The 144,179-nt window shown below is 36.9% G+C and overlaps 3 protein-coding genes across 17 annotated transcripts in view; 2 read left to right on the top strand and 1 right to left on the bottom strand.

Moving 5' to 3' along the window:
* Window positions 1-10,558: 10,558 nt before the first annotated feature.
* Window positions 10,559-33,593, top strand: LOC124237457 (histone PARylation factor 1). Its single transcript, XM_046657087.1, has 8 exons — window positions 10,559-10,681; window positions 14,010-14,169; window positions 16,087-16,276; window positions 17,644-17,742; window positions 22,668-22,818; window positions 26,962-27,049; window positions 31,385-31,557; window positions 33,342-33,593. The coding sequence occupies exons 1-8, from the start codon at window positions 10,634-10,636 to the stop codon at window positions 33,471-33,473; spliced, it is 1,041 nt and encodes a 346-aa protein (XP_046513043.1). The 5' UTR covers window positions 10,559-10,633; the 3' UTR covers window positions 33,474-33,593.
* A 6,001-nt stretch (window positions 33,594-39,594) lies between these two features.
* On the bottom strand, window positions 39,595-126,769 carry CLCN3 (chloride voltage-gated channel 3). 5 transcript variants are annotated; one of them, XM_046656218.1, is made up of 14 exons: window positions 126,254-126,769; window positions 116,178-116,353; window positions 72,159-72,316; window positions 66,730-66,829; window positions 64,925-65,112; window positions 63,823-63,945; window positions 62,483-62,689; window positions 60,870-60,950; window positions 59,479-60,024; window positions 56,742-56,928; window positions 53,425-53,823; window positions 48,365-48,581; window positions 43,711-43,786; window positions 39,595-42,008 (listed from the first exon to the last, which is right to left on the bottom strand). In XM_046656218.1, exons 2-14 carry the CDS (start codon window positions 116,335-116,337, stop codon window positions 41,850-41,852), a joined length of 2,601 nt encoding a protein of 866 aa, XP_046512174.1. In that variant the 5' UTR covers window positions 116,338-116,353; window positions 126,254-126,769; the 3' UTR covers window positions 39,595-41,849. The 5 variants fall into 5 exon arrangements, with proteins under 5 accessions (XP_046512174.1, XP_046512176.1, XP_046512178.1 ...); XM_046656220.1 differs by having other exon boundaries at window positions 126,586-126,769; XM_046656222.1 differs by lacking the exon at window positions 43,711-43,786.
* Window positions 126,770-140,531: 13,762 nt separating this feature from the next.
* NEK1 (NIMA related kinase 1) overlaps window positions 140,532-144,179 on the top strand; it is a 219,998-nt gene continuing 216,350 nt past the window's right edge. For 10 of the 11 annotated variants that reach the window (XM_046657126.1, XM_046657120.1, XM_046657127.1 and 7 more), the window contains exons 1-2: window positions 140,532-140,673; window positions 140,984-141,107. The gene's annotated coding sequence lies outside the window, so the exon portion shown is untranslated. Of the gene's footprint in view, window positions 140,674-140,983; window positions 141,108-141,553; window positions 141,615-144,179 lie in introns of all 11 variants that reach the window. The other variant, XM_046657118.1, reaches the window with a different exon arrangement.

Below are 144,179 nucleotides of genomic sequence, written 5' to 3'. Positions count from 1 at the left end.
ATCCTTGTTATAAAGTGGCAAAGAGCTCAGCTGAATTATGTTCATGTCCTAGTGTTCTGTTTAAGGTAGAACTTTCGAGGGATGAACTTGGATATTGGGCTGAGGAAATTAAGCAAAGTTTTGCGGAAATGGCCTGATTCCTCTTGACTGCTTATGGTAAAATGCAAGAAGAGAGAAATAACTTAAAGATGGAATTGCTATTAAAAAGGAAGCAGAACTTAAAGATTTGAAAAATTCTCAGCTTATCCATATTGGAAAAAATGAGAAAAAGCCTATTTTGGAGGGAACATGAAGGATGTGGCCAAATTTGATAAAGAGATTAATATGGACCAACGATCTCAACAGAAGCTAGGAGCTATTCATCAAAACAATGAGGAGACTATCTAAACATAAGCTGTATCGGGAATCACCCAGCCTTCCCTCCTGTGTGTCTCCTTTACTCACACTACTACCTCACTCACTATACTTCTGACACCAGGTGTGTGTGGCTTTCCCTCCACCAAGCAATTCTCCAGACATCAGCTGAGTATCTTACAATTTAACTCAATTCTGACACTATCCACCTGGAGATAGCGTCAGATCCCGCAGGTTAAGGGCTCAGACCCACAAGACTGCTCCTACCCCACTTCAGATGCCAATCGAAAGTCCAGATTGTGACCTGGCTTCTGACCAAATGGCTATAAATCTGAGGTTCTCACAACCCCATCCTCAGATTTTATTAATTTGCTAGAACAGCTCACAGAACTCAGAGAAACGCTTACTTAACATTTACCAGTTTATTATTGAATGATATGGTAAAGGATGCAGATGAACAGCCAGATGAAAAGCCACATTGGGCGAGGTCTGGGAGGGTCCTGAGCACAGGAGTTTCTGTCCCTGTGGACTTGGGGTGCGTCACCCTCCTGGTATGTGGATGTGTTCGCCGACCTGGAAGCTCTCGGAACCCTATCCTTTTGTGATTTATGGAGGCTTCCTCACGTAGGCATGATGAATTAACTCCATTTCCAGTCCCTCTCTCCTCCTGGAGGATGGCAGATGAGATTGAAAGTTCCAAGTTTCTAATCATGGCTTGGTCTTTCTGGTGACCAGCCCCTATCCAGGAGCCATTCAGGAGCCCACCCAGAGTCACCTCATCAAAACAAAAGATATTCCTAGTGCTCTTATCACTTAGGAATTTACAAGGGTTTCAGGAGCCCTGTGTCAGGAACCAGGGTCAAAGACTAAATATTTATATTTACTATTATTTCACACAAGGCAAGATCTATTGTCCAAGACAGTGGAAGAAGGACTCCAAAGCCGTGGAGACCATCAGAGCTATCCCTCCCACCACAGGCCCAGAGTGCAAGGGCCTAGGGGGTGAAAAGATTTCAAAAGAGGGGCCACGGCCCAGTGGTGCCACCTCACATCATGGGTTCTGCTCCCTGCACTTCTTTCCTGCACTCCTCTGCCACCCGACCTTCAGCTCCTGCGGGTCCTGGTGAAGTATACGCTGTGCCCAGCAAAGCTATGGGGGCATGACTGCCTCCTCCTAGATTTCAAAGGATGCCCCCAAGAGACTCAGGTTCCAGGCAGAGAACTGCCATAGGAGTGGGGCCACCACAGAGAGCCCCCAGTAGAGCAATGCCCAGTGAAACCATGGGGCTGAAACTATCTCCATGACCCCAGACCAGTAGAGTCACTGGTGTGCAATTCCAGCCTGGGAGAGCTGCAGGCACTTGACTCCAACTCATGAGAGACACCACATGGGCTGTGCTAGGCAAAGCCACAGAGACAGAGCTGCCAGGAGACTTGAGGCCCAACCCCTGCCCTCAAAGGCAGATCCCCCTCTCAGTGTGTCTAGAAGGCAGAACTTCCTCCTTAATGGGCCTAGAGGGCAGAACATTGAGTCAAAGATTATTTGTGAACCTCAAGGTCTAATGATGTTTGCCCTCTTGGATTTTGGACTTGCTCAGGATTCTTTCTTTCCCGTTTTCCCCTTTTGGAATTGGAGTGTCTGTCCTAGGCCTGTCCTACCATGGCATTTTGTAAGCACATGCTATGTTTGACTTCACAAATTCACAGCTGGAGAGGAATTTGTCTCAGGATGAATCACACCTTGAGTCTCAACCATATCTGATTTACATATTTAGATGAGACTTTGGACTTAGACTTTTGAGTTGATGACATATGAGAAGGACACCCTTTTGGGGGGCCAAGGGTGAAATTTTGTTATAGCAGCCTGAATAGACTTACGACAGCAGGCTCAATTTATCCAAGATATAGCTCAAAACCACACAGTAATAACAGAAAAGAAAAATCTGTTCTAAACTTAACTTATTTAATGGTTGTTTCTTGTTAAGGACCAGAGAGGGCTTCTTATAGCTCACCTGTTGAGGAGCATTCGGGGATTTGCTCATACATCTGAAGCACGACTGCAATCAACCACTTCTCACCCAATTTTCCACACACCTCCCCGTCTTGGCTAACTTTCTAATGACGTTTTCTTCTCTCTCGTCTCAAAGCTTCCACGGACCACCCTGATAACCAGTACATTACTGGTTCATTCCTGCCTGTGGAGTCCTCTTCCCATAAACTGCCCTCATATGCAATGGCCACCTTCTCCCCAACCCTGATGTAACCTGTACAAAAATACATGAACTGAATAATTGTGAAAGCTCACCTCCTTCCTCAGGAAATCTGCTTGGGGTGGACTGCCACTGATTCTAGGTAGGGTGGTATGCAGTGGCTAAATCATTTTTGCGGTCACTTGGATATGTTTAGGAACTCACAGAGACCAATTCACAGTGTTTCACATAGAAGTGAGCCCCAGTGAATATTTATTAAATGATTGGCTGGGTGGATAGATGGGATGGATGAAAATGCAAGTGGTTTTAGACATCAATTCTATTCTTAATTTCAAGTAACACATTATTAATGTTCACTGTGACATTATATATGGCTTCTATAGTTAAAAAAGGAAAGGAGAGTTGGGTGCCTTCTATATCTGGTAATATTTTGTGTGGATACCTATATTGAAGAGGATAATGCCAGCTTTGTAGCAAATTAATGACATTTCAATGGGTTAATATAGTAAAAGTTTATTTCTTGCTCATGAAGGAGTCAAATCAACTCAGCTGTTCCTGTTGGGTGGCTTTCCTCCATGTGGTGATTGAGAGGTCCAGGTTCCTTCTACCTTGTGGCTCTGTCATCACCTGGGGACTCAGACCTGTCTTTACCTAGCCAACAGAGGAAAAGAAAGTAGAGAAGGCCCACATGTTCCTTGAGAAAACCTAGCCTGGATGTGACACCCATTTTTCCTACTCACATTCCATCAGCAACAGTTCATCACGTGGCCACACTGGGATGGAGGATGGGCTGGAAAATGAAGTCCATGGCTAGACAACTGCCTCCTACCTAGCATAAATTCATGGTAAGGGAAGGTGGTTACAAACTTTTGGTGACTAGCTAGCCATCTCTGATGTTCAACTTCAAAAGAAATACAAAACAACTAGTAAAGATTACTTTTAATGAGAATGCCCAATCCTGTTTGGAAAACAGCACTCTCACATATTGCTTCTAATTGGTGAAACATTTTTTGTTCCATTTTCAAACTGACTTATTTAGGAAGCAATTTGGCAATATGTATTACAACTCAAGTTTTTTCTGTCTTTGGATCCAGTGGTAATTCTGAGAATCCATATTAAGATAATATTCCAAAATATTTTTTAAAGCTTTATGTATAATGATGTTGACCACAGAGTTATTTAAGCAATGAAAAATTAGGAAAAATAGTGAAAATTTATTAGTAAGGGAATAGTTAATTACATGATCAAACATTTGTCCAATGCCATATTTATGTAGCCATTGAAATATTTATGAAGCATTTTAACAGTGTTTGCCATAAAGCTTTATTTTTTTTTTAGATTGGCACCTGAGCTAACATTGTTGCCAATCTTTTTTTTTTTTTCCTTCTTCTCCCCAAACCCCCCCGTAAATAGTTGTATATTCTAGTTGTAGGCCCTTCTGGTTGTGCTATGTGGGACACTGCCTCAGCATGGCTTGATGAGCAGTGCCAAGTCCATTCCCAGGATCCGAACTGGTGAAACCCTGGGCCGCCATAGCGGTGTGCGAACTTAACCACTCGGCCCTGGGGCCAGCCCCTAAAGCTTTATTTTTTAAAGCAAGTTACCAAATTTTATGTGCAGTATTATCTCAATTATGTAAAAAATACGAGAAACATAGAAAAACACTGAATATGCTAAACATTAGCTGAAGTTCCTTCTAGGTGGTGGGATATGGTAATTAATTTTCTTTTTGTTTTTTCATAATATTCAAATTTTCTAAAGTGAATGTATATTATAACTTTATATTTAGAAAAATATTAACTTGGAGGGTAAGGAGAATGACCTTATACAAGGCAGATCTATTACTCAGTAGAATTTGGTTGGATCTTTCTCGCAGCTGCTCCCATCTCCTCTTTCCTTGGCGGGGTTCCCCATTCTTGATCTTGGCTGCTGCTTTTGATGCTCCCTGTAACATCAACCAGTAAACTCCTTTTATTAAGTCAGCTTGCTCCCCCAATACTGCCATTTGTTGTTGCGACATTCATTATTTCCTGGTAATAACACCCCTTGCTCAGAATTTTAGGGCTCATCAACTCTGTGATAGTAAAAAAATAAAATGATTACAGCAGTTCATTTAAGGAGACTGATCTGGAGCAATGTGCATGGAAGATTTGAATGTGATAATGACTTACATAATTCTTCTACCCTTTTATGTGAATAACAGGAATACTGACTATACTATGTCTACAGGACTCTTCAGTAGACTGCTAGCTCCTGGAACATAGCAATTGCATCATCTTGGTTTCTCCAGTGCCTAACATAGTTCAGATACATAATTGGCACTTAATAGACGTTTTGAATAAATAAATGACTGAATGGATGGAAGGAAGGGTAACTATTAATGATGGTGATTGCTATTTACTAATGGAGATCAGCCAGTCAATTAATGTTTATTGAGCACACTTTATGTGCCAATTTGTACTTGGAACTAGATTCCAAGAAATCATGGTAGGGAAAAAAAAAAGGTAGATTGGTGAATTAGATGGACTTTTCAGCCAGTGTAAATGTGAAGATATGGAACCCTCTGAAGCCTTTTTAAGATGTGTTTGGCCCATCCAGCTAGTGCTAACTAGTGGATACATGGTCCCAGGGCTACAGATCCAGATTAAGCATAGTTGGGTAGACCAGGCATAGTTTGGTCACTGTTTAGTCGAGTAGTCCGCCAGGGTCAAGTGGTCACAGATAGGGTAAGCATGAGTGTTAAAGGTTAACGAGACAGCTCATGTGCAGCCCATCAGTGTAGCAACCACCTGGGATCAGGTCTGCCCAAGCTTCTGCTGACTTTCAATCTGGCAATTTGGATGGAAATTGACTCTTCCCACCTCTCCATTTCCTCTGGACTTAACACAATCACCTGGATATCCTAATTAGGGCCCTCATGATCCACAGTCCCTAAAAGGAGTCCTCTTATAGGGTAGGCTGGGAATCTGGCCCTTCCCAAAGCTCCACGCGTGAGCAATGGTCTTAGTAATGGGGATTCACCCCATTCCTTATTGCTAGGATGAACGGTTTCTACCACTCAGAGCCTTATGAATGGACTTGTCTAAGATTATAATCCCTTACACACGTGCCACTCTGCGTGACTCACATGCCCTGAATACTGCTTCAGTGCTGAGTCTGCCTGTGCCCCAAGACCTGGAATCCTCAGCGGCACCCTGTCTTGTCTTTAATTTGCAGCAGCTCTCATAAATGCAGAAAGAAATGTTTTTTTAAGAAGCTAAATGTGACATCTATGTTCTTGAAAGAATGTAAAAGATTGGAAATAAACACTCCTTTTAAAAAATTTCTCTGGCCCGGCCCTGTGACTGAGTGGTTAAGTGCGTGCGCTCCGCTTCGGCGGCCCAGGGTTTCGCTGGTTCAGATCCTGGGCGCGGACATGGCACCGCTCATCAAGCCACGCTGAGGTGGTGTCCCACATGCCACAACTAGAACGACCCAAAACTAAAATATACAACTATGTACTGGGAGGATTTGGGGGAAAAAAGCAGGAAAAAAAAAAGAAGATTGGCAACAGTTGTTAGCTCAGGTGCCAATCTAAATCATTCTTTAGAATACCACAAAACCACATCTGTGTGCCTTCTTTTACATACATTTCTATAAAAACATATATTTTAAAATATCATGTTATAATTCTTTAAGGGAAAATTAAAGGTCTTGGCAATCACCAATCACTTCTGTTTTCATGCAGAGAATGTTTCTATAGAAGTCCACCAGCAATATCACCAACAAAAACATCTATTTTAAAGTGAGTTGGCGGTGTTACCCCAAATTTGGCAGAAAAACAAAAATAGTCCAAATAAATATAATTTTTTCCCTCAGCAAAGTCAACAATCTTACACAAATCTATGGACATGTTGTACCTTAACTCTAGGGAAACTCTGGTTTGTCTCACTGACAAATTTTTATTAAAAAAAAAAAAAGGTAGCGGAGGGGTGGCCAGCCCTGTGGTGTAGTGGTTAAGTTCACATGCTCCGCTTCACAGGCCCGGGGCTCACAGGTTCGATCCCAGGTGCGGACCTACACACCACTCATCAAAGCCACGCTGTGGCAGCATCCCACATATAAAATAGAGGAAGATTGGCACAGATGTTAGCTCAGGGACCATCTTCCTCACCAAAAAAAAAAAAAAAAAACAACTTTCAAAGTTACAGATTTCAAGAGGATCTTATTTAAGACCAATTCATTAGAGGAAAACAAAGCATTGGCAGGACAAAGATTTTGGAATTTCATACCACTCTCTCTGAAATTTATTTGAGAAACTCCTAGCAGTCATCGAGACACTGGAAAAGCACCGATCAGCCCTATGTCGGTTCACAAACTGGCCCCTGGACACAGAGGGCAAGGAAAGACCACAGAAAGATGCAGACTGTTATGTGGCATGTTTAATAAGCAAGGAAACTTACATACCAGGCTTGTCTTGGGCAGCGGCAAGATGTGAGGATCTCCACATCCACCCACCAGAATCTTAAATGTTTATAGAGGCTTTCACTGGGTTCAGTCATGTATACCATCCAGATGGTCTCAACAACACGTTACTATCTCAAGGCTGTGTCCATAGGACAGCTTCGAGTGCAGGGGAAGGCAAGCGGAGCACACATTCCAAGGACAGGGGAGGGGTGAGGAGCCTCCAACTGCCCAGGTCCAACCCGAGGGTCAACCAGTGGTCACATCCTTTCCACGACCTCTTCCAACATCCTAGCAGGCAAGAGGCTAAGCTATTTTGCCCAAAGTAGCAACAAAGAATCCCCAACAAACTTAAAGAAAGCAGAAGAAAATAATTACCTGTTGCATAGCCTCATTATCTTTGTTACTGACCATTTGAAAAACAAGGGACCCAAAGCTCTGTCCTGATTAAAGGGATGTTCAGAAGATACAGTCAAAAAGATGCATCCCCTAGATATGGATTTACTATGCTAATTGCAAATAGGATAAAAAATACAAGTGGCTCTCTGAACTACAGACCTTATTCAGTACAATTACATACTCCATAAACGCCACTGATTGCTACAGAGACAGTATGACAAGTGTTGAGAGTACTCTGGGCTGTCAGACTATTTGGATTTGAATCCTACCTCCCATGCATGCTATGTGACCTTGAACAATTCACTTACCCTCTCTGAGTCTTAGCCGCCTTATCTGTAAAATGGGGATAAAAATAGTAATTACCTCAAGGATGGTTATGAGGATTAAATGAGTCAATTTATGTAAAGTTAATACATTTAAGAAAAGTACCATTGTACAGTAAATACTATATTATTATACACCAATACTAATACGCTAAATTTCACTGACAAGTCAAAAATTGCTAAATCTGTGCCTATCTAAACAAAACACTTATGATAAATGAAAAGATTTCATTATTAACATTATCAATAATTGCTTTGTTTCAAGATGGTGGACACTGATACTCTGAACAAGTATACCAAATTTGGTAAAATCTATCAGTTCCTTCAAAATCATTGTGGAATAAATATACAAACAGAATGAAAGACATTAACTGTCAAATGATGAATTAAAATAGAAATTTCATTTGCTTTCTATCAAAAACGGTTACGAAATTATCTGGACTATTATTCAGAGCAAAGTATTGGTTGTAAACTTGAAAGTATTCAGAGTAACTGGAGTTTTACAGCTTTCAATTGCCAATCTGGTACAATTCAACTAAAAAATAGCAATAGCAAATCCTCCAGTTAACACAGCATACTTAAAACATTCGCTTTCCTCCATTCCTTATGACGCTTCACTAAAACAAAACAGAGGTTAAAAAAGAGTAGGGGACATAGACCCACAAGAACAAAGAGAACAGGAGAAGAGACCACAGCAAAATGCCCACAAAAATTTAGAAACTGATTGATGTGTATTGAGTTGTATCCCCTCAAAATATACATTGAATGTGACCTTATTTGGAAATAGGGTCTGTGTGGATGTGATCAAGTTAAAATGAGGTCGTAATGAGTTATGGTGGGCCCTAATCTAATGACAAGTGTCTTTACAGCAGACGGATATCTGGGCACAGAAAGACCCACAGGGAGAACACCATGTGATGATGGGGGCAGAGACTGGAGTGATGCATCTATAAGCCAAGGAACACGAAGGACTGCCAGCAACCACCAGAAGCTAAGACAGAAGCATGGGACCCCTCAGAGCCCCCAGAAGAAACAAAGCTTCTGATACCTTGATTCCAGAGTTCTAGCTTTTGTAGCTGTGAGAGAAAAAATATTTGTCTAATTAAATTGAGCAAATCACTCAAAGTAGAACAAAAAGGCAAAGAGATAGAAAATAGGACAAAGAAAAAACATCAGCAAGAAGGTCCAACATCTGAATAATGAATTTCTAAAAAAGAAGAGATAACAATAAGGGAGGGGGATGCTAGAGGAAATTATCAAGTAAATAATAGCAGAAAAACTCCAGAACTGTAGAACATAAAATGGAGGAGAGGAAATCATTAAATAAATAAGACCAGGGGCCAGCCCCGTGGCCAAGTGGTTAAGTTTGTGCGCTCCCCTTCAGTGGCCCAGGGTTTTGCTGGTTCAGATCCTGGGTGCAGACACGGCACTGCTCATCAGGCCATGCTGAGGCAGCATCCCACACGCCACAACCAGAAGGACCTACAATTAGAACAACTACGTATGGGGGGTGGGATGTGGGGGTGGGGGGGCTTTGGGGAGAAGAAGCACCAGAAAAAAAAAGAGATTGGCAACAGATGTCAGCTCAGGTGTCAATCTTTAGAAAAAATAATAATACCAAAAAAATTTCCAGAACTGAAGAACATGTGTTTCAAGATTGAAAACAGCCAACAAAGTGCCAGATCAATAAAAATTAGAAGAGCCATAACTAAGAAACATGATTGTGTCTTAGAACACTGGGAATAAAGAGCAGATCCTAAAACTTCTTGAGACAAAACAAACAGAACAGAAGCAGGTTACATATAAAGAAATCCGTTACCTATAAAGGAACAGGAATCTTAATGATGTAGGACTTCTCAACGACAATACTGGAAAGCCAAACTACCGTGAAGCTAGCCCTTTAACATTCTGAGTGAAAATTATTTTCAACCAAGAATTCTATACTCAACCAGAATTAAAGACAGTTATAGACAGTTTTTCTAAAGAAAAGAAAAGAAAAAAAAACGCACCTGCCTGCAACATTCCACAAGAAACTACTGGAGGATATGTTCCACAAAATGAGAGGACAAAATCAAGAAAAAGGAGCATACAGATTCAGGAAATAGAGAATCCATCTCAGGAATGAAGTATGGCTCATTCCCTGGACGGCAGTGAGGGAGACCCCAGGACATCAGCTGAACCCAGCGCCTCTCAGACTTTGACGTGCGTAGGAATCAGTGGCGGATCTGGTTAAAATGCAGATTCTTATTCAAGAAGTCTGAGTGGAACCTGAAATTCGGCATTTTTAACAAGCTCGCCTCAGGATGTTGACGCTGCTGGTTCCGGGACTACACTTTGCTTAGCAGGGCGTAGAGGACAAACAGTCCAAATTGTTTAAAGAAGATTGTACAGAGAGAGAAATTGATTTGCTTCTGGGAGATAACTGAGGATGAATCAGTGTTAGGCAATAATAGCATAGCAGAGGGCGGAGACGGATGGAAGAGAGGAAGAGAAAGATTAATCTTTTAAATAAATAAAATCAAGGAAAGACAAGGGCTGGGGTTCAGCCTTATAACTAGTAAACCCCTGAAGAGGAAGCCCAGACCACCTTAACCGATCGGAATTCGGGCGTCTGGGGTCTCAGGACCACCCCTGGGCGATGCTGGGGACGGCGGTACCGGTCCGCCCGGGGACGCAGACAGGGTAGACGGAATATGCATCTCCCCAGATCCGGGAGGGGGCGGAGCCTCGGCCGGCCCGGGCTCCGGGTCTTAGGGGGCGGGGCATGGGCGGAGCCTTTTCCCTAAATTAGCGGGCCCGCGGCTGTGCGGGGGCTCGGATTGGTGGCTCTTGACCTCGGAAGCAGTCGGCGGCGCTCGGAAGCGGCGGCGGGACGCGGGAGTCGGCAGGCTCTGAGACTGCAGGATGGTCGGAGGCGGCGGGAAGCGCCGGCCCGGCGGGGAGGGCCCGCAGGTACTGCGGCAGAGGGTGTGCGGGCTCGGCCGGCCGCCTTGGGTGATGGCCGGGGCAGCACAGTGCGTTTATCCAGGAGTCATTGAGCGCCTGCTGCGTGCCCGGGAACGGCGGTCGACTCCAGGGAGCCTGCCCAGGGCCGCTGTCGCCCGCTCTGCTGGGGTTTGGACCAGAGCCCTAGCACCGTGGCATCTTCTGCCCTCCTCCCCGTGCAGTCCTGGGGAAGCAGATTAAGACAACCAACGGCTCATTGGGTCACTCAGCCAGATTGATTGGAAACCGACAACTCCTGTCCCCGCTGCCCCCCGTAGAGCCCCCAGCCTGGGGAGGCGGGGCACGAAGGAATGTACATTTTACTGTAACTTTTTTGTTGGCGTTATAGCGCTAATGTGTAGAAAGTGCTGTGGAACATTGAAGGAGGATTTAACAAGTCCCAGGGGAACGTTAAGGAAGTCTTTTAGGGCAACTCAGGTTTGAAATGGTTCCTGAAGGCAGAGAAGAGAATTAAGGGATGAGTGGAGAGAAGGTTTGGGCACAGCGGAGAGTTAGGCCTGGCTGGAGCCTGGAAGGTGGAAAAGTAAGAGGGACCTGATCAGAAAGGCACTCTTGAGGGAGGGGGCGTAAAGTATGTGCGTTTTCTCATGCTTTTATAGGATTTCAGAGGTTCTGTGACCACTGCAGTAGCAATAAAGAGAGTCGGGCAGGAAAGAAGTGTCGCTGTGATAGGTAGCGTTTTAGAAAAGTTACTTTGGCTTTAATATAAACTGGATGGGGTGAGACTGTTAAGAGGGCTTAACTGCCTGGGCCTTTGTGTTGGGTCGTGCTGTCTAGGAACACAGGGGCGAGGCATAAGTGCAGCCTCTGAAGGGGACAGCTGTCCTACCTTTTAGTTACTGAGGATTTGGAGATGCTGAACTAGTGTGTGAGGTAAGGCAGAGCTGAGCGAATCCTTATCTCCCTTTGAAAGTGCAGCGAACCGCTTTGACAGTGATAGTATAAGAAATAAAATATCAAAAATGCAGATGAGTCTAAAGAGACTACAGCTAACAATAATAGCCAGCATGTATATATTAGGTGCTAGGACTATTCTGTGTATTTTACAAATAATAACTTACTCCTCGTCACAACCCTATGACATAGATAGTACATACGCCCTTTTTGGCGTTGGGGATACCAGGCACAGAGAGGTTAAGTAATTTGCTCAAGGTGACAGAGCTGGAAATCAGAAGAGTCAGGAGTCAGCCCAGGCAATCTAACCATTATGCAAAATTGCCTTTCAGCCAGGTAGATTAAGGCTTTTCTCTCTAACGTCTTAAGTTGGAGTCAGTGTTTGAAAGTCCGACCAATGACAGTTATAAGAACAGGAGGGAGGATGGGGCAGGACTTGATGTGTTCCTCCTGTTGCGTATTTGTAGTTGGAGAAGCAGCTTGAAGTGGTTGAAGCTGTGCTTGGGACCCAGCCTGCCTGGGTGTAAATCCCTTTTCTTCCACTTTCTAGTTAGGGACTTAGGGGAAGTTACTTCATTTCATTTGTAAAGTGTGAATGCTAGTGTCTAGCTTATGAGGTAGTTGTGAGGATGAAATGAGTTAATTCATAGAAAATGCTTAGAACAGTGGCCTGGCAGGTAGTACATAGTAAGTATTACTTATTGTTCTTACTATTATGATCGTTATTACTGTTATTGTTTGCTATCATTATCAACATCCATTTTTGGATCCATATTTCAACAGCCTTTTTGTTCAATTTAATTTTTTTATGACCTCGGATAGACACGTTATAATTCTTGACATAAAAAACTCAGTGGTCAATGCGTGGTCCTCTTTCCCTTATTTATTTAATAATGTAACAAACACCTGTGAACCCATTGCCCATCCCAACAACTGAAACACTGACAATAGCTCTCCATCCACCTGTGTTCCTCACTTGTCCTCTCTGCCGAACTTCTTCCTGTCACCCCAACTCAATGTAGCAACCAACCTGAATTTTATGTTTTCCCTTGCTGCCTATTTATAGTTTTATCATCTGTGAGTGTATGCTGAAACAATATTTATTTGTTGTTTTTGAACTTCATAAAAAGGCTATCGTGCTGCATATAATCTTCAAGGACTTTTTTCTTCATTCAACATATTATTAAGCCTGATCCATATTGTTGTGTATAGCTATATTTCCTTCTCACTGAGAGTAATATTCCATTGTTTGCAAGTCCTGGAATTATCCATTCTCCTGTCAGTAGGCATTTTCATTTGTTCTGTTTTCTGCTCTTAGATACAGTGTTATCAAGAACATTCTTGTATGTGTTATGTGATTCATAAATAGATTTTATAGACTTTGAATGATACCTAAAGTGACATCAAAAACTTGAGCCTGTAGGGAAAATGGAAGAATATAAATACGAGACACATCTAGGTTAGAATTTTTCAACCTCAGCAATATGGACATTTTGGGCCAGAGAAGTGTTTGGCGGGCTTGTCCTGTGCGTTGTAGGATGTTTAAGAGCATCCCTGGCCTCTACCCTCGCTAAATACCAGTAGCACTGCCGCTACCAAATTTATGACAATCAAAAATGTTTCCAGACGTTATTAAACGTGTCCCTTGGGGGGCAAAACTGCTGCCAGTTGAGAAGCACTGATGAAGGTGGAAAGGAAGAAAAAGGAAGGAACTTAATCCAAAAAGAAAGGATCCTGGTTCCTAGAAAGAAAAGCAGATTGCTATTTACAAAACTAAAGACAAGTAACCTCCAAGTGAGCATTTTGTCTCTACAGGAGTTTATCCAATATCTAATACACATTATAGCACCCAGCATACTTAACATAATGAACCTATATTGCAGAGAGATATTAGAGGTGAGTTTCATAACACAGTCCTGGCATTAAAGGGCCTTCTCTGGAATAATTGTTTTAACTGGCAAATCCCCCTGTGTCTAATTATTTCTGACGATTTGCTTCTGGTGTGATCACTGAATGTTTCAACAAAACGCACGATGACATCCTGTATACCAAGAGAAGGCAAAAACTGGCTTGCTTTATTTCTCTTTTCCCACTCGTTACCTTTTCTGTTTGTTTTTTGTTTTCTGTGTTTTCGTTATCTTAGAGAAATATATTTAAAGACTTGCTGTGTTGGGTCCCTCTTGCACTGTGTATTATAAACTGTTCTTTCCCTTTTTTCTTTGCCCAAAAGAATCCCCATATTTTACTCAGAAATACCATTTATAGAGTGTTAAACATGTCTCTCATAGAGTTGGGTGAACAAAAAGGAGCAATATTGTTTTGCAAGGAAAGTTATTGAAATTACTTTTGGAGAAACAAAGTTTTGTGTGCCAATTTTCAGTGTGAAAAAACAGTTGATGTGAAGAAGAGTAAATCCTGTGAAGCTGATGTCTCCAGTGACCTTCGAAAAGAAGTAGAAAATCATTATAAGCTTTCTCTACCTGAAGATTTCTATCACTTCTGGAAGTTCTGCGAAGAACTGGATCCTGAAAAGCCAGCTGGTGAGTTGCTTCAGAATCATTCTCCTGCTTCTACCAGTGGAAGCTGGACCAAGGCTCTGAACAGTTCATAGAAAAGGAACTTTTCAAAGATGTTTCTAATAAGAGAAGTATAAAATAATGCTATGATATGTCATTTGATCTGTTTTACTGGCAGAGGTAAGTAATTTCACGATCTGCTTTGAGGATTTGAAGGAAAACAGGTGCTTTGGTATGTTGCAGGAGTGTTGGTATGACTTAGCAGTTCCCTTCTATGAGCTTGTCCTATGGATTAGGTGAACCAAAAATTATGTTCAATAGTATTTATTAAAACAGAAAGTGGGAAATGGCTTAAAAGCCCATCAGTAACACATCTATTCAATGGATAGTCAGCGTTTTAAAAGAACGAGGCAGATTTTTAGGCAATGATTAAAGTTTCATGCGTGAAATGTTTTAAGTGAAAAAGAAATGTATAGAGAAGGCTACTATTAGTATTAAAAGAAAAAAAAATCAAGGATCCACCTACACATCCCTGTATACTATGTGTGTGCTTATACCATGTCTGAAAGGATACACAGAAAACTGATAATAATGGTTGTGACAGAGTTACTTTTCACTGTTACCCTTTTGTACTGTTTAAATGTTTTAACATAAGTTAGGGGGAGAGAAGCACTCCTATATACTATTGATGGAAATGTATATTGGTAGATAACTGAATTTTGGCAGTATATCAAAAGATTTAAACTGAGTAGCAACTTATCCAAAAATATTCATGGCTGTGTACAAACATGTTTTAGCAAAGATGTTCACTGAAGCATTGTTTAGAATAGTAAAAAAAGTTAGAAATGGTAATGTCTATTAATAGAATATATATCTGTAATGGAATATGATGCAGCTCTTAAAAATTATGTAAAACATTTAATAGCATAGGAAGTTATTCAGAAATTTTAAGTGAGGACAGGACAGAGAACAAAAAGATGACAACAGCATGGTCTCCCTTTAAGATATCTATATATCTGTTCATAAAGGAGAAAAATGTTATTACTGTATACCAGACTATTAACCTTATCTTTGGCTAGTGAGATGGATAATTTTAGTTTTTTTGTTATTTTAAAAATTAGTGCATGTTATCCTAAACTCTAGCTAAGCTCACCTGCTTTCCCCCTTCAAATAAACTGTCTTCATGCTTTTATTTACATTGTTACCTTTTCCAAGAGTTTTCTTCCTCTCTCCATCTCCACCTCCTTACATATCCAGGTCTTGCCTGGAGTGCTTACCTGCCTCTTAGAGAAGCAACGAGGACCCATCTGATGTTGTAAAAGTGTACACTTGAACAGACTTCATGATTCTGGTTTTATTTAATACTCCCTCTCTGTAATCTGTGAATGGAGAAAGAAGATGGAATCATCCAGGACTAGGGTTGGCCGAATAGATTGTCAAGGAAGCAAAGGAATCCAGAGTGATAGTAGCTGAGATAAAGGGAAGGGGGAGGAAATATTTTCATTAAAGACATTTTTTATTAAATTACCTTCCTTAATACATACTCGTTTGCTATCTATCTCTCCCTTAATCTGAGTGTGCTACAAATATTTGAGGCTAACAACAACGTAAGTAACGAGACAAGGTTAAGTGTGGGCATCTCTAATATACCCTTAGAAATACAGAACAGTCTTGCTTTAGCCAAAATAAGAAACAGCAGGAATGTTTGATATGTGATCAGTGGTAAATTTAAGAAACTGTAAATGTAAGTGCCACATTTTCATTACTCTGACTTCTTTTCCCTTCAGTGTTTATAAATAACATCTTCACATGTAACTAAAGATTTTCTTTTACTTTAGAAACTCTTTGTTAAGACAGTGCTTAGAAATAGTTTACTAATGAAAGGCATTATTTCCTATCTGCCTCCAGAAAGTTATTGTCTAAATTTGTTTAATTTTTAAGATTCACTTTCCGCAAGCCTTGGTCTTCGATTAGTGGGTCCTTATGATCTCCTTGCCGGAAAACATAAAATGAAGAAAAAATCAGCAAGCCTGAATTTTAACCTTCACTGGAGGTTTTACTATGATCCACCTGAGTTCCAGACCATTATTATTGGAGATGATAAAACTCAATTCCACATGGGGTATTTCAGGTAAATGATCTTTTCTTCTCTAAAATACAGCTACTGTCCTTCTAATGAGTATAAACAGACGTTTGCTGGCCTCACCCAAGGTGAAGGGCGTATTTGTTGCTTATTGGTGGCTACATGGGCTATCTGTTCTTGCTGTTGACCTTCTAACCTACCCGAGGATGGGTGAACTCTGTAGGTTTAACCTCAGTGGTTTCTCCTTTGTGTTATATGTAAACTTTTTCTTCCCTTTTGGGTTCAGAACTCTTTTAGCCCAAGAAGATAATTTAGAGCAGCTGCTGTGACTTAAATTAGTCATTGCTTCCAAGGGCCATAGAATTAAGAGTGCACTCTGGAGTCAGGCTGGTCCTGCTGTTCATTATCTGGGTGTTAATGTGCTAGTCGTTTAGGGACTGTGACTTTCTGTGACTCGGTTTCCTTTCCTAAAAATGAGGATAATAATTGTACATGCCTAAGAGAAATATTAAGAGGATAAAATGGATACATGCAAGATGGTTAGAATGTTAATAGAAGTAGCCTGAGGGGGAGAGATACATTGTCTACTAGTACTGGGAGGGACGCTGTTGTTTAAAGTGGAGATAAGGGCCGGCCAAGTGGTTGAGTTCACGGGCTCCACTTTGGTGGCCCCAGGTTTCGCCTGTCTGGGTGCGGACATGGAAGTACTCATCAGGCCATGCTGAGGCGGCGTCCCACATAGCAGAGCCAGAAGGACCTACAACTAGAATATACAATTATGTACTGGGGGGCTTTAGGGAGAAGAAAAAAAGTTTAAATAAAAAAATTTACAAATACAAAATAAGTAAAATGGAGATTAACTGTAAGGTAATAGAGAAAGTACAGGAAATGTGCCAGGAGAAGCACTGTGCAGTAGAGTGCACACAGGGCTGGGAACTGAGTTACATGGGTTCTGCTTCTGGCTTTGCCATTAACTTACTGGGACTTTGGCTCAGTCACTTCATCTGTGTTAGTTTCCTCAATTGTAAAATAGAAGAATTTGGTCATATATATGAATTGGATCCTTTCACCCCCTAATGTTTTCTAATCTTGTCTGTCCTGTTTCTTTTTGTTTTTCCAAATTTTTTCCACAGATTATAAACTGGGGTAGAGATGATCCTGTATAACCTCTTTCCCTGCTTCTTTTGACAGGCCTATTCTCCGTGTCTTTGTATTTAGTTATAAAAATAACTAGGTCCTAAGAATCTGAATTTTAGATTCTGTTATGTAAATAAGATTTATCGTAGATATTCCTGAGAAACTTAGAGCTTAAATGGGGCAAATTTTTTCCAATTTCTTAAAAACATGCAGATAATTTATATTAGCAGGAAGTAGAATTTATCAGCAACTAAATTTTTAATCTTTTGCTTAAACAGGGATTCTCCTGATGAACTTCCTGTATATGTTGGTACAAATGAAGCAAAGAAAAATTGTATAATTGTTCAAAATGGAGATAATGTGTTTGCTGCAGTCAAGTAAGAAAATACTTTATTTCAATCCCTCTCCTATTTGTAAGATTTGTTTACAATTTTTGTACTATAAGAGGAATTGAGGTAACGCAAATTCTAAATTTCTAGAGATTATTTTTGTCTTTTGCGGATAATCTTATCCATACTTCTACCTTTCACCAAAAAAACCACCTCTTAGATAACTTCTATTTAATGAAAATATTACTTAATCTTGACCTCAGTTGTCCCATGGTAAAATCCAAAGACTTTTTAGACTTTTTTTTTTAACTTTTTATTGGGATTATGATAGTTTACAACCTTGTGAAATTTCAGTTGTACATTATTGTTTGTCACTCGTTAGACATCTTATTTTAAACACCATCATGAAGAGTTCATTCTCAGAACCCACTGTGTATAGTTCAAACGGAAAGGTTTAATCCAGGAGAGCAGGTGCTCGTCAAATCCTTGGAATGGCTGATCGAGCAGACTGAGCCTCCAGGAATGCCTGTTGTGTGGCACAACTGGCCCCCCGATGGAGTTTGTGTCTCTGCCATCATCAAGAAGCTGGGAAATCGAGAACTGCTGCCACATGTCTGGCCCCAGGACCACATTGTCTTTGATGTAACCTGTGCCTGTAAAAGGGATGCTCTGCCCTCTGCCTCTCAACTCCCATGAAGCCGAGGACCAGGTACTGAGATCTCAGCTGCAGCTGCTGCAGAATAATTGGATTCCTCTACAGCTGTGCTCACTGGTGGAAACAGCAGAAGCACAGCCTCCACCTGGGATCTCTTCCACCTTTCAGATTTCAAAGAATTGCATCTGCTTGGGAGATGCTAGGTCCCATGTGGAGTCTGAGCTGAAGAATAGTATGGGAAATGCAATACGCTCTCATGTGGAAGGGGTTGCAATGCAGCTGAGTGAGCCAGTCCACACTGTACCAGCCACAGACTTAGTTTGAAGCCATTTGTCAGCAGCTATGCAGTTTACATTATAATAAAATGAAGAAAATCTTTATCATTTTAAATATAATAAGTACATCATGTTTTGTGTGACTTCTTTTAATACCCTATTATTTTTTTTATTGCTGAGGAAGAGTCATCCTGAGCTAACATTGATTACCAATCTTCCTCTCTTTTTTTTTTTTCTGCTTGAGGAGGATTTGCCATGAGCTAACATCTGTGCCAATCTTCCTCTATTTGTATGTGGGTCGCCACCATGACATGGCTGCTGACACGTGGTGTAGGTCTGTGCCCAGGAACTGAACCCCGGCTGCCAAAGGGGAGTGTGCCGAATTTAACCACTAGGCCTAGGGTGGGCCTCTAATACTGTATTTTTAAAAAGACTTTTGTTCCATGTAATTTAATAGTGCAAATTTGCAATAAACGGAATTCAAACTAAGTCAGCCTAATGCACCCACTAGACTGCTATGTACACACCGTACATACCAGTGTATCTGTAGATGTCCAGAAAAGGATCTTCTTTCTTTTTCTCTTCTGAGACTTCAGAGTTTTACATAATATGTTGCTTGGCTCTGTTATATAGTTCTTACAGTACAGTATCTGTTATATAGTTCTTACAGTATAATTTATAATACTTATAATTGATACAGCTCCTTTAAGCCCTTCAGATTTAAGTTCCATCCGGGCAGCTTTCTTGTGTACAGTACCTGCCCCACAGTAGATGCTCCGTAAATCATTCACTCATTCGACAAATACTTTGGCATGCAAGAACACCTACGTTTTAATTAGTCTTAGGAAAAATCTTTTTAAAGAAGGATATAGTGGTTATCTAAAATAATCCAAGACTGTTCTGGTATTTTTTTAGCTTATTGGAGAACACAGAAAAGAAAAAGAAAAATACATTGGTGATAAGTTTGTAATTTAGGTGAAGACCAGCAAGTGAGTATTTGAGTACCTATTTCACTCAGTGTTTTCTGCCTCCGATTTGTCTCAAACATAGAGGTAAAAAGGTTATGATACTTTCCAAGTGTTAGAACTGTTTAGTTTTTTGGATCTTCCTTTACTTAAACCAACTAATCAGAATACTTAATTTAGTTTACTTCTATATCAGCCTGAGTAAAGTCTTTCAAGGCAGATCATTTATTATAAACAAATTGTTTTTCATGCCCAGGGAAACTAGTTCTCTTCACGCAAGATGTACTAGTACCCAAAGAAATGCAAATTCAGCTCGCACAGATGAGTAAAGATTAAATAATGGTAATACCCATTGGTGGTTGGGTCTAAGAAACCTTACTGATGTGAGGGTTAATGCTAAAACCTTTATAGAGAGCAGTTGGAATAAAGTTGTTTAAATATTTTTCAAAGATTTCTTGACAGATAATTAACATTGCTAGGTACTGTGCTAGGTAGACATTTATACTCTTAAATCAGCAATTCCATTTCTAGCTACTTATCTGAAGAAATTGTGGACAGGAACGCAAGTATGTGTGTATATTAGATTATTTATAAAAATGAAAAATTGGAAACAAAATATATCCAGCAATGGGGAAAATTAGATAAATGTAGAATGTCTGTACACTATAATACTAGGATGTTGATTTGTTGATTTGAAAAGGTATTTGATACATTATGTGAAGAGGTTAAATAATAGTGTGGAATGATTCCATTTTCATATTGTCTGTTGCACATAGAGATTCTCAGAATTTTAAAATATTTATCTTCAGACAACAAAATTACAAATGATTTTTTTTTTCTGCCTTTTCGTCTGAAAATAATTGTAGCAATAGTTTTGACATCACAGACCTCCTAAAAGGTCTCAAGGACCCTTAGGGGTCCACAGACATACTTTGATAACTGCTATTTAGTTAATGGTTCAAACCTGACTGCATATCAGAATAATAAAATGTCATTTTGCACCAATGGCACAAAGGTAATGGTGTGTTATAATGTTGGCACCTTGACAGGAAGCAAGGCAGTAGCACCAAATAGCAGTCATTGTATTATTCACAGCATAATGCAAGTGTCATTTAAGAATGTCAGTGATGAAGCAGTAAAAATGTTAGAGCTCTCCCATTGAGTACACATCTTTTTAACATTCTGTGAGACAAAATGGGAAGTACATAGAAAGCACTCTGCATACTCAAGTATTATGGTTTGTCTCGAGAACAAAGGTCTTGTGAGACTGAGTTGTGAGCTGAACTTTTTTCCACTTGAGTGACTGACAAACTCTGGTTATTCAGACATGGGTGTTTGACAGACATTTTCTCAAACGAACCAAAGAATACAGCTGACTGTAGTTGTTGCCAGGGATAAAATTCAAGATTTCAAAGGCAAAAGTTAGAATTGGGGAAACTTATAACCACCATTGTGAGCCTGACAGCTTCTCACTACCTGAAGACTTTTCTAATGAGATTGTGGTGATACTAATGAATGTGGTTTCTTCATATTGTGATATAATGGAGTGAATTTGATAGGAAGAGTTTTAATATTTGGAAGATCTGCATAACTTAGTGAATCAATATTTTACAAATGACCATTGCAGGATTCATTCAGAGTTCAAGGTATCCCAGTGGATTTAATGCAACAGAGTACAAAATGTTCATGGTGGTAGTTTCAGTTTGCACATTGCGACTTTGAGCTTCATAAAGCAGGGTATTGGAGAGTAAGTTTGAAGCTGAGAGACAAAAGCTTAATAAACTGGTACAGAAGTAGTCATAATAATGTGATAAGTATGGGAAGACAACTAAGTGCCTTAAGTAGTGGTAGAAGTCTTCATAGAGAGAGGATATTTTATCTAGGTTTTGAAGAATGCATAAGAACTTACTAGAAACAATGGGAAGAAGAGTGTTCTAGGTAAGGGAACAGTATGTGCATGAAAGTATGAAAACAAGTGGCCCAGAGTACAAGGCCTATATGCCATGCCAGAGAGATTGCTTCACCTAGGCCTGACGTGATCGATTTGCTTTCTGTGGCTGATGTAAATGTATTCTCTTAATACCAACAGCCGGTTATGACTGAAAGTAACTTTTAGTGTAACCATGTGTGCTGTAATCAGAAGACAGGGATTTTGGTGGTCTTGGCTTCTGTGGCACTTTAATCTGCTTGTATTCATTCTGTGATCTTGGGTAAGATTATCCTCTGTGCCTCAGTTTCCTGATTTGTAACATGGGGATGAGAGGAGCACCCACCATGAAGGTCCTGAGCTCTTTACAGTGCCCAGCCATAGCAGACTGTCAAGTGTTAGTGGTGAGCAGAAGCCGGTTTCATCCTGGGAGGCTGGTAGTGGCTACAGAGGAAGAGGATTGACTTGTGTGTCCAGCTGAGTGCTTCTTGCAGCTCTTCATTTCACTCTTGACCACCTCTGCTGGTAAAAATCAACCTGCTTGTGATAAAACCTAAAACTATTTCTGTAACTAACTGGCATTAATGTATTGTACTATTCACATACCTTTAAAAATAATTTTGGATTGTGCTTTTGTATAAGCTTATAATAGTTTTGCTTTCCTTTTACATTTTCTAAATTTATCTCAACAGAGATTTAAAGGTAACATTTTAAAAAATCTTAAGTATTCTAAGTATCCTCTGGCTCTTTAAAAATTCAAAATCCTTTTTGGTGTCTACATACTGTTTTTTTCTGTTATGCCAGGCTTTTCCAAAGCAGTTTGCCATATCTTAACATCAAGTGATGTAACTTAAAACTAGGCTTAACCTCAGGTTTTGAAGATCCCTTATGTCATTATTGTAGATACTTCGGGGATAATACAAATTTGAATCATGTTTGCTGTTCTTGTGACTGGCAGCTTTTTATTGATATTGCTTTTCTCTTATTTGAAGAAATCTATTAGGGATTTTGAGAGAACTGTTGGTAATTATTCTGCAGTCTTTTTCTTGAATGGAATTTGATGTCTTTAAATTAACTGCTTTAATTTCCCAAAGTCAGTGTACTTAGTACAATGGCCTGCATAATAATGAGGGCTTTGATTTCTTTTTCAGATTATTTTTGATGAAAAAACTTAAAGAAGTAACAGATAAAAAGAAAACTAGTCTCTTGAAAAACATAGATGAAAAACTCACAGCAGCAGCCAGAGAACTGGGGTACTCCCTGGAACAGAGAACGATGAAGATGAAACAGAGAGATAAGAAAGTATGATTTAAATCTGTTCGTCTCTGACAGTTTTGCTATTTGAACAGGGTTTTACTCCTCTCGATTCCTTTCCGCCTGCATCCAACCCTTCTCTTCTTTCCTCCTGCCCCATCCTAAGGAGAGCTGGATACCGCCCCTCAGGGCCTCCCTCCAGTGCTGCCTGGCACCGGGACTGCCAGAGGACAGCGCTGGAGCCGGGCCTCGGTGGCTCCTGTGGTGCTTAGAAGGGATGAGTCATGGGACACGATACTGCTGCGTGGTTGTATGACTCATGCCAGTATTGCCCATGTTTTTAATCTTGTTTACCAGTTACTCAGTTCATAGAATTGAGTGAAAGCAGCTTTGTACATAATGTTTACTTAAATTTCTTTTTTTAATGGCTAAGGTCTGTTGATTTAGTGCAAGGTATTTTTTTGGAGGGGGGGAGGAGTGTTTTTGAAAAGGTATGCCTTAGAGTGCTTTAGTTAAGGGCCTCAAAGGTGGTTCTCTTTTGAGAGAGAATATGTATTAAGATTTGTTAGTTTTCTCCAGTAAATGTGTGTATAAGCATCATCCATGCTTTTTCCTTATTGAGCACGTCAACATTTCTTTTTGCATGTCTCCTAACGCCTGCACTGAATGGAGTATTTTGTAAACAGCAAATACTTCTGGGTTTGGAATCCTTTTGGTTTTTCACTTAAAAATTCCAGAGTAAGTTACAACACAAGCTAGAGGAATTCTGCTTTGTGGTAAATAAGAATTCTGTTGGAGGTTGTTCTTACAATCTCTGGGGAGGAAGGACATTTATCACTGTGGAATTGAGGGCACCAGGTCTCCTCCAGCCTCTCACCGTTGTCTGTTGTGGCTGGTTCATCTGAATGTTCTAGGCTAAATGACGTACTAGTTATTCCTGAGTAAACTAATGCTGGTAACTAAGTACTTCAGTGTACTTAGTTATTGAAAATGCTACTTAAGTGCCTTCTCTATCTTGACTCAGCTGCAGGGGTGATGTCCTGGTAAGTTACAGTCACTAAATTGCAATCTTAGCAATTGTTTTCCTTTAGTCCTAAAGACCAGAAATAGTTTCTAAAAATGTCCATTTGCGTGAGACTCATTGCAATAGGGCATTTTAAATTACTTCAAGATTTTATTTTGCCGTTTTACCTTTCTAGTTTTCATGGGGAGCCTCTTCCACCTTATGAATAGAAGGAAAAGGGTAGCATTTCTCGCCTCATTATGAATTCCTAATTTGTCTTGACTAAAGATTGAGCTTCTCTAGACAGAATAGCTGGTGGCAAATTCTTTATCAGAACCTTGTTTTATTTTTCAACCATCAACTAGAATCTTTTTCAGATGAGATGTCCTTAATTCTTCCCATAATTATAAATAAGATATGATTGGGATTTAAATTTCATAGGTATATTTTTCCTGGCCCTGCCCCCATGAGGTTTTAGTATTTGTTCTTTTTACAAAAATAGCTGGTAAAAAACATAAATACAAAGAAAAAGAACTTAGACAATCATGATTTTATCCTCCCAAAGACAATGTGTTGATGATTACGCTTTCAGATCCTTTTCTATTCTATGTGTAAGTTTGTTCTTGTATTGTTATTGTGAGATCTTCATTTAATTCCTATTTTCTAGTCCTGAAAAAATCAATTCCACTAGTATATGTGAGTTAGTGACTTTGTCCTTATGGATGAGAGTCATATATTCATTCTAGCATAAAAGAGCACCGGATAATACACTAGGAATCATTGTACCTTATGCTAACGACACCTTGTAGTGCTTTGGAGTGTGAAGTCCTTATGAGTTACTTCCCTGGACTTCTACAGCAAAGTAGGAACTAGCCTGTTTTATAAATTAGTAAATTGTGGTTTATAGAGGCTTTGTTCCTTGTCCAAAATCATAAGTGACAAATATGAGACCTAAATTCACATCTTTCATATTTAGCATTCATTCCAGTCCATCTTACTAATTGGCTGTATGCCACCTTACCTTTTCTTATACCTAGATTTCATCTTTAAAAATGAACACTGATTTAATGTTGCTGTAAATGAGGGTACATCATTCCATCCACCTCTGATTCTGAGGCCTCAGACTATCACACACCCTTGTACAGGGTTTTCCTAAGTTTGTAATGCTATTCTTCTTAATAAAAAAAGGATTCCGATGCTTTGCTGGTAATTGATACCTCTTTATGCACAACTAGTACAGTTCCTCATCTGTGAAAAATGTGAAAATACATACTATGGTTTTTGTTGTGTGTCAGCCTGAGTGGGGAAGAAGTCAGTCACTGTGTCACTGTTTTCTTTTTCTTTCATTATCAGTACTATTTTATGACCTTTTTATATTTACGAATACATTATGATTATCACTTCATATTGCTAACTTGAAGATCTACCTCATAATTTTGAGTGGCTGCAGAGCACTATGCTTATCTTTAAAGTTTAGTTTGCTTAAAACTTCTCACAAATAGAGATACCCCTGCCATAAATAACCTTTTATACCGTTGTTTGCATGCTTGTCTGATTATTTCCTTAGAAGAGATTCTTAGACATAGTATTGCCAGACCCACAGTGGCTGTGTGTGTGTTTTGTTTTTCTTTGCTTGTTTTTAGTTTTGTGGTGCTTTTATTTTCATTGTTTGCAAAACTGCCTTCTGTGAGTTCCGCTAGTTTACATTCCCACCGGCAGTGCTGGGTGCCTGTTTTCCCCAAATCCTCGCCAGTCCTAGGTATTGTCAGTCTTTTTCATTCTGATAAGTAAAAAATAATATGTCATTGTTTTAATTAGCATTTCTTTGATTATAAAGGACATTAAATATTTTTCGTTTATCTGCTAGCCGCTTGTATTTCTTTTGTGGACTTTGCCCATTTTTCTATCAGGGTTAGAATTAGTCTTTTCTTACTTCTGTTTAATTTGGGTGTTAGTCTTTGCCCTTACTTGTAAGACTCTTTTATAGTTTATATACATTAATCTTTTTTATGAATTTTATCGTTATATGTGTATATTGCAGATGTTTTTCATCAATATATCTTATTTGTCTTTGATTTTTACTTGATAGATTTTTTTGTATCTTTATGTAGTCAATCTATAATTCTTTTCCTTCTGCAACCCAAAATTATAAAAAATATTTGCTTTTACTTCTAGTAGTTTTATGGTTTTATTTTTACATTTAATACTGAAATCCAACTACAAATTGTCTTGGTATAAAGGGTAAGATATAACATACGTGACTTCAATTGTTTTTTCCCAAATGGTGAGCAGTTGTCTGAGAACTTCTTTTGAATAGTCTCTCCCTTTTGTTGCTTAATAAAAGATAGTGAAAGAAGCAAGAGTGGGAGAAGGGGGGAGATTAGAGTGAAAAGAGTTTTAAGATACAAAGAATCAGGTGAGAGGACTTTAAGAGTTTATTTTTGGAGTTGTGTTCTTCTCTGTTGGGAATTTTCACTGACTGCAAAAAGAAGTGAAATTTTGAAGTGAATGTTTTGTTAAGGAAAGACTGAAGAATGATGCCACTAGTGTGAATAAGATTGTAGAGTGGAGGGATTATGTTAGAGGTGGTGGCTGGGCCTGTTTTTGTCTTTGAAGATTACCACTTAATAAGAAGCTCACTGGTTATGTTATTTGCCTGCATAATGGGCACCACAAAACTAGAAACTGCCCTATTTTGGGGAAGTTTGCAAACAAGCCTGAATTTTCCAGGTAAACATAGGGGACCTGAATTTGGAAGGCTGGATGAGAGGAATTCTGTCCTACCACATCTTCCTGCTACAAACTATTCCTTCTTCTTTTAGGCCCAGTTCCTTATGCTTTCTACCTATAAGATACTATGATCTTAGAGGAAACTGATATTCTGGCTTGCCTCCTGTAATAGGATGCATGGTGTTCTTCCCTAACCAAACAGGATGCAGACTTCTAAATGACTGACACAATTAATAAAAGCCAGTTATTCCACTGTTTTATAATTAGTGCTTCACTTTTAGCTAATTTTAAAGAAAGAATATTAAACTTTTGCTCTGGAGTCCAAATTTACTGAAATAAAGTAATCATTGAATATTATATTTTGATAGAAGTGTTGAGGGTTTGTGTGTGTGCTTTGTTTTTTGTTGTTTTTGTCTGTTTACCATGATTAAATTTTGTTTATTTTTTCTTTTCTTTAGGTCGTGACAAAGACCTTTCATGGTGCAGGCTTGGTTGTCCCAGTAGATAAAAATGATGTTGGGTACAGAGAGCTCCCTGAAACAGATGGTAATGTGTTTCTTTTGTAAACACGTACATATGTGTATATATATATTAATATATGTGAAGGAAGGTTTCCTTATATTGAGAAATAGGTAAGTATGGGTACCTTTTGTGGGACAGTCACTAGACCTTAGTGATAAAGAGCAATCCTAGGTTATAGGGTCAATCAGGCCTGAATGAAACTGGGTTTGTAGTTGTGTAACCTTAAGCAAATTATTTAACCTCACTAAACCTTGTCTTTTTCATCTGTAAAATGGTTAATAATAGTGAATACCATTCATAGGGGTGTTTGGGGTATTAAAGAGTATGTAATGTGCTTACCTGGTGGTCTAGTTAAGATTCAGCACTCTTACCACCAAGGTCCGGGTTCCTTTCCTGGTCTGGGAACCACACCATCCATCTGTCAGTTCTCATACTGTGGTGGCTGCATGCTGCTGTGATGCTGAAAGCTATGCCACTGGTATTTCAAGTACCCAGCAGGGTCACCCATTGTGGACAGGTTTCAGCGGAGCTTCCAGACTAACACAGACTAGGACGAAAGACCTGGCTTCCCACTTCCAAAAAAATTGGTCATGAAAACCCTATGAACAGCAGTGGAGCAGGGTCTGATACTGTGCTGGAAGGCGAGAGGATGGCATAAAAAGACCGGGCAGGGTTCTGCTCTGCTGTACACAGGATTGCTCAGAGTCGGAATTGACTCTGTGGCACTAAAAACAACAAACATGCTTAGCACAGTGCTTGCCTAATAGCGCTTAAAATATGCTAGTTATTTTTAAGAGTTTAAAGAATTTTAACCTATTGCCTTACCTAGGTTACTTTTTCTCAACTATTGAGAACTTTTGATGTTACAGTCAACTTATAAAATAGTAATTTTTGAAATAGTATGCATTTTTGCAGTCCTTTGTGAAAAAGTTTTCAATAGTATGTAAGACTAAGCTTTCAGAAGCCCAAGATTCTGATCTTCATCTATAAGTGTGAAAACTCTTTGAAAATGGACTATTCATACACAAAATCTAATTATTGCTATGTTCGCAAAAAGAGAATCAAATCACTTCTGAACTTGCTCCTCCCCTCCATCCCCTTCTCACTTTGAACATCCCTGTTGGCATTCCCTTATTTATAAAACTTAGACGGAAATCAAAATTAGCACTTCCTCAAGGAAGAACCAAGTGTTCCTGCCCAACACATACAATGTTGGCCATCCGTTTTTCAGAACAGAACTAACCAGCCTTGGTTGTTAGTCTCTGGGGTTGGGACCTGAAAGTCTGCATTCTTAACCAGTTCTCTAAAGCAGCTGTTCTCAAACTTTATTGTGCAGAGTCTCCAGCCAATAGACTGAGATGTCTTAAATCACCACTATTCACATGTAACTGTTTTTGCTGCACCCCTACCACTTTAGAGGAATTCCAAGAGGAAAATGCATATGGCTGAGCTGTACCCTATGGTAGCTGCTAACCATATGTGGCTATGGAGCACTTCAAATGTGGCTAGTGCAGTTGAAGAGCTGAATTTGTAATTTTGCTTCATTTTAGTTCATTTAAATTTAAAAACTGGAACACTGGTAAATTTTATATTGATTATATGTTGAAATGATAAGATTTGGGGTATATCAAGTTAAATATCTTAAAATTTCATGTTTTTTAATATGGATACTAGAAAAAGTTTAATTACCCATGTGGCCTGCATTCTATTTGTTGGACAGGCTAATCTGTCCCATAATCTCCTCCCTGAAGCCAGAGGTAATCTGATGGGGAAGGAATGAAGCTCTGGCTACTTGCCATTCAGTCTTCTGCTTCTGGGCTAATCTTCTCTTCTGCATCTCTGTGCACTAATCCATTGGAAGCTTTAAAAAGCAGAATTACTGTCTTGTTTGGGAAAGGTTGAAAAAATTTGTTATAGAGATGGCAGTCTCTGAAACTTCAGGGGTGGCGGGTATTAAATTGTAGTGCCCTGGAGTAGACCCCTTACACTCCCCTGGTTGTGGTTCTGGGTTTTTTTTTTGTCCAAGATCATTTTTATTTACCTCTGCTTTTTTCTAACGTGCTAGACATTCGATCCTTCTTTGGTTTAGTTATTTTTGAATGAGAAGTAGTAGCAAGACATAAAGTTAAGAACCGAATGTCATCTTGCTCTTGCGTTGTGTTGTTTGCCAGGGGGTGTAATTGATTGGCAGTTTGTCAGTGTACAACAGTGTTCAGCAAATCACAATTAAGTTTGTTCCTAACCAGTTTCCCCTTTGAAGCTTCTTACACATAACATTTTAACCTGGCAAATAAGATACCATTCACTGAGCAATTCATAAATGTCACGATTGACTATATCAAGTGATATATACAATATTTAATACTCACCCAACTCTTTAAAGTAGGTCTTATTCCCATTTTCAGGAGGGAGCTGGATCTCAAACTTGGGTCTTTCTGAATATAGAGTGCTTACCCCTACCTAAGGAATAACTGCTTAGCTAGTTGCCTAACTTACTTTGACACAAACACCATGGCTTAGCTTAAGTATTCCAGTTGGTGGTAATAGCAGGGATAAAATAAGAATTAAGTACTGAAGCTCCTTAATCATTGAGTGTTTTGAGTAGTAACATTTAAGGCTTCATTTTTGAGTAGTTAATTTAAGGCTGCATTTAGATATTCTTTAAGTTTGGGCTTCTGTTAAGTGGATTTTTGTAGGATGTTTTATTGGTGGAAGAACATATTTTCTCTCACACTGGTGGTGAGCTGAATATTTTCATCTCTGTTCTTTAATATTTTTCTAGATTAGTAATTCTTGTAAATTGTTTATTCTTTTCTAGTCTGTATATGACTTGCCAGGGGTGAAAATAGAAAATGATTCCATAAAGTGATAAACTTTAGATTATTTGCTAACAGAAGACAGAGGTCTTCATTTTCATGCCAAATCTAATTGATTTGTAGTGGCTGCCTGGAGCACTGTGGTGAGAGAGATTCTAAGGGTCTCCATCAATTAGTTCTGTCTTCTGTAGATAGAAGGAGGAAACCCTTATTTTCCATCCTTAAGGAGGTTTTTGAAGGAAGCCTGATCTATTTCCTGGAAATGATTGCCATTGATTTTTTTTCTGAAGAAGGAAAAAAAAGGGAGTTTATTAAGCTTATGTAGAATTACTTAACTTTTAAAAGATTTCAGACCAATAATTGTCACTACTATTTTATAGTCAGGAACATAGGTGATAAACATAGTTTGTCCAATGTGATAATGATCTCCCGAAGGTGGGAAAGGGAACAAAACACACTTTGTGACCTCACGTACATCATGCATTCTGTTTGGTCATTACGACTGAAGCAACCAAATGATATTCATATTCTGAGGTTACAAGCCCTAGTATATCTTTTCCACCGTTGATAATCTTATACTTTGTATTTGTAGTTAATAGCAATAGAATATTGTGCCTCTTACCTATAACTTCACATGATGTATCATTCTTAGATGGGATTGTTCACCAACCCTCCTCTCCCCCAGTAGAGCAGCCTCATTGTTTAGAAATGTGTTTTGTTGGTTTGTTTAATATCCATTCTTTTCATTATTGGATTATCCTCAAGGAAGTAGTTTGTCAAAAAGGACATCTAATTAGATATTGTTCAGTACCTTCATTCCCACATGCAGCCTGCGATCTGAGACACATTGGCATCCAGAAAGTAGTGAAGAATAATGATGAAAGCCAAAATAGAAATGTTAAGTCACTGGTTTTTTTATTTAGATAAATGTTAGAAATTTTCTCTGTGTTCTTCAAATTACACTTTTGCCATGGCCACCTTCCCCCGCTTTGGTACAGGTTTAATTCTGCAGTGATTTCTTGTCTCTTATATTGTCTTTTTCTGTATTTTTTTTTAAACAAAGTAGGGCAAAAAAGAATAAACTTTGTTTTTTAAAAAAATCCAGCTCCTAACATAGACTAGCCCACAGGTGGGCTCCATAAGGTCTCTGTCGCCATATTCTTTTGTGTTTTTTGCAACTATTTAAAAATGGAAAAACATTCTTAGTTTGCAGGCAGTTAAAACGGGGTGGGCCGGGTGTGGCCATAGTTTGCAGATCCTGGGACTAGCCAACTGAATACCTTTGAAAGCTGATATAAAATCCTGATTACAGTTAGATCCATTATGAAACAGTCACACTTTGCTAAGACAAGAAATCTTTTTTGTTAAGCTATATTTATTCTTGTCTTAAGTAGAAAACTGTAAAATTGCCATTCCAAATTATAGTGCCATCTAAGGTGGCATCAGTTGTAGTAGTACCAAAAGTCATAAGAGGAAAAACCCACCTCAGGCATTTTACCTTTGAAGATGGTTATAGTCTTTTTCTATCATTGATTTCTTTCAGCCAACCTCAAGAGAATTTGCAAGACAATTGTTGAGGCAGCAAGTGATGAGGAGAGGCTGAAAGCTTTTGCTCCCATTCAGGAAATGATGACTTTCGTGCAGTTTGCTAATGATGAATGTGATTATGGCATGGGGCTTGAGTTGGGAATGGACCTCTTTTGTTATGGTTCACACGTGAGTAAAAACATCTCCACCTTAGAACCACCATCAAACCTCTCTCTCCTCTCCCCGCTCCTTCACACACACCACCCCCCACACCCCCTCATGCATGCACATTCATCCCTGAGTACTAGCGTGGGTAGGATGTGGATTCAGCTTGCATTTCCAAATGAACTTTTTGACGTGATTAAGCAGATGTTCTAAAAAATACTCATTTGAAATTCATCTGGTGTTCTGGCAAAGGTGGATAACCGAGATTATTTGCCTTCAGGTTGACATTAAAGTGAACTTAGGATGCACGTTCCAGGGATTTGCCCCCTAGTTGGGTATGTTGAGGGTATGCTAACACACCTTGCCTAAGGGCTCCATTTCATTTTCTGTTGTGCTTACTCAACTGTGGTTGCCTCATAAGTCAAAGAAGCAATAAGGTGTAGTGGCTCTACCATGTTTCTGGGACTAAACTGTTAACTCATATCTTCCCCACTTAATAGTTGTGTCAGATGGGCAGTTTTTCCAGCACCTTTGTTTCTGTCACTTTACCTATAAAATGTGTCTGTACATGCTCACACAGACCATTTAATTCTCATTTAATCTACGATGCCACCTACGAAGCACAGACAGGTAAACCATCTTGCTCTCTTCACACAGACAGCCTGGTTTCAGAGGCAGTGTCTAAATCAATAATTCCCAGACTGTAAAGTGTATAGGAATCACCCGAGATATTAAAATGCAGACTGTTTCAGTGGATCTGGGGTAAGGCCTGGGGTGAGACTGCATTTCCGACATGCTTCCGGGTGATGGTAATGCCACTGCTCGGCAGACCATACTTGGAGGAGCAAGACTAAAGACTAGCAGCAGCTCTCTGACTTTAGCAGGCATCAGAATCATCTGGAGGGCTTCTTCAAACACAGATTGGTGCACCCCTCACACACCAAGTTTGATTGAGTTCTTGGATGGGCCCTGAGAATTTGTATTTCTGACAAGTTACCAAGTCAGGCTGATGCCCCTGCTCAGGGGAACCCATTTTGAGCCATATAGGCTCCCTCCTATATGGTTGTTATCAGTAAAAATGTCAAAATGTTTAACAACCAGAGTGACCATCATTGATCAACTAGAGTAGTGCTTGGCCTGTCAGAAAAGGTGAACCCTGCTTAATAGGAAGCATGATTGTTGTGAGAATTAAATAACATATAAGAATTTATGAAAAGGTTGAGCACAATCCTTAGCACATAGTAAATGCTAATAAATGTTTATCAACAAAAGCGTTGCCCGCTGGTCTTCTAGTGTATATGTAATAGTGGTCTAAGTCACTTGATAAGCTTAAGGCAGTGACTTAAGAGATGGAGTGGTTACATGGTGGGTGGGGGAGAAAAGGAATTTGAAGATAAAAGGGAGTAGGTGTGATGTGAAAACTCACATTGAGCATTCCTGTCCTTACACTATCAACTAAGGAAAATAACGATTAAAATCTTAACTGGTGGGGATACACTGAAGAGAAGGAAAAAGCATTTGATCGTATAGTTTGGGGCAGAAAAAGGTTGATAAACCATTGTCTAAGGGAATAGGGAAGCTTAAGATTTTAACTTGGTTTTATGAAATGCCTTTAGTCATTTAGAGCTAAATGACTCTTGGACAGAATGCCAGGTGCCCGTCTCAGAATTCTCTGTTCCTAATCAATTGAGAGTAGCTGAAATGATTTAGGGAGTATGCTTTGTTACAAGTGCTTTTTCAGTATGTTTTCTGCTACTTATTAGGGCATCTGCTGTATTCTCTGCTTAATGTTACATTTTATTTTTCAGTATTTTCATAAAGTTGCTGGCCAGCTTTTACCTCTTGCATATAATCTGTTGAAGAGGAATCTCTTTGCAGAAATTATTGAAGATCATCTGGCAAACAGAAGTAAAGAGAACATAGACCAACTTGCAGTATGAGTGAGAGTTGTCTTTCTTTGGTGTTCAGTATTTTAAAGCATTAATATTAAACATGATTTTTTGTTAAGGAATACATGAAATAAATTGATGGAAACATTTACTAATAACTTTTATAAAGCTCTTCTTGCCTGGTCTTCTTTCATGTGCAAACAAATGGCAATCAAATCATCTAAATGGTGACGCCCAGTCACATTCGAAAGACAACCAGTCATCCTCTAACATGTCACAGGAAGTCACAGCCTATGGCTGCGGATAACTAGACTGTCCTCTCCTTCCCGGGAGTCCTGTTTCAATAGTTAACATATGGGCAATAGGAATTTATTCAAAATTTGAGTTAGTAATAGCTGTAGCTTTAAGGATTGGGTTATAGGGGGTGGGGAGGACACAGGGGACATAAATGGGAAACTCAAGACACCCTAGCCAGCACTCTCCCAGACCTATGGAAATGGCATTTCAAGTGTCTTCAGGTGACTGATATGTATCTTCCTCACCAGTAGTCCAGTTATTCCATTAGGTATATTCTTTAAAACAATTCTCCTTTGACTCAGTCTTTATTTACTAATCAATATAGCATAGTATATTGATATAGTAATCAATATACCATTAATTTAGATTTTAGAGTTTTCCATTGCAAATTATTTCATTGGATTTCCAGTACAAATCTCTGGATAGCTGTGTTTTACCAGATTCAGATTGTCCTTAAGCCTGGCAAAATGTCCTTCACCTTAAAAAATAGCAAACCATGAAATACAAAATAGCAAACTTTGCAGATTGGACTAAAGAGCCTATAAGCTTTTTACCCTTAATATGAAGTTGAAAGTAGAGACTTCAGCTAATCTAGTTTAACCCCTGACCTTTTGTAGAAGATTGACTTGACCTCCTCAAAGAGTGTCTGTTGGATAGTCAGTCTCCAAAGTTACTGTCAGCTGTCTCCTTAGAACAGACTTGAGATATTCTTTTTGATATAAGGTATGAGTAGACTATTAAAAGGGAACACTTCCAGTTGGGATTTTTATTATGAGTAGCATGTCTCATCTCCCCAGTTAGGCTATAAGGTTTCTAAGGACATACATTTTGTGAGTATATGTCCCCTATAGTAACACAAACCTTTGAATATATATGTATTTGTTGAATAAAATGACCCTAACCCATGCCCCTCACTAAGCGCCAGATAACATCACACTTGGAAGATTTGGGAAACTTTTTTGACAAGATGCCCATGAGTTAAGGATTCCTGGCTTCTCAGACAACACAGTGTCTTCTGGGATCAAAAATCCCCTCTGCCACAGCCTACGATTAGCATCTGTTCTTCCTCCCATGGCCCGTGCTGCCTTTGTAGGCAGTTAACATGCTTTCTTCAAGAGAGACAGTTTGTATAATAGCTTAGCCAAAACTAAGAAGATCTTTACCTTCCCTTTCATTACTGTACAGGAACTTTTACACTTCCGATGGCGGGGTTTTAAGGAACTGCCACATTTCGGTAACCTAAGTATCTGCAGGTCCTGAACCCATCTGAACGCATTAGCTGGTTTGTATTAAAACATTACAGTAACAATTAGCTCACACTTTGATTAGTAAAGGTGACCAAATCACATTTGGTCTTAAAGTTTCTGAGGTGCGTCTTAATATTGGAGACAGTATCTATAAATAGTTAAATATCTTTTAAATATCGGTTATTCAAACAAATTCAGGTATCTTCCATTAAAACAATTTGCTTAGCTAGAAATACTAGATTCTTCTAATTTTGCCATTTGTTGATCCAACAGTCTCAAATGTATAGTTTCTAAGATTTTTTTCATATGCCTTCTTGTGATCAGTAATATGGATTCCAACAGGATTTCTTATCAAGGAACAAATGAAAGGGGACAAAAAGAGATCACTTCTCACCCACTCCTTACACGTAACATGAATGTGTACCTTCAGAAAGCTGAGTTTATCAGAGCCAAGATAGAATTTGGACACCAATGCCAAGAATACGGCAGTTATAATTTGGATATTATAGTTGTGAATAGGGCTTCCTGAGCACAACAGTCCTCTGAAATAACAAAAAAATGTGGATTTCCAATCTCAAACCCCAACCAGTTGTGTCAGCGGGCTAGTAACATGTTTCAGAAGGTAGTGACCTTTTTCATTAAAGAGCAAGCTCCTTACAGTACGATACCAAACATTCCTTTCTTACCTTTTTCCTTCCCTAAAGGCAGAGTCCATTGAAATCTAGTGTACTAAATATTTTTATGGACCTAGGATCTGGCCTTTCAATGGCTATAGTAGCTTCCGAATGCCAGCTATCTACTTAAGTTCTCTGAGATCACATTTCAAGTGCCTAGGCTCCTTCATGAATGAAGCACCTTGACCCAGTCAGAATTTAACATAAAATCATTACCCAACTCAGATTTAGCTGAGCTTGCTCCTAGAGCTTAATAACAGTTTCTATGTAAACTTTCAAACACATACACAGAATGATATACCCAAGGAAAAAAATGAAAGCTATAAAACTTAATCTAAAATAAGCTATAAACTATGTTTTGTCTCCACAATGACACATCCCCTTGCACTAGCTCAAACCTTACTGCCTTAATGTCATTCTCTATACTACTCCTGTTATGATTCTACATTTCAATATCAATGATCCTTCCAATATCCTGAACCTCAGTTTACTCTCTCTTAGGGACCTAGACTAGTCACTGAAACAAGGGCCGAGGGCCAAATCTGGCCCACTCCTTGTTTTTGTAAATAAAATCTATGGAGAAAAAGCCATACCCATTCATTTGCATATTACATATGGCTACAACAGCAGAGTAGTTGCAGCAGAGATTGTATGGCCCACAAAGCCTAACATATTTACTCTCTGGCACTTCACAGAAAAAACTTGCTGACCCCTGATCTAGACAGTGCCCCACTTCAGCCACCAACTCCAAAGTCATACCCTAGACCTTGTCAGTACCAATAACAAAAACCCTCCCTAATCTCGATTTCAAGCATCCTGTCCAAATATCATCACCCATCTTTCCATCTCTCCATCTAATACTACAATGCCAACACTTTTTCAACCCCACCATACCCTACAATTCATTGATCTAACAGCCTTTTTTATTGTTCTTCACTCCATATTCTTGTTTCTCTCTTCACAAAGACCTTAGATTCCACTCTCCATCATTATAGTCACTCCCACATCTTCCACTCCACTGCCCCTCTCTCCATTATTAGTTGTACTTATGTTAGAACCTTAAGGCCTAATAAAAAGCCGCCTACTCCTACTCCTACTCAGTATCAGGTGGCTGGAGAAAAAAATACAACTGACAACTGGTCTCATTCTAACCTCAAGTTGCTCAAGCTGCTGCCCATCAATCCTACTACCATCACATCTTTCCTCAAACATGCAACACCTCCCCTGCAATCCTCAGTGTATTTCACTATGAAAATAGAAGCAATCAAAATAACTTCCATAAAATCTCACCACACTACCAATTACCCATTATACTCTGCCTTTCCTCATTCCTATGGATGTTGCTTAATGTCCCACTACGTGCCTGAGATGCAATCCCCTCTTGCCTACTCAAGGACCTCTCTCTGTCCTCTAAAATCATTAATTTTCCCCCTCAAACATTCCCATCAACAACAACAAAAGCTATAATGTCCTACATCTTAAAACAAAACACCCTTTATCATACATCCCTTTTCTGAAAAACTCAAGAATTGTTAATAGTTGCCTTCAATTCCTTCCCTTCTGTTGAACCCACTCCAATCAGACTTTTGCCTGATCCCACTGAACCTGCTTTGGTCAAAGTTATCAGTTATCTCCACACTGGCCAATTTTTGGTCCTTATTTATGTCATCCATCAGCAACACTTGACAGTTGACCCTTCTTGAAACTATTATTCACTTGGTTTAGGGGACTACCCCTATCTTAACGTCATCACTCCCCACCCTACCTCACTGGCTGCTCCTTCTTCTGCTGACTCCTCATCTCCTCAAATCTAAACGTACATACATGTCAACGCTCACTCCTTCTCGGTCCACTTAATCCCATGGTGATCTCATCCTGTCCCAGGATGAAACCTCCCATATTTTTCAGATGTCTCACGCTGGACCTTTCTCCTGAACGAGTCTCATATAAACAAACTGCCAACTTGACATCTCCACTTGGAAGTCTAAAAGGCATATAAAATTTAACGTCTAAAACCAAAGCTCCTCTGTACGCAACCCCAAATCTATTCTTCCTGAAGTCTTTCCCAGTTCAGTCAGTGGCCATTCCATTGTTCTGTAGCTACTCAGGCCAAAAACTTGGAGACATCCTTTACTCCTCTCATCACTTCACATTCAAGCCATTAGCAAATCCTATGCTACCTTCAAAATATCTAGAATCCAAACACTTTAACCACCTCCACCAGCTCCAGTCAGGTTCACGCCTCTATCAAATCTTATCTTGACTATTCCAAGAGCCTTCTAACTGGTCTTCCTGCTTACACCCCCACCCCGACCCCTCAGTCTATTCCCAACAAAGCAGCCAGAGAGATCACATTAAGTCAGATCATGTCACTTTTCTTGCCTCACTGGCTTCCCATTTCATTCAGAATAACAGCCAAACTCCTACACCCTCAACCTCTTTCCTCATCTTAGACCCTTTCTCCCCTCCAGCCACAGGGACCTACTTGGTGTTCCTTATACCTGTAGTCAGATCCTACCTCAGAATGTTTGCATGGAGTATTTCCTCTTCTTGGGACATTCTTCTCACAGACAACTGTATCATTCCCTCACATTCTTTTGGTTTCTGCTCAAATGTCATCTTATCCCTGAGGCCTTCCTTGATCACTCTCTATAAAAACAGCACCCTCCCCATTACTTATTTTTCTCATTAGAAGGGGAATTTTTACCTGATTTATGTATGTCTATAACAGAGTGCAGCACACAGGGATCATTAAAAAAAATTTGTGATATTTATCACCATCTGACACACTACAAGTCTCTTTCTCTGCTGGAATGTAAGTTTCAAGAACACAGAACAGTGTTCAATCACACACAGTAAGTGTTCAATCAATTCTTAGTGAATGATCAAATAAAATGAATGATAAAAAAACCTATCCTGGACTTAATTTTAATCAAGTGTTCTCCTTTTTACTAAAAGTTTAATATTAGAAAGCCACTGAAATCTTTTAACAATTAAAAAGTTACCACCACCATTTAGGCAGTTCTATTAGCAAATTGCCAAGGTAATTTTTAAAAAACATATACATCTTTTCTCCTCATGCAAACAGCATAACTTTTCTCAAAAAAATTGTTTTTTAAAGTAAACAGAGTGAAATCTTTCTGCAAACTTGCAACTTTCACTGACAAATGGAGGCTCTATGCTATTGCTAGTAGTATGTGCATCCTGCTGTTCAATTCAGCATCCATTCTTCTGTCGCTCCTTGCATGCAAAGCACAGAAATGGCTTGTAACCAGAGAGAAGCATTATGTTACCCTTGAAGGCTGCATGTGCCAGGCATGTTGGCCTACACTGCACAGACCAGCAGTAAAAGTGGGAGGACTGTTACAGATATAATTAAATGCCAAACCACACATTGTCATATAGATTTTAATAGATTTTCTGATTAACTCATCACAGTAATCATTTTTACTGTAATGATAAGCAGCTTTACTACACTAGTATAAATAAAAACAGATAAATACAGCTCTAGGCAACATCACAGTTTAACAAACTAAGCATTCTTCATGAACCAAAACTGAAAACAAGTATTAATAAGAAGAGATGCTGACACCCTTGCCCATTCTCATCATACCTTCTCAAAAAGGGTACTCAAATAAGGCGCTCCACTTATTGTATTGGTCAATTAATTTGCCAATTAGCCAGGCACATATATTTCATGGTCTCCTCTACTTCACTGTTTGGTTGAAAAGCAGACACACCTCAACGTATAAAAAGAAAAGTGGAAGAGATAGTAATACCAAAGAAAACCATTGAATACATTAAAAATACGGCACTTTTCCTGTATTTCAGCAGTAAGACATATCAGGGATAGAAATACACCAAGAAGAAAATTAACATCCACCTTGAGTATCCACCCTGAAATGTCAGGCTCTAAAGCAGGATGGGCAATGAAATAAAAAAGGAAACGTGGAAAACAAAATCCATGTGAAGTTTAATGTTATAAAGCTATCTGCAAAGAAACTGGGTTCTCCTTTGAAGGCTTGCAACTCAGGACAAGCAATTAAGTTATTCAATAGACATACTCTAGCAGTGCAGCCCCGCATACCGCAAATACACTGAAGACAAGCTGGAGATAGATATACAGAACTATCATTTAGAAATGATTTCACTCCGGCTGACCAAATGAACTTTGAAGGGGCCACTAAGAAAACGTGAAGTCTGCCAAAGGGGATAAGTAACTAGGACAAAATACTAATTTTAGGCAGATAGCAAAACTAAGAATGCTTCACGAAATTCCTAAAATTTTGCTCAACTTTCCATTGTCATTCTAATATGGCTTCATGATCTGATAAATCTTCAAGATCCTACAGATCTTAAGTGATTTTACAGACCTAACAGATATATTGTTATTAAGAACTAAGAAGTGAAGAATCACTTCTAAAATGTAAAAACAGCTCATTGCCAGTAAGGTTTCAGAAAATGTCTGTCCGCAAAAATTCATTTTCCTACCAAAAATGCATTATCACAGAATATTTAGGCCAGTCTTTCAAGAAAACTGCATTTGCTGATAGTGAATTAAGACCATGATTAAGACAGACATTTCCAAAAACAAAAATCCCAAACACACCCCAGTACATTTTCAACTCATCCTGCAAAAATGTGCATGGTGGAAATTCAAAACATCATTGAGCACTTATGGATGTGACCTACTCAAAGATTCAAAAGTTATGTTCAGATTAAAATTTTAACTGCTACCTTTACAATTCTATTGTTTTCATTTGTTTGATTTTTCAAAAAAGGTTAACACTATTTAACTTTTGGTTTTAATCTGCAAAGTGATTTGTAGTATTTCAATTTTCCAGTTAATGAGTCAAAATGAACAGGTCAGAAGACATAATCCAGGGGATGGCAGTGAAAGATCAGAAAAAGGTTTATGTACACATTGGATCATAGAGAAATAACCACAACCTCTTTTTAAACCCTTGTACCCATTGTAAACTTTGTTCGTATCTCCATATTTGTAAGTCTGAATTAGTCTATAAAAATCACATTAAAAAGGTAAAATTATTTAAGTGAGATATTAACTGATCTGTATTTTATAAATTTTAATCCATAAAAATATAAATAAGAATGGTAAATTTTTAAGAAAAGAAATATACATTTAGTGCAAGTTATGAATTACATTTCTTCTTCAGTGTCAGCAGTAAAACATCTTGAGGAAAGAAAAAAATGACTGATCTAATTTCAAGAAAAAAAAATTCCAGTGTTTAAACATGCAATTAATTCCCAATACAGCTAAACAGAATACTTCCTTCTCTTTACTGTCAAAGCAGCCGCACTTTGTTTCCTTATGCTGAACAGTACTTGTATATCATAGGAGTTTTAGAAATAGAAAATTTGCATAAGACCAGGTCACATTATCCATAAAGTCTGAGAGGAAAAAAAAAGAAAACTCTGTTTATCCTTACAAGTCGAGTTTCGTTGTTGTTGATTCTGAACCACAAAGCACACACGCTGAGAGATTTCGTTCACGCTTCACTCGAGATTTTACCTGTGTGATCAGCCTTTGTTGTGGTGCATGTGACTGCTCCAAGCATTTAGTGATCGTATAAACTACATGGTAAATGGCACAAGAAACACTCCCTCCTTGTGATGAAACCTCCGTAAAATCACAGTACATCTCAATATGAGAAAGGACTGCTTCAAAAGGGTACACCAATTTAAAGAGGCTTTGTTACAGCTCAAGAGAGAAAGAGAGAGAGAGAGAGAAATAAAAGCTCTTCTGGAATGTAGAAAGGTAATGCTTAAATATACAATTCATGAATTTAACAGAACAGTTTTGATAAAAAAAGGGCAAGACCTTGCAGTCTTAGAGATGGCTCAATTCAAAGTAATCCCTCCAGAAATAGGGACTGATAACACGTCTTTGCAATGTTGGAGTAACAGGCCGGGTGCTCCAGGGCTCCGGTATCCTCTCCGTTGAGGCTCAAGCCTGCACCATCACGGCACATCCTCAGCTGAATGCATCCAGTGCAGAACAACAGGAGGTGACTTGCTGCTCTTGGTTAGACGGGGAAATACCTCACTCATTTCCTTCTCTCTCTCCTTTCCCTCCCCAAACAACGCCTTTCCACCAGCATTATTTGCAAACCATGTTGCAAAAGCCCGGCTTTTATATTTCCTTTTTTTTTTTTAAAGGAGAAAAAAAAGTAGACGACTCCCTCAGGTTAAAGAGTTGTGCTATTCAACAAATGAACTTCCTCTTCGGTTTCCTCTCTCTCCTCATCTATGGAATTCAGTTGAACATTATTGAAGCGGGGTCTTGGTTTGCCGTCTGGGCCATATGACGGAGGATATCTTTTTTTGTTATAATGCCAAGGAGGCGCCTGAAAGGGACAAACAGAAGATTCCTATTAAAATAAAAGGGAAAAGAAAAAGAGAAGCTAAAGCTATAGTTAAATCCTTTTTGTTGACAGGAATAGAGCAAAGCAAGCAGCCTGATTTTGTATTTTCAGGAAGTATTTTATCGGTAAAGATATTTAGATTATCCAGCAACCATCCTTTCATATAAAAAGTATTATGGTCACTCATACTACTATGTTCTTTCCACTGAGACTCTGAGGACTGCACGCCTCATGGAAGAAGAGGTTTTTTGATTAACGTATGCCAACAAAAAAGTAACAAAAAATGGGAGGATGTGTGAACAAGAAATGATACTGATCCCATCTGAGAAGGAAAATTCATTCCCATCACATCAAGAAAGCAGTAAGATGTCTGAGGACCAATCCCATCAATAGTCTGCTTTTTAAAACTATAATTAACTAACTTTTAAAAAACAATTTAAGGATTGCCCAGTTGTATGCAGAATCTTCATGAAAGCACATACAATTGAGATAAAAATGCATATAAAATGCTCAGCACAGAACTTTAATCCCAAACTTCAGAACCCCAAGTAAGGCAACCCAAGTTTCTAGTACACTCATCAATGTCTTTCTTTTTTGATTTTGGCCAAAAAAGTTAAGATACAGTGCTTTTATGAAAGTCTTAGTTGTTAATGCTTACATTAAAGGATAGGTGAAAAATCAAGAAGCAGTCCTAAAAGATTATTTTAGGTGAAGCAGAAAGCAGAATGAATGAGTAGCTACTTATTATTCTGGTTAGTAGGTTTTTTTAAAAGGATGCATGAAACACTTGTGAAATATTAGCATACAACAGGAATACATAATGAATTGTGTACTTAAGCAAACTGGGACAGGTTTTACATAGGTATGACAATTGCAGGGCAAAATAATTTCAGGCATTAATTGCTAAAGCCACACAATTTTTAGGTTATAAGGTTAAGATAATTCAAAATTTATCTTTAGTCATGAAACCACAAGGACATAAAGCCAGTTAAAACAAATGCAACTGATCCTAAAAGATGCTAGTAGTATTCTAGAAACATCAGACAAAAGGGGCACGCACATAATCTAGGTACAATTCACTAATGAAATGGCAGGACACACATTCTTCACTTTGAAGGTATGTGGGTATAGCAAAAAAGAACTAATACTATAATCACAAATACAAACACTTTACACTCTAGTTAGTGTGCCCATAAAAAAAATTCGTTCGTCAGCAATTCTAACATTGCTAAAAGTTCAGTTAAAGTCATTTATGAGCTTAGATTTACCACAAGACTACCATAAGATGAGGAAACATAAAGAAGAAAAAGTATTTGGGGTGGTGCGGCTGACATTTTTAACCAGTCAGGGGTCTTCTGAGGCCGGTCTATCTGCTAAAGTAGACAAATCTGTTGTTTACTTTAAGAATGTCCAATAATATTAACTCTTTCAACAACAAAACTGTTTATAGTTCTTAAATTGCAACTAATGATTCTGAGACGTGAACTTTTGCTTACTTCCTATGAATGGAATCCGACACATATCTAAATTTATCATACAAATACATGTTATGAGATAGAAGAGTAATGGGCAGCAGTAGGATTTTGTGTTCAGCAGGTATCTGGGAGAGAACTGAACAGTTCACAAGTTTCATGCTTCCTGCCTTCTAAGGTGTCTAATGAGGAGGTCTGATATCTCTAATCACCAAGGGCTCCACGTGCTGCTTTAGTTGCTCGAGATGTTCTAATATGTTCTTCTTTGTGATGATCCCCAAGACAATCCTGAAACAGATCATGTTATGCTAATAACTGTGTGAGAAATTAAATTAAAAGAGGTTCCAATCATAATGATAAAGAATGAGAGAAAAAAGAAAAACAAGAACCATAAGAATGCTTTTAATGAACTTTAGAAAAATAAAAACAAAAATGATTTGAAATTTCAGGTCCCATTTCCATAAATTCTACTTTTGAAACTAACATGATACTATTTTTAAATATTGGTGGGTTGTTTGCCTTTTTAAATTAAAAATCAAAATTAAAAAAGTTCACAATGAAAATGACTACAAAGAAAAGTACAAAATAAACTATTAATACACAGCTATAAAATCCTGAAATTTAGTTTCATTTTCAGTGTTCTTTCCTTACAGGAAAATATTTTTCTAATTTTTTAAATATCAAAAATGCAGCAGCTATTATTTATATCTACCTCAGCAGTGAAAAGGTAGGAGAAGGCTTAGCCTTTATTGCCTATGAGGAGACTTAACAATTCCCTTGGATCTTACTATTATTTAGAATTAAAATTAGAGGCAGTTTGCTCTAAATAAATAATGTCAATCAACACAAACACCCTCTAATTTTCAGGACCTGCTGAATGCTACTTCTTAAAATAAGCTAATAAGACATATTTATGATTAGAGGTCAAAATGACTTTTACTTTATGCTTTGTTTTTCTAAATAACAATTATTTCTTAGGTAACATATCATTATTCTAACATTAATAAAACCATGGACATAAATTCTCAAGAGGATACTTGAAAATAATTAAGACTGCTTTTAATTATTAAAACAAAATTCTGGTTACTGGTTTTATAATGGAAGTCAATAAATTCAACTACAACATATGGTAATAAAGAGAGTGAAAGTCAAAACCTTCAAAGGCTTTAATCTTTAATTCTGGAAGCTCATCCAGAATGCCCTTCAGGGTAACTGGACATTTCCCTGGTGATCTGGTTAAGCCAACTTTACTATTAAACTGCCTTTGAACATTCTGACTTCTTGAAGAATGTCACCAGGGGACTTTACTTAATCAAAGTAGTCTCATCCTACAGGTATGTCAGTTATAAAACAGTTACTTAGGATGATACCTGGGATGGGATGAGGAAGCAGGGAGGGTAGGGAATGGAAAAGGCAGAAATAGGTTCTCTGCTAATGTTTTCTCATTATATAAAAATAACGTATTGATCCTTAAGAATAAAGACAAATTGAAAAATTCTCAGAGCATGACAGCAAGTTCCCCCTCCAAAAAAGCCTAGAAACTGCACTAGATAAAATAAGCGCTCAATCACTCAATAGATATTCTTCTCTGAGGAGATGTCTGAGGTAAAACAAACAAATAACAACAAACCCCCCCATCAATTCACTTGTATTTATAGTTGGAGTCAGGGAATGTGAAAATCTTGACAATGAAATAAAGTAATTCCAGTTTAATTCTTACTCATTCTTTTCTATCCAATTATATACAATGATTAGTTTCAGTTAATATATTAGTAAGGTCTGTCAAATCACAAGGTACACAATGAGGAAGATTATAAATTTATTAAGGACCAAATGACAAATTTGGAGATTTACAAAGTAATCTCTATATTCACAAAGTAATAGCCCTAAAAAGGAGGAAATACATACATTTCCTCTCTTTAGTTAATGGAGAAGAGTGGTTTAAAAGTAATAAGGCCAGGTTCAGAGCTGCTCTATTAATTTCAGGAAGTGCAAGGAAAACCAATGAAAAGTGTGATTCATGTAAAGAATGATTTGCTGTTTCCTTGTGAGCTAACGACTAATGATGTAAGACTTAGCAGGGCACGACCTGGCATTCTCCCAAAGTATATTCCAAGAAACACCAGGCCCAGGAGTTCTTCTGCCCCTTTTCCTCCATCAAAAAAAGGTCACATGTTCAAATAAGTTTGGAAAACTATGTTTTCTATTATCCCTGTCTGAGAATCAAATAATATCAACATTTATAAGTCCTGAGAAGTTCCACAGCAAAGAAAACTCAATCGTATTTAATCCAATACTTTCCAAACTTATATGGTCACAAAACTTTTTGAGCAACACCTATTAACATCCTGCTAGTTCCATCAAGAATAAAAGATTTTGAGAAGTTCTGCTAATTAAAATATAAAATGTGGGAAATCTATAACTGACATCTTTAAAATTTACAGACACACTTCCCCCTCATCTCTTTATTCTCATTTTCTCCTTCTATCTAAGGTTCCAGATATGTTTTATCTCTTCCTCCAAATAGTAATTTTCTACCTCTAAGGACCCAGTATAAACTACAAAATGTTGACAATTATCCAGAACTTCATACTCGCCACTAAAAGCCAGAAGATATGATTTCTTTTCTGGATTTAAGACATTTAAGTGAGAGTAAAACACTCTACCTCTTACATACTTCAAAAAAATAAATTCCCAAGAGCCACCACCCCAAATGATCTCTCATATATATATAAATATATATATAAATATATAAAAAAATATATAATTTTTTTCTTTTATCCTTGAAGAACAGAAATAAGGAAAATATAATTAGGGCAATTAAACATATTCCTTTAGAAAATGTCCACCCTAAGTTTTCTTATAAACAGGCAGTATCAGGTAAAATTTTAATTAGCTATCTTCCTCTCCCTCCCCAACACTTTCTCATTTTTACACTTTCTTTTAAATATTTTCCTTCCTAATATCTGTGCTGCCGAAAACCTGGGAATTAATCAGCAAAGTAAAATATGGTAATTAACCCATATAGCTTTGTGATCATAGTTAATCATGACTAAAGACTGACATTTATATTTGTTAGTAGGTAAAAGGACAAACCATGCCAGGTACAGAGAACAACTCAAAGCAAATAAAAGTTTGTAACAACTCAGCTTAGCTTCCAATTGAGCCATTTATAATTAAAAGGGCCCAAGAACCAGTAAAGCTTTACGACAAGTTATTCCATTTACCATGTACTTAAGTTTTTAAACAATGAAGTTTGGTACCATTATTTTTTAAATTAAACCAAGGGAAATAGTATTTTACTACATACATCTCTTCTATAATTAGTATCTGTGGTATTTAATAATTCCAAACTCCCTGCCCTTAATCAAGAGCTTTATCCCTTTAATGATTTATGTCATCTTACCTAAAGTTATTTTAACTGGTTAGCACAGTGAAAACAATAATATGGACCTAGTTCTCTAGCTTTCTATTTCTAACCCAATAGGTCTAATATACTGTCCAAGAAAACACTAGTAGTTTAAGAAATCACAAAGAAAAAAGATATTCTATCAGCCAATACACTGTAAAACAGTAGAAAGAGATTGGGTTTTAAAATTGGAAAGATATTTGACTCCCTGATCTATGACTTGCTATCCACGTAACTAGGCAAATTATTCAACCTCTCTGAGCTTCAATCACTACATCTGTACAGTAGGGATCCTGTCATCTACTTTGCAGAGGTGTCACAAACTTTAATGAGGAACATGAAGAAGGTGTTCAATAAACAAATTTCCTTCCCTTTTGCACTTTTTTCCCTCTTCTCTAGACCAGTGTCATGTGTTTTATACACAACATTTTTTTTTTAAAAAACCTGCTGTGATAATCTCTAAGTGTTTGGTGTTTCAACCAGCTTCACACTGTGCAGGGTTAACCAGCCGGTTTATGCATAATCCAAGAACAAACAACTTTTGTTTCTCGTTTCTAGCCTTTCTATTATCAGCCTTCAGATAAAAGAAGGTTCTTAAGTATTTCAACCAGGAGCAGTAACATAACGGAAATAAAGGGGACTGGAGAGAGAACGGTGGGGAAACAGATCCCAGGTCCAGGAAGAGAGGGGAGCATTGGCAATGAAGCAGGATTGTACGTCTACCGAGGCACACTGTGCATTACGTCTCCACAATCCCTCTGACATCTGCCAAATAAAACTTCCCTACACTCCTATCCTGGAGAACCACTGGAGTGTATCTCTAAAGGGCAGAAAAATAAACAATCAATTTATACATTTTAAATACATGAGTGTTTATTTGTCATTAGCAGTTTATGTACAAGACTTGTGGATGAAGAAGGCAGAAAAGTGGAAATAAGGCATTTGCTAAAGGAGCTTTTTAGATAATTTACAAATTTCACTTAATTATATATATTTCCCTCATTACATGATAAATCAAATAATGGCTCAAATAAATAGAAAAATATCTAGAAAGTTATTATTGTACTAGAAATTCATATTCTGAACGTGAAATACTTACAAAAATAAAGCAGGTTTTTGCAGTACTCCATACAGGTTAGGTCCATGAGTCCTTCAAGAAAGGAAATACTCGAAGCTCCATGTGCATGCTGGAGATGTTTCAGCAGCTCTTTGCCAACTTTGAAGTGTTCCTGACAAATGTCACTTTATGTTTTGGCAAAGATCTGGCAGCAGACATTTTTCTTATTCTTTGGTAAGTGTGAATATCATTGACTGATCCAGTATTTATAACCATAGTAAAAGACAGACTTTCCCATTTGGGACCTGACTCACACTTTCTCCGAGCAACTATAGATGAATTCTACTAAAAAGGAGCATAAATTCTCGTAAATGAACTGAGGTTCTTTGACCAAACTTACCCATTGTGAGTTACAAGGCACTGCCTCAGACCCAGTTTTCGGAAAATATCCACCACAATCTCCATTGGGGTGTGATCTGTCACTGTAAAAGGGCTCATGTCAAGAATGCTTCGAAGCTTCAACGGCCGAGGACTTTCTGCCGGAAGAGATGGGGTGTGCTGTGCAAAACACACACGAGAACTGCCCACGATACCTTCTTGTTTTTTTCTGGCACTTTCTGAAGAGAGATAGAGAAGACCAAAAATTAAAAATCGATAGGTTTTGTTTTAAGGGCAACCTTCTTATTCAGAGATAAAAAAAAATAAATAAATGTATCCCATGACTTTTGGTCCCTTCATTTTTCCCTATCTTCTTCACCAAGAAAGGAATCAATTGAAAAGCATTTAGCAATTTCTTACATTTGAGAAAATTAAAACCTTTGCAAATTATGAGGGCACAATTTATTAAACGAATTCATCATCGAATGATGCCTGTCTGTGCTAAGTGTCACTTATCCTGCATTGGAGGTGGGACTAAAGAGAGTGTCACCCTTACTTTGACTATGTTGTGTACTCCACCTCTGTGATTAGCTAGTTTTTTGTCTTTTCTAATGTTATAGTTTAATTCTCTGTGAGTCATGAGCATTACCAGGTGAGCTGAAACTACAATTACACACAATGGACACAGACTGATTTGGGGGGTTTTATTTGCAAAGGCTCTATTAATCTCCCCTCTCCAGTGTGCTCTGCTTCAAATGCCTCTGTCCTGCTGCCTACTTCCACTCCCACCTTTGAACGTGCTAGACAAGTAGTGGCAAAGATGCAGAAAACTGCAGAGGAAGAAGAGTGACTATAGGAAGAAGGAAACCCATGAAGTGGAGAGAATATAAAGGCAAAAAGTCAGCTTTATGTTTCTATTCTGAGTTAGTATGAAATCAAAACTGTGTACAAATATTGTATTGGTTATAGTGAACATATTTTAAACATGAATTTTGCTACAAAAATATTTAAGCAAAAATAATAAGCATCAGTCCTAAATTGAGAAGCAGATAAACATAGACAGCTCATAAACAAATACTGCAATGCTTTGTACCCCTTCTGACCAACTGTGTTGTAACATGTTCAAGTAGGAAGGCACTAAGTGAAGTTCTAACGGCTAGAAGTTACTAAACCATCTTCAAAGCATGAGAAAGGCATGGAAAAGAAGAGAGACCATTAGCAACTGACATGAATGATTTCCGAATAATGCTCCTTGAGTTGCTTTTAGCCCATAGAAGCATCTGCTAATGACCTGTGAATGGTGGAGTGCAAATATTGTTAGAGTGTATGACAGACATTCTGAGTTAAAACTAACCCCAACCATCAATCTTAAACACCTTAAAATAATGAATATTAGATCATAAATGAAAATATGTTGAGAAACTGTTTAAACATTTGATAATCAAATAAATTTCATAAAATTTTAGAAAAAAGTTATTAATTAAACTAATCAAAAATGCCAGGACATCTGCTGGTTTGTTTTTTTCCCTGAAAAAAACAACTTTTTTGAATGCCATTCATTCAAAGGCCTTTGAAGCAGAAAATATCATCATAGTTTTCATTTTCTGGTACAATTCAGACATTATTTTTAAAAGCGTGCATGTGAACACAGTTACACTTCCAAGAGAATGGGAGTGGTTCTTTTACAACACAAAATTTCCTAAAGTAAATATGAATTTTACCTCTAATCATTAATACAAAATTATCTGTCTTCCCCTCTCCCTAAGTTTGTATGTTTTATTTTTCCTGTTCATGTTAATATATTTCTCAAGGGCTTAAGTTCTTAAAACTTACGGAAAAAGACTAAACTTTAACATAGTAAACTATCATTCACTGCTAGTGTGAGTATATGGTATAACCACTACTTGATACAGTTTGAAAATATCTTACAAAACTACAAATGTACCTACTCTCTGATCCAACAAGTCCACTTCTAGTAATTTTCCGACATTTGCACATGGGCAAAATACCAATTACATGAGGTTATCAAATATATGAGGCAGCAATTTTTATAACAGCAAAAGATTGGAAACATTTTAAATGTCCATCAGTGGGGAACCAACTTCAAAAATCATGATGTATCCCATGGTACATCTACTCAATGGAATACTATGAAGCTGTAAAAGAATAAAATGAGGAAACTCTACAAACTGATTTGGGAAGACGTCCAAGAAAACATTGTTTAGTGAAAAAAATAAGAAACAGAACATCATGTACTGGATAGCATGATATAAGTTGTTCAAAAAGAGGAAAATACAGGGGCTGGCCCTGCCACATAGTGGTTAAGTTCGGCTCACTCTGCTTTGGTGGCCCAGATTTGCAGGTCTGGATCCCAGGCACAGACCTATACCACTCCTCAGCTGTGCTGTGGTCGTGACCTACACATAAAGTGGAGGAGAACTGGCAACAGATGTTAGCTCATGGCTAATCTTCCTCAGTAGAAAAAAAAAAAAGAAGAATATATATATATATATATATATATACTTACTTATATAAGCACATAATAATATCTACAGAACACAGAGGAAACCAAGGAGATGGCTGCCTATGGAGTTAGACTGGTAACTATGAGGTCATGGGTGACAGAGATTTTCCACTATATACTTTTATCTTGAATTTGAACTATGTGAATGTACTATCTATACATAAAATAAAAAGTTTTTTTAAATGAAATAATTAACATGCAGAGTTTATAAACAAATTTGGGGAAAACTGTTCTTTTAAAATCTTGAGTTTTCCCATCTCTGGATACAGTATATAGCTTATCACCTATTCAAGCATTCTTTTTTGTCCTTCTATGAAGTATTTTATGTAAATATATGTAAATTACATATTATATTTTATATATTATACATATATACAAAACAGCATACAGGTCTATTTTTCCCATTCAAAAACTTAAACGTCAGAAAAATATATGTAGGTAAATATTTAGAGTGTGTTTAAAAAGTCATCGTGTGACCAACATTTCTGATGACATGATTTGATACCTCACATATAAAAGTATCTCTAATTTCATTAAACCAACATTATCTGCTATCCCAATATTCTATTTCTCAAGATTGTAACAAAAGTTGTACAAATATATCAAGAAAATCAGTGGGGATGTGAATAATTCTTATTTTTTCTCCCCAAAGCCCCTGTACATAGTTGTATATCCTAGTTGTAGGTCATTCTAGTTCCTCTATGTGGAACGCCACCACAGCATGGCTTGATGAATGGTGTGTAGGTCCACACCCAGGATCAGAATCGGCAAACCTCGGGCCACCAAAGCAGAGCACGTGAACTTAACCACTCAGCCATGGGGCCTCCCCTGAATAATTCTTAATTTTACCACTTTCTTCTTTATCTTTTAAAAACCTGGCCTTTTTCCTTTAAATTTCCATGTAAATGCCAAAATTCTGATTTTTTTCTTTTCTTTGGATGGCTACCATTAAAACCTAAAGAATGGGAATCTAAACAATGAAATTCTTCTCTGACTGTAGGTTCGGCCATGGTAATAGCTGAGAAACTGAAACACTTGAACACAGCCACGTCTGACCATACACTTTGCCCACTCTTGCAACTACTATTCTGTTATTTAAAGCAAACCTTGGAATGATGGGATTACTAGTCTTTGAAAAAAATCTTCCAAAGCTGTATGTAGCCTTCTCCTAAACTGAACAGGATATTCTCTGTAGATTCTTTTCTTTCTTCTTCTTTTTTTCTTTTTTTTTGCTTTAATAGCTCTGGTAAACTGAGTTTCCATCTGATTTGAGAAATAACTCCCTCTCATCTACACTGTCTAGTCTTCCCTGTTGAAATGGCACAAGAATTGAAAGAATTACAATCCTTTTGCAATGGCCATAGACATAAGTTGGAAGGGAGATGATGGGCTCACAGGAATGACCTTTGGGATCAGCCCAAATAACTGACATTGTCAGCTCAAGGTCCTATACTAAAAACTAGGGAGTATCGGGGCTGGCCCCGTGGCCGAGTGGTTAAGTTCGCGCGCTCTGCTGCAGGCGGCCCAGTGTTTCGTTGGTTCGAATCCTGGGCGCGGACATGGCACTGCTCATCAGACCACGCTGAGGCAGCGTCCCACATGCCACAACTAGAAGAACCCACAACGAAGAATATACAACTATGTACGGGGGGGCTTTGGGGAGAAAAAGGAAATAATAAAATCTTTAATAAAAAAAAAAAAAAAAACAAAAAAAAACTAGGGAGTATCAAAGCAATGGCTTGAAGAAAATATCCTCCATTACCTTTGGGGATTGTGGGGAGAGGAGTCACATTGTGTAGAAAAGGATTAGAAGCTTTACTGGGCCCCTCACCAATACTGCAGAAATATAAGGTACGGGAAAAAATAAATTTTGGAGGAACACTATTACTTCCTCCTCAGAAAAAGTTTCTCTCTAAGAAATAATGTAGTATGGCTAATGTCTTTAAACCATATTTTCAGGAATGTCAGCACAAAATACAATAGGACTTTTTCAACCTAGTGTTTGACCCAAAATAAAATTTCAATGACTTTCACTTTAAACTAGATATTACAAGTTAATATTGTAAACCTAAATCCAAAAATTGAAAAAGCAAAACATTGTGATTCTGATACGAAACAGATCGATGAAGATTTTGCATTCAACTTGTATTCAAATAAGTTAACTTTATTAAATACAAGAATATATTTAGCTTGCTGCCCTGGCACTTGTTAAGGCATCACACTACATGCTATTATAAATAATATCAACTTAACATGGCTTCTCTGTGTGGGGGAAAAAAAGAATCTGACTCCAGTCTCTGAAAAGAATGCCAAATCAAAAGATAAAACTATATTTAGTATGAAAACAATCCACCAAAGAAAAAATTCCATTCCATAAGCACATAAGATTTTAAGGGACATAAAACATATCCCTTGCTCCCACAAACCCAACCAATTAAATTTTACTGCTTTCCTTTCTTCCAGATATCTATTATATATCTATATGTATCTACCTAGATATCTAAATATCAATATATATAGATGTATACATGCGTGTGTGTATTTTTTTAAAAGGGTACCTATTGCAATTGTTAGGTCTCTTCTGAGGGCAAATCCCACTAATCTCTGAGATTCTTTTGACATTATGACAGGAAAGCCATTGTAGCTGGTTTCATTAATCATGTTTTCTATATCATCCACTGTCATATTATCCTGTGTCAGGACAGCTAAGGGAGGATCATTCCTTCGAGGTCTCATGACATCAGCAGCCAGGGTGGTATGAGTGAATTCTTCTTTTGCATCCAAGAAAGGGTATCCATTTAACCGGATGTGAGCTTCATAAATGCCTTCCCTGCCAAAGGCATCTCCAACCCATTTACTGGTCATTACTGCAGCCATAAGGGGAACAATATATTCCAAGCCTCCAGTGAGCTCAAAAACAATAACCACCAGGGAGACAGTCATCCGTGTCACACCACCTGAAAAAAATAAGCACCACTGGTCAGGAAGTACAGGGTCTTCATCCACACGTTAGTAGAATTTTTGCACTAGGTAATTGAACACAAATTGTAAACAGAACTTAGTGGAGAGGATTATCATCAAAAACTATTACTTCTCTTTTAGGATAATTATCATTATTTTAATAATATCTAGAGAAACACCAATCTTTTTTGTTTATAACACAAGAAGCCTATTAAAATAACATTTCAAAACCTGTCTACGTCACATAAAAAAATCACAGTTGACCAACTAAACCAAGTTTGCCATTTTGGTTCACTGCTCTAGCAAAGACATAATTTCACCCTTATAAAAGCTTACTAGTAATTCTTAAGGAATGTGGTGAAGCATATCATAGCTATCTTGTTTACTATCAATTTACAATTAAACTCATATGTGGGTAGAATATTAATTTAATACATTTCTCTAAATCTTTCCAAAAAGAGTAAAATATTTTGATGGCTTGTGATTTACGTTACAGTATAATAACCCCTCCCTTCAAAAACTCATCTGTTCATTTACCCAAATCATCATTCTGAACTATCATCTCTAAGCTGATGCCTCCCTAATCCACATCTCTTCACCTACTGTTGCATATGTCCTACGTCTCCAACTATGCATACCTTATCTTACTGTTGTGCTTGTCTCGTTTCAAACTGTAAGAAAACTTGGGATGACCCACTGTCACAGAAAACACCACACACTTACAACCAAACTCATCTTCTTCGCCAAAGAGTTCCCCATTCCAACTTCCCTGAATTGAACACTGGGCACCACATTCTTCCTGACAACCCAGATAGGCAATCTTTGTTCATCCCTTTACTTTATCCCAACATCTAGACTCTCACCTAGTCCTATCTGATTTGCTCTGCAAAATATCTATCTATATGTCGTTTCCTCAATATTCTCACTATTATCAACGTAGTCCAGACCTTCAAGACTTTGTTCCTTAATTTTAATACTGTGTTATCTTACCTCCTTGACTCCAGGCCCCATTACCTTCAATCCACTTTTTAAGCCATGATCCCAGGTTAATCTTTCCTAAGTACTACTTTCACCATGTTGCTCCTTTGCTCAAAAACCTACCAGGGCTCGCCAGTTCATAATGTATTAAGCTTAAACTCTTCCTTTGTTTTTTAACCTAAAAATAGAAGGGAGAAAGAACCTACTATATATTACGGATCTACGCTATGCCAGGTATGTCCTAGTCAGTTTACGAAGGCTCTTTTTTTTAACTAAACACTTATTTTACCAGGCACTGTGCTAACAGCTTTACATGCATTTTATCTCATGTAATCCTCAAAACAACTATAGGAGATAAGCGGTTATTATTTCCACTTTAAAGATAAGAAAACAAAAATTAAAAGAAGTAAAGGAACTTTCCCAAAGTCATCAAGCTAAAAATGGCAAGGCCACAACTCTGCCACAGATCTGACCAATTCCAAATACAAATTCATCCTGATATCAATCATCACCGTTTCATAATCTGGCTCCTCCTCACCAATCCAACTTCATTTCCCAAAATTATCCAAACTGTACTCTCTACTTCAATATTGTCAGTTTCTTCAAAGCCCCAGGAATACTAAATTTATTCCTATCCCAGTTCCTTTGTCTTCCCATTATTCTGTTCTTCAGCAGTCTTCTTTAAATTCCACTAATCTTTTAAAATAAAGCTCATGTTCTATCCTACCTGAACTACTTCAGCTCTTTTTTCCTCTAGAGTCCTACAATTTTCATAGAGTCAGTACTCTACATAATCATTACATATTGCTCAATATTGTCTTCTCAGAGTTGGTCATGTCTCCTCAACTTGATAGCTGAATTTGGCCCATGTCCTATCCTTCTTTTTGTATCACTCACTGCACCTAGCACAGTGCTAAACAGAAAGTGGAGACCTGATAAATACTTGCTACTTTGATGAAAATGATTCTGTCCTAAACTTTCATTTGATATTACACTTTCGAAGATCAATAATCACTTTATACAATTTTGACTCACTGAACAAAATACCAAGTATTATTAAATATTACACCCAAAGTTTAGCTATTTTAAATATAACAAGAAATAACTATTTTTCACATCCAAGAGGACAATAAATAGACTCAAGTATTTCTTTTTAAACTTTTTTTTTAAGATCATCCCTGAGCTAACATCTGTTGCCAATCTTTTTTTTCCCTTCTTCTTCACTCCAAAGTCCCTCAGTATATAGTTGTATATTCTAGTTGTAGGTCCTTCTTCTTCTGCTATGTGGGACACAGCCTCAGCATGGCCTGATGAGAAGTGCCAGGTCCGTGCCCAGGATCTGAACCAGCAGAGCACATGAACTTAACCACTTGACCACTGGGCCAGCCCCAACTCAAGTATTTAATGTAGATATTTTTGCTTTTCTTTTCATTAAAACAGTAGTTACTGTTTCTCTTTCTGTTACAAATGCACCTTAAATGGAAGAGGGCCAGTAAAGAAATCTTTTACTAAGGCTAAGAAGAAATCATTAGAAACCATGAGTAAAGCTATTCTGAAGCTTTGTTAGTATGCTAATCTTAGGAACCATGATATAGCTGTCATAGGCAAGCCAAGATCCTTGACAATAAAAAAACCAAAAATCTCCTGGGACAGGATTCAAAGTCTATGTTGTACAGAGATGTTTTCTGTCATAATGTATTACAAGATATTAAAAAGACACTAACTACTATTAAATTTTTGCAGTAACAAATGTTCACAGGCAGGTGAAATGAAAACTAGTGCTGCATAATACCATATGAGTAGTAATGTTTCATTGCTGTCCTGTACCCTCCCTCCCCCCACACCCACCCCACCAATTAAGCATGAGCACGCTCTCACTCGCTCTCTTCTCTCTCAGACTTACAAACATCCATATACAGACAGACAATTACATTACCTAAGCATGCAGCAGCACCAACCATGGCATAAAGGCCAGGTGTAATGCAATCAGCCCCAACCTCACACCACTCTTTAAAGATAAACCAGTCGTGATGATAATATGCAAGCTGTTCCACTGCAATCCCCACAATCCTTCCCGCAATCGCTCCAATGGCCATGCTGGGGATAAACAAGCCTGACGGAACCTATAACAAAAACAGAATGTTTAATGAGACAGAGATCCTCTGCTTACATGCTTGAAACCTACATTTTGTGGATTTCTTTCCAACACTTTGATTCTTTTCACATTTTATTTATACTATAGCAAAATTCTATTACAAATAAAACTAGCAAAATCTAGTTATAGCAGTATCTTAACAATTCTATGAATTCAGTTACAAAATAACAAACCACATTCTCTAGGCCAAAGGGAAAATAACCCAAGGGTTATTTATCCTTTATCTCACCGTTCCTAAATGCCAGGCCCTAACAAAACTTTCATTAGTCCATGGTGAAATCGGATGGGGGGTGGGGGACATTATGAATCATTTCATAAAACTAAATCAGTTCAGTTTGAAGTACTGTTCTTTACTCCAAGATTATGTCCTTCCTACATATTTGTTGTTTATCAAATGATGGAAATATTGCATACTATTCCTTGTAAGTGGGACAAAGTAAAGCAGGCAATCTTATCAGGTTCCCTAATTTTTTTTAGTGAGATATACACAAAAAGTAATTAAAAGGAGAAAAATATTTATTGATCAAATTTCATGAGGATAATAGAGACAGTAAACACCTTAGGCAAGATCATTTAAAGACTATCCATAGACTAATAGTTCTAAACTGTTCTGGATATGAAACAAGACAAGTACAAAATGATGGCAAGTTGAAGAGCATATCAGGATCATTAAAGGATATCCAAATAGAAGGGATCAAAATATGTTTTATACTCTCCTGCCAGATAGGATCCTTCAGCCAGGGCAGAGTAATGTGGACTTAATAAAGGCCTACCAACTGCCTCCGGCTTCCTGTAGCTCAACTGAGGGCGAGAAAGTTGGGATTTACAGAAAATCAACTTACTGTAGAAACAGGAGCTTTAACAGCTCCTTTAACTCAATTCACTAAGGAAAAAAAAAAAGTAAAACTTCAAGGTTTCTCTATTATTTAACTCTTATACCCAGTGGACTGAACACAGAGGACTACGGAAAGAGAGAGACTGTATTTCAAAAACTAACACCAATCCAATTTGATTGAAATTAAGCTGTTATTCTATATAATTTACATCTGTGAAAGCACTAGCGAATATTAACAATTACATGAACTACAGGTGCAATAACTTAAAGAACAAGGATTAGCAGACATCTGATTCCTCCTATCACTAACAGTCATGTAAGAGAATATTTACTGGCAAATCACTAACTAATGAATGTTATCCTAACTTTTGTAAATTCAAAAAGCAATGTCCCAGGGAATAAGACCTAGCTGCCTTAAATCTTTGACGAAAAAAGGCATGGCGTCCACAGGCCAAGTAATTTAACTCTGAGTCTACAATGTCCTTTCAAGTTAACATCCTATAGCGATATTGTAGGCAGAATAATGGCTCCCCAAATATATCCATATACTAATTCCTGTGAATTCATTATCTTACACAGCACGGAGGAATTAAGGGTACAGATAGAACTAAGGTTGTTAATCAGCAGATTTTACAGCAGGAGATCATCCTGGATTATCTGGGTGGGCCCAAGGTAATCACAAAGGTTTTATAAATGAGGAAGAAGGATTTAGAAGAGTTAGTGTCAGAATGATGAGATAAAAGAAAGACTTGACCAGCCATTGTTAGCTTTGAAGATGGAAGAAGGGGGCCATGAGCCAAGGAATGTGGGTGGCCTCTAGAAGGCTGGAAAAGAAAAAAAACATGGACCTTCCATGCCCCCACAGAACCTCCGTAAATCCCTGTGAACAACATGAAGTTAGCCCTGTGAGACCCATTTTGGACTTCTGATCTCTAGAACTATAATAAATTTATGTGGTTTTAAACCACTAAGTTTGTGGTAATTTATTAAAGCAGCAATAGGAAACTAATATAAGTAGTTTTAAAACATGATCACAAACTCTCTGACACTCCTCCCACTAACAGGTAGAGTGTATGTCTCTCCCCCCGAACCTGGGTGGGTCTTGGTGTCTGCCTAGACAAATAGAACACAACAGAAGGCATGCTGCATGACTTCTCTGGCAAACAGAAACAGTCCTCTTGGGACACTTGCTTTTGGAACCATGAGCTACTATGTAAGAAATCTAACTACCTTGAGGCCACCACACTGGACAAACCAGAGAGAGACATGTTCCAGGAGCCCAGATATTCCAGCTCTAGTCGTGTGAATCTTCTCAGCCCAGGTGCTAGACATATGAATGTCTCTGAGATGACCAGCCCTAGCCATGTCTGATGACAACCATATGAAAGACTGCAAGCAAAATATACCCAGTTGAGTCCCTTCCCAAATTACTGATCCAATATCAAGACCAAAGTAAGTAGTTATCTTAAGCTGCTAGGTTTTGGGGTAAATAACAACAGATACCATGCTCAACAATATATCCTAAGAAATTCCTTTTTCCTAACTTAAAATTAAACCCAAAAGATAAGAACTTTTCCAGCCCACATTTATGAAACCACCTTTAGATAAAAAATTCATTTCTTTCCACATACAAGTTTTGAACATACTAAGATTACTTAAATATCACCTCACATTAGCACTTACCTTGATACCAAAAGTAAATACTGTCATTATGATTTTAAATATGAGTGCTAGGCACAACTGCCATATAGCTGAATACACTCCAAGGCCTGCTGGACGATCAGGAATATCATCAACAATTTTACTGGCATTCATGTCATTTCTGTAGTCACAAAGAGAAGAGGATTCCAGGGGACCACAGTCTGTAAAAAGCTCTTTGATCAGCTCACTGGTGTTGAGCCTAGTGTACGGATTAGGGAAGGCTATCACAGCAGTAATGGCTGCCACAATAATCACTTCAAGAACAGGATACTTTCCAAATTTGGTGGATTTGCGTCGACGACACCAGGCAATATTTGCCCTAATGAAAAAGGCTCCCCAAAGCCCTCCAAATACCCCAAGGAGAATAAAAGGAAACAGTTCAAAAAGGTACCATGGTGTATGATACTCCACATAAAAAAGGACCAGACGGCTATTACCAAATGGATTGATGGATCTCAAAACAAATGCAGCCACTAAAGCAGCAAAAAATGATCTCCATAAAGTTTTAAGAGGAAAGTAATAGCTAACCTAAAAAGAAGGGAAACAAAAATTAATGCTATAATTTTATGTCTCTGATATGTTATAACTTGAATGGTAAATATCATAGTTTTAAATTTTATTGCAGCTAGAATTTACATATAATGGACTTTACTGTGGTAAGAAAAATATTGATGTTTTATTAACTTTGGCTATCACATCATTACAAAGTCACAATATCAACTGATCATAAATGTCTAATAAGTATTTAAAATACCTAGCATTGTTATTTTCAAAATGAGTTTCACCTCCAACTTATTCATGGCAGATAAGAATAAATGCACCATCACTAACTCCTTTAGCTCACAAAGGAGTATTCAATTTGTCTCTTCTATATTAAAGATAAAAGAAGAAAAGAACACAAACTGGAAAAGTAAATTTTAAAACATTCCTAGTCACATTTTCGTGTAAATGTGTAAAACATCTTACACACCAATGAGAAAACAAAAACAGAATATTTCACTGACATGACTAAAATTATTTCCTTAAACAGCAATAACTGCAACAGAAATAATCACACAAGAAAAACAAAGACGATTTAGGAATTGATTAAAAATTTTAAAATAAAAACACGGCTATAATTTCGCCAATGGGATAGATTATTTTAACTATTTTCTGTTAAGTCAAGGTCATATCTGTTTACTTTTAAATATGTCAACTAAGTTAAATTTTAAATAATCACTATACATAATATTTTTTAAAAAATTTTTCTCAAGGTAAAAAACATAGTATATTACTTTTTATGCAAGAATGAGTGGAAAATAAATTTGAAAACTTAAAAATATATTTGTAATGGTAATTATACATAATTTTAATTGCTGTATTTTTTCACCTACCTCTTCCAGGCTAAAAAGAACTCCTCCGATTGGTGCACCAAAAGCCACAGAAACACCTGCAGCTGAAGCAGCTGATAACACCTAAAAAGAAGATGTGGTTTCTTTTATATGTTCTTATAAATTCAAATATACCAAATAAAAATTCTTTATGTTACTCAAATTTTCAAAATGCCTCTTCTGAATTCAACTTGTACGTCTTCCTCCTCCCCAAGCAAAGGTAAATATTTATTTCTTCTAAAAAGATTCTTTTTTTCTCTTCTGCTTTAACTGAAAGGTCATTCATATATTCAATATTCAGTGAAAAAAAAAAACCCATTTGTGTGAGATATGCTAATGTAAATAGGATGTAAAGAAGAAGAGGCAGTGAATACAGACAACTTTCAAGATGCTTGTTTGTAAAGACCAGTGGAGAGAGTGGTAACTGGGGTTTGGAGGGAAAGTTGTTTGTTTTTAAGTAGGATATCATTTCTTCAGATTTCAGAGCTAGTCTGCTTCCATCATCAATCATTATTCTATTTCAAATCCTAGCAAAATATACAGAGACCTTAAAATCTATTGTTTCCCTATATTTTCACTACCCTAAGTTCTCTGAAAATACTGCTACTGCCAATTGGGGAGCCTCATTCCGAAAGCACAAACAGTGGCTACTGTTTACGATACTGTCTCACCAATTCTTCAACTGAAGAATTAAATAGTTTGATAAAAATATTCTACTTTCATCGTTATATTATAAAAAACTACACGATGAAAGGTCCTGTGCTAGGGCCAAAGACCCTTGAGTTCTCAATATTTAATGAGATATACAAATATACCTTAAAAATGCAAAGAGCTCTGTATCATCGAGGGCTGCAGATTAGATTGGGAAACAGGAAGGGACTGGGCTAGAGCTAATACAAAAGGTCTCAGGAGCTTGCTTTTCTTCTAAAAAAGATCGAGAGCAATCTAGAAACATCAGGGGAACGCCATAATATATAAAGTCAAAGGTCTCCTGGAAGATCTCAGGCTGGTCTAAAAAAATGGTAAAGGAAATCGCCCTAAAGAGCTGATAAAGAGGAATTCCTTTATCCCCTTTCATGCGAATCTCTGATTTAAATCTCAGAAGGTCCTAAAGGCCCTCAGAACTTCCCCATGGTGAAGAATAGCTCTCTGCAGATGACACACCATTTCCATTGGCACTAGACACTTTCTCCAGAGGAAAACACAACTGTTAAGATTTCCCAACCCTGGAGAAACACCCACAGTGAGAAATAAGAGTAAAAACAGTTACATCTGGGAAATACTTCAGAGGAAGAAAGGTGTAAGGCAAAGCAAAAACAAATGGAAAGACCTTTGTGAAATTCAACTGAAACCAATGGACACCCGGTAATCTATGTAAAACTTCTCTAAAATATAGGAGTAAGTGAACAGCACTGGGGATGGATTCTAGACAAATTAGAGATTATTCAAAAACGAGAAAGAAAGCATGATCAATCTCATGTTAAATTTCTAATCTGAATACAGAATTTATCCAAAAAGTAAAAACTAAAATGTAATCTTTACACTAGGAAGTTCTTCACTGATATGTCTATATAACAGATATTTTGTCTGTCAAATAAACTACAAAAGACACTTACCTCCCTTTTTTTAGCTTCATTTGTGCTATACTTCGGAAAGAGGTAGGAAAAGATATTTCCACAGCAACAGGCAACATGTACCAGGGGGCCTTCTTTTCCTAAACTCAAACCTGATGCCACAGCCAGCACTAAGGTGATGGTTTTAATCATTAAAGTCCATTTTCCCAAGTAACCTCTGATGATGAATCCACTCAAAATAGTTTTAATCTACAAAGGAAAGATTAAGGCAGTCTAATTTCCTTTAAGAAAAATGAGAACGTAACTAATTTAAGTGACTAATTTAAGTCTTGTTTTACTCAAGAAACCATCTTGCAAATTTTGGTGGACTATGGAACAATTCACAGTCAGTTTTTCAAAAGCTTTAACTATTATGCTACATATAATAAATCTGTATCATATTCTAATTCTCTTTCCAACTACAGATAGAAAGCAATCCTACTTCCTGAACAAAACTAAAATATGAGGCCATGTTAAAGGGAATACAGACATTAATACAAGAGTTATAATTACATAACCAGGAAAAGGCAAATTTGAATACTTCAGCTGTAGAAATATAGTTAAATACATTTTGGACACTCTATGTCAGAAATAAAGATATTATGCCTTCTCAGAGCACTGTAAATATGTGTAATATTTTCCTATATATCAATAAGGATGAGTAACAACTGCTAAATACTGCTAGATACTGCTCCTTCTTAAAGATATTTTTAACACAGCCTTTAAAATCGCTACAATTTTGTTTTAAAAAGAAATGCACTAGAAAAAGCTGGTAATTTACTTAAGACACAAAAATAAAAAGCAGAAAGAAAAGTATCTTCTCCTTTAAATTATTGTTGATAAAAAATAAAACCCAAAAGTTGCTACTGTTGACTCACTGTGATCAAACGTTTATTTTAAAGTATAAAATGGTTATAAATATTATCTGCCAAATTCAAAAATTATTAATTTATCTAACTACAAGACAGTTATAGAAAGAGAATGAATGTATTCAAATCAGGTTCATAACAGCACACATCAATGAATCCATCCAAGAACTTTAGCCCACAGATCTTTTTCCAGGTTCTTGGTGGTTAATCAAGTCTTCTGATATTTGTCTAGTCATGTGCTAAATTAGTGGTGAGAAAAAACAAATCAACTTCCACAGGAAATGAGGAAATGACTATGGGGAAAGAATTTCTGCCAAAGATGTCTACAATCAGATTACATTTTAAAATTTTCTACTTCATTTTACAAACAAACCATTTCCCCCAAAAAACAACTACTTTTTCCCCGAAAAGCAAAAAGATAAGCATCATAACAAATACTAAATGTTTAATGATACTAAATATTGCATGGCTTACCTCTGGAATTCCAGAGCCACAGGCATATGGAGCAAATACCTTTACCAGGGAAACAGCAAGAAAGGCAAAACTCAAGGCCCAGAAGATGTACATTATATAGTTCATGATATAAGAACCAGGACCCTAAAAAGCAAATAGTTCAACAGCATGAATTTAATTTACAGTGCACCTCTAATGCAAGTGCTTACCACATAAGACTTGGGTAAAACTTGTAAAGGGCTCCTGGTTTACTTCCACAATAATAAAAGGTTTATATTAACAAAATATTTAAGTAGAATCCAAAAACATATTCATATAAATACCAAGAAGCCTTAATATATTTAATGTTTTTCCTAGCTTTATCCTGATCCCTAAGTCTTCTTGCCAAGAATCTCAGCTATACTTCAATCTCTGCCTACTTTATCAAAACAGTTCATGAAGAGAAAATTGCATTCTCACTCAGATTTCATTCTGCTGTAATTCTCCTGAAGATCAATTGAGAAACAGCACACTGCCTGTCTTACCAGCAAATATATTTTTTTTAGCTCTAAAATTCAGCCATAAAAAAAATTTTAAAACATCTACATGATTGTGTAACAATATATATATTATATAATATTCTAACTTGTAAAATGTTCTTCATTATAGAACATCAGGAATAGGAAAATAATCATTTAAATACTGTAATGCCACAAAGAAAGATCTATACATTTCTTAAAGATATCTCCAGTTAGTAGGCTTATTTACTAAATTTTTTGATAATTCATACTTCCTGAACAGTTGTAATGGAATATATTAAGCAGTTTTAATAAATTTGACTTCATATTAACTTTTGGTGGTTACACAGATCTTACTGCATTTCTTTTCTACAATAAGAAATATATTTTACGTCATAACCCAGTAGACACATATGTGATTACATAGTTAACTAATACAAGACTGTCTTGAGATACTTGCTGCAACGTACTCTCATGGTTTCCATTCTATCCTATTATATTTCTTTCTTTTTTCCTTCAATGCAGTTGCAATCATTTAATATGTGATTAATTCTATAATTAAAGGAACTGGAGATGCATTTCACTATATCAATTATTACTTCATCTCGAGACAAAGCAAGACTTACCTCCGCTTGACCTATGATTAATTCTGCCCATGTTTTCCACTGCGGGCATTTATCCCTCTCTTCAAATGTTGTTTCATTGGATCCCCAGCAACACTGTTCATGGTTGTACCACAACGCACTAAGGCAAATGCCCTCCTTTAGGTCTGTCATCCAATCAGCAGCAATGTCTATTAATCCAGCCAATGCCCCTGTAAAAATTTGTTGGAGGTGGTAAAAAAAAGAAAGGACATTTCTGGGGAGTCAAGAACTATCAAGTTAAAAGGGTCAAGGAAACTGGAAGATCTCCTATAAATAAAGGGTTACATAGGGAATATTATAAGAATTTAAGATTTTCAAATCTTAGCTATAAATAATTTTATACTACTTTTTAAAACTGTAAATAGCTATTCTTTAAAATAAAATTGTTATTCTTTCTTTGAAATCAAAACTAGTTACATCATTCGAATTAACCGTGGTTTTAAAAAAAGGTGTTTAAAAGATACTAAAACATCTTCAAAGTCGGCTACCTGAGAGGAGGTTCACAAATCTGGTTATTGAAGTCAGAGTTTTTACTAGTATGTTTCAATCCGAAACTTAATTAATAGATCTACAAATGACCTTAATCTCATTAAAATGTAATATCCATTTGAAATAATTAGTAAAACCCACAGCATTAATGAGTTACTGTAACAGATTTTCAGTTTTTTTCTTAAATCACAGAAAATCAAATATATCAAATCATTTTACTGACAGAATACCGAAAATACACAAATTTATGATCAAAATCCAGGTCCTTCTCATCATATAAAAAACATCAATGGGTCACATACACAGAGGCCACAAAATTCTTGTTCATAGCAATCAGTACTTCCCTCTATTGTCCACACAAATTTTAATTTTCCTCATGTTCTTCTAGACATAATCTTCCATGGTGGAAGCTGAAAGTTTTTAAAACAGTCCTTAATGTTTGCTTTCAGATCTTCAACTGCTGTTTCTTAAAATCTCACATACACGGAATTTGTGGGCACTCTATAGCATGGTAGCTAAAAGTGTAGGCTCTTGAGCTAAACTGTCTAAATTTAAATTTTTGCTTGGCCACTTACTAGCTACATGACCTTAGTCAAGTTACCTAACCCCTCTGTGCTCCAGTCCCCTCATCTATAAAATGGTGAGAAAACAGCACCTATCCCATAGGACAGCCATGAGGTTTACACAAATGCAAAGCTTTTAGAATGGTGTATGACACATAGGAAACATTCAATAAATATTAACTGTTTATCATGATGTCAAAATTAAAAGATACTTTATTTGTCATCTGGTCCAAACCACATTTTTACAGATTCAGAAACCAAGCCTAGAGAAACCACCAAATTGGAAAGATGCTTAAAGTGACAGAGCCAAGACTAGATTCTGAAGCCTCCTGCCTCCTAGTCTTTTTTTTTTTTTTCTTAAAGATTGGCACCTGAGCTAACAACTGTTGCCAATCTTTTTTTTTATTTCTGCTTTATCTCCCCAAATCCCCCCGGTACATAGTTGTATATCTTAGTTGCAGGTCCTTCTAGTTGTGGCATGTGGGATGCCGCCTCAACGTGGCCTGATGAGTGGTGCGATGTCCACGCCCAGGATCCAAACCAGCGAAACCCTGGGCCGCCGCAGCGGAGTATGCAAACTTAACCACTCGGCCACAGGGCTGGCCCCATGCCTCCTAGTCTTAAGATTTTTTTTGAAGGAAAGCAACAAAACAAATGCTTTTAAAAATCCAAGGGAAAGAAGGGAGAACTATTTATTGTTAACCAAAAAAGGATTGCATTAAAAATTTTCTTTACCTGATGCCAATCCTGTTAGTGTTACTACTAGCCATCCTGACCACGCATCATACAAACTTTTTGTCATTTCCCATGCTGATTCTTTCTTTTTGCTGTTGATCTGAAATTAGAAATGTTTATGCTTCATTTTTCAAACCATGAATAGAAGTCACAATTCTATAATTTAACAATTTTCCTCAGTTACTATACATGGAACAGTACCTTCTAAACTAAATAAATGGGAAATATGAGTTTGGGACAGAATCACCATGTCCAACAGCTGCTATACCTGTAAAGCATATGACAAGTGTTTACCCAGAGATCTGTATTTTTAGCAAGAATCTCAGAATTTGAGAGTAAGGGGTGTACAAACCACATAAAGTCTGACCTAGACTGTTTTAAATGGAATCAAATTTAGCTGGTATACATCTTTCATATTAACAGAAACAAGATATTATAGCTTGAACTGTCTGTCATTTCCTGATCATTTTCTGGTCCTAGCAGTTAAGTGGATTATAATATTCTTTAAAAGGGAAGGTCACCGAATAACAGTACCATGCCCTTAAACGTAGTGTAGAACAGTCATGTGAATAAAGGGGCTGCCAAAACTTGTGGGCCTCTAAATATTCAGGTATGGAGAGTTAGAATACCATTGGTAGGGTCCAGAGGCTCTCTTTTATTACTGTGTAAGGCAGAAATGTCCTCTACTGAATACAGTGAAGGAGGTGAGATGAGCAAGACAGTAATAGATTTGATTTCTAGGTCTCATTCTACTAAGACATAAGAAGGCAAGCCTTGTCTCTCTTAGTAACAGTGTACTTCTAAATCTATCCCTAACTAGCCCAGACCTCTTCTGTTCTACTAGGATTGCTGCTTTAAAAAGTCATATTCTCAGCCTAGGACTTCAGTGCTCAACTGTCCCACAGGAGGGCTATGGCTAGAATTCAATGATGTGGTCTATTTCAAACATATAGTCTATTTTAAATAAAGCCACATTAAAAAGACTGTAAGTTCTAAGTTGAATGAGGCAGTTTTACTCCTTCTATACCAATTACAGTAAGCAACCAATCACAGATACTAACCATTCTTTAGGATTAAATGTAGGTCATTTCTTTCAAAAACAATAATTAAATCCCATGTTACTTTTTCTCAATAAGAATAACTGATGTTTAATAAAATGATAATATCAAGTAAAAATTTGGAAGTCATCTAAATATCTATCAATATAGTATCTGTCAAGTAAACTGAAGTACATCTATGTAATGAAAAATTCTGCAGCCATTAAAAAATGAGATAGATGCAGTGTTATACAGGGGAAAAAAGAAAGGTGGATAAAGTGTGTAAGAAAGATAAGTATATAAGCATATACAAGTATATGTTTGTATTTTAAAAAATAAAGGGATAAACCATAAAATTTAAAATGTAAATTACTACTTAAAAGAGGAGGAAGGAAATAGGTTGGAAGTGACAGGGACTTTAAAACAAAGTAATCTGTATGTGTAACTAGTGAGATAAACACTAAGGACAAAAAGTATTGTCAAAAAAGAAAACACTAAAACTTTTCAGTAATCACACTGCTAGTGATAGTGCTGGTAATATTATTCTGAAATAGCTGTGTGTGTATGTTGTGAGATAAATCAAATTATTATGTATGTGATGTTGAGATTTTTGGCATGGCTGAAAGGAGATGCAGATTTAACAACTAAATGGTAAATAAAAGTCCTATAGTATTGAATTTAAATTAGAAGATTCCTACAAACTTAAGAGGCTAGAAACAATGGCTAACCCAGAAGCAACAGGTACCTCTAGTGCCCAAACTGCCTATATACCATTCTCCTTCAAAGGAACCAGAGCTCCTTAGAGAAATGGCTGACTCCAGGTTTGGTGCAGGAAATGTGTAAGAAGAGCTAGGATCATCTTGTTTTCCAAGAATACATCAAAGTCTACTAAGGATGTGTGAAAGGACACAGGCATCAACCTAAGTAAGCACCCAGTAGTCAAAAATGGAATAACATGGGCATCAATAAGGATAATAATTGCGATGATTAAAACACATCAACTATGTTTAAATCCATGAGTGCATGAAGATAAAGAAACAGAAACTGAACAAGCAAACAAAAACCCTGAGGTCAAGTTTGTGGATGCTAGGGAATCATATGACTTCAAACTTTCTCCCTTTTCTCTACTATCTTAACTTCAGGGAAGCCAAATAATTGGTATGGGGAAGGCTCTCTTTATAGAAATATTCAAGCTAGAAAATAGAGGAAAGATAGTTAGATTGCCACCATTATGCAAAATACTGAAACAGTAATATGTGAAATGATATAATGTTGATTTGCTTGAAAATAATCTGGAGTAGGAGGGCTACAAGTATACTAAAAAGCTGAGGGGGAAAAAAGAATTAGGTAGGTATATGCACTGACATAGGAAGTTTTTTTTTTATATAATGTTTTAAGAACAAAGTAGAAACATCTATGTGTAGAATTTCCCAGCTTTAAAAAATTTTATGTTTATATAAGCACAAAGTATTGAAAATATTTGACTTATCTACAAAGAGATGATTAGTTAGGACACTTACTGACTACTTCATACATTGCTGTATTATTTGAAATGTTTTTCAAGGACTGTGGACTACTCTCATAATCAGAGAAAAAAGGGGTGTGTTCTGGTTTCTTTTACTTTCAATTTTCTGTAAAATTTTATGAATATGGTGTCTTATGGATATTATAACACTACTTCACTTTAAAACCCATTTAAACCCCAACCTGAGTATGGTACTGAATCTATAAATATATATACTTCTAAGTACAATTGTATTTACCTAACAAGCATACAAGATACAGGATTTATAATGTGTCTGATTTAGGCACATAGGCTTAAAATAGTGGTTCTTATACTGTGACCCATAGACACCCTGAGGGTCCCTTGAGACCTTCTCAAAGAGTCTTCAAGGTCAAAACTACTTTCATAATAATACTAAAACATGATGCGACCTTTTCACTGTGTTGACATTTTCTCAGTGAGTGCAAAAGCAACAATAAAACTGCTGGCTCCTAACCACGAATCAACACAGTGGCATCCAAATGTACTGTAGTCATTACATTCTTCACTGCCACATATCCCGGGAAAAAAAAAAAAAAAGCAAATGCCAGTTTCACTTAAGAATGTCTTTCATGAAGGAATAAAAACTATTATGCCTCGATCATTGAGTCTTTTTAATATTACTGTGATGATGTAAGTGTATATAAAGCATTACTGATGCAAAGTGAAGTATGATGTTATGTCTCAAGGAAAAGCATTTGCGTGATTTGAGTTGCAAAATGAACTAGACATTTACATGGGACACCATTTTAAATGAAAGAAAGATACCAAACTATGGTTTTTCAGACTTATTTTCTCAAAAACAAACTAAGTAGGCCTGTCACTTCCAGTAAGATACATGTGTATTTGTTTCCAATGAGAATTTGAGCTTTCAAGTAAAAATTAGAATTTTGGAACACTTGTATACTTCACTGTGAGGATGACAGATTCCCAACACTTAAAGATTTTCTGAAGAGATTAGTGTTGATATTAATAAATGTGATTTTTTTTTGATATTATATAATGAAAAGTGTCAACACTTAAAAGAACTGCATAAATCAATAAATCAGTATTTTCCCAACGATCACTGCATGATGTTACAAAATCATTCATTCAAGGTTCAAGGTGAAGAACAGGTTTTAATGTAATAGAAGACAAAAGTTCTTTGATACAGTTTCAGATTACATATTGCAACTAATCTTTAAGAAATACCACTTGTCACTTTGGTGGAGTATCAAAGAAGAAAATCTGCAATGATCTAAAAAGGTTATTAAAATACTCCTAGCTTTTTTTCTAATCATGTGTCTGTGTGAGGTTGGATTTTCTTCATATACTTCAATCAAAACAACATATCACAACAGACTAAATGCAGAAACAGATATGAGAATCCAGTAGTCTTTTATTAAACCAGATAATAATGAGATTTATAACAATGCCACTCCCTCACTACATATTTTTTATTTTGGAAAATACAGTCATTTTTCATAAAAATGTTTTTATGTTAACATGTAATGAATTTGTTGTTACTCTTAAATTAATTACTATTTTTTAAATTTCTCAGTTTTAGTATCTAATATGGTAAATATCAATTAATATAACAATATAAACTAAAGGTCCTTAGGTATCCTCAATAATTGTTTATAGTTTAAAAGGGATCTGAGACGAAAAGTTTGAGAAATCGCTGGATTAGAACACTGACTTCAGGCATTGTGTCTTATTTTCAGTTATACTCTATGTATAATGTTTCCAGAAAAGGTAAATACTGACTGATGAATCTCAGAAGCTGTACTTTTCATAAACAATATAATCTAATTCCAATTTTAGGTTAAATATATATGTATTCATTAATATGAAAATTATAACTAATTTGTACAAGCAGTTATTTTCATTGACAAGTAAATTTCAGGCCTCAAAGTTATAAAGGGCCTTTTAGAAGTGGAATTTTATTTTCAAAGAGATTTTTTTTTCTCTCTCTTTTTTTAAATTTATTTTTGGATTATATTATACCAGTAAGTCACAATCAATAATGAAAAGGATCCATAAATTGTACTTTTAAGTAGAAGTCATTCTTTTTTTGATTACTGATTCATTACAAAACTCAATATGCCATACATAGAACTGAATTTGAGAAATACCTCAGAATTTAAAACTGAGAAAAAGGATAAAAGAAAACAGCAGGAACCAACTCAGTGGCACAGCAGTTAAGTGCACATGTTCCACTTCAGTGGCCTGGGGTTTGCCGGTTTGGATGGCGGGTGCAAACATGGCATTGCTTGGCAAGCCATGCTGCGGTAGGTGTCCCACATATAAAGTAGAGGAAGATGGGCACAGATGTTAGCTCAGGGCCAGTCTTCCTCAGCAAAAAGAGGAGGATTGGCAGCAGATGTTAGCTCAGGGCTAATCTTCCTCAAAAAAAAAAAAAAAAGAAAACAGCAAAACCCTACAAAACTATCTCCTCAATATGTTTCTTCTTTTTGAATAAAAAGAATTATGTACAAGTTTCCTCTTTTGCCTTAGCTGCTGTGCTGCTCAAAGACAAAAATCATGCTGACTTCCTTATCTTGAACTTGGCTTGACCTTCCCCCCAACTCATGTGCCATTTTTCCCTTTCCTTCCTATTTTGTCTTATTATACTTCTTTGATTTTAAACTATGTCAAATCCTTTCCATAAAGATACCAGGTATAAACAAACTAAAAATAAAAAATTACATAGACAGAGAAAAAGATATATTACTTATAAAATGCAGAAGTTAACTTAAATGTACTTTAATGTATAATATATATTTTAGTAGCCTGAGATCATTGGCAGAAACATATTATTAAATGATCCAATTATGCACTAAATTTTAAAAATTACTGAAAACACTTACCCGTCTATGCCTTTCTCTATCTTTACATTTCTCTCGCACCCAATCAATAGTATGGAAATCATCATAGGTACCAACACCTGGAATTGGTTCATCCAAAAGATCCAGTAAGTGTGTAGAACTGTTAATGCTGCCTCCATTTGTCATTGTATAATGAGTTCCTACAAAGCAAAAAAGGAATGATGAGTATGTTTTATGAGAGACAATGGTGAACTACGTAACCTTCTTAGAAGTTCATTAGTAATTCATAAAGAAATAATATAACTTGAAATGATTATAATAAAATAGAGGAAGGAAGGTATTAATAAAAATTATCCAAAACTTGGAAATAAGGCAAAAAATTATGGCATGTCCTTTCAAATTCACACTAGAGTATCAAAATTAAGCCTGCTTAGGCCAGCCCTGGTCGCCTAGTGGTTAAGTTCAGCATGCTCCACTTCAGTTGCCTGGGTTCAGTCCCCAGGTGTGGACCTACACCATGCATCTGTGGCCATGCTGTCGTGGCAGCTCACACAGAAAAAGAGGAAGATTGGCAACAGATATTAGCTGAGGGCCAATCTTCCTCAGCAAAACAAAATAAATAAATAAGCCTGCCTAATAGTCATCTGATGTTCTGGGGAAGGGAACTTTTGTTTGATTTACTATTTACTATTGATTAGCACAAAGACTCTGCAAAGTTAGATAACGACTTATAGAAAATTGATAAATTGAAAATTACGACTTTATTTGTCAAAAATGTAAATGAATTCCATCTAGTAGAAAAGACAGTCCTTAGAGTTTAGTGTTGGTTTTGTTTGTTTTTGCCCTGTAAGAAAATTCCTTCTTTCACTGACTATATATATTTAAGTCTCACACATCCTCCTCTGAATCAGCTTTGTCATCAAGCTAGTTAACTTATTAGAGTTAAATAAATCTTTGACATGTGTTCACTACAGACTTTATATGAATGTAACAGACTAGAAGGTACTAGGAAGGGCACTGAAAGACAACTCACAGAAAAGAAAAGCAAACGGCTCTCAAATTTGAAAAGAAGTTCAATCTAACACACACAAAAGAAATGTAAATCAAACCCACAATATCACTTTCCTCTACCAGATTGGTAAAGATAAAAAAGTTGGCTAACGTCCTGAGTTGGCCAAGTTATGGAGAAAGAGGTCCTGCAACAAAATTATTAGTTTAAGTATAAATTGGTATAACCCCTTTGGGAAGGCAAAGCTACCAAAATTTAAAATACACGACACTCTTCAACCCAGCAAGTCTACTTCTAGGAATTTTTCCTGCAGTTATACTTGCACGAATCCATAAATTATGCACAGTGTGGGTAGAACATCTTACTATGTGCTCTACAAAAAAAAGCAAATACAAATTAACGCCAAAGTGTTCATAATCTAAGAGGTCAGCAAAAGAGCCAGAGAGTAACTATTTTAGGCTTTGGAGGCTATATAGTCACAACTACTCAACTCTGCCATAGTAGCGCAAAAAAGTCACAGACAATATATAAATGAATGAGTATGGCTGTGTTTCAATAATATTTTATTTATAAAACAGGGGAAGAGCAGGATTTGGCTCAGCCCCTGATTTAAAGTCTACAGCACAAACATTAAGAATTTTCTATATAAATGGCACTATACTAGACAGTATAGGAGACACAAAAATATTGTCCCCAACTTCAAGGTGCAAGTTTGGGGTTCCCAATCCAAAACACATTTTAAAACCAAGTTCCAATATCGAAGTGCTACAAAACCAATTTTAGTTGTGTTACTTATATTTACTTTGTTATAAGACTGTAGTCTCTAAAACTAGGTGGGATTAATCTAAGAAAACTTCCTAAAGAATATAAATTTTAAATTATAATTTAAAATAATAATGCTATGGTTTCAAAATAAGAGTTACAGCTAGACATTTGATGTTAGATATTTTTGTATCTATTTCTGAAAAAAGAAACATATGATGTGAATACTGTCTGTGAAAGATAGTTTATATTACTACCAGAAAAAGAGCTTGGAAAAAAGAAAGACTGGCTAAGGAACATTTATGGTAATCTAAGAGTGAAAATTATCGAACTTGAGTTCTTCCACTGTTAGTGGAAGAAAAGATGATACAACCATTCTGAAGGGCAATTTGGAAAGAGCTATCAAAATATAAAGCTTCTACTGCACAAAGACTAAAAGATTTCATTGAAACATTATTTGTAATACTGAAAAAGTCAAACCAGCAGAAATGTCTCATCCATTGATAATTAAATAAATTATGTACATCTATGCAACGGAATATAATCCAGTTGTTAAAGAAAACGAGGGAGATCAGCATATACTGATACAGAAAGTTGGCTACAACACATACAGTTTTAAAAAGGCCAAGGGCAGATCAGCACATTTAATATGAAAATTATTTTGTAAAATTTATTTTGGCTTAAATATTATGCTCACATATATGCTTAAATACAGAGAAAATAGTATGAACAGGTATGAAACAACACATTAATAATGGCTACCACTGGGAAGTATAATTGTTAGAAAAAAGAGGTAATGAACTTTCATTTTCTACTTTACCCTTCTAGATTGATATATATATTACAATGAAAATTACTTTTCTAAGTAAACACACACTATATTTTAATAGGGATGTGAATAGGGCTATGAAAATAAAGAAATTCTAATGGATCTAAGCATTATATAAATGAAAAAAAGCAACAAACTGCTACCAAAAGGCCCGATTCTAGTCCTGGACAGCTAAGTAACTTTGGACAAGTCATCTTTAAATATTAAATATCTATATGATATATGCTGTACCTTATAATAAAGACATATAAGCAAAGAAGAATTTGAAATTTTTCTAAAGCACTAAAAACTTAGAAAAGCTGGTGCATAATTTCAAACAGGTAATTTTAGCAAAAGTGATTACAAATTACATCTTCAAATTATGTATCAGTAATACAGATTTTATGCCAAAAATAATAATCTAGAAGTGCGTCATTTTAATGAAAATGTAATTAATTGATATTTGAGGAGTGGCACTATACTAATTTTTTTTTCTTCTAAATTTCCCCAGGTCATCCAGCTGGGTACGTGATGAACCCAGGATTTTAACCCAAGTCTTTCTTTTTTTTTTTTTTTTTAAAGATTGGCACCTGAGCTAACATCTGTTGCTAATTTTCTTTTTTTTTCTTCTTCTCCCCAAAGCCTCCCAGTACATAGTTGTATATTCTAGTTGTAAGTGCCTCTGGTCATGTTATGTGGGACACCAACCCAGCATGGCTTGATGAGCAGTGCCATGTTGACGCTCAGGGTCTGAACCAGAGAAACCCTGGGCCACCGAAGAGGAGCATGCGAACTTAACCACTTGGCCATGGGGACGGCCCCGCGCTATACTCATGTTTAAACAAACATTATAAAAATAAAACACAAGAAATCTGTTTATTTTATTCTATGACTTTTAAGGAATGGAGCAAAATTCCCAGACTACTCTTGCTGTATGATGATTTAAACCGACTTGTTCCCTTTTGTTTACAAATAAAGAAACTATTATAAATGTTAAGTCATTTCACAAAACTATCATGTGACAAAGCTAGAATCTGTCAATATAAACACTGCCTAGATTAGAGTAAGAGACAATCCTAAATCAATTGGAGGGTGAGGGGGAAGGGAGAGATGCACAAAGAGCCACCATGCCAAGACTAAGGACTAATTTTATTATTATTAAGATATAAGCCACATCGACTATACTGTACGTTGCAAGCTCTGTTTCTGAATAATTCAAAGAGGCAGCAGGAACAAGAATTAATAAAGAAAAAGTCAATATTTTAAACACTTTAATAAATACCGAATATTGTACTAATAAACAATGTTTATTTACTTCTACCAGATAGAATAGGGTTCTCTCTTATCTCCCTATGTAACACATTTGAATGTTTGCCTTGGAAAGGTGTAAAACCTCTAAAAGGAGAGTAGTATATTGATTTCCATGTTTTGGCAGCAGTACACCAGGAATAAATAATATATCATTCTTGACCAAGGGTTTCAAGGCCCTATCCCTGCACTAGCCCATGTTCATTTATATAGAACATACGCTCTAAACCTCATATTTAAAGCTTTAAGTGCACTAGCTCTTTCTTCTTCCCTCTATCCTGATTTTACTCAGTAATTTCCACTTTGTAAAAAGGTAACTGAAAGGCTACAAATTTTCTTAAGAAAAGGTAACTGGAGAATAAATATAAGAACATTTATAATATCTTGACAAATTTGAGAATCTCTGACTCTGCTTTCCATACAATAACATTAAAACTGATAATTTAAAAAATGTTTTTGGAGGGAAGTGTCAAAGCCTCTATGGCCTTCTGGTATGATGGCATCACTTCTGTGGTACTCTGGCCCAAAATGCATAAACTGAATCTTACAAGGAAAAACAAGATAAACCCAAACTGAGGGAAATTCTACAAAATAAATGGCTTGCATTCTTCAAAAACGTCAAAGTCAAGGGGCTGGCCCCATGGCCAAGCAGTTAACTTCACACACTCTGCTTCAGTGGCCCAGAGTTCACTGGTTCAGATCCTGGGTGCAGATCTACACACTGCTCATCAAGCCATGCTGTGGTGGCATCTCACATAGAAGAACCAGAATGACCTACAACTAGTATATACAGCTATGTACCATGGCTTTGGGGAGAAAAAAAAGGAAGAATACTGGCAACAGATGTTAACTTAGGGTCAATTTCCCTCACCAAAAAAAAAAACAAACAAAAAAAGCATTGCAATAGGAAACTGTAAAAAAAAGAAAAAAAGTCAAAGTCATGAAAGACAAAAAATGACTGAGGAACTCCTCTAGATTAAAGGAGACTAAAGAGACATGATAACTAAATGTAACACCTGCTCTGGATTATTAGATCCTGGACCAGGAAAAAAATGGTTTTTTCCTATATTAAAGGACATAGTGGTAAACCTGGCAAATTTAAAAACGGTCTGTAGAATAGATAATAGTACTGTATCAATGTCAATTTTCTGATCTTGAAAACAGTACTGTGACTATACATAACGGAATGTCCTTTCATAAGGAAATACAGACTCAAGTATTTATAGGTAAAAGTACATTATGTCTGCATCCTACTCTTTAACAGTTCAGAAAAAAACTATCTGGTGTATACACGCACTATATATACATACTGGTATATATTATGTATTACACAGAGAATAGCATATATAACAGCAAGAGACAGAACAAGAGAGAGAATGAACAAATGTGGTAAACTCTTAATATTTCAGGAATCTGGGTGAAGGGTATATGGGATTATTTGCACTGTTTTTCAACATCTGTAAGTCTGAAATTAAAAGAAAATTTTTGTTTTGTTTTGTTTTTTAAAGATTGGCACCTGAGCTAACAACTGTCGCCGACCTTTTTTTTTCTTTCTGCTCTCTCTCCTCCACCCCCCCCCCTCGCCCCAGTACATAGATGCATACTTTAGTTGTGGGTCCTTCTAGTTGTAGCATGTGGGACACCACCTCAGCATGGCCTGACGAGTATTGCCATGTCCGCGCCCAGGATCTGAACCAGTGAAACCCCAGGCAGCCAAAGCAGAGCACGCAAACATAACCCCTCAGCCAAGGGGCCGGCAGCAAGAAAATGCTTTTTGAAAAGTCTACTATGATATTTTTGCAAACTTCATACTTTTTCCCCCTATGTTGCCCTTATCTGGGTGGAGCTGAAGAGACATGGACTACTGATTTTAATTATTACTCTTCTATGCGAAAAAGAAAAAGAAAAATTTCTATACCACTTAGCTAACATGCATCCACACAATATGTCACCAGCTCCATGATAAGAATTTTCTGCACCATGAAGATAATAAGCAAATGAAGCATGTATTCCTCCAACAAACTTATAAACCAGGAAGAAGAAAAGTAGAGACTACCGTACTCATTTTTGAGGGAGCAAAAGGTACAACACCACAATAAACACTTACATTAGCTATGTGTCTTGCCTTCGGTGACTTTCAAATAATTATTCCATAGAAACTACTCTGACATCTAATTTACAAAACTATACAGTAAGTCAAAGTATCTGAAAACCACAAGTAAAGGATTCAAACTGTTTAAATCACAAGACCCTGTGGACCAATGTTTGGTATTTTGTCGTTTTTATGTTGTGCCCCTTGGTTCTGGGGCTGCCATTGCACGTTCGAGTGGGGATTAGCCAGCAGTTTGTGCCCCCAACAGACTGAAGTTCAGTCTGTGCCCTCATGACTATTCTATCAGACACAGCAACGGTGTTTGAAAAAAGTACAGTCATGTGCCACATAATGACATTTTGGTCAACATCGGACTGCATCTATGACGGTGGTCCCGTAAGATCATAATGGAATTGAAAAATTCCTGTCATCTAGTGACATCATAGCTGACATGACATCGTACTGCAATGCATCACTCGCATGTTTGCAGTGACGTGGGTGTAAACAAACCTACTACACTACCAGTCGTATAAAAGTATAGCACGTACAATTATTTACAGTACGTAACAGACGGGAATGTTCATGGTTCATTTATCTGCTTATAAGCAAATCTATGATGAAAAAAGAAACAAGCAAACCACCATGGACATGTTTCTTAAAAAACTGACACCTCCTCAAGAATAGCCTCAGGTAAGTCCTTCAGGAGGTCTTCCAGAAGAGGGCATTGTTATCATCCTGTTATTGCCCCTGAAGACCTTCCAGTGGGACAAGACGTGGAGGTAGAAGACAGTGATGATCCTGAGCCTGTGTAGGCCTAGGTTAACAAGTTTGTGTCTTAGTTTTTTGTTTTGCTTTTTTTTTTAATTGACTCGCTCTTTATTTTATTTATTTTTTTTTATTTTTTTTTTTGAGGAAGATAAGTCCGGAGCTAACATCTGCTGCCAATCCTCCTCTTTTTGCTGAGGAAGACTGGCCTTGAGCTAACATCTGTGCCCATCTTCCTCTACTTTCTATGTGGGACGCCTACCACAGCATGGCTTGCCAAGCAGTGCCATGTCCGCACCCAGGATCTGAACCAGTGAACCCCGGGCCGCCAGAGCGGAACGTGCGAACTTAACTGCTGCACCACCGGGCCAGCCCCAGTGTGTCTTAGTTTTTAACAAAAGAGTTTAAAAATTGAAAAAAAAAAAAAATTTTTTTTTTAATAGAAAAAAGCTTACAGAATTAGGATAGAAAGAAAGAAAATATTTTTGTATAGCTGTATAACGTATCTGTGTTTTAAGCTAAGTACTATTACTAAAAATATTTAAGTTTATAAAATAAAAAAGCTGTAATAAGCTAAGGTTAATTTATTGTTGAAGAAATAAAACTATTTTTTATCAATTTAGTGTAGCCTAGGCATACCGTGTTTACCAAGTCTACAGTAGCGTACAGTGATGTCCTGGGCCTTCACGTTCACTCCCCACTCACTCACTGACTCACCCAGAGCAACTGCCAGTCCTGCAAGCTCTATTCACGGTAAGTGCCCTATACAGGTGCACCATCTTTTACCTTTTACACAGTACTTTTACTCTACCTTTTCTATGTTTAGACACACGAATACTTACCATTGTGTTACAATTGCCTACAGTAGTCAGTACAGTAACATGCTGTACAGGTTTGTTGCCTAGGAGCAATAGGCTGGACCATATAGCCTAGGTGTGTCCAGTAGTGGGCTATACCATCCAGGTTTGTTATAAGTACACTCTATGATGTTCGCAAAGAGATGAAATCGCCTAGACGCATTTCTCAGAACGTATCTCCGTCATTAAGAGACGTATGACTGTATAGGTGGAAACAGTGAATGGGCTTCTTGTTTTGAGGGGAGCCCACAGACATAGAGATTCACTGTTTCCCCTCTAAATTATTTCTAAAAGAAGTTTGGGTCCTTCTTGTGACTCTTACTATCAAACTGGCTTGGATAGTAACCAAGACGGATTTTGGTATGAAAATAAAATAAAAACTTTATGCTAAGATAGAGCTTTTTAGAATATTTCTTTGGCTCTGATAAATATAATTAAATAGAATCTCCAGGAAGAGAAAGGCAGACATTTCAATCTGGCTTTAACCTCTCTCCTTTTATCCTGTTTCTTACTCATGGTACTAGGTTATTACTGACAATTGAAAGATATCATATTGAACGTAATTTTTTTAAATTTAAAATCTGTTATTGCAAATGGATTGCTAAATAAAATTCAAGAATCAGCTAGCTATAAAGAAAAAAGAATCCAAACTTTTACTTTAGTGTGTGTGTGACACTTCACATATTTTCTTTTATAACTTGTTCTGCCAAACATGGAAATGTGTGTAGTACAAAGAAGGAGAAAAAGAAAGATTTTCTATCCTACTCTAAACTGGGTAGGGAACATTCACTTCTAATAGGATCATAGAAATGCCTACATATCTCACATTATGAGTGATTTTGAAGGTATTGTTTCCTAATAATAACAATGGTTTTTAAATATTAACGTATCATTTCTTTGTGAACAGTTCGCTGCAACCTAGATTTGCATAAAGTTAAACTTACATATGTAAAACTGAGATGAATACAAATAAATTATATATGTATGTTAATAAACTTACATAAGCAACATTACACATTATCCAACTTCACCTCTCAACTTCATCTTATGCATGAATGAAGCATGAATCTTGCAGATAATGCCACAGGCACAAATTAAAGTTCTCTCAGACATAAAGTGCATCTCTCTTTCTTTCCTAAAATAATATTTCAAGGGTTGGTCAATTAAGGAAATTATAATACGACTTTCCTAAAGCTGATATCTGGAGGGGAGCTCTAGAAGACAACAAAGTTAGGGGGCAAAATAAAGGTGGTGAGGCTGCACTTCCCTTATTATGCCTTTCTTTGTCCTCAGTAAAAGCTCTTCTTATAGCTGAATTTTATTAACACAAAATGACACGATTTACCCCGGACTTCCCACTTCTCAAAGCATATGCAGCTCTCATTTATTTCTCCGTGAAGACAGTAGTAGAAATGTACCAGAATACCTTTAGGAAATACCGATCAAGGTTCCCTACCCATCACTATTTCCTTGTCCTCTCCACACATCGTCCCTCTACCAATTTAGTGAGACACCCAGTGCCACTGGAAAAGAAATACACAGCAGAACACAGGGAACAAGATTCAGTATTGTGGCTTCTGAGTTCCAAATTGAGGCTTTTTTTTTTGAGGAAGATTAGCCCTGAGCTAACTACTGCCAATCCTCCTCTTTTTGCTGAGGAAGACTGGCCTTGAGCTAACATCCATGCCCATCTTCCTCTACTTTCTATGTGAGATGCCTACCACAGCATGACTTTTGCCAAGTGGTGCCATGTCTGCATCCGGGATCCGAACTGGTGAACCCCGGGCCGCCAAGAAGCAGAGTGTGCGAACTTAACCCCTGCGCCACTGGGCTGGCCCCCAAATTGAGGCTTTTGAAACCCATAGAAAAGGCAAAATTTTAAAAAGCAATACCTTTGAGTTGTAAGCGATGGGTTTCTGCGTCAAAAGGCTTTAAGTAAAAAGGCTTAGAGTTTCTGAAATGAACCAAGGACTGAAAAAAGAACAGATGAAGAACCAATTCTACACAGCTACATAAGGTTTGCTGGGGAAAAAGGAGAGCGAATTGAGTAAACAAGAGTTGTAATAGTTAATTGGAGATGGGCCTCAGCCTTTACTATTTTCTATAAGCAAAAAATATAGACAAGATCATACTAGCCACACTTATGTATAAGTTTTTCATTACTTAGCACACTTTCTAAAGACCATTTCATATCATTAAATGCATATCCACATCATTTCTATATTTGCTGGAGCATACTATAATTTAAACAGACCTTTAGGTTAGTTTGTATTACAAACAGTACTTTCAATGAACATATGTGTACTTAGTCATCCTCTTTCCCAATTAATTTTTAAAATTTTAACTTTCTCTTGTTCTTAACTTTTTTCCCAACCTCAGGCCCAGATATTTAACAATAATAACCAAGTATACCTCCAAACTTAAAATAACCATATTATTCAGTAACTGTTCTCAGATTAGGGTTATTATTTGTGTAATGGACCCTTATTGTTTCTGCCCACATGCCCTTTCCCGTTCATTCTGTAACAAAACCCAATTATTTTGAGGAAACTTCTATCCCTCATCTCATGTGGTAAGGGCGTCAATCAAGGTATGCTCCTCTCTCAGCTAAGAAAAAGGCACCCAACCCAAGTCAGACTAATCAAACTCCATCTACTGGAAATATAAATCTTGGACAGAGTGATAGACAGGAGAAGCCTATTAATTTTAACAACTGAACTTCAAAAGGACATAGGATAGTTCCTGCTACCTAGAGATCACCAGATCCTGGATTGTAAGAAAGTATGACTTGAAAGTATCAGCTCCTAAATTTAAGACAAGAAAAAAATCAAAAACTTTTCTGGAGGTCTGACTACAATGCCAGACCTCAGACGCCAGTGACTACTCTTCTACCTAATGGCTGAAAAACAGCAACAAAAAAGACTGGAAAAAAGATCACTTTCTTTTCCGAGTGACCTAGTAGAGAAATTCCATGACCTTAATGCACTCTGAGGTCAGAAGGACCTAGAGTCAAATTCTAGCTCTGCCACCTATTAGCTATGTGATCTAGCATAAGTCAATTACTAACCTCTTAGAGGTGCCTGGCTTTTCTCATACACTTTTAGAGTATTCTGTGTGGACTGGAGATAAATCACGTAAAATAGCTAGCAATATTATCCTGACAAATAGTAGGAAATCAATAAACACAAGCTAGTGTTTCTGTTAAAATATTTTGGCATTTAAAACTTCATCAGGCTGTATTATATTACACATATGGTATTAATCTTAACCAAAAGACCGACAATATGACAAAGATGGGGAAAAAGAGAGTTACAAATTTGAGTAATGAGTTCTTCTACAACTGTGTATTGAGCAAAAATCCTACAGATTTTTAATATATAACTTAACTCATTACACTTGGCATGGATACACAAACTTCTAAAATGTATGGTCAATGACTAACCTTTCCATAAAATGGACATTTTATAACTCAAATATCACCAACAATATTTCATAGTTCAAGTATCACCAACACTAAAACCTAAGCAAGTAGGAAAAATTATCCAATCAATGATCTGTAACTTGCTTGAAGCGTTCCTGCAAAAACAACTTTATTGATAAAAAGAGTTTTGGCTTTGTTTATTTTTTCCCCAGATAATTTTATAAAATTCAAGCATACTTATGTAAACAAAAATTCGTTATTTACTAATATCTGTGATCCAAAGTTTCAAAATTATCTGTAGGAAAATAAAATTTAAAATTGTTCATTATTATTTAAATAAATATTTTTACCAATGGAAAAAGAATAGTCTTTTCAACAAATGATGCTGGGACAACTGGCTATCCACAGGCAAAAGAATGAAGATGGATCCCTCCCTCACATCGTACATGAAAATTAACTCAAAATGAATCATGGGCCTAAATGTAAGGGCTAAAACTATAAAACTCTTAAAAGAAAACATAGGAGTAAATCCTTGTGACCTTGGGTTTGGCAATGGTTTTGCAGATAAAACACCAAAGCACAAGTGACAAAAGAAAAATCAGGTAAACTACACTATATTAGAATTAAAATAATCTTTCCCACCTACAGGCCAGACATTGTTATCTATCTCATATCTAATAATAACCACAAAACAACTAACACTTATTGAGTACTTACTGTGTGCCAGACATTGTTCTTAGCACTTTACACACATTAGTTCATTTAGTCCTCACAAAACCCCATGAGATAGGTATTACTCTCTACTTTATAAATTAGAAAAACACGGCACAGGAACCAGCCCTGATGGCCTAGTGGTTAAAGTTTGGTGCACCCTGCTTCGGTAGCCTGGGTTCGGTTTCCAGGTGCGGAACCACACCACCGGTCTGTCAGCACCCACGGTGTGGCGGCAGCTCACTCCTTAGAAGAACTAGAAGGACATACAACTACAATATACAACTATGTACTGAGGCTTTGGGGAGAGGAGAAACAAAAGAGAGGAAGACTGGCAACAGGTGTTAGCTCAGGGCAAATCTTTCCCAGCAAAAGAAAGAAAAGAAAAGAAAAACATGGCACAGAGAGCTAAGAAATATGCCCAATATCACACAGCTAGCAAGTTAGTGGAACAGGGACTCAAACACAACCAGTTCAATTCCAAAGGCATTTCTTACCACTATGCAATACTGTCTAAAAAATAATTTCGTGATTTCTTGCTCATATGTTTTAAGCTATGTGGACATTCTTCTCTCCAACTATGTTAGGAACTGTTAGGTGGTGCCCTCTCCCAAAACACTTGTGGACACGCACTTAGCTTTCAGACAATTAAAACAATCCTATCCTTCACCATCATCATCCCTCTCTGCCTTTGGTTCCAGATCCCCTGTTCAATATTACTTACAATGTTGCAGTAGTAGTCACAGGCACTGCTCTGCTTCCAGCACTCACATCCCTATGCTTTAGCAGAGGTCTGCGACAATAATATATCCCATTCTCATCCTCAGGTTGTTCCAGACTCATTTTAGGCCACAGGAAGCCCATTTTAACCCCAGGGAGAGCTAATTACCCCCTAGGTGTGTACTTAAAAACTGGTTTTCAAACCTTTTTGGCTGTGGCCCACAGCAAGAAACATTTCTCACTGGCATAGTTTACAGATTCATACCTACCCAAGTTTAGCATATTTACTATTTGGCATATACTCTGATATTTTACTTTCTATTTTCTCTCTTTCTTTTTTCTTAAATACTGGTCACAACTCAAGTGATTTCATAATCAACATGCTGAAACCTGCAATTTGACAAACACTGACCTAGAGAAATACAGACATTAATGAAATTATGTGCTTTCTCGTAAATGAAAACCTTTATATTCCCTCCCACTAACCCTCAATATATATTTGTTGAGATGAGCTAAAAAAAGTACTTAACTGTTGCACCTTAAACTGAACTTATTAGTAAATTCTACAGTCACACATCTTCAGCAGCCTAAGTCTCTTCTCAAAGGAGAATATTCAAATAATAGTTTTACATGAAAAATTAGGTACATATTTCTTCTAAGACTGTTACTTACTACCTCTGGGGTCAATCTCAAAAGAAGTGAAAGCAGTGATCCTTGCCATTTAAGCTCATAATGCAGATTACTGTCCTACCACACATATAAAACACACATCACTTTGTTTTCAATTATGGAAGAACGCAGACAGAAATCCAAAATTCTACACATTCCCTGACTACCCAGTTTCTTCTGTATATTAAGAGAAGGAAGTCTGGATCCCAATGTATTTTTTCCCTCCCTCTGTTACCTTACTGATAAGAAATGGTCATCCTGCTGAGGGAGGGGAAAGTAAATGCTGTAAGTTGATAGGGGAAGTTCCAGAATGTTGGCAGACTCCCGGACGAAACATTAAAAAGGTAATGGCAAGCACAGTGCCTAGTACTTAGTGGGTGGTCAATTAAATATCTGCTGGATAAATGAAGTATATGCTCTTTAAATTTGCTCTATAATCCACGGTCATATTTAACTGCCATCTATTTACAATGCAAAGACTTGGAAATTAAAACTGAGTCCCAAAGAAGTGGACCAAAGATATACAACAGTCAGTAGCAACACTGAGTCCATTAGCCAATTCACTGTTTTATTCTCTGTTCTACTGCCACCCCAACATAAAAAGCCACATCCTTGGGTAAAAAGGATAAAGTGGATACTAAGAAATCTGTATAATTGGAAACATATTCCATGTTCATTTATTATCTCTGCATATAAAATGATTTGAATATTACACGAATAAAAAGATTTACGAAATTTGCTCTCTTAACTGGCAAGAAGGATAAATTGACAGAAACTAAAGTAAATCTATTTTTTTACCTAATTAAGGCTGTAAAGGACTACTTAAAATTACAAATTAAACATATGTTTATTAAAAGACAAAAACAAAACTTTAAAATATAATTTAACCCACCAATCTCCTGTGATCTTGTGTAGGCACAAAGCAGAGACCTCAATGCTGGGAAAACAGCCAAAATTATAAACCTAATATATGCAGCAGGAGATCAGCTCACATTTTGAAATCTTGATACACAAAGCATCTCTGACTTACAACAAGCCATGAGATGGTATAAAATTAATCACAGTAAAGTGTCAGTTATTTTTAGAAAATAGAGCTAGAGATCATAATATGAACCAGATCTTATTGAAGATTTTAAATTCAGATACTGCGGGCAAAATAAACTTAAAGACAAGCTTTGTTTTATACTATTGTTTTAGAATACAAAGCGTTTCTAACATCAAATAAAGAATCCTTATTTGTTCTTTTAATTTACAGACACTTAGATGAATTAATTTGTAAGAAGATATTTAATTTTTTAGTTGGCTAAAAGATTAGAGATAATAGAAATACAACAAGGACCTGAATCCTAAAATCATTTTACAAAGAGCCTAAAGAATGTCCCTATGGCAATAATATCATCATCTAACACCTGAATTCCCAAATAATTTGCAAAAAAATGCTAACTACTGATATTTTTAGGAGGGAATAAAAATGAACAAATTCATCTACTATAATAGGAACAAAAAAGCTTTACTTAAATATCTCTTTGAGCTAATGAATGTAAAGAAATGATTTCAGGAAGAAACTTAAAAGAATAAGATCTCAATCTTTTATTTCAACAGGAAGGCCACATTTTCTGTGCTTTCAAACCATCATCAGTCTGGCATTCAAGTTTGTCTAGGACCTGGTACTCTTCTACCTTCCACCTTTCTATACTACCCCCTTTACTGACCCACTGATGTAACAAAACTAACCAGGGAACAATATAGTAGGCATTTACTCCCATCAGAGCAAGGACTCATTCTATCCTCTCCCCCAGGAACGCCTTATCAAATTCCCTTGTGTACCTGAAGACCTGGCCTACTTTGATAACACTTGTCAAAAGCAGACTGATCTTTTCCTCCCCCTAAGTCCCACAGAACATGCACTCTATACCATTTGCTAGAAATTTATTAACTTTTAGGGGTTTTGCTTCTTTGTTTAAACTTGGGAAGCCTTCTTACGCCCCCACCAGACTCAAAATGCTTAGTTATTACAGGGATATACATATTGAGAAGCAGTAGACATATCTGCATGAGTAAGAGTATGAGCCAAATAATCTGGATCGAAGCCTGACTTTTAATATCTATTTACCTCAGTTTTGTCAAGAGGAAAATGGAGATTATAACAGTACCTACTTCACAAGTCTGTGATGAGGATTAAAATGACTCGTTACACATAAATGAACTCTTACAACTAAAGCACTTACAACAGTATCTGGCAAACAGTATATTCTACACTAAAGATTAGCTATTATTAACATTACTGTTACTACCACTCTCATTCTCCACAGCACCTAGCAGGGCTTTATATATACAAGAGCTCAATAAGTACTTTGAATGAAACAATTAACATTCAAGTAATATTTACAGGTCCTTCATGGAGTAAATGGAGGCTCAAGGCCAAAAGACCAAATCTACTATAAGGATCCGGTAGAAGAAAAGATTTCAACCCCCTAAACTACTTAAACTTCATGAATAAATGAAGAAGAAAGTCAAAATATAAAACTACCAATACAAATAAACTAAGTTTTTTTGTCTTCCTCATAAAAATGGAAGAGACATTTCATGGAAGAACTTAACTTCCATACAGGAAATTTACCCCAAAAGATGGCTATTTCTAAAATGTCATCTTAATTCTAATCTATCAACAATACATTAACTAATTCTATTTTTAATCTACTTACATTTCCAGTTTCTATATTATTCACTTAAATAGGAAGCTTAATTTACCATCTCACCTTGAAAAGTAGTATTAACAAACTTAATTTGCCTCCACAAAGGCAATCCCTAACTCTAGCACTCAGAGATTTAGTAAACAGATTCATCTTTACTTTATTGATCTCTTTTATAATTTTATACTTTGATTATCTGCCTTTTCTCTCTCTATCAGCCTGAAGAGAGATTTCTAGTCATTGTAATTTTGTCCTCACAGAGAAGCTGATTCAGTTTTCTTGACTTATGTTAGTTGCTTGTCTCCACATCTCCAGTTCCTTTGTGTTGACCCATGGCTACAGTAGGTCATAAATTATGGAAAACCACCTCTTCCCACAGATACAGGGATTCTACAGTATAGTACAGTAAGCTTAATAACTGACTGATCTGTACTACAAAGACACAATGTTACTTTCAAGTAACATTGGCTTATATTAAGTTTCATCAAGAAATAAGGAACCAATTTGAGCTGCGAAGAGTGGGACTGATTAGCCCTTAAGTAAGATTCCCAAAGGACTATTTATTAAAACATAATAGAAACAAAAAGCTAGTATCTTTAACCATACCAGCAACCACGCCTACTCTCACATAAGCTTTAGCTTATTTCTTATTATTTGCAGATTTATACAGAGATGGAGGCCATAAGTAAGTTCTGTCAAAGACTGCCAAGCCTAACACTGGGAATTAAAATTTTCCAAGCCCAGGTCTCCCGGTTTATTAGCATCAACAAACTGATGTTGTAATAGCTCAGACAAAACACAGTTTGTCTTGGTTTAGTTTAATTACTGATTAGCAAATACTGTGATATTTGAACAGTCACCATTCATTTACATTGCTTCCTGTTTAAAGAAATCCTTACCAGAAAAGGGATGATGGGAACACAGGAAAAAGGAGAGCTTATGAAACACATTAAGAATTGGGACAAAAAAAAAAAAAAAAACCCACCACAAAAACCTCAGAGTGGTAAGATTATAAGAAATTTTTTTCTTCTCTATGCTTTTAGATATTCTCCCAAATGTTCTAAAATTTCTACATGTATATATAAGAGGGAAACTCTCAAAGAGAAAGAACAACATATGTAACAGGATCTTCATATAGTTTCTTTCAAAATCTGAAAAGCTTTTACTAACAACAGAATACTACAGGATATATAATGTTACAACTGTTCAGAGCCTAAAATAGTGTCTACCAGACAATGCAACCAATAAATATTTGTTGAATATATTAACATTTTTTAATTATAATGGAAATTAATACTAAAAAAAGTGTTATCAGAATACAGACTATATTTTAAATAAAACAGGCTAAATATGCTCAGGAAAATCATGACCTCCTTATTTACTTCATAAATAAAAGTTTGAGTTAAACCATAAAATGAGTGTATAATATCATGCAGTAATTCAAACTAATGTGGCTCATAAATGAAGTCATCTAGCTAAAAGATGTTTCTTGAGGTTCAATTTTTTTTCTAGAACAACAATTGCCAACCAGTCTATTTTTAGAATAATCAGTTTAAGAAAAATGAAACAAGGGCAGTTTAATTAACATGTAATCAGTTTTAAGAAGACCCAGGCAGTGACTGCCAAAAGATTTACACAAATGCTAGCTGCTTTTCCAGTTTTTACAAACTATTGACTATTATTTTTTCTAACGTGCAAAAAATTACCCTAAATGTTTTTATCATACCAATTTTTATGAGATATCTATGGAAGACAATGTAGTTAATGTTAGTCAGCTGAAATGCATATTAAATGAAAAATATTAATATAAAAACTTGTTCATCTGTTATTGTCATGTTAAAGTGTTCTAAAATGTAGGTAGAGCTTTTACTATAAATTTAGTTTGTGGTGTGTAAAAGCTACACTGTAACTGGTAGCAGGTGAAATATAATGGAAATAGACACACACTTGATTTCCCTCGTAAATTTAAAGAAACGCTTATAAGTTTTCCGAAAGAAGAAAAACATTACTTTCTAGGTGCCAATCAACACGACTCTAGTTAGCTGTAAAAGCAGATTAATTCATTTTCGCAGTTAAACAGAAAGAGGATTTTCCCATAGAAGATGGAGTCGGAGTTGGAGTCCGATGTGATCTGAAGCAGTACTAATCTGCACAGAGAAAACAATCGGGGACAGCTACAGAACCACTCAGAAGGTTGCATTTTCCCCTTCCTAATAACCCAGGGCAACTAAAACAACATACTGCAGTATTTAAAGGACAATCGAGAACCTGTGCAAACTAGAGAACCGCCCAGCCAGCATGCAAAACATACCAACAGAGGATTCACAGCAAGGGGATGGTATTACCTCTTTTATGTAATTCCCTCAGGGGAATATAGTCTCCTCCCCCGTCATAAGGCAAATAGGGATCTGAAGACGCATCCATGATTAGAATTTTTAAAAAGAAGAGAAAAAGAAAAGCTTGCTAGCTTAAAAAGACAGTGGCATTTCTTCCACCCCTGCTGCAGCGGGCAAGGGAGATGCCATATTTGATGAGGGTTAGAACTGTATGTAGTTCGACTGGCTGAAGCAACGGGTTCTTCCACAGTGGATGATGTCATCAAAGGGAAATTATTGCAGCCTGGTTGCTAGTGGCTACAATCTAGCAAGGCTTAGAGGCGGAACAGCTTTCTTAATCAGGTCCTGCTACGTATGATGATGACTAAGCTCCAAGTATAACAGACAAAACTGGTTTAAGAATTTTAAAGCACTCACAATATAGCTTCTATAGCATCAGTGGCAACTACAGTAAGACAACAGAAACATTATTTCTTTTGGGTTTTAAGATAAAGATAAGAGGAACAAAGTATTTAATACAGAGATGTGAAAAGGAAATTCTGGATGTAGACAATGCCCCTATTCATTTCTAATGTATAAAAATGGGAGCAACACTCTAATAAGGCTGTGTGATTTTGTAATACAAATGTACTAATTTTTATGTAGTAATGTCATGTGAGTCATGAAGATAAAGAACTAGAACATATTAAAGGCTTCGAGAGACTTGGTTTAAAAGTCTATTCTTATTATCTGAAACATACTGCAGACCTCTGTGGATTAAAAAACTTAGTAACTGAGCGGCTGAATAGTGTTTTATCTCATTAATCCCGTTCAGCAGCCTCATTTCCTTCCTTCAAGGAACCAGCTAGTAAGACATTCTAGCTTTTCAAGAGAAAGAAAACTTACCAACATAATAAGTAACTTAGCTATTGTTTGTGAAACTAAGTAAAAAGATATTACCGACTTACTAGGTAGGAGATTTTCCTCTCCTATCTTCCTATTTTTCCAATCTCACAAAGATTTTGTGCTTAAAAAAAGGGGCTACTAGTAAAATGTGTCCTAAAGCGTACTCTTAACTATCTCTTTGCTAGACATTCTTATGAAATTTAGAAATAAAGAAACTTTTTGTTTTAAACTGTCATTCCAAAATAAGACCTGATGCTCATTTAAGATGAGTTCAAAATTTTACAGCTACCGCTGAGGTGATTCCTCTGGACTACATTCTCCTGCTGAAATAGCTATGTTGTTGCAGTGCCACTAAATAAAAAAATGTGCTGTTTATTAGAAGCAATCCCACAGGACTCAGAGGATCTGTAAAATTTGTTTTCCTAAGTATTGAATGAGCTGACCTCTAAGGTCCACTCCAATTCAAAGCATTTATATAAGAATTGGAGGTAAGGGAAGGAAAGAGAGGACTCAGATGGCAGTAAAGACAGAAATTCTATTCAATCTGTCTAGTATATTTTAGTTATTTGGGGTCTTTTTAAAATTAGCTTAAAGTTTTTATATTTCAAAAAGTCTGAACCTAAGACAGACCTTATAAAATCCCACCTGGGATTTGGGCAAAAGGGTTCTAGGAAAGGAACATAGACTAGAATTACTGCCATAAGAATATTCTGTCTAATTCTGATCCTGGCTATTAACATTTATGACACAACTGTAGGTGATTTTTTTCTTTCTGTTTTCTGTATTTTTCAAATTTTCTTGGAAATAATTTTTTAAACAAGGAAAGCTTTGACAAAGAGCTAACTTTGCTAAATTAACGAAATATAAATTTGGTCCTTTAGTATGTAAGTTCTACTGTTATAAGACTTTTTAAAAATATATGCTTTATGGCATTTATAAATAATTTAGTTTTTATGATACTATCTGCAATCTTTTATGCCTTTAAAATGAAAACCTATCTACAAGTTTTCCTGGTATTTGTAGGCACTCTCTTGTTTTTCCTGATTTACAACTTGGTCATAAAGGAAAAATGAAAATGACAGCTAGCTAGCATTAACTAGAGGGGGAAGAATACCTTCCCTCTAAAATACAGTGACAATGTTGCATAAGCAAAAGTTTTGTAAAAACCTAAGTAAAAGTTTTAAACTATTTTTAAAGAGCAAAAATTCTGTATATGTATGCATGTATATATAATATATAAGTGGTATTTGTATAGAGTTTAGAATGAGACACAGTAAACTCTTAATTCTTATCACTCAGGAAGGAATGAGGTGAAAGTGAGGACAACCATGGTACATTCAGTTTTTACTTTATATAGTTCCATATTGTTTTAAAATTTTAAACAAATATATTACTTACTATTTAAATTTTAAATAAATATATTACTTTTATAATAATAAATCTGAAAATTTTAAAAATTTCAAAAGTAAACAAATCTCTCATGCTTATGGGGTCCATGGCTGCCACTTTCTCTTAAAGTAAAAGAATTATTACTCTGGATTAAGTGCTTTCCAATTACACTTTAGAAAAGGATGAGGTAGATTGGAAGGTGTCGCAAAGGAGGACTTTGATACAGATTAGGTATTACCACATTAATAACCTGAACTACAATTAGAGTGAGGCTGAAGTGGAAAGAGAACAGAAGACAAATTCAAGAATTCCTAAGCACAGCTGGGGGTGGGGGAGGTGGAAAGCTCAGAATGGAAGCTCTGAAGAACAGAAACACCAAAGTAGCAGCACAAAAAAGGACTTAAAATTCAGAAGGGGAAGATATTTCTAATTCCAAACGCACCCTTGATTCTAACCTCAACTTGACATGGGATTCTGGATAAATCACAACCTCTCTGAAGTGTGTAAACCAGGGAGGCAATTCGAATAGATGACTATAGACGACTATAGCGTTATAACCATATATTATAACTACACATATATAACTATATATATTATATATAGTATTATAATGTTCAACCTTTAAGCCCCTCCTAAGGAACACACATGATCCAAGAAATTTACATTGTTACTTGTTGTAATGTTTACTTAAAGTGCTTAAAAAGTACTTTATTTTTTACTTCAGTACTTAAGAAGTACTTAAAAGAAAAAGAAAAATGTTTTTTGCCTTTAGATCTAACTAGCAATTTACAAGAAAATACAGGAAACAGACAGGTTGAATGATAGCTCAGGAACACAACTGCAAAAACCTAAACTGGGAAACAAATGACCCAATTTCTTCAACACATAAATAGTAAGAAAAAGAGGGAAGGGGGGACACCTATAGAAATAAAAAAAAGAGACTTAAAAGATATATCAATCAATTTCCATGTACAATGTTTTATGAAACAATTGGGGAAATGTGAAATAGACAAGATAGTTGACTTTAAGGAATTATTCATATTTTAGATGTGATAGTAGCCTTTAAAAGAATTCTTATCTTTTAGAGATACATAAACAAATATGTATATATTCAAAGAAAAACCAGAGCTGGACAGTAGTTAAAATGGTAAAAACAGATTTTATTCAGGACTATTGCAATGCTGGAAAAGAGACCTCAACATAGAATTCTGCTCAATTGCCAATACAACAAGGAAAACTGGGAATTTATAGGCAAAGAACAGGGAAGCAGGGTCAGTGGATGGAAAATTACTAACAGGAAAAATCCAGGATCAGGGGATCCTGACTAAACAGACCTAACAGGACTCTTGCTGAAGTCAAGCCCAGGTGGTGAGATATCACCTGGAAGACGGAGGATAATGAAGAATCCTAGGTGGCGAGGGCAGGGGATTCTGACTACATGACAGGATTCTTGCCAAAATTGAGCAATACAAAAACAGACAAGCAAATCCAAAGCTGAGATCTGGCTGGGAAAAGAACTCAGAAGAGCTTGACTAAAGTTTGATCAAGAAGGGACTCTTCAGCAGTATATCTATCATCTAAAATGATACGATATTTCAGATTTATTTCAAAATAATCGGGGGAAGGGAGTAGAGATGAAATAAAATTGGCCACAAGTTGATGATTATTTAAACTAAGTGATGAGAACAAGAAGGTACATAACAATTGTCCCTGTACTTTTGTATATGTTTTAAATTTTCTGTAATAAGATTCTTTTTAAAGAAATGCTTAAAAAGAGGAAGACTGGCAGCAGTTAGCTCAGGGCTAATCTTCCTCAAAAAAAAAAAAAAAGAAATGCTTATAAATAAAATCACTTGGATGAGATCAAGATTATCAAAAAATTACATCCTTTACTCCTCAAACTAAATATATTACTACTAGAAGCCTCAGAGTAACTCTAGTTTACAATCCACTGAGTACAGCTGCTTTACATTTACATTTGGACACACTATATGGCATTAAACTTTAATTTGCTGTCAGTTCTCCTCCCTAAGGAAAAGCATCAGAAGGAAAAAAAAAGTGACAGCAAAGCTTTCAAGGAGGACAAGCAATTCAAGCTACACAGTTAGCTGCAAAGTTACCGCAGTACAAAAGAAAGAGGACATGGGAATTCTCAGAAATGACAAGGCAGAAAATAAACTGAAAAAAACAGAATGGCTTTGCACTATTCATACCTCACAAGCACAGGACATTTTAGTTCTCAACCCAGCTGTCTGGTTACCCAAATAATGCATCATAGGATTTAAAACATGAGGAAGAGTTTCTTTCATAAACATTGCACAATGATCACTTTTTCAAAATCAGAACCACAAAGAGCCAATATTTTTAATACCAAAGCAATTCCTTTTCAAGGAACTTGTCAAATATACTCATGCATGAACACACCGGTACAAGGACTGAGGGAAAGACGATTTTAAGATTTCTAAGGTTTAGAAATACTGAAATGCAAATATGTCACTATTTACGTTAAGTGTAAATACACTAAACGCTCCAATTAAAAAAATGAACACTATCTTGGGCTGGACCCTTGGCTGAGTAAAGTTCCGTGTGTTCCGCTTCGGCGGCCGGGGTTTTTGGGTTCAGATCCCTGGTGCAGACCTACTCCACTCACCAGCCATGCTGTGGTGTGTCCCGTGTACAAAGTAGAGGAAGACTGGCACAGATGTTAGCTCAGGGCTAATCTTCCTCAAGCAAAAAAAAAAAAGGAGGAGTGGCAGCACATGTTAGCTCAGGGCAAATCTTCTTCAGCAAAAACTAAAAATAAAAAACATAAACAGTACCTAATAGGACTTTTAAAATTCAACTATATCATTACAAGGGTCTCAACTAAAATACATGGGTGCAGAAAGGCTGACAGCAAAAGGATTGAAAAAAAAAAATTCAAATTGAAAAAATGAAAAAAAGACTTTAAAGAAAGAAAGTATAACCAAATAAACAGTCACTTCAAAATAAAAGTCAGGTGGTTCAATTCACCAAGAAGATATAACCTAATAAGACGATATGAAAGTATATAAAGCAAAAATCTACAGAATGCCAAGAAGTAGTAGTAGATAAGTTTACAAATAAAGTGAAAAATTTTAATGCATCAATATTGAATACTTGATAGAAACACACAGGAGAAAAATCAGTAAGGAAACAACAGATTTCAGTAGAAGATCAACAAATTTTACCTAATAGACATATAGAGAAAACCATTAACCAAAAACCTCATTTTATATACTCTTCTATAGCATACATGGGAAATTTACAAAAATAGACTCTTTTCTGGGTCACAACGCAAGCCTCAAAAATTTCAACATGATAGTACACAACGTATTTTCTTTGACAACAAAGCAATAATGCTATAAATCAATTAAAAACATAATCAGAAACTCCTCATATATTTGGAAATTATGAACTACAGTTCTAAATAACCTCTGGTCAAAATAGGGGCCGGTGCGGTGGCATAGTGGTTAAGGTTCAGAGTGCTCTGCTTTGGTGTCCTGGGTTTGCAGAATTGGATCTCAGGCATGGATCTACACCACTCATCAGCCATGGTGTGGTGGTGACCCCCATACAAAACAGAGGAAGATTGGCACAGATGTTGGCTCAGGGCTAAAGTTCCTCAAGCAAAAATAGAGGAAGATTGGCAACAGATGTTAGCTCAGGGCCAGTCTTCCTTAGCAAAAAAAAAAAAAAAAAAAAAAATCATTATAAAAATTAGAAATGATTTTTAATTAGTGATAATGATAATAAAAGCTTACAGCATGGAGATAAAAACAGTATCTGGAGGAAAATTTATAGTTTCAAATGTATTTACCTCAAAAGAGGCTTAAAATTAAGGAGTTAACCATTCATTTCAAGAGGTTAGGAAAAAAAGACAGCGAAATAAAGCCAAAGAAAGTAGAAAGAAATAAGATCAGAAATTAATGAAACAGAAAACAAATACATAATAGAAAAGAACAAACACAAAACTAGTTCACTGGAAAGACTAATGACTGATAAAGCTACAGTGACACTGATTAATACAGGGGAAAAGGGAAGAGGAGAAGGAAGAGGAAAGGGAGGGAGAGGAGAAGACTACAAGGGCACAAATGACGACTGTCAGGACAAAAAAGGAAATATGACTATAGAAGCTACAGGCATTAAAACAACTTTATGCCAACAGAATTTTTAAATAAAAAGGGTAAATTCTGAGAAAAATACAACTTACCAAACTGATCTAGAAAGAAAGAGAAAATCAGAATAGTGCTACAACCACTAAAGAATTTGAAACAATTTAAAACCTTCTTATCTAGAAAGAAAATTCTAAGCCTAGAGTTTCATTGGCAAATTCTACGAAAATCTGAGGAAGAAATAATGCCAGCCTGACATAAAGTCTTCCAGAGACAGAAGAAGAAGGCATCATCTACAATTCACTTTATGAGGGGAGTACAATTTTGATACCAAAACTTAGAGCAGTATGACAAAGAAAAACTATCAGACAATTTAGTTATGAACATAGATGCAAAAATCCTAAACAAAGCATAAGTAAACCAAATGCAGTAACTGACAAAAAAACTAATAGTACATTAATACTTCAATGATCAGACTGAGTTTATACAAGGAATGCAAGTTGGTTTAACAGAAAAAAGGAGACATAAATCAGATGATCATCTCAAAAGATGGAGGGAAAATGATAAATTCAACATCTATTCATAATTTTAAATTGTATATTCTTAAATGAACTAGGAACAAATGTGAGGCTGTTACCTTTTAATGTGATAAAAGGTAACACAAAAAGTCCACATTGAACACCATACTTAAACTTTGAAGTGAATATTTACTGGTGAAACTTTAAGATCAGTACAAGACAAAAGATGCTTGCAATCACCATTTCCATTCAACGGTTTACTAGAGGTCCCCGCCAGAGCAGTAAAGCCAGAGGGGATGGGGAAGGGACAACCATAAAGACTAGGAAGGAACAAAATTGTCACTATTTGCCAATGATGTGACTATATTCTTAAAGGACATCATAAATAAATCATTAGAATCAATAAGAGTTAAGCAAGCTTTATAAATTTAAAAAAATCAATATTCAAAAATTGAATTTCAAAATATACCATCCAATAGAATTTTAAATTTAAAAAAATAGCATTAAACAGCAATAGCATTAAAAAAAAATACCTAGGAATGAATGCAACAAAAAATGAAGACAAAAGTCATTAGGAAGGGTCGGCCCCATGGACGAGTGATTAAGTTTGTATGCTCTGCTTCGGTGCACCAGAATTCACCAGTTGGGATCCTGGGTGTGGACCTACACACCACTCATCAAGCCATGCTGTGGCAGCATCCCAGAGAGAGGAACTAGAATGACCTACAACTAGGATATACAACTATGTACTGGGGCTTTGAGGAGGGAAAAAAAGGAAGATTGGCAACAGATGTTAGCTCAGGGCCAATCTTCCTCATCAAGAAAAAAAAAAAAACCACCCACGCAATTTGCTTAAAAAAAAGTCAATAGGAAAGACTAAAACTTTATTGCAAGACATTTAAAAAGACCCAACTACATGGACAAGCATACCATGTTCATGAATTGAAAGATTCAAACAGATTTATAGACTCAATTAAATGACAATCAAAAACCCAACAGGTTTTTTTATAACAAAGTATGGTAAAATTTACATGGAAATAGAAAGGCCCAGGAATAATCAAGACCCTCTTAAAGATAAGGTGAGAAGACCTGCTTTACCAGATATTGACTATTTATAAAGTTATAGTGATTAAAACAGAGTGCTTTGGGCATAAAGCTAGAAAAATAAACCAAGAGTACAGAATAGGGAGTCTAGAAATAGACCCTCCGATATATGAGCCCTTATACATTCAGAGGTGGCAGTGCAGAAGAGTGGGTAAAAAATGACTTTCTTAATAATTGACATTGGAACAACTGGCTATAAATATGGAAAAAAATTAAATATACCTAATTCATACACATAAACACACATATCACTCAGATGATTACAGACCTAAATGTGAAAGGCAAATAAAGCTCTTACAAGATAATATAGGAAAATATCTTCATGACCTCAGGGTAGGGAAATTTTTCTTAATCAAGACACAAAAAGCATTAGCCATAAAGCAAAAGATTAAACATAAGACCACATTACAATTAGGAAAACTTATTCATAATTTGTCCACTAGGAGAATGCTACAGAGTGAATGCTGTATCCCACCAAAACTTCCAGGCTGAAAGCTAATCCCCAGTGTGTTGTATTTGGAGGTAGGGCCTTTGGGAGGTAATTAGGCCTACAATGGTGGAGCCTTCACGAATGGGATTAGTGTCCTTATAAAAGAGACTCCAGAGAGGTCCCTCAGGACACAGCAAAACGATGGCAGACTATGAACTCGAAGTAGCCCTTCCTTACTATACATCCAGTCTGCCAGTGCCTAGATCTTGGACTTCCCAGACTCCAGAATCGTGAGAAATAAATGTTTGTTGTTTAAGCAACCAGTCTACAATATCTTTGTTATAGCAGTGTGAATGGACTAGAGAGAGTGAAACACAACTCAGAGAATAGAACATATTTACAAAACATAATCAACAAAAAGCTTGTATATAGAAAATAAAGAACTTTTAGAAATCCCTAAAACAGACATGCCAATAGAAAAATGGGCAAATGATTTGCATAGGTACTTCAAAAAAATTCTCAAATAGCCAATTAGCATGAAAAGATGCTCAACCTCTTTGGCCACCAAGGAAATGCAAACTAAAACCACAATCAGAATCCATTACACAGCCAGAAGCTGGATAAAATTAAAAGTCTGACAAAATCAGGGGCCGGCCCCGTGGCCACGTGGTTGAGTTCCTGCACTCCACTTTGGTGGCCCAGGGTTTCGCCAGTTTGGATCCCAGGACGGACATGGCACTGCTCATCAGGCCATACTTGGGGGCGTCCCATATAGCACAACCAGAGGCACTCACAACTAGAATATACAACTATGTACTGGGGGGTTTGGGGAGAAGAAAAAAAGAAAAAGAAAAAGAAGATTGGCAACAGTTGTTAGATGCCAATCTTTAAAAAAAAAGAAAAATTCTGACAATATCAAGTGGTTGGTGAATGTGGAACAAAGGAAGCTCTCATACACTGCTCATTTGAGTGCAAATTCGAGTACAGCTATGTAAAATATAACCTACGACCCAACAAGTTCACATCGAAGACAAACAAAGTTTGTGCACATATCCACCAGGATACATGCATAATATTCAAGGTAGCACTGTTTGTAACTGCCAAAAACTGTTAAGAACTCAGATCCATCAGTAGTAAAATACACAGGTAAACTGTAGTTTATTTGTAAAAAAGAATAATCTAGTTTAGAACAACATCACAACAAACAACTACTACTTACAACATAGAAGATTCTTGAAAACCATGTTGCATAAAAGCAAGAAACAAATATATATTGTATGATTCTGTTTATTCAATCTTCAAAAGTAGGCAATGCTAAATTGTAATTTTAGGGATGCATAATTAGATGATCAAACCATAAAATAAAGCAAAACTGTGACCAAAGAAAAAGCAGTATCTACCTTTAGGGAAAGAGAAGGAGTTGTGATTAGGAAGGTATACGCAGGAGGCTTCCGGAGTTCAGTAATGCTTTATTTTCTTATTACAGGTGCTTGCTTTGTAATAACTCAAACTGTACAATTATGCTTTATGTATTTTTCTGATGTTTGTTATTTTTCACAATTCAAAAGTCTGTGAAGTAGAAATATATCCTAAATAACTCTAATTCTATTAATATCTAATGTGGATTTATTATTCTTTTTTTCTCTCCTACCCTAAACCCCTCTAGTCTGATCTCATTTATAGTCTCAATCAGTTACAGGTAAGGAGTTCATCAGTATCTACAGACTTTCATTTGTTCTAAGCACAGCTTCTTCCAAGGAATTTCTTCTAAATCTTAGTCTTTCAGAACTGTTTATAAACAGGTCCACAGATTCCCTATGATTTTATGCATTTATTTCAGCTTATAATTTTATAGACAGCTCATAACTCCTGAAAGCTTTTTCAGCTGAAATTCTTAATTGGAACCACAGGCAAAACATGATCAAAAGGATTATTTTCTCAATTCTCCCAAGAACAGTTCACAGGTAACATTCCATATGCACAGAGAAGAGTTAACCCATTACATCACATTAGGGTGACAGAAGTTGAGTACACAGACAAAAAAATTATTCACTGACTAATTGTAGTTAACTTTCTGAGGCGTTTTTTAAAAAATAATTTAGTCTTATTTTGCAGAGCAATGACAATAATTACAGGTGACATTTGAGGTATAAATCATCAAGTTCTCTATATTTTAATCAAAACTAAGCTCATTTCTTTCTAGTGACCTTTTGATGACATCCACCCAGTATGTTAGGCTAATTTTATCAAGGCATCACTTTATAATACAAGTCTTTTTTCCTAGTTGATTAGTAACATATTGAATTCATAAACTTACTATGGGTTAGTTTTCCCTGAATGCATTATCTTACTCTTAGACAAACACAAATTTGGGAAGTCCCTTACTCCACGCATATTAAGCAGGTTAAATCGGTTGCTCTGACAGAAGTGACCTAGAGATACAGATGCAAAAAATATTTACAAGGTGGTTGGCAACAGAAAATGAAGGGTGTCAAATGTATTAAGAACACGACACTGCTTAGAATAAGTATCAGATGAACCTTAGAATTATTTATTTCTAAAAATAATTCTGAGTAGACCATTTGAAAGAATCTTGACCTTTTTCCAATAGAAAGTCATTAAATGGTAGTGTTTTATTAACTTAATTTTAAGAATTTCTAAAAAACTCTTTACTCACTATTCATGATGTAACCATTTCATGCTTTTTAAAGGCTTAGGAGCTTTTGTTGCCAAATTCAACTTCAGAGGCAAATACCTCACTCATTAGAACAATGCCACCAATGTTACTAGCCGATGCCAGATAAAACAAGACTAAAATCAACTTCTCATCTACTGAATACAACACACACAAACGTAACCTTTGAAATGCTGTAGCAAAGTCAAATTATCCTAACTCAGAACACATTTCTTGGATTTCTGAGCTATTCCACAACTTTACACTACCAGTAATTTCTTTTTGCTTATACATGCACATGCAAAGATGCTATTAAAATACTACTCTTGGATTATTAATGTTTTCTACCTACAGATGATATCAACCAAAGAACTTCTTTATTCTTCATTATTCACAGAAAGCAACCAACTCCAACTGTCTTAGCAGCATTTAGCCATCTTCAGTAACAATTCTATCATCAATTTTCAAAACGATGCATTTATTACATATTACCAGATTAGTAGGCATTAGTAAATGCCTTCCTTCCAGTAATTTTTTTCTAGGAATTTAGAATACATTTATGTAATCAAATACTATGCAACCATTAAAAATTAAGATAAGCTTTTGCACTATAAGGCAATGCTTTTAATATTAATTGAAAAACCTCCCACCTTGTAAATGGCACTCCCAGCTTCATATGCTAGAAATTTAGAACACTTAACTCTCCCTTTCACCCCCAACCCACATCCAAACAATCAGCATGTCTGGTTGATTTCACCTCTAAATCTCTTTTGAATCAGTCTGTTCTCCATCTGTCTCTATGCCAGTCACAGACACCAACATCTCTCTTCTGAACTATTACATTTACCTCCCTACTCTCACTACCTACCAATCCATTTGCTCACACAACAGATAAATAATCTTTTACAATTACAAAGATCATATTACTCTCTTGCTTTAAAACCCTTCAATGGTTTCCCAGCACCCTTAGAAAAAAGTGCCAAATCTTGGGGCCGGCCCTGTGGCAGAGTGGTTAAGTTCACACGCTCTGCTGCAGCGGCCCAGGTTTCACTGGTTCGGATCCTGGGCGCGGACACGGCACCGCTCATCAGGCCACGCTGAGGCGGCATCCCACATGCCACAACTAGAAGGATATACAACAATGTACTGGGGGGATTTGGGGAGAAAAAGCAGAAAGAAAAAACAAAACAGATTGGCAACAGTTGTTAGCTCAGGTGCCAATCTTTAAAAAAAAAAAAAAAAAGTGCCAAATGTTAAAATGTGTGATTTTGGCCTTGCTTAACTACCTCTTCAGACTCAGGCCCTCCACTTTCCAGCTCTCAATTCTCTACTCTCCAGTCATCCTTCTAAAGCTCCAAGCCTCTTCCTCCCTGAGGGTTTTCTCACAAGTGGGTCTCTCCACCTGTACCTGCACCCTGCACTCATCTCTCAGCATCCCCATTCCACCCCTTCCTTCACCTATGGGACTTCTCATTTTCCAGTTCTCACGTTAAATGACACATCTTAGATTCCCCCATTTATATGTTCTCAACACCCATCCTTCTTTCTTACAACATTTACCATATCACGATTGTAATTTTTTTATGGAATTATTATTTAATGGTACTCTCTCTCTCTCAAGTATAAAATCCATAAGAGAAAGACTCACTCCATTCTTGTTTACTTCTCTATCCTGAGCACTTAACATGGTATCTGGCCCATAAAGGAGCCTAATAATTATTCGCTGAATGGAATATGCATAGAATAAGTCTAAAAAAAGTATACCAAAATAATCAATTATCTATGGGTAGTAGGATTATGAGCAATTTTCATTTACTACATCACTTGATGGGGATACACTCTGAGAAATGTATCATTAGGCTATTTCGTCAGTGTGTGAACACCATAGAGTGTACTTACACAAACCTGGATGGGATAGCCTAGTACACACCTAGGCTATATGGTGCTAATCTACGGGACCACTGTCACATATGCAGTCTGTTGTTGACTGAAACGTCGTTATTTGGTGCATGACTATTTTTATCATTCATCTTTTCTACAATAATCACATTTTGCTTTTATTATTTAAAAGTTAACTCAAACTCATTTTTAAAAATAAACTTTATTTTGGACTAATTTTAGATTTACAAAAAAGTTGCAAAGATAGTACAAAGAGGTCCCAAATACCTCTCCCTCAGTTTCCCCAACTGTTAACCTCTTACATTTCCATGGTACATTTGTCTAAACTAAGAAACTGATGTTAGTACACTACTATTAAGTTGACTCCAGACCTCATCTGGATTTCACCACTTTTTCTATTAATATCCTCTTTCTAGTCCAGGTTCCAATTCAGGATACCACAGTGCATTTAGTTCACGTCTCTCTAAACTCTGGTCTACGATAGTTTCTCAGTCTTTCCTTGTTTTTCATGACCTTGACTGGTTAAGCATCCTGTAAAATGTCCTCCTAGTCTAAATTTGTCTATTGTTTTCCTTGTGATTAGGCTGGGATTATGGGTCTTTGGAAAGAATAGCACAAAGGTGAAGTGCCCTTCTTGTCACATATTAGGGGTATATGATAGCCACAAGACATCGCTGGCAATACTAACCTACATTATTTGGTTATGACAGTGTTTGCCAGGTTTCTCTACTGCATAGTTACTATTTTTCCCTTTTCCCCCTACTCTGTTCTTTGGAAGTGGGTCACTAAGTCTAGCCTATCCTCAAGGGAGAAGGATGTAGGAATTAAGCTCTTCTTCAGGAGGTTGGAATATCTACATAAGTTATTTGGAATTCTTCTACAAGAGAAACTAGTGTCTTTTCCTCCATTTATTTATTTGTTCAATCACTTATATCAATCCATATCATTTATCTCATACATATGTGCTCATTTACACTTATTTTATACTTTGGTTATAATCAAATTCTCCATTATTTATTTTGTTGCTCAAATTCTCCCAGTTTTGCCCATTAGGAGCTCTTTCAGGTTAGTCTCTGTGTTCCTCTGACATGCCCTCATCATTTCGTTTTATGAGCACTTCCTTACTTCTGGTACTACACGAACTCTGGGCTTATCTTTTATTTTCCCTGCCCTAGTTCTAGAATTAGCATTTCTCCAAGGCAATCCAAGTCATTTCTATGTCCTGAGGTCAACCATATAAGATTTTTATGAACCCAGAATAATCTATCTGAATGTCATGACGTAATCTGTTCGATGGCTGCACAAAGTATAAGTAAATTTAAACTTTGAGCACTTGAGCCAAAACTACCGCAAAGGACTCTCATGTATAACAGCAACACTTCCACTATTTCTTTTACCGTATTCTTTTATTTTGTTTTCAAAACTAATCTGAGTTGGGTAGGTAGAATAGATATTTTGCATTCATTTTTCAGATAAGAAAACTGAGAAACAGAAGTGATGACACTGAGTAATGTCAGGCAGCGAGACATTAATATAACCAATCTCTTCGATCCTGTCCCTTTTTCCTCCTAGATAACACTATCATTCTGGTGGGCTCCTGTGCAAGACAGTTGTAATAATATGAGTGAGTGACACAGTTCCTGCTATTGCACTGAACATCTGACCAGCTTCATAGGGGTCCATTTAAACCAAAACTTTTCTCTATATACCCATATTAGTTCACCGAATAAAAACAAAAAAAGACTCCTAACAATCATAAAATATGACAAGCTAATATGTTAAATAGATGTATATTTTACAAAATAGCACATTTTTCATAAGCTTCTTCTGTGTGTATACCAGTACATTAGATATTGTAAGGAGGGAGGATGAAATAAATAGCGTATGTGGCTGTCCATGATATACTAATCCATTCCCCCCCAAGTTCAGAAATAAGGAAAATAAGATTGCTCATCAGGAGTTAAAATGTGTAATCAGCAAGTAATGGATCAGCTCTAAACAGAGCTATGTAGACAGAAAAATAAATGACTTACTAACCACCAGGAATTACTAAAATAATTATACTGAAAGAAAGTATAGCTTAATCTAGGAGGAGGGCAGGCTATAAACAAATAAGACAAACAAGGAAAGTCAAGAAATCAAACAATGGAGGCAATAAAGTTTACTACATAGGAGGGGCCCCCAATCCAAACCTGAGAAGTCAGGTAAGGCTTTATGAGGGAGTGAGGTCTAACCTGAGAAGCAAAGTACATGTAATAATTGGTAGTACAGGCAAAGGAAACATGTACAAAGACCTGGAGATATGACAGACAGGCACAAGCTCAAACCTAACATTTACCAGGCCCAGGGCAGGAGTACAAAAGAAGGCCCATCTGCCATATGACTAAATATTTAAAAGTTATAAAGCAAGTTAACAAACTATTAATAAAAAACGTTTTAGTCTCCTACCTTGAAAAATATACCTTATAATGACTTGGAGGTTTCAGCTCAGTTTTATAAATCTGCAGCCAAATTGGCGACAATTTGGAAAACAGTGCAAAACATAAAGAAAAATAAAAAGCACCCAAATTCCATCACCAAGAGAAAAATAATTATTTTGGTGTATTTCCCTCCAAATTTGCGTGTATGTGTGAGTGTATGTAATATTTTAAGAGACTAGGATCATATTATACACACAGATTTTATCCTTTTAATATAAGCCCTTCCACTTTTACAGCTTATAATACCATACAGCAAGTCACTTATTCAGTTACCCAATGCACATTTTGCAGCTAGCTTATCTTAAAACAGAGTTCTCAAAGCGTGGTCAAGTGTGTTCTATAGACTCCTGGAGATTCCCAAGATCTTTTTCAGGGGATCTGTAAGGTTAAAACATTTTCATAAAAATACATATATGAATTACTTAAATGATACATTTGTATCAGTTTCCTATTGCTATTGTAACAAATTATCACAAACAGTGGTTTAAAACAATACAAATTTATTCTCTTACAGTTCTGGAAGTCAGAAGTCTAAAATCAAGGTGTCTGCAGCACTGTGTTCCTTCTGGAGGCTTCAGGGAAGAATTCGTTTCCTCACTTTTTTTAGCTTCTAGAGCTTCTGCATTCCTTGGCTCCTAGCCCCTTCCTCTTATCACTCCAACCTCCTGCTTCACACTCTAATCCTCCTGTCTCCTCCTTTTAAGGACCCAGATAATTCAGGATAATCTCTCCACCTCAACCTTCTTCAGTTATTCAAAACCACAAAGTCTCTTTATCATGTAAAGTAACATATTTTCAGGTTCCAGGAATTACAGTGTGGCAGGCCATTATTCAGCCTACACAACATTCTTTGTGTTTTCCATGCTACTTATGTTCCAAAAGCAATAGTAGGTAAAATGGTCGGCATCTAGCACAAATCAAAGCAATGGCACCAAAATGTACTGGTAGTCACTGCATTCTTTACCAACATACAGTCCCAGAAAACAAAAGCCTGTTTCACTTCCAAATGTCCTTCATAAAACAGTAAGAATTATTCATTTTATTAAATTGCAACTCTTGGGTATACGTTCTTTTAATATTCTGTGTGTCAAAATGGGAAGGATACATAAAGCACCTTTGCTAATACTGTTGTACAACAGTTCCATCTTAAGGAAAAGCACTAGCGTGAATGTCTGAGCTGTGAGCTGAACTTTTGTCATGGAACACCACTTTTATTCAAAAGAACAACTGATACACAAACTAGAGTTATTTAGACCTTGGTATCTGGCAGACATTTTCCCAAAATGAATCAAATGAACCTATCTTTCCAAGTAAAACAATGGATGGCATTTGTTGCCAATAATAAAATTTGAGCTTTCAAGCAAAAATTAAAATTTTAGAAAACTTGTATTCACCACTGTGAGCCTGACAGCTTCCCAACAGTTAAAGGCTTCTGATAGGATTGTGGGATTGGTGGCAATCTTCAGAACAAAAGGTCTGAGAACTACTGCCTTAAAAGATATACTTAAATATTACTCAAAGCCAGGCATTTTGTGGATACTTGGGAGAATGCTTTGTTTTAGTTTCTTTTTAATGTCTATGGTAGCTACTCCTTCTAAAATTTATCATAGCTGAAATTATCATGACCTTGTCATATGGAATATAAATGATTAACAGAAAGTCCAAAACTTATCTATGTCTTTCAGTAGACACAAAATTATTTTCAAAAAAGATTGCTGACCCTGCCCATGCATACAGCCTCCGCTTTTCATTAAAAGGCCTCCTGGTGGCTTCGACCTTATGTTTTGTTAGGTTCTTCGATTTCTTAAGGAAAACCAGCTGAATGTAAATAAGTACCTCTGCTATAATTCTAAAATATAATTCTAAAATCACTGCAATCTAACATATATCAAACCCTCAGCCAAAAAATATACATTGATGACCTCTGAAACTCTCCATACAGTCCTTCTACTCCAAGATACTCTAAAATACATCTATGGATCCTGCCAGAACATCATAAATAATCAATGCCTTTACCATATACAATATTGATGCCATTGTGGAATTAGGTCTTATGATTCAATCAGGCAATATCGATGGATGTTATAACAAAAGCCCTGTGAAAATTACTGCTGTTTACTCCCGGAATAGTCTTGAAAATCAGTTTTTTACATTAGATAGTAACCACTTTACATTATTACTCAGAAACTTATTATCTTAATATTAGTAATAGAGTGTTCACTGAGAAACTGGTTGAGTTTTTCTCTTATAAACACTGAGAATCACTTAAACAGCTTCCCTCATTTTATTTGCTGCTACAAAGCTAAGAGCCAAATTTGTAGTCCCCCTTAGAAAGTATATTGCTAATATTTTTAATGCTCTTATTCATCTCTACATTTAAGGTCATTTTAACCTGTTTTTCCTTTGCTTCATCTTTCTCACATACCTATGTTAACTACTGAATTTTGTGTGTCTTTATAAACCTCTATACATCCTTTCTTTCAAATGAAGTAGAACATTAGTATATATCTCACTGCAATTTGCAAATTACAGTGAGATATATACGTTTGCATTTTTTAGCTAACAAGATCTAATACATTTGCATTTTCTACCTAACAAGATCTAAAATCCTGGTTAATGTGAATCCACTTCTAAGAGACAGCTTAGTTTCATGATGCTGGTGCCATGCTTCCACGTCTGCAGGAGTGAGGGCTGGACCCTGGACTTTGATGTTTGGCCTAATCCTCAAAGGCATCCTGGTAGATGACCAGCCAGTTGCTGGCATGGTCACTCTGCACCCACATTGCCAGGCCTTTCCTTCTAAAATTTCTAGTGTAGACAGTATTTATGAACATCCCACCCAGAAGGGATATAAAACAAGTAAAATCACATACATTTTGAATAAAGCTAAATCTAACAATAGGCTTTCAAATGAAAATTCTGGGATCTCTTGTAATAGCTCAGAAGGTAAGTTAACTTTTAGCAGAGATGGAAGGGTCACAAGACCTTGAACAGAACAATCCACCTCTGAGCCTTGTATGCTATGCAGCCTTACAGGGTTTCTGAGTTCCCAGGCTTAGCATGTGATATGTGTGTGAAATAGAATACAATAATCTCTGTAATATCTCTGTACTCCATTCTCAGTTATCACATGCCCCAAGATTTTGGAAAAAAATCATTAACACCTTACATTTGAATTTTAGTATTTCCAAAGTTTTTTTAAAGGTTATTTATACACTGGATATTGAAGAGATTAGGAGTGAGCCCTCTCAACTCTAGTGTTCCCCATATATTTTCTCTCTCAGTTTGTGATACTATCATTTATTCACAATCTAGAAACCTGGGAATAATTCTTGATACTAGCAAGTAAACCATCTTATTCACATTTCAGACATGATAAACAGGAATGTAAGAATCTAAGTTTTAAACTCATTAGCATGATTAACAAAAATTAACTGTTGAAAGTGAATTTGCTAAACAGGTGGCTGACTCTAGTTTTCACCCCATCAGCCAATCTCAGTAAGTTTTCTCACTTCAAGTGAAGACAGTACTATCTAAGAATAATACTAAAGTTGTACTGATGAACACTCATGCGTTTCATTTTCAATGAAGCAAGAACCATATGGTTCTCTTTAATGAATACAACTCTGACAGCAAAATCTTGGCCCTCTCTTCCTGCTACTTGTATTGAAAAATTCTGCATTTTCCAAAGAATATGAATTATAGACTAAAGTGACTCATTCAAATTAGGTATACTTAATATAAATACATAAAGTCTAATTTTGAGCTTTTCTCTAGTTTCAATTTTTAATTGATACTACTAATTACTCATCATTATTAGGGATAACCTCTATTTTTTAAACACAGTGTGTTCTGGATTATTTAGTCTTCATTCTGAACAGATAAGGCTGATTCCATTTTTGAGATCAGTGGGTCTCTCTCTTTAAGTTATTTTTGAAACAAGAGCTATGCAACAAATAACTCAATCATCTACTGGAGTCAGTGGGATCCAAAGTGGTCTCTCTCTATAACCTAAATCCTAACCCAGATGTCATATTTGAGCTTTAGAGCTATGCCCTTTTTAAAATACTACTGGAAATACTCCTGACATTTTGCTTGAATGCTAAATCAAAAGAAAATTGCTTATGTTTTTTTAAGGGAGACAGAGTTGAATATATCTAAAGGGGAAGGAACATAGAAGAAAATAGAAACAGCTACCATACATTGAGTCCTTACCACGAGCCACTTACTGTGCAAAGGATTCTATATACATTATTTATGTGTTAAGGTCTCCACACACACTTAATTCTCAAAGGAATCATTTAACAGTACTCCTACTCTTTAAAGAGGAAATGGCTAAGGCATAGAGAGGCCAGGTGACTTGCAGAGGTTACAGGGTTAGTAATTGGCAGAGCCAGGATGTAAATTCAGGTCTATAACTTGAAAACCACTGAACATAACAGACTTCCATTCAACACACGTGCCAAAAACACATCAGTACTTTCCAGTGATTAATTCTTATTTGGGGGTATACTAAAAAGATACAGAGTTATGAAAGAATATTTAATACCCAACTACTTGTCCTACTGTCCACTTTCATGCTCCCCAGATGATGGGCAGACACAGAAATGAGCTCTTCCCTCTGACATCTGCCCTAGCCCATGAGGGAAGATCTAATCTGAAGCCCCCAATTCTTATAGGACATTCCCCTTCTTGCTGTTGTTAACAGGACCACACGAGCAACACTGAAAGAAATGACATCTCTATCTTACAAAAGGACATTCCCTGTCTCTCAACATAATACCCTTTCCTGCTGCTGGGCGTTCATGCATTATCTTCCCTTCTAAACACTCTTCACAACTTTAAAGGGGTATCAAAATAATATCCTTTGTTTCGAGATGTAACATTTAACATCTGTACCACTCAATTTAATACTTACACAGTTATTGTCAACTGCTGTTCCACATCTTGTACCTTCAACTAGACTAACTTTGAGGATAGAATCTGTATGGAGAACACCAATGGTTGCTTACCCTAGTCATTCCAGCTTCTTCCTTGCTAATGGAACCTTACTTTTGTTTGGTTGGTAATGTGCCTAATATCAGCGAATGAACCATGATTGTTCTAAACAGTCAGTAATCGTATTCCTCTTTGTCAGTGAACAGTCTAGGTCTGGGCGTGTAACCCAGCCAGTGATATAAGAGGATATCTACTGATATCTACTGATAATTTTCTAGGAAAATTATCCTCCCCAATAAGAAAAAGAGCAACAAAAGAAGATCCTTTTTTATACCCTTACCCCTTCCTTCCTACTCGGCACTCTCTCCCACTGAAGACCATGAATGAAAACATCAATACCTGATGGCAGTGTGGAAAGATGGAAAGAGCTGGGTCTTCTTATGTCTTTCTACTTCCCTGAGTTAATTCTCTGCCTCACATAAAGGGCCAAGGAGCTACTTAAATACATAAAAATGGGTATGCTGTTAAATTTCACCTAGTTTTTCAAATTATGAATACATGTGTTCATCTGGCTTATAACTTCGTAATTAAAATTAGGAAAAAAACATTTAATGATAAAGAGAGCAAATGACTAATAATAGCAAAATAGTGTTTTGGGTTTTTTAATAAATATTTTATTTATCTTTTCAAAAAATCAAAGAACATCCAAAACAGCCAGAGAGCACACACAGCAATGAGAAGCTGAAGTGTCAAGATTTTGAAAAGAAGTGAAACAGAAGTAAACTGAACAGTCTCAACCACTTTTTGCCCTTGAGCCATTTCCTGATTCATAAGTACAGTGACCGAGAGGCCCAGCAGAAAGTGAAAGTTGAGAGCTTCTGGCAGTCTCATAGGATCAAGGAAACAAAATGTGAAGTTCAGAATCACCAAAGCAATGTGGACTTCAATGGGCCAATATCCCAGAGAAAAGAGACAGAACAGTCATTCTATGATGCTTTCCCCCTATATTTATGATTCCTAAACCTCATGAGCAAGAGGTTGAGAAACTAAGCAAAAAGCAGCGGTGAAGAGACTAAAATGATAAGCAGAACTGTCAGCAGTCTCAAAATGCCAGGGAGACAAAAGTTGAATTTCAGTGCCCCTCAAAGAGGATGAGTCTTGGTAAACACACTAGGCTTTCTAGTAAAATCTTCAAGGGCTATGCCCTAATAATAAAGTGAGCCAAAGACAGACTAACTCTCAGAAAATCTGAAATCATGCTGCAAATTCTCTCCATCTCTGATAGGATCAATGTAATTTGCTCCTAGACTACGTATCTGCCAAGAAAAAAAATTAAATACACTATGGTGAAGATATTATCATCCAGAATATCTATAATTTTTTGTATACAATATCTGCATTCAATCAAAAATTATAAAGCCTACCTGGAGTCAGGGACAAAAGACTGAAAACCAAGAGAAAAATCAGACAATAGACACAGACCCATAGGTGATCCAGATATTAGAATATTCAGACAAAGACCTTAAACAAGTGATTACTATGTTCAAAAAAAGCAGATAGTTCCTCCCTGAGTATGCAAATCTATAAAAAAATTAATCAAATGGAAATACTATGGCTGAAAAATAACTGAAATTCAGTTATTGATAGTAAAAATGAAACCACTACATGCCTGTTACGACAGCTAAAATCCAAAATACTGACAACACCAAATATGCACATATGTTGAGCAACAGGAACTCTCCTTCACTGCTGGTGAGAATGTGAAACAGTACAGCCACTTTGGAAGACAATTTGGCAGTTTCTTACAAAATTAAACACACTCTAACCATATGATCCTGCTATTGCATTTCCTGGTATTTACCCAAATGAGGTGAAATATCAAAATGAAAAGAAAAGAAGATAGAAAATACAGAAAGGAGCATAAGAGACACAAGGGTCTTGGTGAAAAGATCTGACACATGTAATTGGAGTTCTAAAATGGCTGAATCAACATTTGAGAATATACTGGTCAAAATTATCCAAATATGAAAAAAAATAATCAAGTCACAATTCATGAAGCTCTAATAACCTAGCCAGGATAAACACAAAGAAAACCACACTTGGGCACACTTGATTAAGCTTCTGAAAACCAAAGACAAAGAAAAAAGCCTTAAAAACAGCAAAGGGCTTGTGGGGTGGTGGTGGCAGTACATAAGATTGGTAGCTGACTTTTCCATAGAAATAATAGAAGGCAAATGACACCAGATTTACATCTTTAAAGTGTTCAAGAAGATAACTGTAAATGTGGAATATAGCTGCAAAATATTCTTCAAAAATAAAAGTGAAACAAAAACTCTAAGAAAAACTGAATGAACTTATTGCTAGCAGATGTTAATTAAAAGAAATATTAATGTGGGGCCGGCATGTGGCCGAGTGGTTAAAGCTCCACGTGCTCTTCTTTGGTGGCCTGGGTTCACAGGTTCAGGTCCCGGGTGCAGACCTGCTCCACTCATCAGCCATGCTGTGGAGGCATTCCACATACAAAGTGGAGGAAGACTGGCACAGATGTTAGCTCAGGGAGAATGTTCCTCAAGCAAAAAAGCAGGGGGACAGCCCGGCAGCACAGCAGTTAAGTTCACAAGTTTCACTTCAGGAGCCTAGGGTTGGCCAGTTTGGATCCCAGGTGCAGACCTACACACCGCTTGTCAAGCCATGCTGTGGAAGGGGCCCCACATATAAAATAGAGAAATACGGGCATGGATTTTAGCTCAGGGCCAGTCTTCCTCAGCAAAAAGAGGAGGATTGGTGGCAGATGTTAGCTCAGGGCTAATCTTCCTCATAAAAAAAATAGAAATACTAATGAGAGTTCTTTGGGCAGAAAGATAACCATCCCAGACAGAAACATGAAAAACACAGTATAAAATAAAGAACAATGGAAAAAGTAAAGATATAGCTAAATCTAAATAGACATTGACATAGAACAACAATAATACTGTCTTGTGCAGTTTAAAATATATGAAGAATTAAAATAGAGGACAACTTTGGCACAAAAAGCAGAAGGGGGATGAAAAAAAAAAAGGTAAAGTATCCTAAGGTCCTTACATTTTCCACGAAGTGGTAAAAGTACTAATTTACAGTAGAACTAATGAGTCAAGAGTGCATGTTATAATTGCTAGAGTAACCCACCAAACAAAATATAAGAGAATGCATAACTAATAAGGTATTTAGGGGAACAGAAAAAAAGGGAGAAAAAAGAACAGCTGTGACACACAGAAAACAAACAGTAGATCTGAAGCCAAATATATCAGTGTTTACGTTAAATGTAAATGGACTACAAGTCTCTCACAAGACCAATGTGAAAAACAAAACTCACATACATGCTAAGTTTTGGCATAAGGATAGAGAAATATTTCAGTGTAACAGAGTACAAAATCCAGAAACAGACCTACAGAAATACACTCAGTTGATAAGATGACAAAGATGTCACTGCAGTACAGTGGAGAATGTAAGGTTTTTTCAATAAATGGTGCTGGTTCAACTAGTTATCCATAAGGGGAAAAGAAAATGAATCTGAACCCCTAACTCACATCACATATAAAAATTTATTGCAGGTAGATTATAAATCTAAATGTGAAAGACACAAAAAAAGAAAACTTCTGGGAGAAAACAGGAGAATATCTTCATGTCTTTGAGGTAGGGGAAGATATTTTAGAGCACAAAAAGCACAAACAATAAATGAAAAGATTAACTGGACTTCATTAGAATTAATTACATCTTCATCAAAAGATTCCATTGAGAGAGTGAAAAGGCATACTACAGAGCAAGAAAAGACATCTGCAATACATATATCTGACAAAGGACTCATAATCAGAATGCATAAAGATTCATTAAATACGCAAAAAGGTTGAAGAGGTACTTCAAAAGAGGCAATCTAAAGGACAATAAACATACAAAAAGGCACTTAAACTCATAAGCCATCAGGCGACTGTCAATTAAAACTAAAATGTGACACTGCTGTACGCATATTAGAAGAGCCAAAATTTTCAAAACTGGTCATATCAAGTACCGGTGAAGATGTGGAGCACCTAGAACTCACACACTGCTGGTAAAATGCATATGCTACAACCACTTTGGAACTATCTTTGCCAGTATCTGGTAGCACTGAGATCCACATACCCTGACATCTAAGAATTCTAGTCCAATACATAAATCCCACAGAAATGTGTACATAATGTACGCAAAAATACATGTACATGAGAATTCACATCAGCATTATTATTAATAGCCAAAATGTGAAAGAAAAACAAAACTAAATATCCACCAACCATCTATGATGGATAGAATAGATAAATTGAAGCATATTTACACAATGAGATAACTACATGGCCATAAAAACAAATTAACTACTGCTATATTCAACGACACAGATAAATCTCAAAACAATTAAATCAGACACAAAAGAGTATATACAGCATAATTCCTTTAATATTAAGTTTAAATACCTGTGAAACTAATCTATGATGAAAGAAATCAAAATAATAGTTAACTTTGAAACTGAAGGGGGGAAAAGGGAGGATTCTGGGGAAACTGGTAATGATTTATTTCTTGACTGAGTGGTAATTACATAAGTGTGTTCACTTTGTAGAAATTCATCAACATCCACACTTACGATTTGATGACTGTTCTGATGGTTAATTTCATGTGTCAATTTGACTGGACTAAGGGATGCCTAGATAGCTGGGAAACATTATTTCTGTGTCTGTGAGGGTCTTTCCAGAAGAGATTAGCATTTGAATTGGTAGACCAAAAAAAGACGCCCTCACCAATGCAAGCGGGCATCATCCAATCAGCTGAGGATGTGAGTAGAAAAGGCAGAGGAAAGGTGAATTTGCTCTCTGCTTGAGCTGGGTCATCAGTCTTCTCCTGCCCTTAGACATGAGCAGCGCTCCTCAATCTGAGGGCCTTCAGCCTCAGACTGGGGCTTACACCACTGCCTCCCCCGGTTCTCAGACCTCTGGGTCTGGACTAGAACTTCACCACCGGGTTTCCTAGGCCTCCAATTTGCAGACGGTAGATCGTGGGATTTCTCAGCCTCACAAACATGTGAGCCAATCCTTCATAAGAAATCTCTTTCTCTATGTCTATATACATCCTATTAGTTCTGTTTCTCGGAGAATCCCAACTACAGTTGTATACCTCTCTATTCTGTTATATTTAAATTTTTAAAGTTTACCCACATACGAGGTTTTCCTTTGAGGTAATAAAAATGTTTTAAAACTAGATAGAAGTGGTAATTATACAACACTGTGAATGCACTAAATGCCACTGAATTGTACAGTTTAAAATGGTTAAATTTATGTTACGTGAATCATCTCAATTTTTAAAAAAAGTTACCCAAAAACTCAACCTCAATAAAACAATGTATACACTCACTAGTGGATATTCATGACCACAAATATTAAGGGTTGTAATGCCACTTACCAACTGCTGTGTCACCATCTAACAAATTGTCATCTTCAGAAGTTTGAAAATCCATAATAACACCTGCTCCATCTAACAGCTCCTCGTCACTACTTGCACTTGTTATACTGTTGTAGCTGTTTCTATAGTAGCCTCTATGGAACAGCTGCTCAGACTCCATTTAGCTGTCTGATTATCTGAAAAAAGGGGGAAAAAGGCCTTTAACATATTCCCAACATATAATAAAAATCATCTAGTTCAACATGACACCAGGAAACTTCTCATCTCTGTATTAAAAAAAAAATCCTAAATTCATTCAACAGCTAACTTTTTTAAGTCTTTCGGGATGATTTAATAATTCTATTCTCACTATATAGCTGTGAAAAAGAATGAAGAATTTCTTCAAGTAGTGGTATAAAACAATCTCCAAGATCAATTGTTAAACTACAAAACAAAGGTCAGAGAAGTGTTTATAGTATACTATAAAGTATGTATGGTTTTTTCCCCCCAGAAAAAGGAAGGACAGGGGGGAGAAATACAGCACCTAATTGCTTGTGTATGTACAGACTATCTCTGGAGGGATTTCCAAGAAAGCTGCTCACAAGGGAAATGAACAAGAAGGCTGAAGTACCAGGTCTGAAAGGGAGATTCTTCGTCTCTTTTGAATATTTTACCAGACGCAAATACTAATTTTAAAATACCGTATTTTAAAATGTTTAATATTAATTTCATTCTCCTTTCATCATTTTAAAATTTAAATCTTCAGACCCCATGAGCAAATACCAGCCATGGAAAATGATAATAGGTAACAATTTTCATTTTTCCAAAGCAGATTAATACCAAATTAGCATATATTTTCATGTTCTTAACTCTTTATACTTTAAAAACAATAATACTCCTAAAGAGTTTGATTTTTTAAATACATCTACCTACTTGCTCAACATCAAAATGAGAGTTCACCATAAGTATGGTAGACATTAGCAACACACTTGAAAGACAAAGTCATAAAAGCAGTCAAACCAGTAAGCCTTGTAAAACAAGACATTTGACAACACGTCATAATAAGTACACACAGAAAACAAAAGACAATGGAACTAAGCACACTCCAACTCTAGTGTTGAATTTTAGTACTTCAAAACTTGAAGAGTTTTAAGACAATCTTTTGTCCTCAGTAAATTTTCCTTCTGCACATGGAAAAATAACCTCAGAGTTATAATAGTTAAAAATTATTTGTAAAGCTTTTACATTTCTTTGTAGAAAAAACAAAATATTACTGGATGTCTATTTTTAACAGATTTATTACATAAATTTCTTAACTTAAAGACCACTTTCAGAAAACATGAAGTTTTGAGAGCTCCTTGAGAGCATATCTCTATTCTCAGCATCTGGCATAATGACTGATACATAATATATGGATGATAAATGCCAAAACGTCAAATTGTTTCTTCAATCAATGGGATTAAAAAGAGAAATGTATTCAGTTTTCAATAAACAAATTCTCTCTACAATAGTATCACTCTGGTCTTGGGAGAATAACCAAACACTAGCACATAAATTACAAATAAAAACTTAAACATTTACTGCTTTGCAACTTTACTAATGTTTTATCTCTACCTCTACCAAAGATGGCTTATTATACTAAAATTTGTTAGAATGTACTAATTAAAGCAAGAATTTTATATTTAAAGTAAATATTAAAATACTAGTAGGAAAATAACTGTTCATGCTAAGTACTTTGCAGCATCCATAGAGGCAATCAAATTAAATATTGTGGCTCTTGAGTGAATAACCAAAAGGCTTTTAAAAAATAAGCATTAATAGTTCAAGAATCATTTCAATTTTGATGTATCAAAGCATGTATGCTAAGATTTTGAAAAGAACACAAACACTCTTATTCACTTCTTACATGATGATCAGACTAGAAGGGCTTAATACATGTGATAACATACATAACACATCAATGAATATTAGTCAGAGGCTGCACATCACTGAGAAATCTCTAAAATAATTGAAATCTGCTGTGTTGTGGGACCTCAATCACCAACTTCCAACATATCTCCTCTATTTTTATCCCTAAGAGGACCTCAAAAATTGTAAGTGATAACTGGTAACTTAACTCATTCAAAGTGTTTAAAAAAACTTAATCTCACTAACACCTCTGAGACATACAGACTCCACATCTTTCTTTATAACAAGAGCAACAAACTCTGTCCCAAAAGTTTATTAAATTCAGGCCTGCCTGGGTAACTATTTCTATAAATTTGATAACTTGAAAAAAAAATCCAAACAAACTATTCTTATTACCCCAGAAATCTATAGAGACATACTGTCAGATCAGTAGCCACTAGCACGGCCAGTCCAAACTGAGATGTGCTCCGAGGTAAGATATCTACTGGATTTCTAAGACTTAACATGAAAAAGGGATGTCAAACATTTCATTAATAAGTTTATATTGATTCCATGTTGAAATAAAACTCTAGGTATACTGGGCTAAATAAAATATATTATTAAAATTAATCTCATCATTTTCTTTTTACTGTTTTAATGTGGCTAAGAAACTTAAAATTACATATGTGGCTTGCATTTACAGTGCACATATTTTTATTGAACAACACTGCTAGAAAATAGTCAAAATTCTATGATAGTATAAAGGAGATACACAGAAGAAATCTGGATACCAGTGTTAAATCTTTTTAGGTTCTAAACTCAATTTCCAGTCTTGCCTATAAATGGTTATTTAAGCCATAATACAGCAGCTGAAATTTTGATATTACAAAATGAATAAAAACAATACCACAAAGTCACATCTTCCTTTTTAATTGTCAAGAAATGTATTTAAAACCATTTCAAAACATTATAATACATGCATGGTAACTTGCAAATATATTCATGCAGAGTTATTAAAATTAGACATAACCTATGAAAATCTCCAGGGGTAAAGCCTGGTTTACTATAGAACATTCCTAAATGATCTATGTACAATCACCTTGACCCCCTCTAATCTGATCTCCACACTGCAGCCAGCATGGTCTTTTCTAAAAGCAAGTCTGATCAGTAATCTCTCTCCACTCCATGGATTAAAGTCTTAATCATCTCTCACCACCCTTAGCAGACAAACTCTCTTAACACAGCAGACAAAGCCCTGTGCAGCCTGGCCTCTGCCCAGCTCTCCAGCTTCATTTTGTAGTACTTCTTGCCGTACTCTAGACTCATTGATCTTCTTCTCAGTCCTACCAGGCTGTTTCCTGTCTCCTCCCCCAGGGCTTTTACTGTTTCCTTGGCTGGAACATACTCTCTCCTCTTCATCTAATTAATTCTCCCACTCATTCTTCAGATCTCACATGAAGTATCTTTTTATTTAACAAACTCTTAGAGTTTACTATATGTTAGGCACTATCTTAAGCACATTAATATTTATATTAAATATAATCAGGACCCTAAAGCTTGGGTGCTATTATCCTCATTTAACAGATGAGGAAACTGAGGCACAAAGAGTTTAAATAACTTGCCCAAAGTCACGCAGCTAGTAAGGAAAGCCTCCCTGACCTACTTACCACCTGGGCTAATCTTTGACAAGGTCAAATTTTCATTAGTTCTTATATTTCTCCTTTATAGCACTTATCACAGTTGTAATATTACACTTATTTATATGATCATTCAATTAATGTCTGTCTTGCCTTCTAGAATGTGTCATGAGGTCTGACACCGTATCAATTTTTGCTCAACACTGCATATTCAATGGTTACCTGTCACATAGTAGGTGCTCAACTTTTTCTTTTTCTTCTTCTCCCCAAAGCCCCCCAGTACATAGTTGTATATTCTAGTTGTAGGTCCTTCTGGCTCTGCTATGTAGGACGCTGCCTCAGTACGGCCTGATGAGTGGTGCTAGGTCCCAGGCCCAGGATCTGAACTGGCGAAACCCTGAGCCATCAAAGCGGAGCACATGAACTTAACCACTCAGCCATGGGGCCTGCCCCCACTTTTTTTTTTAATTAAATTTTTTATTTTGAGATCATTGTCATTTCACATACAATTGTAAGAAATAATATAGAGAGCTCCTGTGTACCCTTTGCTCAGTTTCCACCAATGATAACGTCTTGCAAAAATCATAGGACAATATCATAATCAGGATATTGACATTGATACAGTCAAAGATACAGAACATTCCCATCACCACAAGGATCCCTCACGTTGCCTGTTAATAGCCACACTCACATTCTTCCAGCCCTCCCCTCCCCCCTTCTCTAACCCCTGGCAACCCATGTATTTTCTATTTCTATAATTTTGCCATTTCGAGAATGTTATATAAATGGAATCATATGTTACATTTTGGGATTAGCTCTTTGTACTTAGCATAATTCTCTGGTGATTCATCCAGGTTGCTGTATGTATCACTACTTCCTTTTTATTGCTGAGTGGTATTCCACAGTATGGATGTACCACAGCTGGTTTAACTATTCACCCAATGAACAATATCTGGCTCTTTTCTAAATTTTGGCTATTATGAATAAACTGCTATAAACATCCATGTACAGGTTTTGGGTGAACTTAAATCTTCATCTCTGGGATAAAAGCCAAGGAGTGCAACAGCTGGGTCACATGGTAATTGCATGTTTACTTTTTTAAGAAACTGCTAATTTTACATTTCTATTTTACATTCCCACCAACAATGTATAAGTGATCCAGTTTCTCCACATCCTTACCAGCACTTGATGTTGTCACCATGTTTTATTTTAGCCATTCTGATAGGTATGTAGTGATACCTCACTGTTATTTTAATTTGCATTTCCCTAATGGCTAATGATGCTAAACATCTTTTCATGTGCATATTTGCTATCTGCGTATCCTCTTCAGTGAAATGACTGTTCATATCTTTTGCCCGTTTTCTAACTGGATTGTCTTTTTACTGCTAAGTTTTATATTTTAGAATATATACTCTAGATACTATTCCTTTGTCAGATATGTTGTTCGCAATATTTTCTCCCACTCTGTAGCTTTTCTTCCTTTTAACAGTCTGTCACAGAGCAAAAATATTTTATTTTGATGAAGTTCAGTTTATCAGTTTTTCCTTTATGTGTCTATATCCACAGCAATTCCACACAGTCTTGATTACTGTAGCTCTATAAGTCTTGAAATTGGATATATTGATTCCTCACACTTTATTCTTATTTTTCAAAATTGTTTTAGCTATTCTAGTTCCTTTGCCTTTGCATATAAATTTCAGAATAATCTCCTCTATATCTACAAAATCTTGCTGGATCAATTCATATATATAGTACGCATGAACAACAAACGCATAGCAAATGAATGGTACATCTCCACTTGGATATTGCATGAGAACTCAAATTCAACAAGACCTAAACAAGGCCTAAATAAATATTTGCCCCAAACTTGCTTTTCCTACTACTTTCCCTATCTCAGTTTACAGGATCACCATCTATTTACTAGCCAAAATCAGTTTTCAGAGTCACTGATTAATTTATTCAACAACCATTTACTGAGCACCTAGCATGTACCAGACACAAAACCAGGTGCTGGGGTAATGAATTAGGTATGGTCCCATTCCCAAGGCAAAAAAGGTGAAAGACATACAAATAACTACAGTATAGTATGATAAGTACCACAGGAGAAGTATATACAAGGTATCTGGTAACACTGAAAAGGAATAAGCATGCTGCCTGGGAAAGTCTATGAACACTTAACAGAGGGAATGTTTAACCTGAGTATTGAAGGATTAGGATAAGTTAACTAGGCTAACTCTGAGGTGAAAAGTCAATACAGGCGGAAAAAAAAAGGAAGTGCAAAAACACAGCAGCATAATTACAAAATCTGCTTGGGTAGCTTATGTAAGAGCTAAGGGACTAGAGAGTGGCTGTGGACACAGGCCAGATCAAGAAGGGAGGGGCTCATATGTCATGCTAAGGAACTTATTTACTCACTTAGACACATGGGAAGCCATCAAGAGTTTTAAAAGAAACCACATGATCAGATAAGAATTTTAGCAAGCCTACACTATCAGCAGCTTGGAAGACAGATTAAAAGGGCAAGAGACTGAAAGACTAAAGATAGGGAGAGGAGTTAGGTGACCCTTACTCCAGTAGACTTTTGAACAGTTCTGAATATGAGATATTGAGGGCCTAAGTGAACGAAGATATAGCAACGTGGAAGAGCAGAAAGAAGTTTAAGGAGGATATGGTAACTAATAAAATGCAGGGAATGGTGAAGAAGAAATGTTAAGATATCTGCTAAGTTTCTGACTTGACTTGTTGATTCAAAACAGTTGGAAGAAACAAATTTCAGTCTCCTATAGCTTACAGAACTCAAGACCAGAGTGTTCTTTCCAACTGTAGGATTATACATCTAGGCTTTAATCCTATTCAGGGCCAGACCACAATGAAAGGAATGATTACCTCCAGTACAGCAACCTAGCCTCCAAACACTAAGCAGTACACCACCAGAATTGGGGGGTGGGCAGCAGAAATAGGAAGACCCTGGAAATGGGTGGCTAAGGGACCCATAGCCTGAGGTAGGTAAAATAATTTTTCAGAACTCCCAGCAAAGCTTTTTGCCTCTCTCATAAAGGAGATTTGGTAGTGCTGAGGACCATGACTAAGTTTCAAAGGTCTGCCACTCAGCTATCTGGCTGGCTAATAAGCTGAACAGAAAAGGTGGCACAATCTGAGTCAAAGAAGAAATGAAAATCTCGAATGCTAGCAACTAGAGAAATGGACTAAAGTCTCAAAAGCAATGATGGCAAGGAAGTGAAAGTGACTGACCTAGACATTTGTATGCAAAGAGCATTTTCATATAAATATTTTAAGAACTGTATGTGCCAACTACTAGTCAAAAACTAAAATGTGACAATGAATTTCAACATAATCATTTATTCATTCACTAATGTTTACAGAACAGCTACTAATGTACCAGAAATTGTAAAAAATGTAAAGACATTTTTATTGATTAAGGGTATCATATTTGTACAGGCCTTACAGCTTTCCGTAAACTGCAGTATAAATTACATTACATACAGTCCTCAAAGGGGATGTTGTAATATTTTCCTATAAATTACTATATATACATATAATAAAAAAGCAATACATGACAAACGTCACAGAAGACATAAGAATTCTTAGAAGAGTTCAGAGAAAAGATCACACCCCACTGTAATTAATGATAAGAAGCCTTCTTTGGAAGAAATATACTTGAGTTGGACCTTAAAAAGTAAGTGGGATTTTATGAAGCAGAAACAGGAAAAGAGCTTAACTGAAGCAAAAGCACTGGCAGGAATCAAGCTATGGAGCCAAGAAGGCAACAAAAATATTTGGAGATTAGTGAGTATGTGCACAAAACACAACTCCAGTAAAAGGTGTCACGGTTAAATAAGTTTGGGTAATAACGCATACCCCTATCTAGAACTGTAATGGCTAACAGCATAAGAAAGGTTCTTGAGAAAACCTGTAGTAGACATTAACGTTATAAATAAAATTTTTGAAAAGCTTATCAAATTTATTTTACCAGGGAATAGCACCTCCACCCAACATAACACGAAACTTAGACCAGAACATCACCAGAGTAAGAAAGAATTTATTCTGACATAAAATGTCAACACATACAAGATATGACAATAATGAAACTGATTTCTCCCAAAAGTAATATTACCTGATATTTTATCCTTACTGTTCATTAAGTTAGCTGCATGTCCAAATTGCTGTGTCTTATATATTTTTCTTCAAAAAAGCATTAAATGGATAACCCACTAAAGGAAGTAGCTGTCTACTCTGAAGAAAATTCCCTAGATTCATAAAATTTTTTAGAATAATTCAAAAGTTCAATGCTAGAGGATTTTAAAGGAAAATCACACACGCACAAATATAAGGCTCAAACTATAACATGGAAAAAAGGTAAAATAATCCAACAAAAAGATGCTGTGGAAGACTCACACTTTGAAAACGAAATAATTTTCATGATTTTACAAGACAGAAACTGTACAACTACTTCTCATAAGGGCAAGAAATATATTTAACTTGGTTCCAGGCAAAGTTGCAGATCAAATCTCTATTTCAGCAATGCAAATGGGCAGTTTCCCCACACGGGTTCATCCTCCATTTCATACCTAACTGAAGAACATTTATTTTTAAAAATCTAAATGAATCATAGCTACAATGTTTATAAACACATGTGAATGTGCATATGAAAAAACAAAATAAAGAGTTTATTAGAATGTAAGATGAGGATTTAAAAAATTTTTTCCAGAATTTCTCTAACTTTACTTTACTTTTATAATTGAAAAATAAGTGAACCTGTAGTGCCCTATCTCTCATCCTATCTTTTCTTGTAGCATTTTGACTAGTCTTACCTGCAATACAGAGCAGCTATGGAGAGCAAGAGCTCTGAAATCATACTGTCACACTTCAGTCTCAGTTCTGACACTTACTGAGAGCTTGGGCAAGCTAATTAAATACTCTATGTCTCAGTTTCCACATCGGAATAATGTGAAAACTGAAAGTACTAACTTCATGGGGTTGATGTGAGAATTGAGATAATCCAAAAAGAACCACTTAGGAAAGATCCTGAACCATAGAATTCACTCAATAAACATTAACACTTATTATATCATATTACATATACCTCTTAGATCCTTGCTGACAAGTTTGACTAGAAATTTAGCTGAAAGTTCTACAAAGCAGTGATAGTGGCCAAAGCCCACAAGATACTGCTTTGATATCTGACCCACCACAGAGATCAAATCTGGGTTCCTGAGCGGTCTGAAAATTATTACCAACATGTCACAACAGGAAGTGGAAAGTCTATCACCAACATGACCTGAGAAACAGCCAACTCTCTAACATAAAACCATAACCTCAGCAAATCTGTTTCCCTGAACTGTAAATATTCAAAACCAGGTAAAATATTTACATTCTAATGAGCTGCATATAATTGAAAGCACGCTAAAACACATCTTCCAAGTAAAGATACAGGTACTATACATTGATATTGACCTCTTAAAATAATTTAACCTGTTTTTCAAGCAAAGAATCAAAGTCTTTGAAGACTGTGGGGGGTAGGGTGTGGGAGAAGGCTGCAATCTGTCATGGATTCTGCCAACAGTGGCTGTTCCTACTAACCAGAGGCCATAAAAGCACACTCAATTTGAGGAAATATTTGTAGGTCACACACCTGGTTTTTAAGCCATACTATGTAACAAGAAAACAATCTGCAACAGCAGCTTGTTTTAAGATGAAAATCAAAACAAATACATTAACATTTTAACTCCTATACGTAGTCTCGAGTTGCACAAAATTTTCTAGTGACTCACAAAAGCACGTAAAACTGACATTATTTAAATTAATTCTATACCGACTTCGTCAAGAAAAGAATCTTCTAAATTCACTCTTTAGAGATGAAAAGAAAAGGATTTCTGAAAAGATTCAGCAATCAATGACACAAGCCACAATGATGCTGCAGTAACTGAATTACATGCTCAAAAAAGTTTATAGTTTGCAGAAATGAACTTTTGAATTGCAAAAAAGAAAAACAGGTATGTCGCTGTTGATTCAATTCTCATAGACAAGAATTTCTTTCCAAAGGAAACAAAAATTTCAGCCTCTAATATGCATAATGTATATGTAATTCTCTTCAACGAGCTCCAGTTTTAAAATGCTATACAAATAAAGCATAGCATATGCTAAGTGAATTTCTAAGGTAGTTTCTGGTCCCAGTCAGTTTAAGATCAAAACACAAATGTTATATATACACACAAACTATGTATTGACATACACATAAATCTAAAGCTAGAAAAACTGAATATTAACTTCGAATTTGGGCAAATTTAGCGAAAGTAAAACCCACAGAGTTCAAAATTAATCTTTTCCTGGAACCTACTTCCGTTCTATTCAAAGGTCCTTCGACGGTTCCTGAAGGAAATAGGTAAAATCTTAAAGAATGTCAGAGAGTATATACCTAATTCAGGATGGGTTTAACATCACATAGGCGAATTTGTTGTAAGAGAAACCAAGATGACAGCCCTGGTATTACAGTTGACCCCAAATCCGTGAATATGACAGCTAACGAATCTTCACTCACACAATGCAACTCACCTTGCAGCTCAGAGGCATAGCAAAATCGGAGGCTGGTTTTTGCGCTGCCTTTGGATTCTGCATCTGTTTCAAACCTAAAACCTAGCTACCCTGGGAGCTCCACCTGAAGAAAGCCTGACACAACGAAAACTATCCGTTTTAAAAGATACCTGAGGTTTTCTACTGTTGAGGTTACGAAAATTTTGCCAGGTGGGACTTTTTCTGGCCTCCTTCAAACACAGGAGCAGCATTAAGTTAAATCCGCTTGCTTTCTAGGGCCCTAGAGTCAACCTGCTTCTAGCCAAAATTAAAAATAAAAATCTACAATCTCACTTCTCTCTTAAAACACTAACCCTGAATCCATGGTCCAACTCGGAGAAAAAAGTAGAATGGCTGTCAACCCACCACACCCTCCTTCCTCATCACGCAGCCCGATGCCGGGCCGCGGGAGAACTGGGACTCTGAGAAAGGGGATGTGGGTCCCGGAGCAGAGCAGCCCCGACGCACCAAAAGGGAAAAGCAGCCGCCGCTGGAGTCGGAAACCCGACAGGTGCGTCGACGCGTGACGTCACCGCGTTGACGTGAACGGCCGTTCAGCGCCCGGCTGCCGCAACCCCTCCTCCTCCTCCGGCCGCGGTCGGAGCCGCGTCGGCGCCTATTGGGCCATGTGGGAACGGTGGGCGGGCCGAGGCTGGGGCGCCCGGAGCAGGAGCGGGGCGAGGGCGAGAGCGCTGCGGGACGCGCTGGGTGTGAAACTCTTCGCCGGCGATTAGCTCACGTCAGTCACGCTTTGCTGGTTGCCCCCTCCGGTGACCTCGCGGAAGGACAGTAGGCGGCCGCCCTCTGGGATGCGTTCTCGGAAGGCCGCAGGCGCGCGCGGTCCTCGGCGTCCTCGCGAAGCTGCGGTTCCGCGCCGCCGGGAAAAGACGACCGCGTCCGGGAGCCGCGCAGGAACCGCCGGCCGGCTCAGGGGCCCGAACGTGGAAAGCGGAAAGCGAAAAGCGAAGGCAGCCATGCACGAGCGCTACTTCCTCTAACTTCGATCGAGGGAATTGGGGGCCTGCGCCTTTACCAGCGCCGAAGGCGGCCTTTGCGTGGGTCACCTCGCCTGACCCGCCGTCGCAGGTTCTGTGCCTAACACACCTGCAAAGAAAACGGTGAACCTGCATTTAGCCAGGAAGCATTTTCAAAAGTAACGCTTGGAAATTAAGTATTTGGGAGAAAATGGAGACTCAGTTTTCTACACGGTAGAATTGTGTTTATTTCCTTCTGGCAAACAGTTATGGCACTTAACGTGTCCCAGTTACAGAATTCAATCCACCCGACCTCCATGCTCAAGGAGTTTGTATTCCGATGCAGTGGTAAATGACTGCTCAAGAAAAGGAGCGCTCTTGAGAATAGTGTGGGGAGAAATCTTCACAGGGGCGTTGAGATCTGATCTGGAGTTTGAAGATTCAAAAACGTTAAGGGGGCGGGAGTTGAGGGAGGGTGGTGATGGTGAGCAGGACCTGGTAGAAATTTAAGGCAAGAGAGAAAGAAATGTAAAGCTGTGTGTTGTCCTGGTATTATTTGAATATAACATGCAAGATGTAGGATGGAGATAATGAGGTGAGATGACGATGCAGAAGTCAGCAGTTAGGCTACACAGTTTGTGTTTTATCCTAGATAGCTGGGAGCGGTTGGAAAGTTTTGTTTGTAAGTAGTTTTTCCTCCAAAGTTTTGATTGTGAAATGTTCAAACATCCAGAAGACTTAAAAGGATAGTACATTGTCTACTCATGTTTTTCATTTCTTTAAGGTATATGATACTCAACCTTCATGTATTTAAAGTCTGAATTCAACTTATAATAACTGCCTATGGTATTGAAGAGTCTTAATCATGGGCATGACGGGATCAGTCACCTAGATTCAAAAATTCTGCTGTATTTGCCTTGTATTTGGGTATGTTTTTTTTCCCCCTTAAGTACGTGAAAGTAGGATGCAGACATGATATTTTATCCCTAGGTACTTCAACATGCTTCTCCAAAGAATAACCTCTTCAACATAATCACAATACCATTATCACAGCTGGGAAAATTAGCAGTGAGTCCCTAATAACATCTAATTACCAGTTCACATTTAAAATTTGCCAGTTGTCAAAAAATCTTTGGCAGCTTTTTTAAAAAAATTTAACCAGGATCCAATTAAGTTTCAAGCATTGCATTTTGGTTATGATTCTTAAATCTTTTAATTTTCAGCAGCCTCCCAATCTTTCATGACATTGTTTTAAAAAGAACAGGCAAGCTGTCTTGTAGAATGCTACACATTGAATAGTTTTTTAATTATAAGAGTAATCCATGGCTATTAGAGGTTGACCCAGTCCCAAACCAGATCCTGCCCTCCCCACCACCTGTAAATGTGACTTTATTTGGAAATAGGGTCTTTACAGTTGTGATCAAGGTAAGTTTGTTAGGATGGACCCTAATTCACTATGACTAGTGTCCTTATAAGAAGAGAAGAGGCACATAGACAGACGTACAGGAAGATGGCCACGTGAAGACGGAGGCAGAGATAGAGTTACGCTGTCAAAAGCTAAGGGACACCTCAGGCTACCAAAAGCTGGAAGAAGCAACAAAGGATCTTCCATAGAGCCCTTGAAGAGAGCATGTCCCTATTGACACCTTGATTTTCAGACTTCTAGCCTCCAGAACTCTGAGAGAGTGAAACAACCCTGTTGTTTTAAGCGCACCAGTTTGTAGTACTTGTTACAGCAGCCCTAGGAAACTAATACAATGGCTTAAAACATTTTGAAACAATACAGAAAGTATAGAATGAAAGTTGATATCCTGTACAACCTGACCAACCTTAGTGCCACTCACCACAAAAAGGTACTATTAAGTATGTCTTGGTTATCTTTCCAGGAGCTTTCTAGGCATATAAAAAGATATTACACCTGTGTAAAAAGATGGAGGAAACTTTATTCACCAGTAGCCCTGTTAAGACTTATCTGCCTTGGTTTGGCCAAACATGTATCATCTGGTTTCCAGAATTCAGGGAAGCACATAAAGCTGCCTAGCATGAAGTAAGAGGTGTTTGTTTTGCTTTTGAGAGAGGAAAGGAAGGAAAAGTAGCCAGATTGCCCCCAAAAAGGTTGGGAGTAGTGTTGGAGAAGAGTTTGCTGTCAAATGTGAGGTGTGCAATAGAACCTTCTTTTTTGCTTCTCTACCAAATTTTTATTAAACTCTGTATTACACACTAATGCTTTTGACTTTGTACACTTTTTGGGCCCTCAGTAAAAGCACAAGAAAGTAATGAATATCTGAGTTAGATATATTTTTGTATTTTTGAGGCATATAGCACTCTATAAACATTAACATTCTACATTGTACTCACTCAATAAAAGGGTTTTAATCAAGGTCCTGTGACATAATTGTGTTTGTGGTTGTAGGACTGAGTCCCTGTTTTATTGCAGGTTGTAGGACGGAGGTCCCTGCTTTCCTGCTAGCTGTTGACCAGGATGGCTTTCAGCTCCTAGAGACCATCCTCAAGTCCTAACCATATGGCCCTCTCACAACATGGTAGAATTTCTCTTGCTTACTCCTGAATCTCTCTGACTTCTTTTGATCCACCCATCATAACCTCATTTTTTATTAACAAAAAGTCAGTTGATTAGTAACCTTATCGAAGTGAAATCTACTTTCAGAGTCCAGCCCACACTTGGGGAGAGGCAATTATACCAGGCAAGTACAACAGGGTGTGGGAATCTTGGGGCCATCTCAGAATTCTGCTTAACAAGCCCACCCGAGTAATGATTCACAGGTAAAATGCATTCACTCCTTCCCAAGGGTCTTATCCAAATGAAGCATCAGCTTGAAGTCCAAAACCTCATCTAAATCAGATGAAGATAAGGCTCCTGAGTGTAACCCATTAATTCTTTATCAGGACCAGTGAAACTAAAGAGCCAAGTTATCTCCTCCCAACACTCCCAAAATTAAGTAGTGTGACAGGCATGAGGTAATGCTTGTAGGCATTCCAATTCAAAAAGTAGAAGAAAAGAAGATAGGAGTCACTGTTCTCAAATGCACAGCCACCCACCACAGGTTATGAAAGAGTGCCCCCTTCTTACCCAATTACAGTACTTGGTTTTTGGGGTTTTTGTTTTTTGAGAAAAGGAAATCCCCTTTGTATTACCCTCATCCAAGAGGGTTTTATGCCTTAATAGGCTTGAGTACCAGCTTTTTCAGCTTAAATATGTTTCCACTGGCTGACAACCTCAGACTCAAATCATTCACATTCACCTCCTGATTTAGTGCCAGCACAAACACACAAATCAGGTTTCACTCAGTGTAACTTTATTTGAGAACCTCCTTTGCCCTTCCCTGTCACTAGGTCTTGCATAAATTGTAGGAGTTTATGCAGTAGATTTCCTTAACTGAATCTCAGGCTAGACCACTTAGGCAAAAAACACCAAAAGTTCTTGCTAGCTAATCTTGGAACAATGAGGTCTAGTCACCCAACATGTGCAGTAAACAGAGGGCCACTCAAGTGACCTTCGTAGGATCAAGAAATTCAGCTTCTTGCAATTAACCTATACCCCACTATAATGAATATTCCAAGAATTGTTAATCTGGTTTATTTGGGAAGACTAAAGATTAAAAAGTATTCTAAGGACATATTTTAGGAGCTGCCAAAATTAGGGATTCTCTCCCTTGTTGCCAGGGAAGTCTATACTGGTATTCTTTTGAGGGGAAAGAGTTGGAAATTATAGGATATCAGGCGAAAGAGTTTCACTCCCTTTTTTTTTTTTTTTTAATAATATACAGTGGCGAGTAATACCCAGATATTACCTGCGTGGTGTTGTGTGGGAAATCATCTTGATATAATGATACCTTCCAAATACATCAGAAAAGCTATCCTAGAGGTCGTGGAAGGCTAACACACCATGAGAAGCAAGGGGGGAAGAAAGTTAACACACTTAGGGTAGAAGTGGGGTGGAAAGACCCATTACTTGAAACCTATAGTTATGCAGTGTTCATATGTCTTGTCTCTCTTTTTGGCCCATTAGCCTTCCTATTGATTGGTGTGGTAATTAAGACCAGAGTTGAGGTTTGAACAAGAGTCCAGAGATGGAAAGTGCCTAAGGCAATGATACACTCTGGCTCCATCAGAGAGATGCAGGGGCAAGAATGCCTAGCCACAGCCGTAGCTTGTCAGTTAACCTGCTGAGCAGGTATAGGTTTTGCACTTCTTGGGCAGGACACGTGGGATCAGTGTAAATGTCACCACTGGGTGGCAGAATTAAGACCTGTGAATGTTGAATGTCTCATGTATATTTAGTGTGTCATGAATATATAATCCTTAATGAATATTAGATATTGTATGTTTAGTGCCTCATGAATATGAGGCATCCCTTTCTGCCTTTTCGATGTGCACAAATATATGCCCTACTGAGTTTACCTGTCCACCATGTCTCGCAGGTTAGTAACTTATTTACTTGTGCTTACCATAGGAGTTTTGTCCATCCTACTTTTTTCTTTTCTTCCCGACAGAATTGAACATTCTCAAACAATACAGTCCTGGGCTTTTTTTCAGAGCTGGTATCATGCCCATGTGATAAGGGGGTGCTCACAATGCAGCCAAACTTCTTATGACTCTTTCATTGGCTTTTATCAAGGTAGAGTCATGGAACCATGGGGATATCCAAGTGCGATTTTCTTTTATCTTACTTGGGACACTGTTGGACAAGTTTCTTAGATTCTCTTTTAGAAAAATGTTGAAAAGCATTCAAAAGCTTTTCCAAACTAAGCAGAATTTTTCATAAGAGATTTACAGACACTATATGTTTTCTTCTCTCACTGCAGATACGTAGCCTAATTTGGGGAAGAGGCACATAGATTCTGAGAATAATAGACAATAATCACACTCTATTAATTGATCATATCTGCCTTCTGTGATCCTTTTATAAATAAATCCTAAATCTCTTTATGGTAAGGTCTTAGTACCTCCATGGGGGATTATCTCAAGGATCTCTTATAAATGGGCAAGAACAAGGCTACTTGTATATTTAGTTTTCTATATTATCGTTTATATTATGCACTATCTTATTCCTTTATGGGAACTTGTTTATTTTAAAGTCTATGATTTCTGACATATATAGCCATCTTGCCAGTAGTTCTCAACCTTCACTTTGCATCAGAACCATCTAAGGAGCTTCAAAAAAAAATAGCCTTGGGGCCGGCCCCGTGATGCAGCGGTTAAGTTCACATGTTCATTGGCAGACTGGGGTTCGCCATTTCGGATCCCGGGTGCAGACATGGCACCGCTTGGCAAGCCATGCTGTGGTAGACGTCCCACATATAAAATAGAGGAAGATGGGCACAGATATTAGCTCAGGGCCAGTCTTTCTCAGCAAAAAGAGGAGAATTGGCAGCAGATGTTAGCTCAGGGCTAGTCTTCCTCAAAAAAAAAAAAAAAAAACCCTTGCTTGTGCCCCACTCTCTGAAATTCTATTTTAATTATTCCAAGCTTGGGCTTGAGCATCCATATTTTTCATTATTCCAAGTTAATGAGCAGGATGCAGTCAGAACCACTACATTAGACCTGGGGCAATCTATTTAAACAATGTGCCACGATAGAGCTTGGTGGTGATAGATTCCATTTGGGGAAGAACTTTCTTGGTAATTCCTCTGGTATTTTTGTTAAAGAATCTGGTGATGTTAAACCTTCTCTTCAACAGATTTGGGTGTTTCACATGGTAAGGATCATACCCAAATCCCTTGAACATTTTCTTTATGTGCCCTAATGTGAATACTTCCAGCTTGATCTCATTCCTCCTCAGCAAGTGTTACCGAAGTGATCCTGTTTGATTGGCGTCCTCACCAGATCCTTTACTTTAGCAGGGATGATTAAGCAGCAGAGCTTCCTAGGGCTGAGCTAATTGCCCACATGGAGGTTTTACAGACCCAGCTGTGGACTTTTTCTACACAATGAAAATTTACCAGTCAGCCTGATCCCCGTACTCTGCTCCTACAACCTTAAGAGAATAGGAGTTTGTATTAGTATGCTATTGCTATTGTAACAAATTCCCACAAATTTAGGGGCTTGAAACAATACAAATTTATTATCTTAGAGTTGTGTAGGTGAGAAGTCTAATGTGAATTTCACTGGCTAAAATCAAGATGTTGGCAGGGTTGTGTTTCCTTCTAAAGGCTCCAGGGGAGAATCCCATTTCTAGGCGTTTTGCAGCTTCTAGAGGCCACTCAAATTGCCCCCTTCTTCCATGTTCAAAGCCAGCAATAGTGGGTTGAGTCCTTCTCATATCCTATTATTCTGAACGTTTTCTATAGTCATATCTCCCTCCAACTCTGACTTCTTTGCTTTCCTTTCTCACTTTTAAGGACACTTATGATTACATTGGGCCCACCTGGATAATCCAGGCTCCTCTTCCTATTTTAAAGTTAGCTGATGGGGCTGGCCCCATGGCCAAGTGGTTAGGTTCCCGCCTCTGTGGCCCAGGGTTTCACCAGTTTGGATCCTGGGTGTGGACATGGCGCTACTCACCAGGCCATGTTGAGGCGGCGTCCCATGTGGCACAGCCAGAGGCACTCATAACTAGAATACACAACTATGTACTGGAGGGCTTTGGGAAGAAAAAAAATATTGGGAACAGTTGTTAGCTCAGGTGCCAATCTTTAAAAAAAAGTCAGTTGATTAGCAATTTTAATTCTATCTGTAACCTTAATTCCTCCTTGCCATGTAACTTAATATATTCACAGCTTCCAGGGATTGGGGGTCAGGGACATCTTTGGGTGGTTGTTATTCTGTCTACGTATAGGTTGCTTAATTCACCTTTTGACCACAGGTCTTAGTTTGCCTTTTTTTTTTTTTTTTGAGGAAGTTTAGCCCTGAGCTAACATCTGCAGCCAATCCTCCTCTTTTTGCTGGGGAAGATTGGCCCTGAGCCAACATCTGTGCCCATCTTCCTCTACCTTATATGTAGGACACCTGCTACAGCATGGCTTGACAAACAGTGTGTAGGTCTGAACACAGGATCCAAACCCGTAAACCCTGGGAGACTGAAGCGGAACGTGCGAACTTAGCCGCTGCACCACTGGACTGGCCCCTTAGTATGCATTTTAAAATACCCTCAGTAGGGTGGGAGAATTGGATGAAGGTGGTCAAAAGGAACAAACTTCTGGTTATAAGATAAATAAGTACTAGGGATGTAACGTACAACATGATGACTATAGTTAACATTGCTATTGTATGCTATGTATTGCTATGGTATTTTCAAAAGTTGTTAAGAGAGTAGATTCTAAGTTCTCGTCACAAAGGAAAAAACCCTTTCTTTTGGTATCTGTGAAATGGATGTTAACTAAACTTATTGTGGTAATCATGTCACAGTATATGTAGGTCAAATTATTATGCGGTACATCTTATACAGTGCTATATGTCAATTATATCTCAATAAAACTGGAACAAAACAAAACAAAAAACAAAAAATAAATTCATAAAAAGCCCTCAGTGTACAGGAAGTATTTGGAGGCATAGCAAAATAAATCATTGGAATAAAGTCAGGCTCTTGTACTTTAAGTCATATTTGTTTTGGTCAGAACTGAGCTGAAGCAGTTATAACAGAAACTCGACCAATATTCAAACTAGCTTTACTCCCCCACCAACAATCCAACAAAACCTTTAAGCCCACAAGGAAAGGGAAAAAGAAGAATAACTCACAGTGGTAAGGGTCTACCTATTCCAACCAGGTCTAGGACTGCTTGTTCACTAGTCTTGCTGGTACCCGGGCAGATACAAACAGAGAAACAAATAGTAGATGTTACCAGTGAGTGGAAGTGATGTAAGCCATTCCCTTCTGCCAGCAATTCTGCCACCCTGAGAGTGGCAGGTTGTATGGTGCTATTTTATAGAATCAGCAAAAGAAGTAAAAAAGAGCACTGGGAGCCATATTTCAGTTTCTCCTAGATTTTTGCTCTCTGGCCCCAATCAAGTTTCTTTAAGTTTTCCTTAAAGTAAAAAACCTGGAGATAGGATTATTTTCCGTAACAACTTAAAAAATACATTAAAAAACAGTTCCATAGAAAATCAGAGAAATGAACAGGCTGTATGGATCTGCTTCATGTACTTGTGAATTAAGAAAAAACTGATTTCATTGTCTATGTTTCATACATATTGGCAAGAGGGAGTGAAAGGGATTAAGATGTTCTATTTGGAAAGCAGTGATATGGTTTTAGTCTAGAATTTCCTTCAGATTTCACCAGCATCACAGAAGTAATTGAAAATGATCCTTTCTTGTCCTTTGCCTTTTTCCCTAAGAGAGAAAATGAAATTATCTTGAATAGATTTGTACTCTTGATTTCATTTTGAAGGCTTTGACATTGCAAACAATTTTCCAACTTCATGTGATTCTTTCCTACAAAAGTCCTGTCTAACCCTCATTGGAACTTGACACACTCTGAGCTACTTCAACGAAGTACATCCTCAATTCAGTGTCATAATGTGACTCCTTTCTCAGGATCTGCACAGCTAAGGCCTCAATGTTTTGCTTTATTCTTCCTAGAAATAGATTGTGATCTCCCTCTTCAGATAGCTAACTCTCCTATGAGCTCTTGCAGGTGAGCCAACCCGGAAAGCCAGAAACTCAAGAATTGACTAGATAATATTTTATCTTTTCATATTGAGCTGGGCCTACCAGATTAAGATCCAGAAATTCAGCAGGCTGCTACAGTGTAAGTTCAAGTTCTATATAGCTAATGGTTAGTTCAAACTACACAAGGCTAGATAGAGTAGATTTTCAGCAGTGAAGCTTAAGACTGAAAATTGCTCTCAGGATGTAGAAAGATGAAGCCCTAAATGCAAAGACACTGACCTTTTTTTTCTCTTGGATTTGAATATTACATATGTTCAAGAGATCTGGATTTTAGAGAGTGTGTTTCCTCATATTTAAGGCTCTTCTTTTCTCCAATCACAAAAGATTGCTTATGTGTGAGGATAGTTTGACACACACCTACACAAACACGTGGTCTTTTAATAATTTCACGAAGGGAAAATATTTGGTGTAAGTTTACTGCCAACATTTGCTCTAATTTGTTATCCTCTAGTCTGTTTCATCTTGTGCCTGCTGTCTGGAAAGAATGAATTAAAAATACCCACGCCTTCAATATGTCTATCCTCGTCATATAGCATAGTGCTCAGTTCACTGTGAATGAATGATGGAATATAGTTCTGAAAAATCTCTAATAGAAGAAGATTTTAGTAATACACCTAGTCCCTTTCTGCTTCCCATATTATACACCACTATTAATAAAGGTTTAAAGAATTTCCCTTTTTCCTACCAAAAAAGAGATTCACAAGTATAACTTTATAACCATCTTTAGTATACAAGATCTATTATAATTATAATAATTTAAAAAATTAATTTAGTGTTGACATTTTTTTAAATGTAAATATTATTACAGCATTTCTCTTTTTTTGATTGACACCTGAGCTAACATCTGTTGCCAATATTCTTTTTTTTCCCTTCTTCTCCCCAAAGCCCCCCAGTACATAGTTGTATGTTCTATTTGTGAGTGCCTCTGGTTGTGCTCTGTGAGATGTCACCTCAGCATGGCCTGATGAGCGGTGCCATGTCCATGCCCGGGATACAAACCACCGAACCCCTGGGCCACAGAAGCAGAGAATGTGAACTTAACCACTCAGCCACAGGGCTGGCCTCTATTACAGTATTTCTTGATTATTAAAACAAACTTATTCTTTTTTTAATTGACACAATGAGTAGGAGACCAAGAGGTAAATGGAAGAGAAATTCATAAATAGATACAAATATAAATAGTAAATTTAACATATGATAAAGTTTACATTTTAAATCAATGGAAAAGGAAATCACATTTAAAAAATGATTCTGGCATAACTAGCTTTCCTCCAAAAGAATACAAAGCTAGTCTATCTATGTTAATCATATGTAAAAACAAATTTCAAATTCATTAGATTTATTAAACAGAACACAAGAACAATGAGATTATTTGGATAATTTTGGGGGCTGAAGTAATATTTGTTTGGCAAGATGAGAAACCTAAATAACAAAGAAAAAGACTGCCAGATTTGACTATATACAAATTTACAAATTTCTATATAGCCAAAAATACAATAAAAAGTATCAAAACATTAGTGAGAGACTACCAGAAAATATTTGTTCCATAATATGACAAAGGTTTAATTTCCATATTTTACAAAAAGCACCTACAAATTGATAAGATAAATAGAAAAGGGGCAGGGATATAAAAGGCAGACAGAGGAGGAAATTCAGAATTTTGCAAAACTGAGAGAGAAACATCCAGTAGTGGTGGAAACAGGCACCTTTTTAACGAAGCTATTGAAAGTGTGAATTTATTAAACTTCTGAAAAGTAGTCCAGGATGTGGTAGATAGTCTACAAATATGGCCACCATTGATTCCTCCCCTCCTTGTACATCTTGCCTGGCCTTGAGCCTTGATTTCACCAAAAATGTGGTAGAAGTGGCACCATGCCAGTTTCTGGCCTAGCCTTTAAAAGGACTAGCAGCTTCTATTTCTTCCTTGTTTGAAGCCAGCTGCTATAAAAGGGCTATGACTATCCTGAGACCATAATGCTGTGACCATTCCAAGCTACCCATGTGGAGAGAAGGAGAGCTGTGGAGGAGCACCACGGCACCAGACACGTGAGTGAAGCTTCTTGGATCATCCAATCTGGCACAGTTGCCAGCTGAATGAAGCTAAATGAACAATCCAGCTGAAGCCATGTGGAGCAAAAGAACCACCCAGCAGAACCCTGCCTGATTTCCTGACCACAAAATTATGAGAAATAATAAATCAGTGTTGTTTTAGGCCACTAAGTTTTAGGGTGGTTTGTTACACAGAATTATATAACCAAAGCACAGGAGTACCTATTAAAGTGAAAAAAAAGTGCATAGTTTTTGACCCAGTAAATTCACTTTTAAGAATCTATCGTTTAGAAATAATAATACCACTGGGAACCACCTCTATGTTCATTGAGGGGGATATGATTGAATAGATTTTGGTACATCCATATCATGGAATATTGATATCATTAACGAGAATTAGTTGATCTCTGGAGAGATGTTCATGATATACTGTTAAAAAATGCAAGTTGCAAAATAATGTGTATACTATAGTCTCATTTTAAAAGATTAAAACTAATATAAATGAATATATGCTCATTTATGTTCTTACGAGCTTAGAGAAGAATGTAGATGATATGTGTGAAACTGTTAACATTGGCTTCCTGGAGGAGTGAGGTGAGTTCTAGAGACAGAGACTTCGGGCTTTATCTTCATATGGTTGTGTTATTGAGCTGTTGCAAGGAGCAAAGACTCTTTCTTGTTTGAAAGAAAAAGCTAATAAAACATTTAAATAAAAAGAATCCAAGAAACCCAAACACATTCTTGTTGTAAAAAGAAAAAATATTGAATCATACAGAAGTATATAAACCAGAAAGGGACATAATCAGGTAACCTTAACCGAGGTTAGAGTCATCTGCTTTAATTACTCAACAATATATCAAGGGCATCCTTCTACATCAATAAAAATAGATCCCGACCATCCTTTTTAATGGTTTCAGAATATTCCATTGTTTGGATATACTGTAATTTATTCAATCAACTCTTTGTTGTTAGACATTTACATTGTTTCTAGTTTTTCTGGTTATAAATAATAATGCGTATCCTTGTATACACATCTTTGCTCACTTGTCTTAGAAGGGAAATTGCTGTTAAATGCTGTTCATATTGTTAGAATGACTTCTATAAAGACCGAAGCAGTTTATATCCCCACCAACTGTTTATGACAGGAGACTAAAGAATTATCTAAAGGAATATCTAACTATTTTTCATGAAAGCAGAAAAAAGAACTTACTTAGATTAGCAATTGGCAATGTTTTTGTGTTGCTTTGCTGTACAAAGAGATGTGGGTAGAACCAGAGTTATTGTGCATTCAGACACCCAAATTCCTACTGATTAACTGGGGGTGGGTGGAGGTCACATGAGGTTAGCCTGAGGAGAACAAGTCTTTGGGCATGGAGATTGAGGAGGAGACAACCAAGGCGGATTTTCTCCAGCTTGCCAGGTTGGATGACTTGCAGTGCCATCTTCTGGCAAAGAAGCCAAAAACTTTCAGTTTCCATGCTGGGAATAAAGTATTTCATGTAAGCACAACTAAACCAAAGACTCCAGCAAAGACTGGCAGGAAAACTCAGAGAGGTCTTGGGTGTTGGTGTGTTGGGGAGGGGATGAGGGAGAAGGAAGCAGATTTTTTTGAAGCAAAAATTTGAAATCATTTGACCTCTGAGGTCTCTGGCAAAATCTGTGGCCTCTCCACCATGATAGATAAAAGACATGTACGACAGGTACAACTTGGAGTGCAACTAAGGTAGTATACAAGCCACCATCCTTCTTCAACTTTAAGTGTGGATTCTCCAGTACCTCGGGATCACTCTAGGTATGGCAATTTAGCCATTGGGTTGCTCAGGACGACACTCGATTTGATCTCTCATTACAGGAAAATCTATTTCTATCTTTGAAAGTCCTGCAATGAAGAAAGGTACTTAGACTACCAAACCTTTCGAAATACTGGCAAGTAATTTATACACACCTTAGGTGTAAAGATGTAGAAAACCACATTAATCATTTTTTTAAATAAGACTTAAATATACTTTCTTGCTAAGCCAGATAGAGAAAGACAATCTCTGTATGACTCCACTCACATGTGGAAGTTAAATATGTACACAAAGAGAACAGATTAGTGGCTACCAGGGGAAAGGGGGATTGGGGGGTGGGCACAAAAGGGTGAAGCGGTGCACCTACAACACGACTGACAAACAATAATGTACAACTGAAATTTCACAAGGGTGTAAAGTATCATAAACTCAATAAAAATTAAAAAAATACTTTCTTGCTTTAATCATCCAAAATATACTAGAAAAAGGCTTTCTTTTTAAAAGCAAAAGTACTTTAAAATTTTTAAAATGTGGCATCCCTACGTAATAGACCTCAAATTTTAAAAAGTCCCTTTCTCGCTGTTGTATGTATGTGGCAAATTTATAATATGCTTTATACCAAGTCAGCTCCTATTAGTGAGTTCTCGCCTCATCTCTGCCTTACTCTTTCGGCCTCAGACTCCTTTCCGCCTTCTTTCCTTCCCCCGCATCCTCTCCCACCTGCAGTGCCCTGGCCCCGCCCCGCCGCTCCTTCCCGGTCACTCCCTCTGCGCGCCGGCTTCCGCGAGCTGACGTCACACGCCAGCGCCAGTGACGCGCTGGCCGCTCCCCCTCCCGCTGCGCTCGCTCCGCGTTTTGGGGAGCTGGGGTGCGGCGTCCTGAGCGCGGAGTCCTTACCGGGTGTCTGTGTAGCCCTGAATTTTGAACCGGCCTTGCGAGGCAGGAGGACGTGGCAGGCAGGTAGCCTCCCAGTCCCAAATGCTGCCCGCCCCCCACCCCACTGAGACCACTAGCAACCACCTCTGTGAAGTTGCAGAAGCGGTAACCCAGGCACTCCCCCTGCTGCCGCTCGCCGTTTCCAAGGGGCTCAGAAACCAGTTTGTTTAGTCCGGGTAGTGTGGACCTGTCTCATGGGGCGTTGCCCGAGGCGGGACGGAGTCAAGCCGGAGGGGTCAGCAAAAGGCTGTTGTCAGGCGTGGGAGTCTCACTGCCCCCCTTTCAGACTGGCTGTGAGCTGCTGCTGGTTAGACAGACTTGATTTCTCTTTCAGGATGTCCTTTTCAAAATGCGGGATGGTGCCTCTGTCCCTTTAAGTTCCCTAGGAAGACTGCTACACCTAGGCTGATACTTATCGAGCATCACCGTTATTCCTACTAACGTCCTGTGTCGTCGAGGTGAGTTGCACTTGGGGGAAGCAATGTTGTGCAAAATAGTAAAGTCATATTGGAAATGAGGAGACCTTGCTTAGACTTGCTCATGTAGAGATTGCACGGATACTCACCTTAAGTGCACGGAAAATAACATCATCTCATTAAAATGTTCATTCTCTAAGGAACGGTATGTATTACCAAGCAATCCTTGGACGTTATTTCAAAAGCTGTAGTGATAATAGAATTAAAATAATAATAAATCGAAATCTTGATATGAATAGGCAATCATTTACATTGCTTATATGTTTTCTCTGATCTTAAATTACATATACATTTTAATTAGAAAATGAGTAGCAGTTAGTTAACCTATAATCTTGTATTTCAGTTTCCATAATTTGAAACAATTTCCATTTGTAAGACATTAAAAGTTCTACTACTTTAAGAGTTCATCATAGCTCTTTTTTACACAGGCCTAATTTTCATTCTCTAATGTAAGATCTGCCCCCAAGAAGCAGAAAATTTATTGCCACGGTAAGTTACGTCAGAAATATTTATGAAGAATTAAAAGTAATATCCAATATATGCTAATAATAGCCTTTTCTTATGATGCGGCAGTATTGAAGAGATGATGGAGGGCAACCAAATATGGAAAGAAGTAGTCCTTTGTTTCTAGTTTAGATTTGTCTAGTGTTAGGGATCCACAGATCTGTTTCATTTAAGATTGCCCATTGTGCTAGGTGAAAGGTAAGGAGCCTATTTTGTGGGAAAACAGGTTTTTACATAGTAGAAGTCACCATTAGGAGTTTAGTAAGGGTTATAGAACTTGGCCACAGGAGTTCTTTTGAGGTCATTTTAATAATACATTGACATTGTGTTCCAAGTAAATTTTACTCTGTCTAATCTACCTTCTAATCTAAGTCGTGGACATGACACCATTTCATGAATCTAAATTCTTTATTTGCATGCTGGTAATTTCCACTAGGGAAGCTGTTAATTGTCTGCATAGACTTGGAAAGAAAAAAAGAAATATTTTGAAAAAAAGTCTTATAGGGATCCCATTTTTCTTTCTGCTTTTTCAAGTAATAAGAAATAAGGCAGGGCCTTTTCCTCACTGAGAAGATAAATTGACCCTCTCCCACAACCCAAAATGGTATTTATTATTTGGGGAGAAATGGATTTTGTTATTTTGGATGGATTTTATTAATAAAATCCATTAAAAATAGTGGATTTTATTATTTTGGGAGTATGGATTGTAGCTGCAGACAGTGCCATAAGGACTTCTTGAAATCTGTTGCCATTCCTTTACCAATGTGTCCCTTCAGGACAACTTGTCCATCACACGGCTGAAACAGCTGAAGAGGCTTAGTGTTCCAGATTGGTGGGGTTACAGTTTTTCATTCATATTCTCTGACATTTTTCATATTTAGTGCACAAAATTTTATTATGTCAAACATTGCTTGTTTGTGGCTTAAAGAAATTGTTAGTAAAATGTGAGGAAAGATGTCTAATTTGACTAGAGGCTAAGATATTTTTTCTGGAGCATAGTATCTATAGTTGAAAAGAAGAGTGATGCCATATCAAAAACTTTGGATGTTAGGGTTAGAAGTTTGGAAATGGGGAACTGTTCAAGGATTTTAACCAAAGAAATTGATTTAGCTTGCTTTCTTTCCTACTTGTCACAGTCAGCATTTTAATTTTATTTATTGTTTTGAATAGATAATACATTCATATGATTTAAAATTCAGAAGGTACAAAAAAAAAATCTTCTCTCCGTTACTCAGTTTCCTTCCATGAAGGCAGTCAGTATTACCAGTTTATTGTATCCCTTCAGAGATATTACTTACATATACAAGCAATTACATGTGTGTATGTATGTAAAGATTACGTATATATGTATATACACACATATATAAGTAAAAGTAAGTAGAAATATGCACATATATATTTCATTTTAATACACAAATAATAGTATGTCATATTTATTATTCTGGTACTTAGAAATTAATCCATATCAATATAAATGTTGCCTCTCTTTGACTTATTTCAGGATATTTAAGTTTTGCTATTTCTTTTTTTTTTTTCTTTCTGCTTTTTCTCCCCAAATCCCCCCAGTATATAGCTGTATATTTTAGTTGTGGGTCCTTCTAGTTGTAGTATGTGGGACGCCACCTCAACGTGGCCTGATGAGTGGTGCCATGTCCGTGCCCAGGATCCGATCCAGAGAAACCCTGGGCTGATGTAGTGGAGAGCGCGAACTTAACCACTCGGCCTGCCTCCTAAGTTTTGCTATTTCAAACAGTGCTGCAGAGGATAACTTTGTACGTGTATCATTTTCATACATTTAGAGGGAAAATTCCAAGATCAAAGTGTCTAAACATTTATAACTTTGATAGATATTGCCAAATTATTTTCCTTAGTATATCTATCAATTTGTATCTGTATTCTCACTATATTCTGTTTCTCTATATTCCCCTCCAACACAGTACAGTAATAAATTTTCTAAATTTTGCCATTCTGGTGGGTGAAAAATGCTCTCTTGTATTTTTTTTTTAATTATGGTAAAATATACATAACATAAAACTTATCTCTTGTACTTTTAAATTGTATTTCTCTTTACAGAGGACTGGATACCTTTGCACATTTTAGCATCAATTATATTCCTTTTTGTTGTTACTAACTTTTAACTCCATATCCTTTGTCCATTTTTCTGTTGGTTTTTTTGTACTATGAATATGTAGGAGCTTTTTATTTGTTAGAAAATGAGCCCTTGGTGATATGAGCTAAAAAATATATTTTTTCTTTTTGTCATTTGAATTTTGTCTTAACCTGGTTTTTATTGTGCAGGATTTTTGTGTAGTCATATTACTCTCTTAAGGCATTTTGGAGTTGTGTGATACTAAGCTATCCCACTCCAAGGTTATAAAAATCGTCTTCCCGTGTTTTGTTTTGTTACTATTATGTTTTTATTTTTTACATTTAAGTATTTTAATCATCTGGAATTGTACTGGTGTAAAGTGAAGAAAATGGATTTAACTTTTTTTTTCCCCACGTTACTACCTAGTTGTCTAAATACTTTTTATTTCAAAGTCCATCTTT

Source organism: Equus quagga, chromosome 3 (genome assembly GCF_021613505.1).
Source record: "Equus quagga isolate Etosha38 chromosome 3, UCLA_HA_Equagga_1.0, whole genome shotgun sequence".
In the NCBI taxonomy this organism is placed as follows: Eukaryota; Metazoa; Chordata; class Mammalia; order Perissodactyla; family Equidae; genus Equus; species Equus quagga.
Note: the sequence above shows the minus strand (reverse complement) of the source record. Positions and strands in the feature narration are given on the sequence as shown.

Coding starts and splice junctions, on each gene's coding strand:
- CLCN3 (XM_046656218.1), bottom strand. CDS start 116,337: ATGGAGTCTGAGCAGCTGTTCCATAGAGGCTACTATAGAAACAGCTAC. Junction 65,113..66,729: donor ACTAACAGGATTGGCATCAG/GTAAAGAAAATT, acceptor AAATTTTTACAG/GGGCATTGGCTGGATTAATA. Junction 60,951..62,482: donor ATGAAGCTAAAAAAAGGGAG/GTAAGTGTCTTT, acceptor TCTTCTTTTTAG/GTGTTATCAGCTGCTTCAGC.
- LOC124237457 (XM_046657087.1), top strand. CDS start 10,634: ATGGTCGGAGGCGGCGGGAAGCGCCGGCCCGGCGGGGAGGGCCCGCAG. Junction 17,743..22,667: donor AATGTGTTTGCTGCAGTCAA/GTAAGAAAATAC, acceptor TTTCTTTTTCAG/ATTATTTTTGATGAAAAAAC. Junction 31,558..33,341: donor TCTTTTGTTATGGTTCACAC/GTGAGTAAAAAC, acceptor TTTATTTTTCAG/TATTTTCATAAAGTTGCTGG.